The sequence below is a fragment of the Anabrus simplex genome, chromosome 1 (genome assembly GCF_040414725.1).
Source record: "Anabrus simplex isolate iqAnaSimp1 chromosome 1, ASM4041472v1, whole genome shotgun sequence".
NCBI classification, from domain to species: Eukaryota; Metazoa; Arthropoda; class Insecta; order Orthoptera; family Tettigoniidae; genus Anabrus; species Anabrus simplex.
The window spans coordinates 526,836,933-526,981,111 of record NC_090265.1 but is presented as its reverse complement, the minus strand read 5'-3'; the positions used below and the strand labels follow the sequence as shown (position 1 = coordinate 526,981,111).

At 39.9% G+C, this 144,179-nt stretch overlaps 1 protein-coding gene across 1 annotated transcript; it reads left to right on the top strand.

Annotated features, from left to right (window-relative positions):
* The first annotated feature begins 51,004 nt into the window (after window positions 1-51,004).
* Window positions 51,005-127,521, top strand: Pop5 (POP5 ribonuclease P/MRP subunit). Its single transcript, XM_068227113.1, has 4 exons — window positions 51,005-51,218; window positions 91,801-91,949; window positions 125,276-125,445; window positions 127,275-127,521. The coding sequence occupies exons 1-4, from the start codon at window positions 51,199-51,201 to the stop codon at window positions 127,428-127,430; spliced, it is 495 nt and encodes a 164-aa protein (XP_068083214.1). The 5' UTR covers window positions 51,005-51,198; the 3' UTR covers window positions 127,431-127,521.
* The last annotated feature ends 16,658 nt before the right edge of the window (window positions 127,522-144,179 follow it).

Below are 144,179 nucleotides of genomic sequence, written 5' to 3'. Positions count from 1 at the left end.
TGCCATCTAGTGGGCCTAGAGTAAAACGGAACGTCGAAATTGACGAGCAGACAGCCAGATGGCGTCAAATCGAAAGGTCTGCACACGGTAGCTCAGGCCATACGATTATTATTTATTACCACACTACCAACCACCACAGAAACACGCAATATTGATTACATACCTCCATTTAGGGTTAGCGCCAGGAAGGGCAACTGGCCGTAAAATACGACCAGCTGGGCTGAGTGGCTCAGATGGTTGAGGCGCTGGCCTACTGATCCAACTTGGCAGGTTCGATCTTGGCTCAGTCCGGTGGTATTTGAAGGTGCTCAAATATGTCAGCCTCGTGTCGGTAGATTTACTGGCACGTAAAAAACCCCTGGGGGGGCTAAATTCCGGCACCTCGGCCTCTCCGAAAACTGTAAAAGTAGTTAGTGGAACGTAAAGCCAATAACATTATTTATTATAAAACAGGGCCAAATCCACATGTGCGAAACAGTTCGCACCCGCGACCCCACCAGTGTGGGAAAAGCGGTAGAAGAAGTAGTGTAATCGTGTAAGGAGTGTCAATGTGTCGTACGGTGCATTCTGTCTTGAAAGACAACATTTTAGGAGAGAAGAGAATGGGACTTCGTCGAAGTAGTATTAGATGCCGTATATTACTACTGTATATTGTGCATATATTTTCTATACGTCGCACCAACACAGATACGTCTTATAGCGACGATGGGATAGTCAAGGCTAAGAGTGGGAAGGAAGTGACCGTGGCCTTAAGATACAGCCCCAGCATTTGCCTGGTGTGAAAATAGGAAACCACGGAAAACCATCTTCAGGGCTGCCGACAGTCGGGTTCGAACCCACTATCTCCCGAATGCAAGCTCACAGCTACGTGATCCAAACTATGCGGCCACTCGCTCGTTGTATATAAAACTATATAATTTAATTAGTTGCCAATGTTGCCAACAGTGCAAGTATTGGTCGTTCATTCAACTAGACATTCTGTTGCCTTCTGGTGTGGGAACGTGAATTATCTCGCATTCGTTCAAAACTGAAATAGCTGGTTCATTCCATCGACTTTCGCTCACTTATAGCCAATACCGGTAATATACTTCAAATAGTAACGTGGCATAGAGGTAGTGCATTATAGGCTTTACAGCTCAGTCTTGTAGCCTACTTTCTCTCAAAATAAATATCACAACAATTACCCTTACCGTGTCTTTACCCACTGACCTGTCCTGGCCTTGGCGGTTTGAAGCATACGTAAGTAAATGATAACATGAAATAAAATGTTAGTAGAAGTTACTTACCAGTCCACTTGAGTGTGTGCTTGTAATCCATGTAAGATGTACATTCAGTAAGTTAAGGGCAAATAAACATTTAGGCCTACAATGCTAATCATTTCTCACTTTCTGTTGATTATGGTATTTTGAGAGCAAAATTTCACACAATTACAGTTCATAAATCAAGTCAAGTTCGAGGCAATTGCACTAAACATTTTTTTTCCGGTGTCATCAGTCCTTCGATTTTGCCGATGCATTTCTCTAAACCATCTCACCTTCCTCTGCCCCACCCCACTCTTCCAATTACAGATCGACCGGCCCTCCAGTTTTAACCTGCCAGTCTGTCATAGCGAACCAGGCCAGCTCTGCGTGCTCACCTAGGTCATCACGCATATCACGTCGCCACGACGTAGGTAAAAACCCATGTATGTCGCTGCCGGCCTTCTGAGGAGATACCGAGAACGTTCAGGCATTGCCCGGTTGACCTAGTTTTTAAATTTATATACCTCATGGAAATGGCAAAGGGAGATTATTTTCTTCAAAAATTTGCATTCAGAAACAGTATTTGGGACACTTTTTTCCACGAAGTCTGTTCCTCCGTTCAGTCAAAACTTGACCTGCTTTCGAAAATATGCATTCACGGGAACAGAAGTTGCCACTATACACAACCGTGCCTTCCCTAATGTGTATAATGCTGGATATGTTTGCTTCATATCATTCCACCAAGTTAGAGGATTTACTGTCCTCGGCACTAAATTAGCGCGGAGGAAAGAATCCACTTCAATAATTGAGGCAACCTTCGGAGATGGGTTCTGTACAAATTCCTGATTATTTGCATCAAAATCCTCCCAGAGAACAGACTTCTTGGCGGATGGTGAGAGTGAAGACTATGTTGATGCAGGAGCAGCTGGAACAATTGTCTTTGAATAATATTTTTCACAGTGAGTCACCAGCAGCTGCTTAGCTTTCTCGGCGAACCTCGGCTGCGAAAAGCCCCTCATCGAGGGTCTAGAATTGTGGCCTCTGCAAAAATCCTGTTCTCTTCAATGTGTTTAAATCGGTTGTCTATGGCTTCCACAAGACACTTGGCCATATCTTTTACTTTAGGGATGGTTTCAATTCCATTCTGATATTTTAGGCACCACCTCCTCAGTGCACCACATACAACAATTATCTTTGATGCAGTGACTTGTTTTTCACTGCTCATTTCTTCCGTGCAGTCCTTGAAAACGCGAAGGAGCTCGCAAACTTGCTGCATTATGACAACATCCTCACTGGTAATATTACCAAGAGTAGGATAATTCAAAGCAGTTGTTGCCATGAGTGCGCTCCTAACACTAATTATGCGTTCCAGCATATCATAGGTGGAATTCCACCTAGTGGTGACGTCCTGTTTTAATTTAGGAACAGGTTCACCTAATTGCTGCTGCATAGCCCTTAATTTAGCGGTAGCTTGTGGACTTCTCCTAAAACAGTCTACCACGCTTTTTACCTTTGCAATCAAGTCCTTGATGGGCTCAGTTGCGGAGTCCACGATTAAATTTAGGTTGTGAGCAAAGCAGGGCATGTGCCTCCAACCAGTTAGACGTACGGCGGCCACAATGTTCGCTGCATTGTCGCTAGCCACCCCAACTATTTTGTTTGCAATTCCCCATTCTCTAGTCACACGTTTCAGTTCTTCGCAGAGATTGTCGGCAGTGTGCCTTTCACCATACTTGAAACACTCAAGAAGAACTGAGTTCAGAGTATTTCGATGTCAATGAAATGAGCCGTGACAGATAAAAAGCTTTCATTGTTCCCTGATGTCCAGCCATCTGTTGTAATGGTAACAACTTCTGCATCAGTTAACTTTTGCCTAATCTGTCCCGTCACAATATCACATAATTGCTGCAACATAATTCCTGATATTGTTTTCCTGGAAGGCATTTTGTATGTTGTATTTAGTAACCTGCAAAACTTTTGAAAGGCGGGACTTTCAACTATTTGGAAGGGCAAACAATTTTTTACAATTGTCTCTAAAAGAGCAAAATCTATTTCTTGAGTCTTTCTACTATTTAGAGGCCTATGCATGTAGCTTGAAATTGATCCCTGAGACTGACGTGATCTATCTTTTTTATAATTGTCAATGTCAGGGTTGCTGAAATGGGAGGTGATGTAGTTGATGTTGTAATTGACGCTGTAAGGGGAACTGGTTGAGCTGTAACAAGATCTGGAGTTTCTGATTGTTCATCAAGATCATCAGAAATGTCTTGGTTTGCAGGTGTTAAACGACGACTTGATACAACAACTGTCGGGTGTGCAACTCGTACATGCCGCATCAAATTGAACGTACTCCCACCTTTGATTTGATTCGAGAAAAAATTGCATTTGCCTTTGCCATTTCCTAAATCTGTGAAATAGTCCCAAACCTGACCTGATTTCTTACTTCTAGCAGCCATGATTTCCAAATTAAATTTTCCAAAAAGAAAGAAAAAACCCCACTTAACTTATTGAATGAAGATTTCTCGCCAGAGCAATGGATAAATCGTAGCCAAGGGACTGATGGCCTCGGTGTGCTGTCCCTTTTAACTCCAACAAAACCACCACAACGAGACAAAGTTGAAATTAACTTCCAGTCAGCCACGAACACATCACCACTACTGGAAAGCACTAAGCAGGGGGTGAGGGTAAGGGTAGCTTTATTCTGTTTGAGGCAGTCTAGTAAATCCCCAAACATGTCTCAAATGTTGACATATTTATGAATTAAAAATTACATCATTGTTCAGATACCATCCAGTTTTATTAGTTCTCAGGGTGAATTACTGCAGTTTTGAATCCGAAACGAAGGAAAATCTTTTTAGGATTTTAAAAATAAATAATAACTCTTACTACAATATTTCCACTGTTGTTTGTTGTAAATGCGTATTTAGAATCGTGTAAGGAATGCCAATATACCGAACATATGTGTCTCCTACGGTATAATCGTTCTTAAAATAAATAGAAGAGAGTGTGACATACTGTACTCGAAAAAGGAAAAATACTGTGCGTACCGTAGTGAGAGATGTTATACATGGTTATATATACATTTGTACTGATAGTATTTTCCACTATTTTCGTTAAAGATCGCATTTAATCAGTTATGTTTCCTACGTTGAATGAAAGAATCTGTTGTTCCATCGCGGAGAGTCGAGCGAATAACTTTCTGTAGCTCCAGTCGAAAAATGATATTCTGATGACATCTGTTGAGTGAAATGTAAACTACGTGAAGAACATACCTCGAACTTCTATTACTACCCCTCCTTTAACTGATTAATCCCGTCACGTATCAGTATCACCTGATTTTCAATTACACACAACCTCCATAATGAATTTAAAACTCGTATTGGACCAACAAGTAAGAGACTCGTCTTATGCCCTCTTATGTTCATCTGAAAAATAAAATCCTGTAGGTAGACTGCCGGGTTCGAACGGAAGTAGTGCCAACATTTCGAATATACGTCCCGTACGATGCATTCAATCTTGAAAGAAATCGTTTTAAGAAGAATGGAACTTAGGCAAAGTAACATTAAATGTCATCCATTAACACTGTATATTTGTGATACGTTTCTTCGTTAAGGTACTCGTCCACGATGCAACAAAACTTGCCACTTTTGTGTTGTGCAAGAAAAATGGCAGGCACTGTTTACACACAGCACGCAAGTTTGCCTTTTTTCTTATTGAGCAACACGAAAACTTCACGCCCAAGGAAATGTTGCACCGAGTGTTTACACCAGGCTATTTAAGTGGCGCAAGTTTTCTCGCAAGCAACTTTCCTAGTCAGCTGTTCTAGCGGATGTGAATGTTGATAGTAGCAAGCATGTCTTCTAGCGAGGTGTTATCGGCGGCTTGCTTATCGCTGATTTTATTGTGGCGACGAAAATAAAGACGAGAAAGAGCGAAACGGAAATGTTGGATGAGGAAACGGATTTTAGGTCGTGAACATTGTAGTGTTGTTAATAACTTGCTACAGGAATTGTACATGGGAGACCAAGTCTTCTGCAAGAATATCCTGCGAAAGTCAGCGACTGATTTTGAATATCTGCTGAGAAGAGCAGCGCGGTTGATGCAAAAGAAACACACGCTAATGAGAAAATGAATATCACCAACGGAACGCCTTGTGTTGACATTGAGATATTTAGCCACAGGTAAGCCGATTTTTTTAAAATATGGATTTTATACAGTACAGATAAGGAATCATTTCTTTTAGCTTATTGTTATTATCTACATTTTGTTTTGTTACAGGTCATTGATACCGACATGCTTTATTTCACGTGTAATATCTGAAGTTTGTGATGTTATTTAAATCGTGATGAACGCTCTCTGCCGTTTTTGTTTATTTCTGTAGTCCGTTGCCCCAACCTTCCATAAACATTCTTGTGTTTCAGCTAAATATATCAGCTTTCTCGTCATCTCCCCCGTTCATTTCGTGTTCTGAGACATTGTAACCTGTAAAGGTACTTACGTAAATTATGCAATTATTCCTAAGATGGGTATCTATTTTGAGGCATGTTATATTTCATTTACAATAAAGGATATACAGGTACGTACTTATGTTAATTTATTCCCGAGTGTGAACCTCTCAAACATCAGTACAGTATAATGTCACAGCAGACGGCCACGTGAGAAGGTTGGGCCACAAAAATGATCTAAACTTTTCACGCCACTTTCAGATGGCGCAACTTCCTCTCTTCCGCTGTGTACACGATGCCACTTTTGACTTTGCACGCGACTTGGAAGTTGCGCAGAATTCGAGTGGCGCGTGCACTGTATGACTGCATGACTGTTTACACGAAGCCACTCAACTTTTCTTGCTCATCATCATCATCATCATCATCATCAAAATGTTGGTTCATTCCTCCCCAAAATGGGGAGGCGGGCCATCAGCTGAACTATGCAGCTCTTCGGCCAAGAGAAAAAGAAGCATTTGCAGAGAAACCTAACAGTAGAGAAGTATGTGTAGTACATACATGTGGGAGAAAGTGTAGCAGGGGCGTAGGGGGCCGCGAGCAGATAAGGGGTCCCCCAGGGCGGGTCCACATCGCACCCTTCGGGGCCAACCCCCACTGGGGTCACCTTTATTGAGGGCGGAGGGAGGTGTATCTCGGGCGCGCATTTCGAAAGGACTATGTACAAGAGATTACAAGAGGCGGTGGGGGGGGGGTGAGTGGCAGGGCAGATTGGGGGCGAGGGGTGAGACAGGAGAAGAGGCACGGGCCGAATGGGGCGGGGAACGGGAATGTTCCACACGATGGTGCCGACGACGAAGGCGAACACCAGAGGAGACCAGTTGATGGACGGCGTCTTCACTAGAGAGGTGGAGGCGCACCATGAACGTAGGACCACGTTCGTTGTATATGCGAAAGACTCGGCGGGCGGAGATTCCTGCCAGATGAAGGTCGTGCATGATGTCCTCTTCGGTGATGGCAGGGTCAACATCTCGGACGACACAACTCGGTGACAAGAGATAACGGCGGGCCGGTGAAGTGGCAGGCGTCTGGTCGTCACGGGTGGAAGGAGTCGTGCCGGTGGTAGCCATGGATGAAGCGGGGGATTGCTGGGAACAAGGAGGGGTATTGACGAAGGAGGACGTTGACATAAGAGGGGAAGAGTGGCTGGCGGTGGTAGTAGTAAGTCTTAGAGAAGGGGAGGAAGTGTGGGCCGTAGTGGTGAGAGTAGTAGTAGTAGTAGTAGTAGTAGTAGTAGTAGTAGGGAGTGATGTGCAGGGCGGATTGAAGTGAGGGCGAAAAGGAAAATCAGGGAGGGATACCAGTTGCTGTAGGATATGATCCGGAGTAGGAACCGCTTCACATTCGGTGTCACCAAGAGCGACACCATGTGCAATGATACCGGCCGGTGGTCCTGGAGATCGAAAAAAAGCCACCACGTCTGGAGACGGGTGACCAGAGAAGCCATCCTGTAGACGGAGAATTGTTTCTACGTAGGTGCCCTGACTGCGGAGTTCATCTCGGATGGCAGTTGGGGAGTGGGAGTTGTCCACGCCCTTGATAAGACAGGTATACATGGGGAAGGCGAGAGCCAACGAGGCGTCTGCCAATTTGATTGTCCTTGGGCCGGCTGAGACAGCGACGAGAAGAGGGCCACCCAGCCGCAAAAATAGTGAGTCGTGACGTAAGGTCGGAGAATTTTTCTTTCTTGCTCAAATCGAAGTTGCATGCCATTTTAGTTGCATCGTGGACGAGTAAAGTGAGCCTCTGCCAAATCTGCACACTGCTCATTCAAAACAGCGCGTCAGAGTAGGGAACGAATAGCTGGAATACTGATGAACCAGTCTGTTACGTACCGGCAGTATCAGACAATGTATGAACCAGAGGAATGGCATGCTAAAGAAGAACGTTTTCTAACTCCCCAGCTATTTCCTGCCAATATTGAGTCAGGCTGTTATACTCGGCACGCAACAGCAATCCCATCTATCGGAGATGAGGGCGCGTTAAGAGGCAAAGAACATCACAATGGTCAATGTAATGTTATTGTTGATCAATGTTATGCGCTTTCGATATTGTAGGCCTTCGCATTTAGTTTTCTTCCGACTCTGAAATACTACTCTTATAATAGTCGGTACGGTAAAACTGAATAAAACATAAATGATCGGAAATTGTATTCTCTATAACTTTTGTTATGTATGTATTCTCTATAACTTTTGTTATGTAGTACTTTTCTATAGGAGCCATAACGAAGGTATTTAAAAATTAAATTTTAGGTGCCTACCCCTAAACTACCATTTCACCCAGGTTCAGTAAAATTGTATATAGATTTTTCCTTCCCCGACTCTATATACCGATTTTCATTAAATTCTGTTCACCCATTTTCTCGTGGCTCGGCGTTGATGTGGACTTAGCAACAAAAATCGAAAATCATGAGTATCAGTGTTATCATAGCCGGTACGGTAAAATTGTTTAAGACATAAATGATCGGAAATTTAATTCTATGTAACTTTAGTTATGTAGTATTTATCGACAGGACCACTTAAAATATAAATATTTGAGAATTAAATTTTAGGCCTTCCCCTAAATTACTATTTCACTCAGCGTGAATAAAATGATTTATAGGCTAGATTGTAGTGACTCATCCCCGGACTTTACATACCGATTTTCATTAAATTCTCTTCAGCCGTTTTCTCGTGATTCGTGTACATACATACATACATACATACATACATACATACATACATACAGACAGACAGACAGAAATTACGGAAAAGAAAAAAGTGCATTTCTTTGTTACTGTGGACATGAACGATACAGAAATACCATTTTTTTTCAAATTCTGAGCAATGTACAGACAAAACTCTTATTTTCTATATATAGACTAGCTGATGTACCCGTGCTTCGCTACGGAATTCTAAATTTTATACATAATTCTAGGTTAGGTAGTGTAAACGTTGTGAGCAAGATTGTATTAAGTTGCATAGCTCTCAACGTTGCCCTAGAAGCACGACGGGCAAGTCACCAACGTCTTTTCTCATATGAAGACTGGGTTAGGAAATTTTCATTGTAATGGTAGGCCAGCTTGCCTACCGTCAGTCACAATCAGGTTGGGGAGTTTTCATTTTAATGGCAGACACTCACTCTCCGCCTGCCTTTATAGATTCTCAGAAAGACTCCCTTAGTGGTTTTCCCAACTGAAATGAACATGGGTCATTACAATGACGTCGGTAGGAATGGCACGATTAAAAGCAATGCCTTCATATGAAATACTCGATCAAATGAAAAACCACACATTTTCTCACTTTTAACGAACAGTACTATGCTGCCGAACTAACAGTCCAAAGCTACAGAGCTGGAATGACCAAGACGCAGACATCCGTGATCCGTGAACAATCTTCGTCCTTTCTTCGGCAGGTGGGGGGGGGGGGGTTGAAACAGTGGATAGTCCCAGGGCAAAAACTATGCCCGTTTACTTATCTGTTTCCTGGGAGTACCCGATGAGTCGGAAAATCTCAATTCATTGCACTGCGGGGGAAAGAACTTTCTGACATGGAGGCAATTTTTCCTCCAAGCCAGAGAAGAAACCACATCTTCGCTGCTAATTTGGAATAAAATTAATGTGGATTTAATGAAAGTGAAGAGGAAGAAGCTTTACCTAAGAAACGCCTCTTTCAGGGTTGAATTTTGAGTTATTTAGTGAATTGTGGTACTATAATTTGGAATAGGGCTAAATTGTAATTCCAGACCAGTTCATACTACTACTACTAACTGAGCCTCTGACTTAAGTGCGTACACTGCTCATTCAAAACAGCGCGTCAGAGTAGGTATCGAATAGCTGGCATACTATGATGATTCATTGTGATAAGTACCAGCAGCAGTGGCGGTTCGTGCATGAAGGGCCTTTGGGCGCCGCCCCGCCGCCTTTACTAAAACACGTAACATAATTTCACTCCGTAGCTGATTATATAAAGAGATGGACAATGTAGCAAAGTCTAACTTATGGTAGTGTGTTATTCAGTTATACAATGTTATCTTTATTGTTTTGGCTGTAAACGTTTCGCTTTTTTATTTTCAAAGATATGGCAAAGGCTGTCTGACCGTGGCATCCGTTCAGCAAGCACGATGTTTTCTCTTCAGTCCAGCACAATGTTTTCTCTTTAGACATTAGGCGGTTGGGTGCTGGCTGGAGAGCCCTCAATAAGCTCCTAGATTTTAACAAGGGTGAGGGGTGCGGGAGGAGCCTTGGAAGACGATATGCTTAGAGCATTTAATACTTGGTCTGAACGGCAGAGCCCGTAGCAACGTCGCCAACCACTTTACAATGTACCTAGGCCTTTTCCCACACGTCTTACGTTAACTGTTGTTAGAGGTTAATTCTAAAACTGTTTACAAAACAATGGATTCCATTAGACTGGCTATTTAGACAATTCAGTTCTAAAAATAAGCTAAAATAAAGATTTAAAATCTAATCATAAGGTGATGGCACTATTTGTACGTTGGTCACATTGCTTTGAGATTTGAAGAAGCCGAAAGTAATTCTGGCGTGCATTTGTTTATTTGTTCTCGTGAATGTCATTGTCGTTTGTGATCAGTGAAACAGGAGTAGCCGTAATTGCAATAGCTGTTAGCCGGCTAATGTGTGTGTGTTTAAATGCCATTGTAAGTTAGTGTAGTGTTGCTGTGGAAGTGTTCAGTAGATAAAACTACGGTACCATAATAGTTTAAATAACATTGTAAATTCTACCTTCAGTTTTGTGTGTTTAGTACTTACCTGCCCATATGAAAACTAAATGTTACAGTCTTAATTTAGGAAGACAAGGAAGATGAATTCTGTAAACAGTATTTTAAGTAGTGACGGGAATTTAAGTTTTGAACATAGGATAGAATTAAAGAAATTAGGGCCTCCTCGACCGAATTTAAATATTGCACAAGAACAGAAGGGTTACAAGAACAAAAATGCATATACTAGGAAATTCAGTCCGTCACTTTATAAGCAGGCTGACTGGCTGTGCGGATGTGAGATAAGGAATGCGTTCTTCTGTTACTCTTGTTTAGCAATGAATGTCGTTGACGCTCCATGGACATCAGTCGGGGTATCAGACATAAAACACCTATTGTCGCGGCCACGAAATTAGGCGGGTCAGAGAAATTACGCTGTTGCCAAGGTTATGTAGCAACTGGCGAAGAAATATCTAACTGAACACATCATTTCGGAGCACGAGGCACTTTGTTCTCTCTCAATCTCCTGATGTTACTTCAAACAATGTTTCGATACAAATTATACTACAAGCTTCAGAAAAGATTGCTGATTTCAGTGGTATAACTGTTTTTCATATAAACCACTTCAAATAATTATGAAAAATAAAATCTTGAACGAGTAAGTTTAAATCCGTACAATCATGTATTGAAAATTTCAGTAAGCGGCCAAGCTTTTATTTCTTCAGCCAATAAAATTTTGTCTGCGGGAAAATTGTAAAAAATCGCCTGACTTATATTTTTTATCTGAAACATATTTCTGTGAGTCTTGTAATTTTCCCAGAAAATGGCCCGGAAAGCGATCATGTAAATGTCGCAAGCTGAGGCAGTTCGGGGCGCGCGCACCAGCACAGGCTGCAGGACCCCGTAAATACTTTAGGATTACATATTAATCCGTATCAGTTTTTTTTACATTATAACTTTAAATATTTGAATACTGTATATTGTACCGAGTAATATAGAAAAAGAACTACTTTAAAGAATAGGTTAACATTAATTTACAATGAAGTAAGAATCGGTTTCTGGTTTCAAGGTAGTCTTAGTCACTGTCGTCACTCATCTCACTATCTTCGAGTCGTCTTTTACAGTGATGATGAATGGCTCCATTTTTTCGTTCCTTACTATTTCCTTGGCCCAATCGTCTGTTTGAACATTTTCCGCGTGATTGATACACTTTTCCCAATCTGCAGCAGTCACATGGTCGATGGCTTCTGACGTGAGTTTTTCTACGCGCTTTATTTTGAATGTCTTGTTCCTCTCTGCCACTTCTTTCTTGACTTGAGCCCAAATCAATTCACATTCACTATCCATCTTTAACTGCACTTACGATGCGAGCTCAACAGCTGCTTGACATGGAATGACTCGGGTAAGGTGGCCTGGAGCAGATGGGCTTAAGTTTGACAGCACTGCACGATCAGCGTTACCAATCCGTGCCCGGGGGTAAGCGACTCTCGACCATCTGTCGCTTCGCCGTTCCCATATCTGACGACAGCGCAGTTTTCCTCACCCGCCTAATTTGGTGGCCGCGACAATAGGTGAAAAAGTGAAAAAGCATAAAATGAGTGAGAAACACACAAACGCTGGTATTGAATTTGCTATGCTTGGTAGAGTAGATATTCGGTGCCAATTAGACAGTGCATACAGACTTAAAATTAAACAATCAAATGAACAGGTTTCAAAGAATCGATGCATTCTTAGTAAATTAATTGATGCTATTAAGTTCTGTGGGAAGTTTGAACTAGCGCTCAGGGGCCACGATGAGACATACACGTCTGATAACCCAGGCATTTTTCGAGGTTTAGTCAATTTAATGTCAGAGCTAGACAGCACACTGAAAGAACATATCGAAAGAGCAAATAACAGAGTATTTGTTGGGTTATCTAATACCATACAGAACGAGCTTCTGAATTCAATCTATGCCGTGTGCCATCAAATGATTTCGGAAGAAATCTCTCAAACAAATTTTGTGGCAATTCAAGTTGATGAAACCACCGATTGTTTCACCTTATCTCAACTCGTTTTTGTTGTACGGTACGAGCTGGGTAGCAAAATAAATGAAAGATTCATAAGTTTTGTGTCGCCTGATAATTACTCAGCAGAAGGCATTACCTCTGCAGTATTCCAAGAGTTGGAAAAACTTAAGCTGGACCAAACTCCGGACAAAGTCATTGCGCAGACGTACGACGGCCATTCAGTAATGAGTGGAAGTCAGACTGGCGTTCAAGCAAGGGTCAAGGTCGTTTACAAAAACGCTCATTTTGTGCACTGCTACGCGCATCAATTAAATTTAATTGTTGAGCGATGTGCTACTCAGAATAAGCAGGTCAGGATCTTTTTTAGTAATTTAGAAGGATTTTTATCATTTTTTTCAAAATCTGCGAAACGAACTGCTGTTTTGGACGAAGTGGTAAAAAGGCGCATCCCAAAAAATGCCGCCACAAGGTGGAACTTCAAGGCACGATGTGTAAGTACGGTTTTTATGTACAGAAATGAAATATCGGAGTGTCTCGAGAAAATCGCCGATGACAATAATGACTATTCGACAGTGAGAAAAGCTGTAGGCCTAAGGAATCTACTGAAGAATCCCGATTTTCTATTCTGGCTAGAGCTATTCTAGTAGTATAATGGGAGAGTTTTGCGGCCTCCTCCCGCGGGAAATTTGAATTCTGGCGGGAAATTTGAATTTTTGGCGGGAAATTTGAATTTTGGCGCGAGATTTGAATTTGTAAACAAAGCCACGTGCTTTTTGACAGCTGTCATCGACAACAACGCATCGCTAACCTCACTGCTGCCATCTTGACGGGCCTAAGCCTCAGTAGTGCCAACTTAACCTAACTAGCGTGAGGTAAACAAAGCCACGTGTTTTTTGACAACCACGTGCTTTTTCACAGACAACAACGCATCGCTAACCTCAGTACTGCCATCTTGACCGGCCTAAACCTCAGTAGTGCCAACTTAACCTAACTAGCGCGAGGTAAAAAAGCCACGTGTTTTTTGACAGCCACGTGATTTTTGACAGACAACAACGCATCGCTAACCTCAGTACTGCCATCTTGACGGGCCTGAACCTCAGTAGTGCCAACTTAAACTAACTAGTGCGTGGTAAACAAAGCCACGTGCTTTTTGACAGCCACGTGTTTGTGACAGCTGTCATCCGCCATCTTTAATCTATAGAGCACAGTGCTGCCCTCTTTAGCTACTTACCTTTGAAATGTGGTGGCGGATAATTTGAAAAATGCTTTTTGACAGCAACCATCTTTAATCTAGAGAGCACCGTGCTGCCCTCTTTAGCTAGATACCTGTGGTGGCAGGCAATTCCACATGACAGCAGCCATCTTTAATCAAGAGAGCACCGTGCTGCCTTCTATGTGGTGGCGGAAAATTCTACATGCTCTTGTTTGGAAACAAACTCACGCGCTTTTTTTTTTGACAGCCGTCATCCGCCATCTTTAATCAACAGAACACAGTGCTGCCATCTTTAGCTAGATACCTTTGAAATGTGGTGGCGGCAAATTCCACGTGCTCTTGTTTGGAAACAAAGCCATGTGCTTTTTTGACAGCTGTCATCCGCCATCTTTAATCAACAGAGCACCGTGCTGCTATCATGTGGGCAATTTCGTCAGCTGTCATCCGCCATCTTTAATCCACAGAACACCGTGCTGCCCTCTTTATGGCTACTACCTTAAGCACGTAGTAGCGGGCAATTTGAAAAGTTCTGTTAGCTATCATCCGCCATCTTTAATCAAGAGAGCACCGTGCTGCCATCTTTAGCCAGATACCTTTGAAATGTGGTGGCAGCAAATTGAAAAATTTCACGTGCTCTTGTTTGGAAACAAACTCACGCGCTTTTTTTTGACAGCCGTCATCCGCCATCTTTAATCAACAGAGCACAGTGCTGCCATCTTTAGCTAGATACCTTTGAAATGTGGTGGCGGCAAATTCCGCGTGCTCTTGTTTGGAAACAAAGCCATGTGCTTTTTTGACAGCTGTCATCCGCCATCTTTAATCAACAGAGCACCGTGCTGCTATCATGTGGGCAATTTCGTCAGCTGTCATCCGCCATCTTTAATCCACAGAACACCGTGCTGCCCTCTTTATGGCTACTACCTTAAGCACGTAGTAGCGGGCAATTTGAAAAGTTCTGTTAGCTATCATCCGCCATCTTTAATCAAGAGAGCACCGTGCTGCCATTTTTAGCTAGATACCTTTGAAATGTGGTGGCGGCAAATTGAAAAATTTCACGTGCTCTTGTTTGGAAACAAACTCACGTGCTTTTTTGACAGCTACCATCCGCCATCTTTAGTCAACAGAGCATAATGCTGCCCTCTTTAGTTTGAAATGTGGTGGCGGCAAATTCCACGTGCTCTTGTTTGGAAACAAAGCCATGTGCTTTTTTTGACAGGTGTCATCTGCCATCTTTAATCAACAGAGCACCGTGCTGCTATCATGCGGGTAATTTCGTCAGCTGTCATACGCCATCTTTAATCTACAGAGAACAGTGCTGCACTCTATGTGGTGGTGGTAAATTCCACGTACTCTTGTTTGGAAACAAATTCTATGTGCTCTTCAGCTGTCATCCACCATCTTTAATCAAGAGAGCACCGTGCTGCCCTCTTTGTGGTGACGGATAATTTGAAAAATTCTTTTCGACAAGCAGCCATCTTTAATCCTGAGAGAACAGTGCTGCCCTCTTTAGCTACTTACCTTTGAGGCGGTTAATTTGAAAAATTCTTTTCGAAAAGCAGCCATCTTTAATCCAGAGAGAACAGTGCTGCCCTCTTTAGCTACTCACCTTTGAGGCGGTGACAGCTGTCATCCACCATCTTTAATCAATAGAGCACTGTGCTGCTATCATGCAGGCAATTTCGTCAGCTGTCATCCGCCATCTACAATCTACAGAGCACTTTGCTGCCCTCTATGTAGTAGCGGGCAATTTGAAAAGTTCTGTTAGCTGTAATCCGCCATCTTTAATCAAGAGAGCACCGTGCTGCCATCTTTAGCTAGATACCTTTGAAATGTGGTGGCGGCAATTTGAAAAAATTCTATGTGCTCTTGTTTAGTAAACAAAGCCACGTGCTTTTTTGACAGCTGTCATCCACCATCTTTAATCAATAAAGCACTGTGCTGCTATCATGCGGGCAATTTCGTCAGCTGTCATCCGCCATCTTTAATCTACAGAGCACCGTGCTGCTCTCTGTAGTAGCGGGCAATTTGTAAAGTTCTGTTAGCTGTCATCCGCCATCTTTAATCAAGATAGCACCGTGCTGCCATCTTTAGCTAGATACCTTTGAAATGTGATGGCAGCAAATTGAAAAATTCCACGTGCTCTTGTTTAGTAAACAAACTCACGTGCTTTTTTGTCAGCTGTCATCCGCCATCTTTAATCTATAGAGCTCAGTGCTACACTCTTTAGTTGAAATATGGTGGCGGATAATTTAAAAAGAAAAATTCTACATCAGCCATCTCTCGACGCTAATTGCACAAGATGGCGGCTATACATGACTCCTTAAAGGTGCTTATGCAAGATGGCCGCTATACATAGGTTCTTATGAGATTCCCTTGGGATGCTTGCGCAAGATGGCGGTTATACAAGGCTCCTTATGAGACGCCCTAGAGATGCTTGCGCAAGATGGCGGTTGCTCTTATGAGGCGGCTTAAGGGTCCTTGCACAAGATGGCTAGAGATGCCCTAAGGATGCTTGCGCAAGATGGCGGACGCAAGATGGCGGCTATACACGACTCCTTATGACACGCCTTAAGGGTGCTTGCGCAAGATGGCTGCTGCTCTTATGAAGAAAGCTAGCTGAGAGGCTAACGTGTCATGCTAGTTCGATTCATTAAATTTTGGGCTTAAATGCATAATGTTAAATATCTCGGAAACGGTGCATCGTAGAGCAAAACGGACAAAATTTTTCTACCCTATACCTCGGTTCGCAGTATGGGGAACAAGTAAAACATAGTGTAATGATGAGATCAACGGTTCGGTTCTAACTTAGGTCCTTTGGCATGAGCTCTGTTTCAGCTTGTAATGAAGCAAGTCTTCGTAACATGATCAGGTCTAGCTATGGTAGAGAGTATAACGTACCGTGCAGGTTCGATTCATTATATTTGGGGCTTAAATGCAAAATGTTAAATATCTCGAAAACGGACAAAATTTTTCTACCTGATACCTAGGTTTGCAGTATCAGGAACAAGAAAAACATAGTCTAATGATGAGATCGACGGTTCGATTCCTACTTAGACCCTTTGGCATTAGCACCTATCTATTTCTACAAGATGGCGGCTATACATAGCTTCTTATGAGACAGCTTAAGAGCGCTTGCACAAGATGACTGCTGCTCTTATGAGACGCCCTAGGGGTGCTTGCGGGAGGTAGCAGCGACAAGACGATGTCTATACACAGCTGCTTATGATACGGCCTAGAGGTGCTTACACAAGATGGTGGCTGCTCTGATGAAGAAAGCTAGCTTTGCATCGTGCAGGTATTTTTACAGCACTAAACCTCATACCTTTGAAATGTGGTGGCGGGTAATTTCAAAAATTCGGCGTGCTTTTTCATTGGCTGTTAAGGCCTCCTCTTATGTCAAGGCATAGCTCTATCGAACAAGTTTAAACCTACATCGGAATAGCTAGAGTAAGCACGTGCTGCAGCGATGACGGCATTAAGCATGTTTAGACTTGCAAATCACAGAAGAAACGTAACAAGGCTGGGATCGAAAACTGCACTCTATGCCGTTAACTTTATCATGTGATCGGAACATTGATTGAAGTGTTTAGAACACTAAATAAGTAGAACCGAACACTGTACTCGATACAACATGTGTTTAGAACATGTCAGGGGATACCTTTGTTCTAAGAAGATTAGTTTACCGCACATTCCTTGTAGGGCTAATAGGCTAAGGGGCTAATGGGCAAAAGGGCTAAAGGGCTAATGGGCTAAAGGACTAAAGGGCTAAAGGAGCAACAACCTCATCGATTGCTATCAGCAAGAACGCTTGTACTTTGTTAAATGTAGAAAATTAATCTTTATTTGTAAATGGTTTCATGTTCAGAACAAGTAATGGAACCTAGGGGTTACGTTTTACCTAATAAAATCCCCGAGGTGCGATGAGTTACGTTTTTCGAACTAGTGTTTGGAACACTGAACTTTTCAAGATGATAGCAGAGAGTTTAGCAATGTTCCGTTGTTGGATTTTAAATTCCGCGCTATAACATGCATAAGGTGGCAGCCTTGAGGTTTAACGCCGTAAAGATGGCAGCAGTGAGGTTAGCGACGCTCTATTGTCCTTCAGAGTGAGGTTAGGGTTCGTCAAGAAGACAGCTGTCAAAAAAGCACGTGGCTATGTTTACCAAACAAGAGCACGTGGCTGTGACGTCACGGTCACGTAATCAATCCTTAGCTCGGCGTCGTTAAGAGCAGCATTAGGATTAGCTATGCTTAAAATTCTTGGGAACAGAGCAGCAGTATGAATTGCCATGTTTCAAAGCGTGTACACATCACCTATCGATTTTATATGCACCGACCATCGAACTAAACTTCATCCGCTAGATCGTGCTGCTATCTTAGCATAACCTATACCCATAAAATTAAAGTACAATGAATAGCCATATTTCAAAGCGTGTACACATCACCTATCGATTTTGCATGCATCTACTCTCGTGCTAAACTTCTTCCGCTAGATTGTGCTGCTATCTTAGCATAACCTACACGCGTGACCTTAAAGTACAATGAATAGCCATGTTTCAAAGCGTGTACACATTACCTATCGACTTTGCATGCAACAAATATCGTACACTAAACTTCGTCCGCTAGATTGTGCTGCTATCTTAGCATAACTTATACGCATGAACTTAAAGTACAAAGAATAGCCATGTTTCAAAGCGTGTACATATTACTTATTGATTTTGCATTCATCGAATCTCGTACTGAACTTCTTCCGCTAGATTGTGCTGCTATCTTAGCATAACCTATACCCATGAACTTAAAGTACAATGAATAGTCATGTTTCAAAGCATGTACACATCAACTATCGAATTTGCATGTATCGACTCTCGTACTAAACTTCTGCAGGTAGATTATGCTGCTATCTTAGCATAACTAAGACGCATGAACTTAAAGTACAAAGAATAGCTATGTCTCAAAGCGTGTACACATTACCTATCGATTTTGCAAGCATCGACTATCGTACTAAACTTCTTCCGCTAGATTGTGCTGCTTTCTTAGCATAACCTATACGCATGACCTTAAGGTACAAAGAATAGCGATGTTTCTAAGCGTGTACACATTACCATCGACTTTGCATGCAACAAATATCGTACTAAACTTCTTCCGCTAGGTTGTGCTGCTATCTTAGCATAACTTATACACGTGAACTTAAAGTACAAAGAATAGCCATGTTTCGAAGCGTGTACACATTACTTATTGATTTTGCATTCATCGAATCTCGTACTGAACTTCTTCCGCTAGATTGTACTGGTATCTTAGCATAACTTATATACATGAACTTAAAAGTACAAAGAATAGCCATGTTTCAAAGCGTGTACACTTTACCTATCGATTTTGCATGCATTGACTCTCGTACTAAACTTCTTCCGCTAGATTGTGCTGCTATCTTAGCATAACCTATACGCATGACCTTAAAGTAAAAAGAATAGCCATGTTTCAAAGTGTGTACACATCACCTATCGATTTTGCATGCAACAAATATCTTACTAAACTTCTTCCGCTAGATTGTGCTGCTTTCTTAGCATAACTTATTCACATGGACTTAAAGTACAATGAATAGTCATTTTTCAAAGCGTGTACGCATCAACTATCGATTTTGCATGTATCGACTCTCGTACAGAAACTTCTTCAGATAGATTGTGCTGCTATCTTAGCATAACTAAGACGCATGAACTTAAAGTACAAAGAATAGCTATGTTTCAAAGCGTGTACACATCACCTATCGATTTTGCATTCGTCGACTCTCGTACTAAACTTCTTACGCTAGACTGTGCTGCTATCTTAGCCTAACCTATACGCATGAACTTTAAGTACGAAGAATAACCATGTTTTAAAGCGTGTACACGTCACCTATCGATTTTGCATGCATCATATATCGTACTAAACTTCTTGCGCTAGATTGTGCTGCTATCTTAGCATAACCTGTACGCATGAACTTAAAGTACAAAGAATAGCCTTGTTTCAAAGCGTGTACACATTACCTAATGATTTTGCACGAAACGACTATCATACTAAACTTTTTCCACTAGATTGTGCTAAAATCGTGTAAGTGCGTTGCTATCTTAGCATAACCTATCGATTTTACATGCATCGACTATCGTACTAGACTTCTTCCGCTAGAGCATGTAGCAATCGCTTTTGTGTATCCCTAACCCGTGTGCACGAACTTAAAGCACAAAGAAGAGCTATGTTCCTAAGCATGTACATATCACCTATCGATAATGTATGTATCGAATATCGTACTAAACTTCTCCTGCTAGAGCGTACGACTATCGCTTGTGTGTGCACGAACTTAAAACATAAAGAATAGCAATGTATAAAAATCTTGTAAACAAAGCAGCAGCATTAAGTATAGCCATGTCTAAATGCGTGTGAACATCATGTATCCATGATGCACGCAGTACTAAACTTATTCCATTAGAATGTACAAAGTTCGCATGTGTTTGTGCTGCTATCTTAGCATAGCCTATGTGCATGAACTTAAAGCATAAAGAATAGTTATGTGTAAAAAATCTTGTGAACATAGCAGAATGTTTACTACGTAGGTGTAGACATTGAACTTTGCATTCCGAGGCAGCATACTACGTGACCGTGACGTCACGACCACGTGCTCTTGTTTGGTAAACATAGCCACGTGCTTTTTTGACAGCTGTCTTCTTGACGAACCCTAACCTCACTCTGAAGGACAATAGAGCGTCGCTAACCTCACTGCTGCCATCTTTACGGCGGTAAACCTCAAGGCTGCCACCTTATGCATGTTATAGCGCGGAATTTAAAATCCAACAACGGAACATTGCTAAACTCTCTGCTATCATCTTGAAAAGTTCAGTGTTCCAAACACTAGTTCGAAAAACGTAACTCATCGCACCTCGGAGATTTTATTAGGTAAAACGTAACCCCTAGGTTCCATTACTTGTTCTGAACATGAAACCATTTACAAATAAAGATTAATTTTCTACATTTAACAAAGTACAAGCGTTCTTGCTGATAGCGATCGATGAGGTTGTTGCTCCTTTAGCCCTTTAGTACTTTAGCCCATTAGCCCTTTAGCCCTTTTGCCCATTAGCCCCTTAGCCTATTAGCCCTACAAGGAATGTGCGGTAAACTAATCTTCTTAGAACAAAGGTATCCCCTGACATGTTCTAAACACATGTTGTATCGAGTACAGTGTTCGGTTCTACTTATTTAGTGTTCTAAACACTTCAATCAATGTTCCGATCACATGATAAAGTTAACGGCATAGAGTGCAGTTTTCGATCCCAGACTTGTTACGTTTCTTCTGTGATTTGCAAGTCTAAACATGCTTAATGACGTCATCACTGCAGCACGTGCTTACTCTAGCTATTCCGATGTAGGTTTAAACTTGTTCGATAGAGCTATGCCTTGACATAAGAGGAGGCCTTAACAGCTTATGAAAAAGCACGTCGAATTTTTCAAATTACCCGCCACCACATTTCAAAGGTATGAGGTTTAGTGCTGTAAAAATACCTGCACGATGCAAAGCTAGCTTTCTTCATCAGAGCAGCCACCATCTTGTGTAAGCACCTCTAGGCCGTATCATAAGCAGCTGTGTATAGTCATCGTCTTGTCGCTGCTACCTCCCGCAAGCACCCCTAGGGCGTCTCATAGGAGCAGCAGTCATCTTGTGCAAGCGCTCTTAAGCTGTCTCATAAGAAGCTATGTATAGCCGCCATCTTGTAGAAATAGATAGGTGCTAATGCCAAAGGGTCTAAGTAGGAATCGAACCGTCGATCTCATCATTAGACTATGTTTTTCTTGTTCCTGATACTGCAAACCTAGGTATCAGGTAGAAAAATTTTGTCCGTTTTCGAGATATTTAACATTTTGCATTTAAGCCCCAAATGTAATGAATCGAACCTGCACGGTACGTTATACTCTCTACCATAGCTAGACCTGATCATGTTACGAAGACTTGCTTCATTACAAGCTGAAACAGAGCTCATGCCAAAGGACCTAAGTTAGAACCGAACCGTTGATCTCATCATTACACTATGTTTTACTTGTTCCCCATACTGCGAACCGAGGTAGAGGGTAGAAAAATTTTGTCCGTTTTGCTCTACGATGCACCGTTTCCGAGATATTTAACGTTATGCATTTAAGCCCAAAATTTAATGAATCGAACTAGCACGACACGTTAGCCTCTAAGCTAGCTTTCTTCATAAGAGCAGCAGCCATCTTGCGCAAGCACCCTTAAGGCGTGTCATAAGGAGTCGTGTATAGCCGCCATCTTGCGTCCGCCATCTTGCGCAAGCATCCTTAGGGCATCTCTAGCCATCTTGTGCAAGGACCCTTAAGCCGCCTCATAAGAGCAACCGCCATCTTGCGCAAGCATCTCTAGGGCGTCTCATAAGGAGCCTTGTATAACCGCCATCTTGCGCAAGCATCCCAAGGGAATCTCATAAGAACCTATGTATAGCGGCCATCTTGCATAAGCACCTTTAAGGAGTCATGTATAGCCGCCATCTTGTGCAATTAGCGTCGAGAGATTGCTGATGTAGAATTTTTCTTTTTAAATTATCCGCCACCATATTTCAACTAAAGAGTGTAGCACTGAGCTCTATAGATTAAAGATGGCGGATGACAGCTGACAAAAAAGCGCGTGAGTTTGTTTACTAAACAAGACCACGTGGAATTTTTCAATTTGCTGCCATCACATTTCAAAGGTATCTAGCTAAAGATGGCAGCACGGTGCTCTCTTGATTAGAGATGGCGGATGACAGCTAACAGAACTTTTCAAATTGCCCGCTACTACAGAGAGCAGCACGGTGCTCTGTAGATTAAAGATGGCGGATGACAGCTGACGAAATTGCCCGCATGATAGCAGCACAGTGCTCTATTGATTAAAGATGGTGGATGACAGCTGTCAAAAAAGCACGTGGCTTTGTTTACTAAACAAGAGCACATAGAATTTTTTCAAATTGCCGCCACCACATTTCAAAGGTATCTAGCTAAAGATGGCAGCACGGTGCTCTCTTGATTAAAGATGGCGGATTACAGCTAACAGAACTTTTCAAATTGCCCGCTACTACATAGAGGGCAGCAAAGTGCTCTGTAGATTGTAGATGGCGGATGACAGCTGACGAAATTGCCTGCATGATAGCAGCACAGTGCTCTATTGATTAAAGATGGTGAATGACAGCTGTCACCGCCTCAAAGGTAAGTAGCTAAAGAGGGCAGCACTGTTCTCTCTGGATTAAAGATGGCTGCTTGTCGAAAATAATTTTTCAAATTAACCGCCTCAAAGGTAAGTAGCTAAAGAGGGCAGCACTGTTCTCTCAGGATTAAAGATGGCTGCTTGTCGAAAAGAATTTTTCAAATTATCCGCCACCACAAAGAGGGCAGCACGGTGCTCTCTTGATTAAAGATGGTGGATGACAGCTGAAGAGCACATAGAATTTGTTTCCAAACAAGAGTACGTGGAATTTACCACCACCACATAGAGTGCAGCACTGTTCTCTGTAGATTAAAGATGGCGTATGACAGCTGACGAAATTACCCGCATGATAGCAGCACGGTGCTCTGTTGATTAAAGATGGCAGATGACACCTGTCAAAAAAAGCACATGGCTTTGTTTCCAAACAAGAGCACGTGGAATTTGCCGCCACCACATTTCAAACTAAAGAGGGCAGCACTATGCTCTGTTGATTAAAGATGGCGGATGGTAGCTGTCAAAAAAGCACGTGAGTTTGTTACCAAACAAGAGCACTGAAATTTTTCAATTTGCCGCCACCACATTTCAAAGGTATCTAGCTAAAGATGGCAGCACGGTGCTCTCTTGATTAAAGATGGCGGATGATAGCTAACAGAACTTTTCATATTGCCCACTACTACGTGCTTAAGGTAGTAGCCATAAAGAGGGCAACACGGTATTCTGTGGATTAAAGATGGCGGATGACAGCTGACGAAATTGCCCACATGATAGCAGCACGGTGCTCTGTTGATTAAAGATGGCGGATGACAGCTGTCAAAAAAGCACGTGGCTTTGTTTACAAACAAGAGCACGTGGAATTTGCCGCCACCACATTTCAAAGGTATCTAGCTAAAGATGGCAGCACTGTGCTCTGTTGATTAAAGATGGCGGATGACGGCTGTCAAAAAAAGCGCGTGAGTTTGTTTCCAAAGAAGAGCACGTGAAATTTTTCAATTTGCTGCCACCACATTTCAAACGTATCTAGCTAATGATGGCAGCACGGTGCTCTCTTGATTAAAGATAGCTGCTGTCATGTGGAATTGCCTGCCACCACAGGTATCTAGCTAAAGAGAGCAGCACGGTGCTCTCTAGATTAAAGATGGCTGCTGTCAAAAAGCATTTTTCAAATTATCCGCCACCACATTTCAAAGGTAGGTAGCTAAAGAGGGCAGCACTGTGCTCTATAGATTAAAGATGGCGGATGACAGCTGTCAAAAACACGTGGCCTTGTTTACCTCGCGCTAGTTAGGTTAAGTTGGTAGCACTAAGGTTTAGACCCGTCAAGATGGCAGCACTGCGGATGACAGGTGACGAATTTGCAGCTACTGCGATAAAGAGGGCAGCACAGTGCTCTGTGGTTTAAAGATGGCGGATGACAGCTGTCAAAAAAGCACGTGGCTGTCAAAAAGCACGTGGCTTTGTTTACCATGCACTAGTTAGGTTAAGTTGGCACTACTGAGGTTTAGGCCCGTCAAGATGGCAGTACTGAGGTTAGCGATGCGTTGTTGTCTGTCAAAAAGCACGTGACTGTCAAAAACACGTGGCTTTGTTTACCTCTCGCTAGTTAGGTTAAGTTGGCACTACTGAGGTTTAGGCCCGTCAAGATGGCAGTACTGAGGTTAGCGATGCGTTGTTGTCTGTCAAAAAGCACGTGGCTGTCAAAAACACGTGGCTTTGTTTACCTCACGCTAGTTAGGTTAAGTTGGCACTACTGAGGTTTAGGCCCGTCAAGATGGCAGCAGTGAGGTTAGCGATGCGTTGTTGTCGATGACAGCTGTCAAAAAGCACGTGGCTTTGTTTACAAATTCAAATCTCGCGCCAAAATTCAAATTTCCCGCCAAAAATTCAAATTTCCCGCCAGAATTCAAATTTCCCGCGGGACGAGGCCGCAGAACTCTCCCATTATACTACTTATTCTCTAACGTTATGCCTCACTGTGACTTTCTATTCAACGAGCTTCAGCACCGTGAAATTGATAGTATAAAAGCTCAAAAGGTATATCTGATTTCAAGTCATCGGTGCAACGAGCCAGAAACTCCCTCGATTACGACCATCACTGGCTTAATGGCAATAGACACCACCGATGGAAATTCAGCAGGCTCAAGTCAGAAACGCGCACGGTTTGAAGATAATAGAAAGATTGCAGCGAGAGAGGTGTGCGATGTTATTTTATCCGGGATAGAGGACCGTTTTTTGTTCAGTGTCCATCTGTCTGTTGCCAAACTTTTCCAGCCTAGTTTATTTCCGAGGTATAGGATAGTGTTCCCGCAAACTGAATTTGAAATTGCTGCTAGATTATTTCCTATTAACCAAATTGAACTAAGGCATGAACTCTCAGTTTTAGACGGCAGAAGTGATTTTGCTAACGCTTCAGGTGCCCTAACTCTTCTGACATGCATTTGTGATAACAACCTTGAAGTACTTCTTCCCGAGTCAATTAAGTGATTACGAATTATTTGTACTATTCCCATGACAACGTCAGAAAATGAAAGGTGCTTCTCTACGCTGAAAAGGATTAAGTCGTTCACTAGGAATACCATGGAGGAAGACCGACTTAACGCGCTTGCTATGTACTCCATCGAGAAACAGCTGTTGGCAGTTCCTAACTTCAACGAACGTGTCATCAACCACTTCGCAGAGCAGAAGGAGAGGAGAATGGATTTTGTATACAAGCAAGTCAGCTAAGGTATCGTTACCTACTTTCTTGTATTATTTTCATGTGTATCTTCATCCCGTCATCATCATCAAAGTACGAACTGTATACTTATAATAACAATTTACTGGCATTTCGTAATCTACTAGTATTGTTTTTCGGATTAGTGATGGGACTATCGAATGAAAACTACCGAATTATTCGATAGTCGACAACTACCGTTACAACCGATTGTTTCCGTTTGCATTCGGTTTTTCATTCGGATCGCAAATTCCAATTGTTTCCACTAGTCAGCGCTAAAATCGCCACCTCTTGAGTCACGGAGTGGTCAGTCATTTATTATAAAAATGGCCGCGGTAGTTTTCAACATATAAGTGTACGCGCCAATTCACTCCGCTTCTGTGTATTTCAAGATGGTAATCAACCAAGTCTCTAATGAAAATAAAATGGAATTACCAGTATATAGGCCTATTTATATGTACGTTTGTGAGTAAGTTAAAGAGCACTTTCTTTTATATATATAATTTAATAGCACACAATTTGTGTATATAAAGCGATTACATGTCATTTAAACATAAGTCAATTATAGGCCTATTTCTCTTAGAGCATTCCACGACATGGTAACGAGAACAAGTCAAATTACACAGTTTACACACACAACTCTCGTCCGGTTCATGAAAGATCCTGGTTTTGCAGAGTTTGTAGTGGTATCCATGAATTGCCATTGAATTGATAAAATGTCGGAGGTCCTGGTTTGTATTGGTCCATGTTCTGTTCGTCATTGCTTCAGTCGTATAGAATTCGGGACAAATATCATTCCTTTTGGCCACTCTTTCGTCCAGGAGTTTCTTCCATTGGTCTGTATAAGGTAGAGCAAGCTTGAATCTCAAGTCTTCAATTAGGAAAGGCTCCTTTGCGAGTTCATAAACCAGTCTTGATCTAGTGAATCTAGACACACACAGGGTTGTCTTTAAGAATCGGGCTTTGACTTTTTCTAGAATGTGTAGGTCATTCTTTGTTAGCTTATCCCAAATAATTTCCAGCCCATATGTTAAAATAGGGATTATTTCTGCGTCAAACAGGGTAATGGCCGTCTTGAGAGATAGTCTGTTTAGATTCTTGATGTCAAATATCGCTTTCATAGCTGCCGCAGCACGTAGTCTAATATGAAGTCTAAAGGAGTTTGCTGTCGTCTGCATCGTCAAGCCCAGATATTTAAAACTGTTCACGTCGTTTAATGTTTCTGCTTTGTACGTCACTTTGTCACTTGAGGATGTTCGTCCACCCTTCCTGAAAATCATGTAGACAGTCTTTTCGATGTTTACCTGCAATTCATTTATATCTGCCCACTTCTCCAGTGCATCCAGTGCTTTTTGTAGCTCTTTAACATCGTGTGATCCTAGAACCATATCATCGGCATATAAATACGTGGTTACTTCGTTTGTCACCTCTTTTATCGCTTGGACCACATCATAGGTAGCTACATTAAACAATAAAGGACTAAGAGGGTCACCCTGTAGAACGCCATTTGTCTGCGTGATCTCCCTCGATGAGGTTATATTGTCTGAGATGATGACAGTGTTATTTATCAACATGTTATGGATCAAAAGAGTGAGCGCCTTGTCCTCTACAAGATAATCTAGTTTCGACGATATGATGTTTCTATTAAGATTATCGAAGGCCTTGGAGAAATCTATGAACACTGTGTGAAATTTACCCTTTGGTAGCCGTAAGGTGTCATGTATATCGTCCAGTAGATTTCTTATTGCGTGTAGAGTACTTCTTCCTCTTCTAAATCCAAATTGCTCATCCGGAAGTTTGGCTTCGATTTCTTCCGTCAGTCGAGTGGTTATTAGCTTGGTGAGTATCTTCATCAAATTATTCTCCAGAGCAATCCCTCTATAGGAATTTGGATCAAGCAAGTTACCCTTTCCTTTGTATACGACCTTCAGTGTGGAGGTTTTCCATGCTTTGGGGATGTCTCCTAGTAACAAGCAGAGGTTCATGAGATTCGTTATGGATGGAAGTAATACATTTATTGAAGCTTTGATGTGTTCACTGAAAATGCCATCAGGGCCCGGTGCTTTTCCATCTTTTAGTTTGAGTATAGTGTCAGAGACTTCTTTTTGTGAGAATAGGGTGATGCCTCCCCTGTCTGCTTCAACGTATTTTCTTGGATAGGCTGTTACGGATCTTTGTTGGTTTAGGATGCGTGAGAAGTGCTTTTCCCATGTATTCATGTCTATTTTGCCAGTTGTTGGAACTTTACGTGGTTTTAATGCCCTGAATGGGAACACTGATAGCGCAACGGTTAAAGCAACGAACTGCAAATAGCGAGATGCAGGTTCAAGTCTTCCTCTTAGCGACTTTTTTTAACATAGGAATATTGTTTTATCAAGGAGAATTATTACCGTTTTATATTTCGTTAGTGAGTTATGCAGCCGTTTGAAGGAATTATTTCTTCCGTGCAACTGGTAAAACAGGCTAGGCGAAAGCAATACCAGTTCTTCCCTCATTATGACCGGCGCGCATGCGTCATTAGCAATATTTTGGTGCTAAACAAGTCATCCAACACGGCTTTATGCCAACTTTCGAAGTATCGTATCGTAATCTGTTTACCCGTCCGCTTCTGTGGTGTAGTGGTTAGCGTGATTAGCTGCCACCCCCGGAGGTCCGGGTTCGATTCCCGAAAATTTGAAAAAGTGGTACGAGGGCTAGAACGGGGTCCACTCAGCCTCGGGAGGTCAACTGAGTAGAGGTGGGTTCGATTCCCAGTATTCCGTGGTTTCCCACTTCTCTTCTCCTCCAGGCGAATGCCGGGATGGTACCGTACCTGACTTAAGGCCACGGCCGCTTCCTTCCCACTTCCCTGTTCAGCATAGCAGGCAAGGTCGCCTGGCCTTAACTTGGGTACTATCCCGGAGAAGTCTACCGATAGTTTAAAACATTCGATATTCCCATCACTATTTCGGATACAGTTGTTGAGTTTTCTTGTTAGTGGTGTTTGCTTAGATGTTTTCACACTTCACTTCACTTCCCTACATGTGTTGTAATATATTAGCCTATGTTTTTTTTGAACCTCAATCTGAAAAGTATATCGAGTCATGAATTTAGTGGTTTTATGAACATAAGTATATGTTTACTGTCGATGTTTTAAGGATATGTAGATTGTAATGCTTCCGGATTTGCGATGCTTTAAGTTTCTACTTTTTTCCGCTTCGCGATATCTGATTTTCGCTACGTGATCTTTCTGCCTCGGAAGAAGATACATACAGTATTTAGCCAGTGTCATCGGATTATTATCATTATTATTATTATATTTCATCTACAATTATCGTGGAGCTGGACAGTGAAAACTGGGTCGTTGGAGGGGGGGGGGGGTGAGGAGGAGATGACGGCACAGCCCTGCCAGAGTAAAATGTCACGAACCGCCACTGACCAGCAGTATCAGAAAATGTATCAATCTGAGGATTGGCATGCTAAAGAAGAAAGTTATCTAACTCCTCAGCTATTTCCCACCAATATTCTGTTAGGCTGTTATACTCGCTACGCAGCTGTAATCCCATCTATCAGAGTTGAATGTCAGCATAAGAGACAAAGAACATTACAACAAACAACGGTCAGTGTAATGTTATTGTTGATCTATGTTACTTGCTTTCGATATTGTAGGCCTTTACATTATTAATTGTCTTCCGGTTCTGAAATACCACTCTTATAGTCGGTACGGTAAAACTGAATAAAACATAAATGATAGGAAATTATATTCTCTATAACTTTTGTTATGTAGTACTTTTCCATAGGACCAAGAACATAGGTATTTAAAAATTAAATTTTAGGTGCCTTCCCTTAAACTACCATTTCACTCAGGGTGAATAACATTGTTTATAGCTTAAATTGTAGTTTCTTATTCCCCGACTCTATATACCGATTTTCATTAAATTCTGTTTACCCATTTTGTCGGGGCTCGGCGTTGATATGGACTTAGCAACAAAAATCCAAATTCATGAATATCTGTGTTATCATAGTCGGTACGGTAAAAATGCATAAGACGTAAATGATCAGCTTAGCAGAACTATTAATTTGAGTTAGAGGCGGCAAACTATCGATAGTAATCGCCATCGATATTTTTCGATAGTATGAGCTCTACTATCGATAGTAATCGATAGTTTTCAAAAAGTGGAACGAATCATATCATTATGCATGAAAATAGGACATTCACTGAACACAATCCACAAAAAAATTCAGTAGAAATTATAACTATTTCATGCTATGTAATTTCAGAAATTCAAATCGGAATCACTCATAAATCTATTTAGTGGCACGTCCGAGACATTCTCGAGCTGCACGCGCTTGCCCATAACTTGACCGCCCGAGAAATTCTCGTTCAACTTCAGTGTTAATTTGCGATCGCCCGACATTTCTCGGGTATAGTAATATCTTTGGAAAAAATATTTTGCAGCATTCTGAACGGATGGCAGGAGAGTTTTCAGTTGCTTTCGTGAAGCCTTTGGCCTAAAATTTGCCTTATCCTCTCTCGCCTGCAAGTTATACAATCTCTTGGCTCACCAGCTGACAAGGTAAACAGAAATGGCGAGCGCGAAAAGGAAGAAATGTTTGTCTGATGACAAAATAAGTGACTCGCCTACATCAAAAATGAATCTCTTAATGATATTGGTAATTCTGATAGTAGTAATAATGATTTTTCGCATGATGACCTGGTATTTCTAATGAATGTGAGAAAGATATTTTGTCGGAAACAATGGTCATCTAGCACATACATTCGTGTGGAGAAAACGTAATATTGTAAATACTGAACGATCTATTATCATTCCATTTACGGATATTCTGGTGTAGGGGTTCTATTACAGTAATCCACATCCATTGCACTTAGCTAACTTTTCATCCTCACTACGCCTAAATCACTACCAAACGTCAGATATCTTCCTTTTGGGCATCTATATATGAAGTTCACAATTGTAAACCGGTATATTAAAGTTACTACCAAACAGTGAAACATCTGTACAATTTCTGTTAGTGCGAAAAATAAGCCAATAACGAAAAAAAATAAAAAAAAAATAAAAAACCACACTATCGTTGACTATCGATAGTAGGCAACTGACTATCGATGTCAGACGATAGTGGTCACTATCGATAACTATCGATTATCGATAGTTTTCCGCCTCTAATTTGAGTCATGGCATACAAATAGAGATGGGGAATCTGATTCATTTTGAAGAACCGATTCATTTGAATCGATTCACAAAAATGATTCGTTCATTTGATTCGTTCACTTGATTCGTTCATTCCATTAACACGTGACCGAAACTATGGACTCAGATGAACCATTCCGTTATGTTATTTATAACTGCTACTGCTTTACAAGTTACAAGAAGTGAAATGTAGTTAATCGCTAGTATTTTAACTAGAGTAATATCCTTTTTAGAGGTTACAGTCGAAAAATGCTACGCAACTGTCCGACTAATCCTTTCCAAACTTAAGAAACTACCATACGATATTATACGACAATCGAATTTGAAATTTATAGTAGATATACGAACATTTTTGTGGCAATTCGAAAGTGGATATTGACAGCAGCTCACCATCAGTTCTTTACTATTTTTTTTTTTTACTGAAGAAATATTTTAAAAATATATAAAACCAAATGTAAACGTGATGACCTGACTGTGAAATAATCAACCGTGACAAAGCAATAGCTAAGTTACGGTTTTTTGAACTTCGATTATTCTTAACATTCCTTACAATTTTCATTATGTTCGTAAGCTATACTCACTACGTCACTAGCTAGCAACTTTAGGCAACTCTCTGTAGTAGGCAGTGAAATAATAGGAAACAAATCTGTACCCACATGGGTGTAATGTCATCCTCAAATGGATCATGGTCACATTGACAAGATTAACGGTTCATAAACAGTAAATACCGGAAGACTATGCCGGGCTGAGCGGCTCAGACAGTAGAGGCGCTGGCCTTCTGACCCCAACTTGGCAGGTTCGATCCGGCTCAGTCCGGTGGAATTTGAAGGTTCTCAAATACATCAGCTTCGTGTCGATCGATTTACTGGCTCGTAAAGGAACTCCTGCGGGACAAAATTCCGGCACCTCGGCGTCGCCGAAAACCAAAAAAGTAGTTTGTGGGACGTAACGCCAATAACATTATTATTTAATAGCCAATAAGGCATTACGTCATCGACGTAAAGCATCTGACTGTCATTAAAAGAATACAGTCTTCTTTACGTCGCACCGACACAGATAGGTCTTATGGCGACAATGGGATAGGAAAGGGCTATAAGTAGGAAGGAAGCAGGGCTGCCGACAGTGGAGTTAAAACTCACTATCTCCCGAGTGCAAGCTGACAGGTACGTGAACCAAACCGCGCAGCCGCTTTCTCGGTGATTTATCTGTTTTTAGTACGGTTGCCCCTTAATATTCTGCCGCTCCTCAGAGTAACCATAGAAACCAGAAAGGCGAACGCCAAAGGGGGAAATATGGAACAATTTACGAAAAAGCCTCAAAAATACTTGAGGTTATGTGTCAGATAGTAGCTGGTTTGCATATCACATTCAGAAGAATCTATCACTTGCAGGATTTATGCCTTGCTTTATTTGCTCCCTTCGTACCTTAATAGTCTTGTATTGCCTACATACTACAAAGAAGTCATGGTTAGCTGTTTCACTTCAACTTGCATATATACTTCATGACATGGCAAGATTTAAAAACAATATCGATTCTTACTAAGGGCTGAGAACGAGAACGGGGAGGCTTCCATGTTCCACAAGTTAGTTCACAGTAGATCACGAGAACGAGAACGGGAACCTTGAAGTAAACTTAACCTAACATTTCGCAACGACCTGGAAGTTGGATGTATATTACAGTTCCGTGAAGTGTGTGACATGAAACGACGTCATAATTTCTTATTTAAAAAAAAAATCCTGTAAGGTTAGGTTAGGAGTGTTTGACTTGTGAGACTTTTAATTCTGGTTAAATAAGAAGTAACAGAGTCGTTCTAAACATGTTGTCATTGACTCAAAAATGGCGGATTCCCGATTTGGCGAATGGCGATATGAATCAGAACGAACGAGGAACCAGGGAACGAGTTGTGGCAGCCATCTCTCGATTCAGATTTCGATTCAAAAACGAGTCGATTCATTTCGTTCACTGAATCATGATTCAATCGTTCAGTGCAATGATTCGTTCATTATGAATCACTCGTTCAGAATCTCCCCATCTCTACATACAAATGACTGACACTTTCAGCAGTACTACCATGTACCAACAGGGAAGCTGCAAACCAACAATCTTGAGAACAGATTTAGCTGTTACCTGCAGCTTTCAGGAAGGTAATTATCATATATCAGTCACACACCTCATGTCGTGTGATAAAAAAAATCATACCATAGTATATCATGCTCGAAAATTTCATGTGATTTGACCTTTTTTACAATAGAAACAGGAGTGTACCACTGGCCCTTTAGGATGAGAGATTATCTTTAGTGCTGTTGCCCAGGTGGCAGATTAAACTTTCACTAGAAAACTGTTATACGGTAAGTCTCAATTAATACAGTATATGGTATTGATAACATTAGCCAAAAGATTAATTAATTATAATACAAGGTAGTGGAACTGAGGTTGTACTTGTATTTTGGTATTGCTGATCTGTAAGCCTATATGCATTAGTGGTTGGCGAATTTGCTTGAATCTCATTATCTCATGCTTGGCAGAAAAAAAATACCCTTCAATATCAGCTCAATATCAGTTCTGTCTATGGGATTACATAACCTGTTCTATGATAACCTAGAGGTACTGAGTTTGATGGGATTATATTCAACCTTCTCATTGTCACTTTCTTCTGACTTTCTGATATAGATTCAAGCAAATTCGCCAACCACTAATGGATATACCTTTCAAGATCAGCAATACTGGAATACAAGTACAGCCTTAGTTTCACTACCTTGTACTATAATTAATTATCGTTTGGCTAATTTTATCAATCCCGTAGGTCTATACTGTATTAGTTGAGACTTATAGTGAAAGTATAGTCTGCCTCCTGGGCAACAGCACCTAATGCAGATCACTGATTATTAGTGCAATTCTTATTGATTAATCAAAATGTATATCGGTATCTAAGGTGAAATAGGGCATTCATTCCAATATATAATTAGAGGTTATAATACTCGATGCAATATTGAACTGAAATATACAATATAATATTTAAAAAATACACACAAAAAAAGTTCTTTACACATTTATTTATATAAAGCCTGTACATTTTAAAAGACTTGGCTTGCTTTAAGCGGGCAGTAGGTCACATGTACCACTCGGAGATATAACAACAGTGACAATTATTGAGCTCCAGAGACCAAAAGCACTGTCCAATATCTTCTCACAAGGAACGGGCAGTAGATCACATGTACCATCCCCCTGTGGGTGGGGACGGTAGAATAACACCCACGGTATCCCCTGCCTGTCGTAAGAGGCGACTGAAAGGAGCCACAGGGTCTCTGCACTTTGGAGCGTGGGTTGGCAACCACGGGGCCCTTAGCTGAGTCCAGGCATTGCTTACACTTACTTGTGCCAGGCTCCTCACGTTCATCTATCCTATCCGACCTCCCTTGGTCAACTCTTGTTCTTTTCCGACCCCGACGCTATTAGGTTTGCGAGGGCTAGGGCGTCTTTCATTTTCACGCCCTTCGTGGCCCTTGTCTTTCTTTGTCCGATATCTTCATTTTTCGATGTGTTGGAACCCTTCCATTTTTCCCTCTGATTAGTGTTACATAGAGGATGGTTGCCTAGTTGTACTTCCTCTTAAACAATAATCACCACCACCATCACATGTACCACTCGGAGATATAACGACAATCATTGAGCTCCAGAGACCGAAAGCACTATCCAGTATCTTCTCACAAGACATTCTCAACACACGAATCACGTTTATATACACATATGCTAATACTCTGATCATAAAATAATAGAAATAGTGCTGACCATGTTAAGCTGCAGTAGGTGAAAATAAACATATAGCAATGTTCTTGCAGAACAGTTCAGAATAGTTCAGTTCAGATCTGAACTACTCTATGCATGATGGCGGAGTACGCCATTCGGAAAGCTTCGGCTTGCTCCGTAAGGCTTCGGTAAGGCTTCGAAGTGGAGGCGTAGTACGTCCCATCAGGGGCTAACGTCGAGTCTCAGTCTGGGCTTGGCCAAGGTTCTTAAACACTACTAAAGGTTGGGCCCAACGTGAGCCGAGCTGCTATTGGTTAACGAAATGACGTCACAGTAGGAGCAAAGCAGCCGAGCCCAGAGCGCGCAAATCAGTAGGAAACGCATAATATCAGCAAACATTACAGTTTCTCAGAACTAATTGCCGACCAGACATAAAGATTACTGCTGTTATAAGATTGAAAAAGAGTACAGCATAGTAAGTTTTCATTATTTCTATTACGAATAAGGCGTAAATGTAACGTGACGGCACACTGACCAACGCTTGAAATTTATTAACATTTCCAAGTTCCTCTATTTAGTTAGAGGAAGGTTACGCGCTTACAAATCCGTAAACATAAATATTTAAAGATATGAAATATTGGTCATATTTAATCTTTACAGCAGAAATTCCGTGATGGAACTACCGTATGTTCACATACGATATACTGACTCACTTCCGGAGGTATCGAGTTTGAAACTTAACACATATTATAACAGCAGCAGAAGTAAGTTCATATTCGAAACCATGCATAGATAGTCCTGGAAAACCTACAACCTGTTTTCCTGTCTTTGACCGGGTCAGGGATGTAATGAATGAACCATATAAAGGCTATTATTACAATGGGGTCGCCAATCCCAAAGTGATTTATTAAGGATTGATAAATGCTATGAAATGATAATGGAGAGTGTTGCTGGAATGAAAGATGACAGGGAAAACCGGAGTACCCGGAGAAAAGCCTGTCCCGCCTCCACTTTGACCAGCACAAATCTCACATGGAGTGACCGGGATTTGAACCACGGTATCCAGTGGTGAGAAGCCGACGCGCTGCCGTCTGAGCCACGGAGGCTCCGCATAGATAGTCTACTTTTAAAAAATTAATCAATAAGAAAGAACAGGAAAAACACATCATTAGAACACAGTCCTACCTGTGAGATTAGATGTCATGAAATGGTTGCTTTTGAAGATGAAATCCACTGTCGTGCCTTTCGCCGATGAGCTACTATGGATTTTTCAGTTCTTGTCCGAATATTCATTTGTCGTATGCGTATAAATATTCTCGTTCTAACATACATTTTTAATATTTCTGGTGGTACAGCGGGGAATTTACTGCTAATTATTTGACACACTTTGCGTATAATATTAGGTATGCGTCACAGTTCAGCACGTCCGTGAGTGTCCCTGAAAATTAACTCAAATTCCTTTATTTGGTTTACCATTCTAACGATGGAACGAGTACACCTCCCCGAGATAACATTTCTATCCATCCCACAGGGGCTGTACCAGAAGAAATGGAAAGCATTTCCCTAGTGGGACTTCGCATTGAACTGTTATATTTTCTTTCACGGTCGGCGATGTAGCCGGCGAGGTACCGAAATCCCTCTGCTGAACAATCAGGTGTCGCTGTAGGTTGCGGTGAATCTTTTTTTTTTTTCCTGGCACCGACACGGATAGGTCTTATGGCAACGATTGGACAGGAAAGGCCTAGGAATGGGAAGGAAGCGTCCGTGGCCTTAATTAAGGTACAGCCACAGCATTTGCCTGGTATGAAAATGGGAAACTACGGAAAACCATCTTCAGGGCTGCCGACAGTGGGGTTCGAACCCACTATCTCCCGAATACTGGATACTGGCCGCACTTAAACGACTGAAGCTATCGAGCTCGGTCGGTGAATCATTAACGGCACAGTTTTCTATCGCAATGATACTGTACTATGAACACATACATTTCACTCCAGCTACTATTACACTGTTCACGCAACTAACGAAAAGAAAATAAGTGCACCTCACTGCATGAAACACAGCAGCTTAACAGAGATCTCACAGAAACGAACTACGACACACACACATTACGCAAAATACAGTAGGCCACTATATAAACCAACAGCAATATACGGAAAGAAATTACGTATAGTTATTACGTGGAAATCCTTTCTTTATAAGACAGACATATATAAACAACGAAATGATACACACGTGCGGTTGTATGCTACACACTCACGGTGCTCCTGTGATGACGTCATGAGCAGGACGAGGGAAAACTAACATCTACTGCGCAACCAATCTGGGCCACCCGTGGGGCTTGGCCCTCGGAAGCGTAGGATCTATGCGACTGTCACCCCCCTGGCCCGGACTGAGTAACTTTTGCAAAAAGTGGCTGGACATTGTGGGAATCCGAAAGTTGCGGCAGCTTTCTTCAAAGCAGCTGAGGAACCACACTATGTGTTTGAGACATTTTCGCTGCTCCAGCTATCCAGGACCTCGATCGAAGATACTGTCTCAGATAGAAGTAAGTAATTATTATCATTGTTAATATTATTAATGGTCACAGTACTGTGACATATCAAATTTTTCTGTTGTTTATTTCAAATTGCTCTCTGGAGGTAATTATGGTAAATTCAACAGTGGCAGACAAGGTTGAACCTCGCTTCTCATAATGAAAGTCACTGTAATGCCCGTCATACCTAGTCTTGCCTTACCTAGCAAGTTGAAATTTGTACATCTCTTAAAGGCAGAGTGTAGCTGAAATTCTGAACATTTGACTGTGCCTTTTAAAATTTTTGTCTCAGCATGTAGGGATCTACTTTTGGAGTCAGTGAATATCAAATTTGTCATAACAGTAAGGTTTTCTTCATTAATTTAAATCAAACATGAACAGAGCAAAATCAGTCCTTTAATATCCCTCAATACAGTCAAGTGCTTAACGAATTTTGGTGGACAACATGCTTAATGTAATTTTATTCCTGTTATTCCTACCTTGAGAACTGTAGGAAGTCCATAATAACTATAGATATATTTATAAATGAATGATGATTGCATTCACTGTAGTAGGGGAGAAAAAATTCATATCTTAGTGATTTTTTTTTTCCCCAATATAGATGTGCCTCGACATAAGTCTGGACGTCGGTCAGGTCCTTCGGCTGCTATGAGTTCCGCTGCTGCTGCTCCCACTGCCTCCACTCTTGTTACCGGTACTGCTGCTACTTCTACCACTGTTACTATCACTTGCTGTTTCTACTACTACAGCCAATAGTGATACTGTTGAACCCTTACCAAAATGCTTAATTCCTTTTCATTTCCTACAGGCATTGGCACAAGTTTCTTCTAAGTGTTAGAATCCTGAGTCAGAACTGTGAGTAGGCTAGTGATCAAAAAGTTTGGTCCCTCATTTTTAATGAAGTTTCTTGCTAGACTTCATTACAATGTTACTTTGGATTAAATTGGTGGGTACAAAGACTATGGACACCTAGGATGTACCAGCGGATTTGCTGTCATGCCACCGGGCGAGTTGGCCGTGCGGTTAGGAGTGCGCAGCTATGAGCTCGCATCCAGGAGATAGTGGGTTCGAACCCTACTGTCGGCAGCCCTGAAGATGGTTTTCCGTGGTTTCCCATTTTCACGCCAAGCAAATGCTGGGGCTGTAACTTTAATTAAGGCCAGAGCTGCTTCCTTCCCACTCCTAGCCCTCTCCTGCCCCATCGTCGCCATAAGACCTCTGTGTCGGTGTGACGTAAAGCAACTTACAAAAAAAAACGTTACGTCCCGCGGAATCGACTGCTTGCATGCTATTCCACGCTAATCCAGACACTGCGCGCGCACGACACTACCGATGTAACTCGCGCAATTATGCTGACAATGATGAAGATTTTTCATTTAAATAAACAGTTTTACAGTGTTTACATTTTAATTTGGAACACACAATGACTGAAATATGTGTAGCCTCTGTAGCTCAGGTGGCAGCACGGTGGCCTCTCACCGCTGGGTTCCGTGGTTCAAATCCCGGCCACTCCATGTTAGATTTGTGCTGGACAAGGCAGAGACGGGACAGGTTTTCTCCGGGTACTTTGGTTTTCCCTGTTATCTTTCATTCCAACAACACACTAATCTGTCAGTCATTAATCATTGCCGCAGAGGAGTGCGACAGGCTTTGACAGCCGGCACAATTCCTATCCTCGCCGCAAGATTGGGCCTCATTCATTCCATACCGGGCCAGCCTCGTGGTGTAGGGGTAACGTGCCTGCCTCTTACCCGGAGGCCCCAGGTTCGATTCCCAGCCAGCTCAGGGATTTTTACCTGGACCTGAGGGCTGGTTCGAGGTCCACTCAGCCTACGTGATTAGAATTGAGGAGCTATCTGACAGTGAGATAGCGGCCCCAGTCTAAGAAGCCAAGAATAACGGCCAAGAGGATTCGTTGTGCTGACCACAGGACACCTCGTAATCTGCAGGCCTTCGGGCTGAGCAGCGGTCGCTTGGTAGGCCAAGGCCCTTCAAGGGCTGCAGTGCCGTGTGGTTTGGTTTGGTTCATTCCATACCTGACTCGGTCACTGACTGGAAAATAGGTTGTAGGTTTTCAATGACTGAAATATGTATTAATATTATGTAAACCAAGTGAGTTAGGAGCACGCAGCTGTGAGCTTGTTTTTGGGAAATAGTGGGTTCAAGCCCCACTGTACCGGGCGAGTTGGCCGTGTGGTCACAAACACGTGGCTGTAAGCTTGCATCTCGAATCCGACTGTCAGCAGCCCTGAAAATGTTTTTCCGTGGTTTCCCATTTTCACATCAGGCAAATGCTGGGGCTGTACCTTAATTAAGGCCACGGCCACATCCCTCCAATTCCTAGGCCTTTCCTATCCCATCGTTGCCATAAGACCTATCTGTGATGGTGCGACGTAAAGCAACTAGCAAAAAAAAAAAAAAAAAAAAAAAAAACAACACTGTCGACAGCACTGAAAATGGTTTCCGTGGTTTCCCATTTTCACAGCAGGTAAATGCTGGGGCTGTACTTTAATTAATGGCCATGGCTGCTTTCTTTCCACTCCTAGCACTTTCCTATCCCATCATCGCCATATGATCTATCTGTGTCGGTGCGATGTAAAGCAACCTGAAATAAATTACTGGATATCTAGGTTATGATAGCCTGGCGGTCAGTGAAAGGTCCTAGGGAGAGCACTGTGTATGGGTTAAATATTGTTGAAGACTTAAAATTAAGCAATTTCAATTTGCAAAATCGTAATGATTGGGTATTAAAGTTTTTAATTTTGTATTACAAAACACCCAGCACGTAGGCTACACAGTGTGGTCACATATCTGTGAGATTGCACTTGGGCAGTGGTGTGTTCGAGTCCCACTGTTGGCAACAGTGAAGATGATTTCCCTTCTTTGCAGTAGGCAGGCAGATATACTAAGGCCGTACCTTAATTAAGGCCACAGCTGCTTCCTTCTGAGACCCATTCCATCGTTGCCATCAATCGGTGCTATACCGGTATAAAACTCATAGCCAAAAAGATGAGACATCGTTATGAAGCCCATAACATGATTATAATTGTTCATAAAGGTGGAAAACAAGTATATTCATGTTCTGTGTTCTAATTCAAAATATGCCAAACATCTGCATGTTTCAGGCTCCATTTGTCTTAATTGCATTCATAATGACTTTTGTAAATTCCTGCCAGAGTTGTATAATCGAACAATTTATTTAAACTTCATGGGACATTTTTTATTATTATTAATATTATAAGGAGCATTAAGCATATCTGCTAAATGGGAAGTGAAAAACTGTGGCGTTATTTTTCAGAACAATGAAAGTTTCAAACATGTGGTTTACTGTCCTCATAGTCTGTTCCTTTATATGAGCTCATAATTTCAGTAGAATTGTGTGATAATGATCAAATACTCAAGTGGAAGTGTCATGTGATATTGTCTGGATGAATTTTATAAAGAAGTCTTAGTTTTGGTTTGAGCATCCATTTCTAACAAAGGTATTTTCACTGAAAATTTTGTATTTTGGAAACAATTTCTCATCAGAACGCAGGGAATATTTTGATCTCTCTCCTCTCTTATTTGCAATTTGTGTGCACATCTTCCTCAACAGAAATATGTACTGGTATGTATTCAGTGTGCAAGTAACTAAATTAGTATTTGTGAATTTTGTGATGTGGGTAACTCATTTGATGTGATGGTAACAATTGTGCAAACTTTCCTTACCATAGTTCTCCCCCTGTGAGTGGGGGCAGTAGAATAATACCCACGGCATCCCCTGCCTGATGTAAGAGGCAACTATAAAGGGTGCCAGGGGGCCTCAGAGCTTGGGTAGGCATCCGTGGAGCCCTTAGGTGAATCCTGGCATTGCTTCCACTTGTGCCAGGCTCCTCACTTTCATCTACCAAAATCCCATCTACCTCGGTCACCACCTGTTCTTTTCTGACCCCGACTGTATTACGTATGGAAGCCTAGAGAGTCTTATTTTCACGCCCTTCATGGCCCTGGTCTTTCTTAGGCCAATACCTCCATTTTTTCGTAGTGTCGACCCCCTTCGATTTCTTCTCTCCGATTACTAATATATAGAGGATTGTTGCTTAGTTGTACTTCCTCTTGAAATAATAATCACCACCACCACCACTCTTATCGTAGTCGGTGCGATAAAACTGAATAAGACATAAATGATCGGAAATTGCATTCTTTATAACTTTTGTTATGTAGTTCTTTTCAATAGGACCAGTCATCCAGGGTGAATAAAATTATTTATAGCCTACATCGTAATGACATATTCCCCGACATAAAATACCAATTTTCAATGAATTCTGTTCAGCCATTTTCTTGTGACAGAAATTATGAAAATTTAACACCCGGATAGTACGAGTCCCTGTGATTAGTACACCTAGGTAAGGAACATCATAGGTTTGCGTTGCCTGTAAATGGCGCCGCAATGTGAGAAACGCCATGGGTGTGTGTTACATGTGCGCATTACATTACCTGTGAGTAGTACCATCTGCGAGTATACGCTACTTTTGATTAGTATCGCAACATGACAAATACCGTGGGTCTACTTTCCCAGCGATAAATAACATTATGAGGGGCTGATGACCTGGTTTTTGGACCCCTTTAGATTACAAGCATCATCGATTCAGGATTGTGCTTTAGAAGCAGTCCCTTGGTCAGTAATACTACTGCTTAACGCTAGTTGCGGGAATGTGGGGCATTACAGGTCGGATCCACTGATTGTTCTAAATTCATATCCATCCATTCATTCTTCGTCATTGTGTTTTGAACCCTGGTCAGTAGATGATTTTGGACTTTGAAATTGTTATTATATTTATCTCATTTCATACCATTAGGGGCCGATGACCTAGATGTTAGATCCCTTTAAACAACAAGCATCATCATCTTAGGCAAGGAGATTTGTGGTGAAGGCGAGATGTTTGGTGGCCTTGACATATACTAGGAACTGTCCCATCATTCGCCTTTCTGCAGGCGAAAGGAAAACCATTCTCAGGACAGCCAGTGGTAGGGAAACAGCCTTTCTGTGTCTCAAATGCAGAGGTGTAAAGCCATGGCCACCCTTCCTCTATTCGGTTGGCCGGTCCGAGTGCAGTGCTGTCAGACCACGGATTAGCCTACTCTGCAACCACTGACACAGATTTCTGCCTTTGATATACAGTAGGTACAAATGGCACCGTATTTGAAGTGAATTTCCACCGCCTTTGACTGGCATTTTGACTAGGTCACAGCAAAGCCCCTTGCACACGGTAATGTCGCGGAAGGTAGCAGCATATTGTTCATAATACTGTACATAAATTAGCGACCAATTCCTTGAACGCAGATCTTAATGGGTTGAGCTATTTTGTGACGTGGCATGCGATTGTTTTGTGCTGGATCAGCTGCCATATTATTGTATGTAGATCCTGATGCTACATATTTCTTTCAATTTATTAGAACTCCTCCCTGCGGATGGACTGAAAGGAAGCATTATTTGTACTTCCTGCATGTTGTAAGAGGGGAACAATTACAGAATCTGTAATCGCTTTCTTGTCTTTTAAGCCCATAAACATATTCATGATTCTATCCTTTTCCATGTAACAGAGAAATTTAGATATATCTTACTGTCACATGAAATAGAACATTTTTAAGTACTGTAAATACAAGGAATGCATACAATTCTGTAGCTTGACATGGTTTATTATCTAAATGCAGATGACTGATTGAATGATATGCTGTGTTTTGATGCAATATGTAGGAACAGAGTATGTGCTATCATGTCTTGGTTTCTTCAAACACTATTCTGCCAGAGACTTGCCATCCTCTAGCAGATACAAAAGAAGTACAAATCTCAATATTCCTCAGTGTGTGGCCCTACATGCCTCATTTGACAGACTGAAAGATGTATCATATAGTAAGTTTCTTGAGATAATACAAATGGTGTTGCCATAAGCTTTCGACGTGTCAGTGCAACGTTAGGCTCCAAAAAGAGAGAAAAGTATTTATTATGTTGTAACTTGACAGTTCCAGTCTTTCTTTCATAAATGAATGATTTTGTGTTGTATTGTATTGTTTTCTGGCTGATGAATATTAATTCATGATTAACACTACTGAATGTAACTTAATGAAATCATGATATACTATGATCACAAAAAATTTGTGGCAATTTCTACACAATTTTTATACCTGTAATACTGTGGATAGTAGGTAGAATATAGCTCCATAAATCAAAAGATCATGTTTAATTTCAATTTACCTTTGAATCCTACAAACTCCCTCCTTAGCATATGAGTTTCCTTTAATCATTTTGGTTCCTGTGTATAGCTTTCTTTCTTACATTGTATTTATATTTCATTTTCTGCATAATACTATTGATTATTGAGGTTGGCTCAGTGTGTGTTAAAGGGGACCGAGGTACGAGGTGATGTTAGTGTCTATTTCTGTCGTAGTTCATAATCAGAGATAATTATTGCCAATCCCACTCACCTTCTGGTCCCTCCCTCGCACCCTTTGCAAGTTAGCTTCTTTTTTCCTCAGCAGAAAAAAGCAGCACAGGTCAGTCCAGTTAATCCCTTCCTTCATGGCTTTGTGAATTAGTAGAAATAAAATTATAATAAGCAGCACAGGCTGGAAAGCTTCTTTTCTCCAGCAAGAAAAATAGAAATAATAAAATAATAATAATAATAATAATAATAATAAAGCACAGGCCAACCTTCAGGTGTATCATTGTTCAGAATGAAGTATTAAAAAAAAAGAAGAAGAAAGATATGAAAGAAAAGAAATTAATATATTTAAGAGTGGGGGCGGGAGGGAGGGTGAGAACCTGGGTACCCGACGCGACCCGCGCTAAACGATTTAAATCGCCCGCCCGGTAATTTTAGTTTTCCCTATGACCACTACGAGCGCTAACATGCAATTCCCGGTAGTGTTTGCGGCAGCCGCTGTGTACAGAAGTTAAAAATAACGTTGAGTGTCGACTCTTACTTATTCTACTCATTCTCTTTGGTTCTTGTTGACAGTTCGTCAGTACCTGCGGTGCGGTACACATCGTTTCTTAGCTGACGTTCGCTTTAGTGTAGTTTTGTTAGTGGTGAGTGAAGTGTGATACATGGCGACAGCAGTTGGAGGCGGTGGCACTAACCGTTCCCCGAATCTGGATATGGATTTGGAGGTCGATCACGAAGAAGAAATTCCCGCAAAGAGTGAACAGGTAGCAGTGAAATCTACTGATGAACGGCCTCCTGCCGACAAAAATCTCTCCACAAGTAACGATAGCTCAGCACCTCTCGAATTGTATCCACGTACTCATAGGGGACCTTTTTTGATTAATGTTGAACCTGTTGGTACTAATAATACCGGCAATTTACATCCTATGGCCTTGGGTCGCCTTTTTTATGACAATAAGATCAGTGGCATAAAAACTGTCAGTCGTAAAGGTGCTCGCCGGATTCAGCTTGCCTTTAAGTCTGGTCAACACGCCAACAGTTTTTTGCAACATCCCCTCTTACCAGAAAAGAAACTTAAAGCCTACATTCCCTCTTCCAGCCTTTATCGTGTCGGAATAATTCGAGGTGTGGATAAAGATTTATCCAACAAAGACATAATGCAATTTATTGACTCTCCCGAACCCATAAAACAAGTGCAGCGTATGAACAGAAAGATTAGTGTTGGTGATAAAACAGATTACGTTCCTACTGGTTCTGTAAAAGTAACTCAAATCTCAACACCTACCGGAACATGTTTCTATTTTTAATGTGCTCTTAGAGGTTGAAGTCTTTATCTATAATCCTATTATCTGTCAAAATTGTCAGCGATATGGTCACAGTGCAAAAAATTGTAGGGCCAGCAGTTCCCGTTGTGGGAGATGTTCACTATCCCATTCCACACAGGAATGTCAGCAAACAATGTTAAAATGTCTCCACTGTAATCTTAATCATTCAGTTGGATCACATTTATGCGAAGTACATCACAAACAAGTTACTATTAAAAAAATTATGTGCATTCAAAATATATCTTTCGAAGAGGCACAAACTCAAGTGCAGCCAAAGGTATATAACCCACTTTCAGTTACGCAGCAGTTTCCCCCATTACACTCCTCTGAATCCAACCCAACTGTTGAGCTTCCTAGAAAAAGAAAATTTACGGAAGTTGTCTCTCGTGAACCTCGGGTCCCTCCTCCACCTGGTTATGATAAGGACGGTTATCTTCAATTAATTGGAACTCCAAGAACTGAACATCGTTCATATCACAACACTCCCACTACACACGCCCCGAGTGGTTCCGGGACTCGGTCTACAGTTTCATCCTCTTAATAATGAACCTGGAAGTAGTTTCCAGAAGGATAATTCATTATCCTTTAACCCGAGTAAACTACAATCGGCCCTACGTGCTGAGTTTGTACTACTCATGGAATTATTAGGGGGTAACCCCCAATGGAGTCACTTAGTTAAGAGTATTAATGATAAAGTCAATAGTCTTTTCGAACATGGCAATTTCGATTCTCCAGTGGAATTGTAAAAGTATACTAGGTAAGAGACATGAGTTAGTTAACCTTATTACTGAACATCATCCCCATATCATATTAATTCAAGAATCTTGGTTGAAACCCATGTATACTTTTCGATTTTCTGGTTATAAGGCGGAACGTATGGATGGTGGTGGATATGGTGGCGTGCTAACCCTTATTGCCACTGGAATAACATATCAACGCTTGGAGGTTGCTCAATATATAACAGGCACCTTTTTTGTAGTAGTGAAAATTAATGAATTAGTCATTGTGAATCTTTATTGTCCCCCGCGTATACAGGGTACAGCCACACAATGGTATAATTTTTTCTATCAGTTTACTTCTTATTCTCAATTTATAATTGTCGGAGATATGAATGCCCATCACACTGCATGGGGATCTCCACATATTTCTACAAAGGGTAGGAAAATTCTTAATGTAACACAAACCCTAGACCTCCTTATCTTAAATGATGGCTCCCCAACACGACTCACAGCACCGGTGCAAGCTAAAAGCGCTGTCGATCTCTCTATTTGTAATCTCTCATTAGGTCACCGAAGTTTTTGGCAAACCATTAAAGATACCCATCTCAGTGACCATTTCCCCATATTTCTTTCACTTAGTGGGAATATTGGATCTCTACATTTTGATTCCTCTACAACTAACCAACACCGGCTTGACAGGTCCCTCCATGATTTTGATATGTTTAATAACTATTTGAATGCCCAGCTCAAAGTCAGTTCTTCCCCTATCCTGCAATATTCATCCCTTCTTACCGCAATTACCGAATATCTAAATATGTATCATCCTATACACCCCACAACATTCAAGTCCAAGCCTGAACAAATTGTAATTAGATTGTGGGATAAACAATGTGAGGCAATGGTCAAACGCCGCAAAATTCTCTTTCGAAACCTTCGAACTAACTTCACCTATTATAATTATATCCTTTATCAGAAGTATACTGCACTTATGAAACACACCTTTAATCATAAACGAAAGGAATCCTGGAAAAAATTCATCTCTACTATTCATGGAAATACTAATCCTCAACTTATTTGGTCTGCTATTCGATCCATAGGTCGTATTCCCCGACGACACAATACTGTTACCATTCATCATGATAATCTCCAAACATTTTATAATGAACTAACTCCAGATTTTGTAATGCCCCAATTTCCGTTGTCTACGTCCGTACATACTGTTCAATTTGACACACTTCTGCAACCTATTGAACTAATAGAATTCCTCACCGCTGTTGAAGGTAAGACTTCCACTTCCCCAGGTCCGGATTGCATTACCTATAAAATGATACATCATCTCCCTCACACAGCTCAAAAAATTCTAATCATGTACTTCAATTCGATTTTAACGTCCGCCACAATTTCACAGGACTGGAATCAATTTCTCCTAGTGCCATTAGAGAAATCCCCCACTGAAGGACAAGTATATCCACGGTACCGAGGCATAACCTTGGGATCCTGTATTAGGAAAGTTTTTCTACGTATAATGCTCAGTCGCTTATTATGGTGTTTAGAATATCATAATTTATTGCCCAAATACCAATTTGCTTTTATCAAAGGACGAAGTACTTTTGATGCTATCAACATTTTCTTAACTGATCTTACTTTAGCTAGATTTCACAAACATGATACTATTGCCCTTTTCATAGATATCAAACAGGCATACGATAACGTTAATATTCATATACTACTACAAAAACTAACGGCTATGCAATTCCCTCCCAACTTTATAACTATCATAGGGCAACTTTTATACTATCGATGCCTACACGTTAAATCATCATGGCAGCCTCCTAACATTCGTTATAGTTCCAAGGGCCTACCCCAAGGTGATGTCCTAAGTGGTCTTTTATTCGCATTATACCTCAAGGATCTAGAAACACTCATTACTCGTGATGCTCGTATAATTACGTATGCTGATGATGTCCTAATATATGTTACTAAAAGTACCGTTTTGGAAGCCAGACAAACCATCTCACATGTGCTAGACAACGCACATCAGTGGTTCAATGAACATGGATTTGAAGTTTCACAGAATAAGTGTGCTGCCATGGTATTCACCAATAAACGACGTTATGATCAATCACCAATACAAAGTAGTACTTTAAGCATTCCAATTCGAACAACCTATAAATATTTAGGTATATATTTAGATAATAAGTTAACATGGAAATATCATTTTGAATCCCTATCTTATGAAACAAACCTTTTTTTAAATATTCTCAAAGCTATCGTCAGGCGGAACTGGGGGGCGGACCCAGTCATGGCGTTGACAATATATAAGACTACCATACGATCCAGGTTAGATTACGGTTGCTTCTTTTTTAACATGGCAGCTGCCACCCTTGTTCATAAATTAGACGTAATTCAATACAAAGCGATACGACTATGTATTGGTGCATTGCAATCAACCCCCACTAACGCGTTGCTGGTTGAAGCTGGAGAAATGCCATTGTTCTTACGTAGAAAGTTTCTAGCAAACAAGTTGTGGCCACGAAAAATTTCGCTTATCTCCTATTTGTTATTTCCTAAATTACAACTTCTTTCGGAATATTTTCAAAAATACCCTAATACCAAATTAAAACCACCTGCTCTCTTAACAGCCTTTGAAAACATCCGAGATTATAACACTCAAGTAATAAAATGTCCTTCTTTACCTCATTATTCTTTCCCATACTCTATATCATTGTACAAACCACAACTTATTATCTCCCATTTCGGATTCAATACCCACCAACGTATACAATCGTCTCATAATATTTCTTTTCCCTTCCCAGTATGCCTATCATCTCACTAGGATACCTTAAGCATTTATACGGATGGTTCTCGAAATGACCAAGGTGTTGGAGCAGCCTACTATATATCTTCCTCCAATACATCTGGTAAATTTTCACTCCCCAAACATGCTTCTATCTTCACTGCTGAAGCATTCGCTATTCGGCAGGCCCTATTATATGTCAAACTTCATGCTATACCCAAAACCATCATATTTTCTGATTCACTGAGTGTTCTGAAAGGCATACATTCAACTCAAAATCACAGTTCGTGGTATGTTCTTAATATTAAAAAACTATTATTTAACCTAAATCAAAACCATCAGGATATAACGTTGGTCTGGATTCCAGGACATTCTAATATTCATGGTAATCTTAAAGCTGATTTTCTTGCCAAAGACGCTGCTTTAGGAAATGGGTTCAACTGTAACATCGCTCTTCCCGCTACTGATATTCAACCTCTCATCAAACAAGCACTATGTCAGGAATGGCAGGACGATTGGAAAGGATCTGCGACTTTTAAGGGTGGTTTTTATTTTAGTGTGCAACCTTCTATCTGTTTACGGCCATGGTTTGCTAAAGGGAACTACACACGTCGGCATGTTACCACTATCATTCGCCTTCGTTTCAACCATGTACTAACACCCGCTTATAAATTTCAATTAAAATTATCTGACTCACCGCTATGTAACTGTGGTAACGCTATTGGGGATGCTAATCACATTATTCTTCAATGTAAAACATTTAACTCACAATAAAATATTCTCTTTCGTAGATTATTAGAACAAAAGGTTGCCTTTCCCACATGTGTCTCTTGCCTGGTATCCAATCCCACACCGGAAATTGTACTAGCCATCACGGACTACTTAAACCAATGTAATATTTGTCTTTGAATCCTCCCACACACTTGAAATTCCTCAATGTGATGTATCTAGCTCTACGTAATTTCAACATTCATTTTCTTGTTATTAATAATCAATTGTTCTAATTGTATAAATGTAATTTTCATATAATAATAAAACATAGAGACTAAAGTGTTCATGGAGAAAATCAACATTTATAACCCTCTATAAAGGGAAAGGTGAAACCAGCGACCCAAACTCATACAGAGGAATCGCTCTAGAAAGCAATATCTTCAAGCTGTTAACAAGAATCCTAACCAACAGGATAGTTGAAGAAGTAGACCCCAAAATGCCAGAAGAGCAATTTGGATTTAGAAGAGGAAGAGGAACCCTGCATGCAATCCAAAACCTACTCATTGACATAGAAGAAGCACAACGGCTTCACAAAGGAAAATTTTATGCAGTCTTCATAGACTATACAAAAGCCTTCGACATAATAGACAGGAATATACTAATGTCAAAACTCCAAACTATGGCTGGAAATACTCCCCTTACAGCTCTAATAAGAAATATTCTGACATACAACCAGATCACCATAGATGATGCGACCCATAAAACAAAGGAAATCACCGAAACTAATGGAGTGCTGCAAGATGATCCACTCAGCCCCATACTATTTAATATTGCCACCGCCGACGTAACAAAAGCAATCAGAGAAAGAGCAAAGGATACAGTGATCTACATATATGCAGACGACATGGTCCTAGGGTCAACAAAGAAGGAAGAGCTCCAACACGCTTTCTCAGCGCTGGCTGAATGGGCAGGAAATAACAGCCTGAAAATAAACTGAAAAAAACTCAACAGATGGTCTTTCGGAAAGGCGGACGAAACGCAGCAAACGACAACATAGAATATGAAGACGGCAAAGTGGAATTAGTAAACTCATTCAAATACCTGGGAATAACCTTACAGACTACTGGGACGTTCAGACTACACATAAAAGACAAAGCAGTTGCAGCCATGAAAGCCATGTACGACATCAACAATCTACAGCAGTTATCCTTAAAAACAGCTATGCGCCTATTTGACACAACGATCCTACCAATACTCACCTATGGAATCCACTTGATATGGGAAAGACTAACAAAGAGAGACCTGGCCACCATAGAAGGAGTTAAGGCAAAATTCCTAAAGACCATAATGGGCATTTCAAAATACACGCGTTCCCGCCTAACATACGAACTAGCACGGGAACCATTTCTTATTGAAGAACTGAGGATAAAACTACCACTGCCATCCACAATGAATGTAGAAGCACACCTAGCGGAGAGGCGGAAGAAGAGAGAAGAAATTCCGCTAGAGTTCTACAGCACAGATGCCATGTTGGATCGAAATTGGACGAACGCCAACCAGAAGCTAAGACATGTGATAATAAAACTAGCAGTACACGGGTACCACCATAAAATATGTAAAAAATTTGTCTTATCACGACCCAAATGAAAAATGTGAATGTTCTCTGTGTGATCAGTTCTGTGACATGTATCACATCACAAGATGTAAAAACAACAACAAATCTCTATGCGACTATAGCAAGGACTAAAACGGTCAATGATCTTTGTAATGCACATTCGTGCGCTTTTCTAATAATAATAATAATAATAATAATAATAATAATAATAATAATAATAATAATAATAATAAAGTATTCAAGCGAGTATACAATTGGTGACTGGGTAAATTACGTGTGTGCAGCGCCCATAGAGTATTAATACGATCGAAGGCAGCGCCCAACAACACAAAGAAAGAAGAAGAAGATTATTTTTGCTTGACGCGTGATGGAATGAAAATAAGTCGTTTATCAAATCCAAATGAATGCCGCATGTCGCACCAGGCAGTAGATCTTGGTCGTTCATATTCATCTCAGTAGTATTTTCCTATTTTCATTTTAAAATGAAAACTGATTTTGATCTATCAGTGTACTCATTTGTTTTGGAGGCATGTTAAGCTTCTAATGAAGAATGGTACGCTTTAAAAACCGGTGAGTTGGTTTGGTTTTAATTTTAGGAAAGTACAGTAGGTTAGTGAAAATGTTTCGTTCCTCATTGCGGGAGGTAGGGAGTGTGTCAGTTGCGATCGATAATCAAATGAACTCAGGGATTTGAGGTTATGTTTATTATTTGCAATGTTGGTTGCTTTGCGATATTGCAGTATCATCATCACAAAAGTTTTCATTCTTGCGCCCTCTCTGGCCAAGATATGTGGGCGGGTTAGGGAGATGTGATGGTAGAAGAGGGGTGGGGGTAAAAGGATGCGTAGAAGTAGAAGATAGGAGGGTATTTCTAGCCTTTTGGTTAAGCATTTTACAGTTTTACTTATTTTGTTATTTACAATAACGGGAGAGATGAGATCTTTGATTGTAGGTGGCGAGAAAAGAACGATTGAGTGATGTGGGCGTGTCGATGGTTCTTATGGAGGATGTGCCGGGCGGCATCTGCAGCGGCGCAAGTATATTTGGTCATTACTCTCACAGGTGTGACACGGGGGGGGGGGGGGGGGGGGAAGGTTGATGTGTGTAGGGACATCGGCGTATAGAATGTTATATGCTATACACTACATCAAATATCCACATTCTACTGTTTTCTTTCTCAGAAGGCTGTACAAATTTATGTGTGCATATTTGAGTGCAAATTGTCTGCTGTTCTTGTAGAATCCAAAATAAGTAGAGGGTCTATCCACACTTCATCTTTCTGCAACTTCTCTTCTTGCTCTTAATGATTTGAATAATAATAATATCTGTTGTAGGCCTATATTATTTTTACATGATGCATTTGATAACAATTTGAATAAAATGTGCACTGCCATTTGAATTTTCAGCTGTATATTCTGGCTGAATTAGGGAGCCTCCGTGGCTCGAGACGGCAGCGCGTCGGCCTCTCACCGCTGGATACAGTGGTTCAAATCCCGGTCACTCCATGTGAGATTTGTGCTGGACAAAGCAGAGGCGGGACAGGTTTTTCTCTGGGTACTCCGGTTTTCCCTGTCATCTTTCATTCCAGCAACACACTCCATTCTCATTTCATAGCAGCTCTGTCATTAATAAATCACTTTGGGAGTGGCGACCCCATCGTACTAATAGCCTATATGATTCATTCATTACATCCCTGACCCGGTCAATGACTGGAAAACAGGTTGTAGGTGTGTTTTTTTTTTTTTCATTCTGGCTGAATTATGTCTAGTTTCTTATCAAACACTTCTTTGTTGTTCCACTGCTTTTCCCACACCCTAGTGGTGTCCTGAGATCAAACTATGTTGCACATGTTGTGGTGGAGGGATGTACCGTATGTGGTATTACATGTTTCTTGGTTGGTTGGTAGTGTAACTGTGAAGAGCGGTGTGTTGAGATGAACACAAACACCCATTTCCCTCATCCGTGGAATTAACCAGACCTGGCCAAAAATCAAACCCGGAGTTCTATGAATCGAAAGTTGTGATGCTGACCTTTGAGAATAGAGACTTATGATGATAAATAATCAACTTTCATAAGAGAAATGTAATAATATAAGCAGTTCCCTTACACAGTATTTTCTGCCAAGTGTTGGGAGCTGAAAAAGTTTATTTTCTTCCTTACAACATTCTCAGCCGTAATCTCCTTGTATATTTAAGTGCGGATTATCTGCTGTCGTTGCAGAATACAAAATAAGTAGAGAGTCTTTTTACGCTTTCTGCCACCTCTCTTCTAGCTCATAATGATGTGAATAATTTTATTTGCTAAATTACTGTATTTCCTTAATTGCAAATATTTAGAAAGGTAAACATTTATGTTTCAATAATGTTATTTGATTTACGTCCCAAAAAACTACTTTTACGGTTTTCGGAGACGCCGAGGTGTCGGAATTTAGTCCCGCACGAGTTCTTTTATGTGCCAGTAAATCTACAGACACGAGGCTGATGTATTTGAGCACCTTCAAATATCACTGGACTGAGCCAGGATCGATCATCCTAATTCTTTTACCAAAGATTATCAAATTTCTTTGATCCAAATTAATTGAACCATGGTTCTTTAACAGCATAATACAGGCTTAAGGCTTGGAGCAACCATATATATATGTGAGTGTGTGTTTTTCATATTTTTTAAATCTTTAAAATGCATGATATACTGTGTTCTATATATATTGAATTTCATCAGTACTTAAGTAATTATATGATTTTAAAATAAAGCACATACCTTCTATCTTTTATTTATTTATCCTTTCCTTTTTCTTAACAACCAACAAAACAGCCCAAATTAACATAAGGGTAAGGCAACACAAAATACGCACCAAACGCTTTGTTAACAAGTCAGATTGCTGTCCGGGAAGTGTTCCAACACGATCAAAGTTGGGACCAGCTGCTGACTGATCTCAAACTGGCGCATGCGCAGAAGGCTATGCTTGAATCTGTAAGTGACCATCAGAAACTTGTTTGTTGGAACAAACAATCTATATACAGTATATAAAATAACTTGTCATGACTGACTGACTGATTCATCATCGCCGAGCCAAAACTACTGGGCATAAAGAAATGAAATTTTGGGAATATATTTATATTAGATTTTAGGTGCTCACTAAGTGAGGATTTTTGGATATTGTATCACTAAGGGGGTGAAAAGTGGGTGGCTTGGGGGGTTTGAATTGTTTAAATGAGTATATCCATACCTCAAAAACTTATAAGTTTACAGACGCCAAAAATGTGTGTTTGGAATTTCCTTCCAAAATAAAGTAATACGCATTTTTGAGGAAAAATCAGGTTGGGCTGTGTGTGTGAAAAAGTTGAATTCGTTTTGTGAGGTTACATATATCTATATGTTACAGTCGTAATAATTGGTATTTGGAAGCTCCTTTATAAATAAACACATTTTTTGTTTTCGGAAAATTAACTTAAGGGAAGACGGTGAAAGGAAGTGAAAAAAATTAATTTTATGGAGGTACTTATAACTCAACAACAGATGCGTGAAAATTGGTATTTGGAATCCCCTTTAAAATAAAGAAAGATATTTTTTGTAGGTGGGGTGCTAAATCAACTAACGGGAGGGAGGGGTGAAAAAAAAGTTGAATTCCTTTTATGAGGATACTTATATCTCAAAAACTGAAGATGTTACAGACAAGAAAATTTGTATTTGGGATCTTCTTTTGGAAAATCCATTTAAGAGGGGGTGGGGGGTTTAATGAATTGAAAAATTAGTGGAATTCCTTGTATGAGGATACTTACATCTCAAGAACTTTTTTTTTTTTTTTTTTTTGCTAGTTGCTTTACGTCGCGCCGACACAGATAGGTCTTATGGCGACGATGGGACAGGGAAGGGCTGGGAGTGGGAAGGAAGCGGCCGTGGCCTTAATTAAGGTACAGCCCCAGCATTTGCCTGGTGTGAAAATAGGAAACCACGGAAAATCATTTTCAGGGCTGCCGACAGTGGGGTTCGAACCTACTATCTCCCGAATACTGGATACTGGTCGCACTTAAGCGACTGCAGCTATCGAGCTCGGTCATCTCAAGAACTAAAGATGTTACAGACGTGAAAATTGGTATTTGGAATCTCCTTTAAAAATAAAGAAACGCATATTTTTTGTTTTTGGAAAGTCCACTTAAGGGGCAGGGGTTGGAAGGAAGTGAAGAACAAGTTGAATTCAATGAGGATACTTATGTCTCAGAAACTGAAGATGGTACAGATGTGAAAGTTGGTAATTGGAATCCCCTTTAAAAATAAAGTTAAACACACATTTTTTTGGTTTTCAGAAAATCAACTTACGAGGCTGAAAAGAATTGAAAAAGCGGGTGAATTTTTAAAATGAGTACCGGTATATCTACAGTGTGTATGTGAAACATGTTGTACACAAGAAACTTGGTATTTGGAAAGTCCTTTAAAAATACAGGAACATGTTTTTTTTGTTTGGAAAAGGCACTTAATGGGGGTGAAAAGAAGTGAAAAAAGAGTTGAATTATTTTTTTACGAGGATACTTATATCTCAAAACTGAAGATGTTACAGATGTGAAAATTTGTATTTGGAGTCTCCTTTTTGTTTTCAGTAAATTCAATGGGGTGGGGCTAGGGGAAGGACTTTCAATTATTGTAATTCTTTGTGAGAAGAAACTGTGTCGTATAGGTACATGGGGCCTGTTATGTTCTTGATCCAGGATGCCTTTTTAGCTGGGATGCCTTCCGCATTGAGCTCTGCAATGGCTGTGTCTTCAGTAATAGAGGGGTCTACACTTCGTATTACATAGCTGAGAAGTCTGTAGCGCAGAGGAAGGGGTTGAATGGGGGTGCTTGATCCTAGGTGGTGAGATCCTGTTACAGTGGTGAGCAGGTTGGCAGCAGCATCTCTTTTAACCTAGATGATGACTCCTGTAGCAGTTCTTTGGATATCTGTGGTGTCCTGGCGCATGTTGAATCGGAGTAGAGCTGTAGCGAGGAGAATATTGCTTGGGGGGACTGGAAGTCGGGGAAGGGGTGGGCAAGTAAAAAAGAATGCATGCCTGATGGAGTAGGTTGGAGGAAATGGAAGTGATTGATAGGTCATCTGGTGCCGGATGTAGTGGAAAATGTGAACTGGGAAGGAGTGGTGGTGGTGACAGTTGGAGGGTCGTTCTGCATGGTGACGTCCAAGGATAGCGGCGGGTTACTTATCGTGGCTGCCGGAGGTGCCAGTTCTGGGTGAGCTGCCTATAACTGTGGAGTTTGTTCTTTTTCTGGAGCAGATCGTGGGGCCAGCCTCGTGAATTGGAATTTAAGTCTTGAGTTATCCCTTTGTGGAGCTGGTGCCGGTGGAATGAATCCGACTTGGTAATTAGGTTGCTGCATAATTGGACATTACAGCTGAGAGGTATGAAACTGAGGTTGATTGGCTGAATTCAGTGATGGTGATGGTTGTCGTGGTGCTGGTCATGGCTGTTGTGGTGGGAAGACAATAAGGCGAGTATAGAAACATGGTGACTATTTATGTCCTTGTAGATTGGATGGAGTTCGCAGCAGATCAATCCACCTGAGCTGGGGTAGTTGCTGGTGATGGGCACGTCCTGAGGTGATACCTCCCGAATTTTCTTTCGTCCGCCTGTTCAGATCCCCTTTTCAACATGTGACTGACTTATTGTGTTGAAAACCATTGCATGGCTAAGGATGTACTGCTCTCTCTTAGGTAATTAGTGTAGAGAATATAATGCTTTGTAAATGGATTGGGAAAATGCAGTGCTTAAGATATTGGAATTTCGAAACCTGACCCCTAACAGAAAATATCTCATTATATTCCACATCAATGCAAATTGAGTTTTAATAATGTTATTTGCTTTACATCCCACTAACTACTATTTTACAGTTTTCGGAGATGCCAAGGTGCCAGAATTTAGTCCCGCAAGGAGTTCTTTTACGTGCCAGTAAATCTACTGACACGAGGCTGACGTATTTGAGCACCTCCAAATACCACCGGACTGAGCCAGATTGAACCTGCCGAGTTGGGGTCAGAAGGCCAGCGCCTCAACTGTCTGAGCCACTCAGCCTGGCTGAAATTGAGTTTTAGGTAGCAGGGCAACTATTATAGGTCTAAATATCAGCCAGACTCCACAGATCTGCATTTAGGGCAATCACCCAGTTCTCAAATAACTTCAAAGAAGTTGGACATTTATCATATATCTTCCTTGGTAAATTATTCCAATCCGTAACTCCTCTTCCTATAAATTAATATTTGCCCCAATTTGTCCTCTTATTAAATTCCAACTTTATTTTCATGTTATGATTTTTTCCTATTTTTAAAAACAACACTTGTCCTTATTCACCTACTAATGAAATCCATGCCATCTCTCCACTGACAGTCAGAACATATTGCTTAGTTGAGCAGGTTGTCTCCTTACTCCTAAGTCTTCCCAGCCCAAATTTTGCAACATTTTCTTAACACTATTATCTTGTTGGAAGTCGCCCAAAACAAATCATGCTGCTTTTCTTAGGATTTCTTTTTTCCTTCCAGTTCTCTAATCATGTAATCCTAGTGAAGGTTCCATATACTGGAAGTATACTCTAATTGTGGTCTTACCAGTGACATATGCCTCCTTCTTTAATAATTTTACACATTATGATGCAGGTTGGTTGTTGGACTGATTTATTTATCTGCTTAAATAAAGATAAAAAGATGCCTTAAGCTTGTTCTCATTGACGAACTGATATGGAAATATACCGTACTTTATAATATTTCTGTGTTCTTTATAACCATAATCATCATCATTATTATTTTGCAGTTCCAGTTTCCTGAGTACTGTTGGCAAACCTTTTCCACTCTGTCTTATTGAGATACGTTCTGTTGTTAACGATGCCCTCCAGTGTCCTTTCCCAATCTGCCGTGTCTATCTTTACGATGTGCATCCAGTGGGTTCTTGGTTTTTCCACCATCCGTTTTCCTCCCACATGTTTCTCCAAGTTCACACAAGCTGTCCTTGTTGGCTCCATCCTCATTACATGCTCAACCACCTCAATCTGGACATGCTGACCCGATCCAACAATGATGTCTCAATCCCAGCTTCCCTTCTAACCATGTCATTCCCTAACTTGTCCAGTTTTGTTTTTTGAACTGTGGACCTCAGGAACTTTATCTCAGATGCCTGCAACCTTGATGAGTCCTTCTTAGTAAGGCTGCAGGTTTCGATACCATAGGTTAAGATTGGTATGGAGTACTGATTGAACATCACCAGCTTGGATTTTGTTGGTATTTTGGAATCCCAGAGGAGTGTTTGTACTTGTTGGTAAAAGTGAGAGCTCTTGCCATCTCTTTTGTGGCTAATGTGTCGAGACTGAGATGCAGAGAGCAACAGCAGCCTCTGTATTTAGTTTTCTATGATCTGGAAAAAGCCTTTGATTCAGTACCAAGATCTGCTATGTGGAAAGTATTGAGACATTTTGGATGTCCTGAACGTTATGTGGAATTGGTCTCCGAAAACCGTAAAAGTAGTTAGTGGGACGTAAAGCAAATAACATTATTATTATTATTATTATTATTATTTATGTGGAATTGGTTCATGCTCTTCATGATGACATGTCTGGACATGTTCTTCATGGTAACTCAGTATCAGATTCGTTCCCAATCACTCATGGTTTGAAACAAGGCTGTGTGGTTGCTCCTACATTCTTTGTACTGTACATGGCTGCCATGCTGCATGAATCATCTGCAAACAACTTAAGCATGGAGATTAAATTTCGTTTTGATGGAGGCCTTTTCAGTCTGGCAAGACTTTGCTCACAAAGACTGGTTACCTGGGTGACAGAACTGCAGTATGCGGATGTGATTGCTTTGGTCTTGCCACTAATGCGGAAAAAATGAAGGTACTTGCACAACCTGCCCCAGGATTAACTTTTCATGAGTTCAGTATCTCCATCTTAGACACAACACTGGAGCACGTTGATCACGTTTCATATCTTGGAAGCATCTTGTCTAAACAGTATACCTGCGAACAAGATGTTGATAAAAGAATTGGGGCTGCTCATGCAGCATTCGGATGGTTAATGCACAGAGTCTTCATGAATAACGACCTAAAACTGCACACCAAACTTATGGTGTACAAAGCAGTTGTCATTTCCACACTACTGTATGGCTGTGAAACTTGGACACACTATCGCCGTGATATAAAAAAATTGAGCGCTTCCACCAACAAAAACTGAGATACATCTTGAATATCAAGTGGGAGGACTATGTGACCAATACTGCAGTTCTCAACAGAGCGCAGCTAAATAGCATTGAGGCAACAATCATCGCTAGAGACGAGAATTATAGGCACTAAAAACAGTTAAAATAGGTAGGCATATAGGCTCTTAAATCAGCCAAAATGGGCAATAACGTGTAAAATGGCAACAAAATAGGCATGAAAAAATTACTTATAATTTAATCACACACTCGATTACTATAAAAGGAATTTACAACAAGCAGCTTTTCAATGTTTTCTGGTAACAGTCTTGTTCTCTTGTCAACATCACATGGAGTGATCAGACAAAACTTCAATGAAGCCACTTCATCTGCCCTGAGTTTCATTGTTTCATTTACCTCACCTCGTAGCACCCTGGTTACTTTTACCATCGCTTTCCACCCTGGATTCCGCTGCAGGACTCTATCGAACTTCTCGCTGACAGCGGCTAACTTCCCGGAGGTTCGGTCAGAACTTCCCCTGATTTCTTCCACAATCCTAAATGACTCCACCTGGGGCATGCCACTCTTCTCCAACTCGGTGATTGCTCCCGGCAGCTTGTTGAAGTTTGAAGATGCTCTAGTGTATGCTCCCACCATTGCAGTGCATAGGTCTGAAGAAAATTGTTGTTGGTCACTCTTCATAGTGGTGTGGTTGAAAGGCTGCTTTGAACAGCATTTTGTACTCGTGTCAGATACATCGCAGTATTTCTATGTTGATTATGTTGATCTATATGGTACTTTTCTCACATTTGATCTGAAAAATAATAAAATTGACTTAAATTACATTGTTCCAATATCTTACATTTCTATAGTTGGGAACATCATCATCATAATTTCCCAACTCCAGTTTCCTGGGTGTGGTGTACAAGCGCTCGCCATCTTCTTCTGTCTTCATACATCTTCTGTTCCAGTGCATCCTCCTCCCATTTGTGTCCTCTCTCCTCCATATCTCATCTTACAGTCTCTATTCAACGTTTTCTTGGTCTTCCCTGTGGTCATCTTCCTACGAGTTTAAGGTCAAAATATTTTCTGGCAGGTCTTTCCCTGTTCATTCTCATTATGTGCCCATACAACTGAAGTCTGCATTTCTTTATGACACTGGTAATATGAACCTCAATACCAGCTACTTTCCTATTCACTTCATTTCTGATCTTGTCCTTCCTGGTAGTTTGGTTCATGGTTCTAATGAATCTCCTTTCTGGTAGTTTGGTTCATGGTTCTAATGAATCTCATTTCAGTTGCTTGGATTCTACTGAAGTCTTTGTTTAGTAGGGCACATGTCTCTAAACCGTATGTGAGGATTGGTACAAAGTAAGTGAGGTACATGGTTGTTTTCACTTTTTGTGGTATTTTGCAGTCCCAGAGAAGATTTCTGACTTGACTGTAGAAGTTAGATGCTTTCTATGTCCTGCTGAATATTTCCTGCCTAACAGTGTTGTCTTTCGAGATTGTGCTTCTGAGGTACTTGAAGTGGGAAGCTGATTCGATTTTTGCTCCTTCCAGAAATATATTTGAGCTTGTTCCTTCCCTGTTGATGGTCACTTCCACTGTCTTTGTTTTGCTCATCTTCATTCCAAAAAAGTTTCTTCTGAACTTCAGCTTCTGTCTCTCCCCATAAAAGCACATCATCAGCAAATACCAGGGCATTTGGTTCACTGTCCATTTTCTTGATAGATTTTATGACCTTGTCCATTACTATTACAAACAGGAGTGGTGATAGGGCACTTCCTTGTTGGACACCTCTCTTTGTTTCAAACCATTTTGATCATCCGTTGCCTATCTGGACACAGCTGTAGCACTTCTGGTATAGCATCTTGACTTTGTCAGTTAAGTACTTTGGCACCTTTAGGTCTTCCAGACATTCCCATATCTTGTTTCGAGGAACACTGTCATATGCTTTTTCAATGTCCACAAAGGCAAAGATAAGATCCACAGTACTTCGACCTTTCCTGAACCCGTGTTGCTTTTCCTCAAGCAAAGGTTCCACTATCTTCCTAAGTCTCATTTCTATGATCTTTTCCAGCAGCTTCAGTGAGTGTGACAACAGCGTGATGCCTCTGTAATTTCCACATTTCCGTCGGTTGCCCTTTTTGAGCAATGGGATAATGACTCCTTTACTCCAATCTTCTGGGATTTTTTTTCTTTCCCAAATCACTGATAACACTCTATATAGCCAATTCAAGCTTGATATTCCAGCTGCCTTTTTCATGTCTAAGCTGTGATCATCAAAGCCTGGGGACTTCCCATTCTGCATGCTCTTTAGTGCTGTTTCTACCTCAAGCCATTTTTATTGTTTTTGGCTTCATTTACACCACAGTCATTGGTGGTGGTGTTGCACCCATCCCCATTTAATAGCATGTTGAAGTACTTCTTCATTTCATCCCTGATCCCTTCATCTGTTTGTATTAAGCTACCATCATCTGTTTCCAGTTCAAGGATGTTTATATATTCATTTCTTTTACTGTTTACTATTTTGTATAGTAGTTTCCTATTTCCTTGACAGTCTTCCTCTATCCTTGTAGTAAAGTCATTTCAGCAGTTTTCCTTTTCTTCCTGGATCAGTCTTTTTACAGCCAGTTTTCTTTCCCGGTATTCCTGTGCTAGATGTTCAATTTCTAATTCATTTCGTCTATCATCTGTTTTCTGTTTTTCGAGGTCTAATTTTCTTTTTAGTATATTTCTATCATTTATTGCTGTCTTCACTCGGTCATTCCACCAAGGTGTTTCCTTCTCTTTGCTGTGGAACTTGTTTTTCCACAAATTTCCGCAGCTTCTTTTACAAGGGTTTCTTTGAATAAGGACCAGTTTTGGGTAATTTAGCTGTTGTCCTCGCTTCATAGTTTCCTTTCTTCTCCATGTCCTTCAACAGCCATGTCGTGATCTTTGGCGTTTTCTTTTGTTTAATTTTGGGCATATGAAGATCTTTTAGGTCAGCGATTAATAGCCGATGGTCGCTATCCAGGAACTCGCTGGGTATGACTTTAACATCTGTAACATAATGACCCGCTTTTCTATCAGTGATGATGAAGTCGATCATAATCTTGAGCTTTCCATCCCAGCTGTATCTCGTTATTTTATGGCTATCCCTCTTCTGATACCATGTGTTCTGTGTGGTTAAGTTGTTTCGCACACAGAAATCAATCAGGTTCTCTCCTTTAGAGTTTCTGTTACCATAGCCATGGGGGCAAATGATGTTTTCACAGCCTAGTCTTTCTTTACCAGCTTGGGCATTCAGATCACCCATAATGATTGTGTTCTCCTGTGTTATTTGTTCCTCAAGTTCGAGAAGGAATTGCTTTTTCTCTTCTGTGGTACATCCTTTCTGCGGTGCATATACTTGCAGGAAAGTATGATGTGCGTTACCAACACTTAGTCTCATCTGGGTGATCCTATCACTCACATATTTGACATCTGTCTGTGTGGCTATAACTTTATGAAGGAGGAAGCCAACTCCATTTTCGGATTCATTATTGTTCCCACTCCAGTACAGCACATATCCATTCCTCAAGGGCTTCTTCCCATATCCTTTCCATTTTGTCTCACTCAACCCCAATATCTTGAGCTTACACCTCTCCATAAGATCCACAAGTTCTTCGTATTTGTTGGTGAGAGTAAGGATATTGAGTGTACCATTTTTCAGTTGCTCCTTCTTGGGAGGGTTTTGTATGAAGACATCTCCGATGAGCATCAGGCTTTTGGCCATCATAAATTCGGACAGTACGAGAAGAACTGTCATGTCCGGTATTTAATTTATTCTTCCATCCGAGGCTTGTTGTAGGTTTGAAAGCAGTATATTCATACTCAACTGTTGACTCTCTAGGCCTAACACAGGTGAGGATTTTCTTTCGGGGTTTACTCCCTTAGCCTTTGGAGATCCCTCTTCTCTACAAGGCAATGGTGTCCTCTTCTAATTATCCCCAGGGAGGATGGGTTGCCTTGTCCGCCATCTCTGCCATTCCGAAGGTCTCCTTCTCTGCCAAAGATGCCGTAAGGTCTTCGCCCGTAACCCTGGGCATGGATTCCACGTTAGACCCCGTGGTGCTGGGTCCCTGTCTGAACTTAGCCATCCTTTCACACCGGCCTACTGATGTGGAGGATGCCCACCCCCGCAGCGTGGATGTGCCAGGCAAGAATTACTCAAGTGGAGAACAGGGAAGGTGACCCTCTCTCCCTTGAGCTGGATTAATGGTTGCATGTGATGCCACAACCAAAGGCTATAGTTGGTCGTTCTCCCCGCTGACAAGGGTAACGCGACAGTGGTGATGGATAAGGATGATTATGATAACAAGATCTTGTCTTTGTTAGCTGATCCTATATACAGGATTAACTCAAATGCGACCGTCAAATTGGTCAAGCAATCTTCTATTCCAGAAGATACAGCAAAGAGTCTCCTTCCAGGGGATGCTATTCCTTCAATACTGTATGGGCTTCCCAAAATACATAAGGAGGGTGTTCCTCTTAGGCCTATTGTTAGTACGATTGGTTCCCCGACATATGCCCTTTCTAAATATTTAGGTAGTCTACTTCAACCACATCTGAGTAACACCCCTTCCTATATTAAGGATTCCACACACTTCATTGAGAAGTTAAAAACTATATCACTTCAGCCGGGCGATATCTTGGTGAGTCTCGACGTGGTGTCTCTGTTTACGAGAGTACCCGTTGATGGTGTTATGTCTCTCATTAATGATATTTTTACTGAAGAGATTGCAAGGCTTTTCTATCACTGCATGACCTCCTCCTACGTTCTATGGAATGGGAAATATTATGAACAGACAAATAGTGTGGCCATGGGAAGTCCTCTCTCTCCTGTTGTGGCTAATTTCTTCATGGAAAACTTCAAAGAGAAAGCTTTGTCGTCGGCACCTTGCAAATCGAAGATCTGGTGGCGATATGTGGATGATACGTTCGTCGTATGGACAGAAGGTGACAATCTTGGTCACTTTCTGGATCACCTTAATTGCCAGCACCCTTCCATTTGTTTCACCTTGGAAATGGAGTCTGGCGGCAAGATACCATTTTTAGATGTTTTCGTCACCAAGAAAGAGGATGGATCTTTAGGACACAGCGTGTATTGTAAGCCTACACACATCAGTAGATATCTCCACGCAGATTCTCACCATCACCCTGCCCAGAAACATGGTATCCTTACACCTCTGACTACCAGGGCCAAGAGGATTTGTGAAGTGTCAGCTCTACAAGAGGAAATGAACACCTTGAGAACCACCTTTGAGAGCAACGGTTACAGCAGAGCTTTGATCTCAAGGGTTCTGAAATCGACACATAATCGGACGTCTGTTAAGGAAAAAGATGTAAAAGGAACTGCTTACCTACCTTACATACATAACACGACGGATCGTATTGCTAAAATCTTACGTAGGTACCATATACGAACTGTTTTTGGAACATCAATTAAGATTAGGCAACTCCTGCGACCAACTAAGGATAGTTTGCCTAAATTGCAACAACCTGGTATCTACAGAGTTCCCTGTACCTGTGGCAAGGTTTATATTGGGCAGACTTCGAGAACGGTGGGTACTCGCATCAAAGAACATACCAGATGTATCAGACTCAACCAACCTGATAAATCAGCTGTTGCTGATCATGCCCTAACACCTGGTCATGATGTCTTGTTCCAAGAAGTGGATGTTCTTGCCTGTATAAAGCAGTATTGCCCAAGAATTATCAGGGAGGCGGTTGAAATACGTAAACACCCAGATAATTTCAACCGCGATACAGGTTACAACCTCAGTGAATCATGGCTACCTATTATCAGAACCATTAGAGAGTAATGCTTTGCTGTTGCCATTCATTGTCTCTAGCATGGGACTAAAATGGCGTCCTTTTACATCTTTGGGCACCATTTCAAGTTCCTTGTTGCTTTCTCCTAGCAACCATTAATACGTCGTTTCTTTCCTCTGTTGTCTCCTGATGAAGAAAGGCAAGGTTCCTTTCTAAACGTTGAGTGTGTTTACAATTAATTACACGGCATAAGCCCAAAATATACCTCATGAATAGTTAACACGGGCCGTGAAGCCTGAATGATAATATCAAGCATTGGTTTCATATTTTTAAAAAATTAAAAAAAGATTAAAGATGACGTTTCCAGAAGTACAAAACTTTAAAGTAGGAACAAGGGAATTCATAATTTACATGGAAATATGTCCTCAAAGATTTTCAGTTATAATTTGGCAGTATCGTGTTGAGTTCACTGGGTGAAAAAGTAATAAAAATGATGTGAAACGGTACCTGAGTAGCGTAGAGGAGAGCTCCTTCTTGTTTCCTTGCTAGGGACCCACCAAGTTGCCCTTAGCGGTATTCTTACTTGCATAGAAAAATTAAAATGGAGGAACTATAAATCTCAGATTTGTGAACATTTTATTTCTTGTTATTTGCCGGCTTTGGTCAGCCGGGTCAGCTGTCATGAAGACTACTTTCTGTTGCCTGCAATAGATCCTACATCATGTGTGCCCACAAGGCTGCCGCCCTCATTGAAAATTAGAAAACCGTGTAATTTGAAATTGTTGTGGCATGTGCCCATAACCTTACTTTTTGTCACAATTTAGCAAGACTCCAGAGGGGATGCTAGAGGCTTGTTGGCTGCTTCGCGGCACTTACCTGGGAGCTTATGCCCCCCAGCACAACGGTTACTTACCGGACCTCACCAATCCAGACTAACGGTCTTTTCACTAGCCTGGTCTTGTAAAGATAGTCTTGGCAGCCTTGTAAAACTCGCTGTGACATCGTCCAAGTCGTGCCATGTTGTATGTCTAGCCTCTGTGACTCATCCTAGCTGCGCCACATTGGATCCGTAACCTATGTTTCTTGAAGGCTTAGTGGAAGCGTAATAGGGTTCACTATAGCCTACACATAGCGCTGGTGAAAGTTACTCACGATTTTTTTAAAAATTGCATTTCAGTTGTAAATCTCTATTTTCACAGGAAATGAGCCACAGTTCAAAATATCGATCTTTAATTTTCACCCACTCTGTTACAAGAGATCACCGACGTTCTGACTCCTCGTTCAGTAATGAAATTATAATTTACACTTTAGCAATAAAAAAATATTGAAAGTTCACGACTAATACAGCATTGCAACAAAAAGAATTTGCCACAATACATAAATTAATAGGCCTATAAATGCTACAATAAAATGCGATCACAGTTCTCAATCACAGGGGAAAAAAAAGAAAAGGAACAAACAAACCTACCTCCTAACAGCAAGCTTGGCGGAAAACTACCCTTCCATCCATAGTGAATTTGGGATCCCCTGTGATCCACTGCTTCAGCCAGTAGGATTTTGATGATTTTTCTTTGGGCATTGCTGAAGACACACTTCTTATTCACAATAAATCACAATGTGTTCTGAAGATAAAGCGTATGCGTACAACAGTTCGCATCCAGAGGGGGGTATAGGGGTTATGTGTTGTGCAGCATAGTTCGACGTTGATTGGTTCTCACATATGTCTTAAGAGGTTGGAGGTCCTGTAGACTTCGATATCAGATTGTTCCTGTTTCTCGTGATGGAAATTTCCCAACCACTATTTATGGTGACTTCCAAGAATTCCCATTTTTGTTTGTGGGGTAAACAGATATTGAGAAATGAGAAGATAATTCTGTCGAGCACACCAGCTACAATATAATACACTGGAATAAAATCGGCTTCTTTAAAATACAGTCAAAAGGCATCAAATAGGCTATTATACTCCAAATAGGCTCAAACCCCTGAAATAGGCATTTATAAGCACAATAAAACCAACAAAATAGAGCTAAAAAGACCCTAAAATGGATTTATATCTCAAAAGCCTACATTTCTGAACACAAGAATAAAATAGGCAAATTCCCGTCTCTAATCATTGCTCATAAACTGAGATGGTTAGGCAATGTTTACCGCATGAGTGATACTAGGCTTTCCTGCAAAATTCTTTATGGCGAACTTTGCTCCAGTAGTAGACCTCATGGAGCTCCTCTTAAGAGTTTTAAGGACCAGCTGAAACATACCATGAAGACAACTGGTATAAATATACAGATGTGGGAAGAATGGGCTATGGACCGTTCACTGTGGTGGAACATTACATCCACCGCTGTCAACTTGTTTGACAGATAACACCGCAGACATCAAGTGGCCAAGTGACAAGCAAGAAAACTCTGTCAATTACAACCCCGCCCTCCTGCATCCATTCATTGTGATTTGTGTGGGCATATGTTTTATTCCAAGATTGGTCTGTTTAGTCATCACAGACACATTCATAAACTGAGTTGAACTGCTCACTTTATGCAGGAAGAAGTTATATGTACTCAGAGTTACAGCCGCTGATCTCGAGATATTACACTTTCGAGGGTGTTAAGTTTTCCACACTTTCCAGTGGATAGTTTCCTGTCATGATGTTCGCTGGTCATCCCTCTCAGTTTATTGCCATCACTACTGTTTTGGGTTTGCTTATCTTGAGATTGAATACCCATAACTTAACCTTCCATTCATTGAGTCCCAACTGTACTTGTTTCTTAGTTTCTCCTCAGATCATGACATCAGCAAAAGCCATTGCATTTAGTTCACCTGAGGTTTTCTTGATGTTCTTCATTATTTCATCCGTGATGGTGATGCACAATAATGGGGAATAATGCTCTGCCTTGCCTTGCTGGACTCCAGTTTTGGTCTTGAACCAGGATGAATGTCCATCACCCAATTGCACACCGCTCATACAGCACCTGAACTTTCCTCACCAGTCCCTCTGAGGCATTCCCATGTCTTCTCTCTTGCAATGCTGTTATATGCCTTCTCAGTATCAAGGAAAACCATAAACGTATCTTTGCCTTTTTGTCGATATTTCTCCGTTAACATATGGACACTGAAGATTAGTTCTGCTGTGGACTTGTTAGGCCTGAAGCCACGCTGTTCCTCTTCTAACTGTGGCTCTAAGATGACTCGCAGTCTGCTCTCTAAGATTTTCTCAAGAATCTGAAGCCCGTGAGAAGGGAGTGTTATTCGCTGGTAATTGGAGCATTTTCGGCCGATCTCCTTTCTTAACCCTAGCAGTGCCGAATGTTTTTCCCTAAATGTCAGGCCATTTTTGCGTGCATTACACATTTATGTTTTTAATAAATTTAAGCACGCTTAGATAGAGAAAAGTTAAACATAATGCACACCATATTACTCAGAAAGCTTTATTTAACATCCTTATATAAGTATTAGATAATTTACTGTGAACTTGCATCTGGGAGATAGTGGGTTCGAATCCTACTGTTGGCAGCCCTGAAGATGGTTTTTACGTGGTTTCCCATTTTCACACCAGGCAAATGCTGGTGCTGTACCTTAATTAAGGCCATGGCCGCTTCCTTCCAACTCCTAGGCCTTTCCTATCCCATCATTGCCATAAGACCTATCTGTGTCAGTGCAATGCAAACCACTAGCAAAAGTAAAACAAAAAAAACACTCTTATCTGGTGTGTATCAGGTGATCATAAGTTTGGAAAACTAAAAAAGGTTTTTTTTTCTTTCACATTTTCAAGTTCACCATTAGTAATAACAAACACTCTTTAAAAAAAAAAAATACTATATACAATACACACAAAATTTCTTCTAGTTTAAAAAAAAAAATATTTTCTCAAAAGTAAACACAGAAATAAAATCACAAAAGAATTAATAAGTTCCGAGCTTCACACAGTTCCGCCAGCCGCCGAGCATTACTGGGAGTCATTCTCGAAGAATTTTCTTTTCCTGCCAGGCCTCGTAGGCCTCCAGAAATGCTGCAATATGAAAGCATTCACGGTCCACCCCACAATTATATCCGGGACACCAAAAATGGCTTTGTCCCTTTTTTTCACGTGACCACAAACTGCACACAACCTTTCCTTTCATCCAGGTAGATGAGATAGTTCATGTTAGGGGCGCTATATTCACTGGTAGGTCTAGAAAATGATTCTCCTCCATGACCATTTCTTCTACAATACGCACCATGAATTTGTGTGTTGTCCGCAGGCTATCAGTGTTTTTTGTGTACAGAATAAATGCATTCAATAGGGCCATATCCAAAAAGTTGTAAAAAAATTTCAACCAATATCTCCTGGTGGGTCTCGAACAAGTAACGTGATAAATGGATTTGTCCTTTGCATCCATACCCCCATAAACAAATTATACAGGTTTATAAGAATTGGTTTCATAATTTCCCGCCCGCTTTTGCTCTTTATCACATCTTCAGCGTGACAGCCAGTAGTAATGAGGTAAACGGGTTTGCGAGTTGCCTTTTCTCGGTATCCCACAAGAAGCATGTCACTTCTTCTGAAGTAAACAATATCTCCTGCCTTTAGAACTGTCTTCAGAACACTCTTCGACAAATCCTTAGTGGCTTTATTTACAGTTCTAGTCAAATACGTTAAGCTGTCCAATAATCTCTGAGCGAATGGTAACTTGGTGTAATAATTGTCCGTAAAAAGGTGATAGCCATTTAGCAGTCTACGTTTGGTCATCAAGTCCATAACAACTTTTTCCGTGAGGGGATAATTTCCATCATTGATGGTTATGAATTTCATGTTTTTGGTCCGTATTGAACAATATATAATAATAATAATAATAACTTAAATGTTTCCACCTTTTCAATACAATATATTCACAAGATTACAAAATTATACGGAAAAATGTGGAACGTTCCATATAATTTTGTAATCTTGTGAATATATTGTATTGAAAAGGTGGAAACATTTAAGTTATTATTATTATTACTTAATTTCCATCAGCCAGAAAGTCCTTTCCACTATACATCTCCGAATATAAAACTTAATTACTCTGTCACACACCTCAAATTTTTTAATACCAAAACGAGCATGTCTCTTATTGGGCTATTTGAATCACACAGCTCATCATCCAAGATGAAAGTTTACACTTCAAAAGAAACAATTTAAAAATAAACTCAATAATTTCTTGAAAGCAAACGAAAGATATTCACAGAAACTAGTAGGAACAGTGAGCGAGCACGAAGTTACATAGCAACTGAGACGAGGGGGGATGAGGAAAGAGTAGCTGATTTTATACCTACCCTAACCTTGACTAAAAGTCATTTCCGGCTAGTGAGGAATGTGTGATGAAAGACTTGAAGGTTCCTCTTCAATGTCTTACTTGTTAAAATAGCGTAAGTAAACGATAAGTAATGTTATAACTGATTAAGCAAATGCATGTACTATGCGTCACGCATGCGACGTTGGCATTCTAGTGAAATTATATTGAGTCGCAAGTGCAATATTTGGCAGTTCTAGGGTTAAACAGGGGGATAATGTCACCCTTGCTCCAATTAGTAGGTATCTTGTCATCTTTCCAAACTGCAGTGAGCACCGTGTGTAGCCACTGTAAACTCAGGACTCCTGCTACTTAAATCATGTCCGTGCTGACTTCATCGAATCCTGGGGATTTCCCTTGCAGCATCTCCTTAAGGGCTGCTTCTCTTTCTGCCCATGTAATGGATGGTTCCTCTGTGTAGGTTTCAACAGCTGGTTCTTTTGTTCTCTGATTTGCTTTTGTCCTGTTCAGTAGGTGATCAAAATGATTCATCAAAACCTCTCTCCTTTCTTGGCCAGGTTGCCATTGGAATCCTCAATTGCTTTGATGGTTTCAACTGAATTCCTTTTATTTTTGATCACTCTGAACAATAGTTTCATATTGTCTCTGCTGTCTTCCTCCAGTTTTTTAGTAAATTTCTCCCAGCACTTTATCTTCTCCTCTTGTACTACTCTTTAAACTCTTAGTTTCTTGTCCCGGTAAACTTACTCGAGATTTCTGATCTTACCCTCATCCCTTACCTGGTCTGACATGGATTTCTCTCTATATCGTTCTTTTTGTGATATGTTTCTTTCCTTTATTGAGGATCTTACTCCACCGTTGTCCGGTCTCAAGCCTGGAATGAGAAAGGAGCAGGGTTAGCTGGGTTGGCAACCAGCTTGTAAAAACAGCTAACGCCAAGTGTTGAGCAGCGGTAAATAACTCGACTCCCTAAGATAGGCCAGCACCTTCGGGCGGAGGAGCTTCTTTAGGATTGGTCTCCCAGTGGAGGAAATGCCACTGAAATCCAGTGTGTTCTGAACCCAACAGCAAGGCAGGCGGAGGAGGAACCTATTATTTCTTAGTTCCCAATGGCTGTGGAGGTGGATGCGGTCATGCCAGATGGATTGGCTGTTAAGGCGCAACTCAATAATTGTACTCTGAGTCTGCGGCAGTCCATTGCAGTTCTGGTGCTGGAAACTGCATTTCTCATGCTATATGTGCCACAGTGAATGGCTCCAGGACCATAGCGTGAGGGTCACTCTCCAGCAAGTTGCGATCCACCTTAAACAAACTCATGCCGATGGCATTCTCTCCTGCTTTACCTCTAAAAGCCCAACGGTGATGGGATCAGGATGACAGATGCAGGTGTGGGTAAACTGGAAGCTTCTAGTCTGAACCTGCACGTTGGTGGCAGATGTGTGATGGTCGACTTCCTGAGACCCTGTGACTACTCAGGGATCCGGTCCTGCATCTGTGACTGGGCAGGCCTATTTAGGACCACTGCTGCCCACCTTCAATGGGAAAGGTCCTAGAAGATGTGGGCTAAACATTGGTAGTTACTTTCAAAACCTGTCTGGGAACCTGCACTCAGAGGGTCGAAATCATGAAAGAAAGAAATCTACGTTCATCACTATTAGTGCATGGAATGTCAGAACATTATTAGACAATGATAACAGACCAGAAAGAATAACAGGCAGTGGCGAAGCTAATAGTTAATGAATGGGTAGGCAGGAAACCTTACCTTAAAGTTTTTTGTAGAGCAGTTCCAAACGTCGAGTTTTTTTGGTTGCAAAATGGTCAATCACACTGTCCTTCAGTACTTCATCATTCATCAATTACTTCTCAAGTTTTTTTCCAATGGAAATGGTACTAAGACTGCTGAGTCTTCCATTGTTCATTGTATTACGCAAGTATGTCTTTATCGTTTTCAGAGTGCTCATACTCCTTTCAGAGGAATTCGTATTCACAGGAAATGTTAATATTAAACGAATCAATTTTGACACTTTGAGGTCATTGATGACAATATAATGTAAACGTTTTTGAGGGGACAAATGTTTTTATATTTCAGAATAAATGTTAATTCACTTTCCAATCTTTCTCTATTAAAACAGGGGTAAATGTTCATAAGACTGTTCATTTTAGCTCTCTTTGTAAACTATGAAGAGAGCTGGATCCAACAACTCAACAAAATTCCTATATCAATGTTTGAAGTGAGCAAATTACTTTTCTTAAGAAAATTCTTCCTTGCTTGTGCTAGTCTGCATTTTATGTCCTCCTTACTTCTGCCATCGTTAGTTATTTTACTACCCAAGTAACTATATTCATAACAATATTCAGCTACTTCCTTTAAGACTTCATTTCCTAATCTAATATTTTCTGCTTCACCTGCCTTCGTTCAACTGCACTCCATTACTTTTGTTTTGGACTTATTTATTTTCATCTTGTACTCCTTACCCAAGACTTCATCTATACCATTCAGCAGCTTCTCGAGATCTTCTGCAGTCTCAGTTAAAATAACTATATCATCAACAAATCTCCAGGTTTTGATTTCCTCTCCTTGGATTGTCATTCCTTTTCCAAATTCCTCTTTGATTTCCTTTACTGTCTGTTCTATGTAAACGCTGAAAAGGTGGGGGGACAAACTGCAACTTTGCCTCACTCCTTTCTGGATTGCTGCTTCTTTTTCAAAGCCCATACATATTGGTATAATAATGAATACAACAGGAAACTCGGCCATGAATAATGCTTCTACAATTACTCGCGAAACTTTTAGTGATACCTGGACTCCCTAGTGCTGAATCGGGAGACCTCGCCAATCTTCAAGATTCGTATTGGCAACCTTTGAACACAAACTATGAATCACCGTGAGACATCTGGCGTACACGTTATGTAGTAGTACTGTTGTTATTTACACAGCAAAGCCAAAATATAGAATGCATGCTAGGAACAAGATTTGCATCGAGAAATGTTATATAATGTGTGTGTGACACAGTTGTTGGCTTAAGATAATAAAGGTTTAGAAAATTCCTATCGATCGATCATACTATCAATTCAATTCAGATTTCATTTCCATTCAGTTGGCAGTACTACCGGAACCAGGCTAGCTCCCTCCGTACTCCTCACCCTGTACAAAGAAGTATCACTAAAAGTTTCGCGAGTAATAATTTTAGCTGTCCTTGCGTGTACTTAAACATGATTGTGAGTCTTGCACAGCTGTAAGTGACAATGAGCACATTGTGTTTATGTAGTTGAGAGTCTAGAAACTCGAGTCTTAAGTGTCCCAGATAACATTATCAAGAGCATCAAGGGCAATCACATTCAACTGGAGAAATGAAGCGAGTTGGCCATGCGGTTAGGGGCGCGCAGCTGTGAACTTGCATTCGGGAGATAGTGGGTTCGAACCCCACTGCCGGCAGCCACGTAATGCAACTTGTAAAAAAAAAAAAAAAATTCAGCTGGAAATGTAACTTTCTTCCAGGCATGCTTAGTCATGTGGGGCCATTGAACTGATTATGGATAAGTTCATGAAAGTTGATGATAGCATTATGGCATTATAGAATGTTGGCAAACTCCTTCCATTGACGATAAAAGTATCCATCCAAAGGTAGAACAAGGGAAGTTGCACCAGGTGGAATGGTTGTTACCTGTTCATACCTGTATGTGTTTATGTGGAATTACAAACATATTTTGTTGAGAGAGTGAAAATTAATCTAGAACCAGACATTTTATTCCAACATGGGAGAGAGACAGTTATCCTGCCATTGTTCAAGTATACTTTAATCTACTTTGCCTGATTTTGAACAAGTATTATATCGGTATATAATATATCCATATATTATACACTGCTGTTTGTAGAAAGTGAAACACTCAGAAGCAATGGTCTGAAACACGCCAAAATCAGAGGATGTGCAGAACAGTGGAACCATAATAAGTGTTTTAAATTGCAGAGAGATGGCGTGCATGTAGGCCCAGCAGTGCCCATCTGCGTGTGACCGCCCAGGGCAGTGTTACGCTACGCTTAGTCAGTGCGGAGCCGTCATACGAAGTATAAACATGTACCTAAGTGCCACTATGCCTCGCCGACATCACAGGAGGGAATATCAGCACGTGAGTGCGTTCGAATGGGGCAGAATGATAGGGCTCCGGGAGATGGGTCTGTCGTTCCGTGACATTGCGGCTCGTACAGGGCACGCTGCTCCAACAGTGAGGCGTATGTGGAACCAGTGGAGAGAAGGGGGCCTAACACAGCGCCGACAGGGTACTGGACGACACAATGTGACCACAGCACGAGATGACCGCCATCTTGTCCGCTTAGCCGTAACGGACAGAAGAGCTTCGTCCACACAGTTTTGGCTCGACGATGGAGCACTGCAACGGGTGTGGGGTTGTCTGCATTGACGGTTCGACGCCGTCTTCTGAGGGCCGGGCTGGTGGCACGCATGCCATTGCGCCGGCTTCCATTGACCAGCAACCACCAACGCTGTAGACTGCAATGGCCATGTAAACACCGACACTGGCGTGCTGAGTGGCAAAATATAGTGTTATCGGATGAGTCCCACTTCAACTTGTCCTACAGTGATGGCCGCATATGCGTTAGACGCCGCCGTGGTGAACGCCATCGGGCAGACTGTATTGTTGAGTGGCATAGCGGACAAACGCCAAGTGTGATGTTTTGGGGCGCAATTGCCTGTAACATTCGATCTTCCCTCTTACGTGTTGAGGGCAATCTGAACACCTACCGCTACATCAGGCAGGTTTTACAGCCCGAGGCACTGCCCCTCCTGCAGGCCGTTCCAGACGCCATATTCCAGCAGGACAATGCCTGGCCGCATGTGGCGAGGAATGTGCAAGCATTCTTCAAAGAACGACGGATACCACTGCTTCCCTGGCCTGCCCGTTCGCCGGATGTCACCCATTGAACATGTCTGGGATATGGTCGGTCGACACCTTGTTCGTTCAGGTCCTCCTGCAGCCACTGTTGCTGATTTATGGACGCGCCTACAAACCGCGTGGCAGAGTATCCCCAAGCAGCATATTCAGGAGCTCTTTGATTCCATGCCACGACGTCTAGCGGCTCTGATTGCAGCCCGTGGTGGCGCTGCGCCGTACTGAATTTCCACGGTCACCGTGCATGTACAGTTCTGTAATTGTAATCATTTGTGTCTTGTCATGTCCCTAATATGTGGAATAAATTGCATTGTGATCACAGCTCTCAGTCTTGGTGTTTCACTTTCTACAAACAGCAGTGTATGTATGTATGTATGTATGTATGTATGTATGTTAGGTCAGGTGGAGCTCTGTTTCACAAGGGAATGAAATGTGCCACTTGGCACAATAAGAAGTGGAGAGAGAATTTTGTTGGATACAATGGGCTGGTTTGTACGAATATGATATTCCAGACACTGATTTCACTCCAACGGTCATTTCTTTTCACCAGTGCAAGATAGTGTGTGGTCCCTGTGAATTTCATAATTAAATCCAGATTGGCCAGTATTCGGAATTTCACCTGATGGATAATTAGGAATGATCTTGGCAATGAATTCAATACCAAATGTAATCGCACAATTCTCAGTCTCTGCTTGTGATTGAGCATGTTTGTAAATTACAAGTGCATAACTTTGCGACTAATAATCTTGTGAACTACCATGAATTTTTTCCAACCCCAGTTCGCTGAAATCAGTAAATCCAAGTGCTCTACCTTTCGTGCTTGCCCTCTGCCTTATATCAGAATTATGCACAGCCATTATATGAGTCCATGCCTCTGGGAAATTAGACCACATGTACTCCAATATGACCTTGAGTTTTTCATGTTTTGTTCCTTGTTTTTCATAATAACATCTCTAATAACGTGATACATGGCTGCTGTCCTTGACCTTCCTGAAGTGATGCATGATTGTTTTCAATGACCGTCATTTTGATTTTAGCTTCAGTTATCACTTGACATAAAGAAGAGAAATATAGTCTTTAGCTACATCATAATTAAAAGGCTCATAAACAGGCTCTTCATCAGTACCATAGTTTCCTCTGAATGCATTTGAATTTGTCATCCAGAATTTCAGTTTCAAGTTTCTTTATCAAACTAAAAATAAAAAGTTTTCGATGTTTCTCTTTGCTCTCATGTATTTTACATGATGCAGACGGTAATTTGGTCTGGTGTAAAACCTCTAACACCTTATTTATGTCAGTTCTCATTGTGCAGAATATACAAACACAAATGCACATTCTCAAATGTTCACTATTTACAGATCATAGTATACAATACCAATATAAATGGTCCGTTATTGGACATTATAAACTTTCCAGCTAACTCATTCCTGGTTGCCAGCGCCTCGCCCTCGTGTGCCAGGCTGGGCTCATCAGTTGGTACCTAGCACACCTACCAAGACGCTGGCTAGTGCATACCGTGGAGGCCACTGCGTAAGCTAATTGTAGCCACCGGCAGTGCCAATGCACTATGAGACACTTTGTCCCATTATCAAAAATTGATGCCTGCTTGGCCATCAGATGATATAGATGTTGATTCCCATAGGGAATCTGAAATATTTGTTCCGAATGAGTAAATTTATAATACCAATATAAATGGTCCGTTATTGGACATTATAAACTTTCCAGCTAACTCATTCCTGGTTGCCAGCGCCTCGCCCTCGTGTGCCAGGCTGGGCTCATCAGTTGGTACCTAGCACACCTACCAAGACGCTGGCTAGTGCATACCGTGGAGGCCACTGCGTAAGCTAATTGTAGCCACCGGCAGTGCCAATGCACTATGAGACACTTTGTCCCATTATCAAAAATTGATGCCTGCTTGGCCATCAGATGATATAGATGTTGATTCCCATAGGGAATCTGAAATATTTGTTCCGAATGAGTAAATTTATAATACCAATATAAATGGTCCGTTATTGGACATTATAAACTTTCCAGCTAACTCATTCCTGGTTGCCAGCGCCTCGCCCTCGTGTGCCAGGCTGGGCTCATCAGTTGGTACCTAGCACACCTACCAAGACGCTGGCTAGTGCATACCGTGGAGGCCACTGCGTAAGCTAATTGTAGCCACCGGCAGTGCCAATGCACTATGAGACACTTTGTCCCATTATCAAAAATTGATGCCTGCTTGGCCATCAGATGATATAGATGTTGATTCCCATAGGGAATCTGAAATATTTGTTCCGAATGAGTAAATTTATAATACCAATATAAATGGTCCGTTATTGGACATTATAAACTTTCCAGCTAACTCATTCCTGGTTGCCAGCGCCTCGCCCTCGTGTGCCAGGCTGGGCTCATCAGTTGGTACCTAGCACACCTACCAAGACGCTGGCTAGTGCATACCGTGGAGGCCACTGCGTAAGCTAATTGTAGCCACCGGCAGTGCCAATGCACTATGAGACACTTTGTCCCATTATCAAAAATTGATGCCTGCTTGGCCATCAGATGATATAGATGTTGATTCCCATAGGGAATCTGAAATATTTGTTCCGAATGAGTAAATTTATAATACCAATATAAATGGTCCGTTATTGGACATTATAAACTTTCCAGCTAACTCATTCCTGGTTGCCAGCGCCTCGCCCTCGTGTGCCAGGCTGGGCTCATCAGTTGGTACCTAGCACACCTACCAAGACGCTGGCTAGTGCATACCGTGGAGGCCACTGCGTAAGCTAATTGTAGCCACCGGCAGTGCCAATGCACTATGAGACACTTTGTCCCATTATCAAAAATTGATGCCTGCTTGGCCATCAGATGATATAGATGTTGATTCCCATAGGGAATCTGAAATATTTGTTCCGAATGAGTAAATTTATAATACCAATATAAATGGTCCGTTATTGGACATTATAAACTTTCCAGCTAACTCATTCCTGGTTGCCAGCGCCTCGCCCTCGTGTGCCAGGCTGGGCTCATCAGTTGGTACCTAGCACACCTACCAAGACGCTGGCTAGTGCATACCGTGGAGGCCACTGCGTAAGCTAATTGTAGCCACCGGCAGTGCCAATGCACTATGAGACACTTTGTCCCATTATCAAAAATTGATGCCTGCTTGGCCATCAGATGATATAGATGTTGATTCCCATAGGGAATCTGAAATATTTGTTCCGAATGAGTAAATTTATAATACCAATATAAATGGTCCGTTATTGGACATTATAAACTTTCCAGCTAACTCATTCCTGGTTGCCAGCGCCTCGCCCTCGTGTGCCAGGCTGGGCTCATCAGTTGGTACCTAGCACACCTACCAAGACGCTGGCTAGTGCATACCGTGGAGGCCACTGCGTAAGCTAATTGTAGCCACCGGCAGTGCCAATGCACTATGAGACACTTTGTCCCATTATCAAAAATTGATGCCTGCTTGGCCATCAGATGATATAGATGTTGATTCCCATAGGGAATCTGAAATATTTGTTCCGAATGAGTAAATTTATAATACCAATATAAATGGTCCGTTATTGGACATTATAAACTTTCCAGCTAACTCATTCCTGGTTGCCAGCGCCTCGCCCTCGTGTGCCAGGCTGGGCTCATCAGTTGGTACCTAGCACACCTACCAAGACGCTGGCTAGTGCATACCGTGGAGGCCACTGCGTAAGCTAATTGTAGCCACCGGCAGTGCCAATGCACTATGAGACACTTTGTCCCATTATCAAAAATTGATGCCTGCTTGGCCATCAGATGATATAGATGTTGATTCCCATAGGGAATCTGAAATATTTGTTCCGAATGAGTAAATTTATAATACCAATATAAATGGTCCGTTATTGGACATTATAAACTTTCCAGCTAACTCATTCCTGGTTGCCAGCGCCTCGCCCTCGTGTGCCAGGCTGGGCTCATCAGTTGGTACCTAGCACACCTACCAAGACGCTGGCTAGTGCATACCGTGGAGGCCACTGCGTAAGCTAATTGTAGCCACCGGCAGTGCCAATGCACTATGAGACACTTTGTCCCATTATCAAAAATTGATGCCTGCTTGGCCATCAGATGATATAGATGTTGATTCCCATAGGGAATCTGAAATATTTGTTCCGAATGAGTAAATTTATAATACCAATATAAATGGTCCGTTATTGGACATTATAAACTTTCCAGCTAACTCATTCCTGGTTGCCCTATGGGAATCAACATCTATATCATCTGATGGCCAAGCAGGCATCAATTTTTGATAATGGGACAAAGTGTCTCATAGTGCATTGGCACTGCCGGTGGCTACAATTAGCTTACGCAGTGGCCTCCACGGTATGCACTAGCCAGCGTCTTGGTAGGTGTGCTAGGTACCAACTGATGAGCCCAGCCTGGCACACGAGGGCGAGGCGCTGGCAACCAGGAATGAGTTAGCTGGAAAGTTTATAATGTCCAATAACGGACCATTTATATTGGTATTATAAATTTACTCATTCGGAACAAATATTTCAGATTCCCTATGGGAATCAACATCTATATCATCTGATGGCCAAGCAGGCATCAATTTTTGATAATGGGACAAAGTGTCTCATAGTGCATTGGCACTGCCGGTGGCTACAATTAGCTTACGCAGTGGCCTCCACGGTATGCACTAGCCAGCGTCTTGGTAGGTGTGCTAGGTACCAACTGATGAGCCCAGCCTGGCACACGAGGGCGAGGCGCTGGCAACCAGGAATGAGTTAGCTGGAAAGTTTATAATGTCCAATAACGGACCATTTATATTGGTATTATAAATTTACTCATTCGGAACAAATATTTCAGATTCCCTATGGGAATCAACATCTATATCATCTGATGGCCAAGCAGGCATCAATTTTTGATAATGGGACAAAGTGTCTCATAGTGCATTGGCACTGCCGGTGGCTACAATTAGCTTACGCAGTGGCCTCCACGGTATGCACTAGCCAGCGTCTTGGTAGGTGTGCTAGGTACCAACTGATGAGCCCAGCCTGGCACACGAGGGCGAGGCGCTGGCAACCAGGAATGAGTTAGCTGGAAAGTTTATAATGTCCAATAACGGACCATTTATATTGGTATTATAAATTTACTCATTCGGAACAAATATTTCAGATTCCCTATGGGAATCAACATCTATATCATCTGATGGCCAAGCAGGCATCAATTTTTGATAATGGGACAAAGTGTCTCATAGTGCATTGGCACTGCCGGTGGCTACAATTAGCTTACGCAGTGGCCTCCACGGTATGCACTAGCCAGCGTCTTGGTAGGTGTGCTAGGTACCAACTGATGAGCCCAGCCTGGCACACGAGGGCGAGGCGCTGGCAACCAGGAATGAGTTAGCTGGAAAGTTTATAATGTCCAATAACGGACCATTTATATTGGTATTATAAATTTACTCATTCGGAACAAATATTTCAGATTCCCTATGGGAATCAACATCTATATCATCTGATGGCCAAGCAGGCATCAATTTTTGATAATGGGACAAAGTGTCTCATAGTGCATTGGCACTGCCGGTGGCTACAATTAGCTTACGCAGTGGCCTCCACGGTATGCACTAGCCAGCGTCTTGGTAGGTGTGCTAGGTACCAACTGATGAGCCCAGCCTGGCACACGAGGGCGAGGCGCTGGCAACCAGGAATGAGTTAGCTGGAAAGTTTATAATGTCCAATAACGGACCATTTATATTGGTATTATAAATTTACTCATTCGGAACAAATATTTCAGATTCCCTATGGGAATCAACATCTATATCATCTGATGGCCAAGCAGGCATCAATTTTTGATAATGGGACAAAGTGTCTCATAGTGCATTGGCACTGCCGGTGGCTACAATTAGCTTACGCAGTGGCCTCCACGGTATGCACTAGCCAGCGTCTTGGTAGGTGTGCTAGGTACCAACTGATGAGCCCAGCCTGGCACACGAGGGCGAGGCGCTGGCAACCAGGAATGAGTTAGCTGGAAAGTTTATAATGTCCAATAACGGACCATTTATATTGGTATTATAAATTTACTCATTCGGAACAAATATTTCAGATTCCCTATGGGAATCAACATCTATATCATCTGATGGCCAAGCAGGCATCAATTTTTGATAATGGGACAAAGTGTCTCATAGTGCATTGGCACTGCCGGTGGCTACAATTAGCTTACGCAGTGGCCTCCACGGTATGCACTAGCCAGCGTCTTGGTAGGTGTGCTAGGTACCAACTGATGAGCCCAGCCTGGCACACGAGGGCGAGGCGCTGGCAACCAGGAATGAGTTAGCTGGAAAGTTTATAATGTCCAATAACGGACCATTTATATTGGTATTATAAATTTACTCATTCGGAACAAATATTTCAGATTCCCTATGGGAATCAACATCTATATCATCTGATGGCCAAGCAGGCATCAATTTTTGATAATGGGACAAAGTGTCTCATAGTGCATTGGCACTGCCGGTGGCTACAATTAGCTTACGCAGTGGCCTCCACGGTATGCACTAGCCAGCGTCTTGGTAGGTGTGCTAGGTACCAACTGATGAGCCCAGCCTGGCACACGAGGGCGAGGCGCTGGCAACCAGGAATGAGTTAGCTGGAAAGTTTATAATGTCCAATAACGGACCATTTATATTGGTATTATAAATTTACTCATTCGGAACAAATATTTCAGATTCCCTATGGGAATCAACATCTATATCATCTGATGGCCAAGCAGGCATCAATTTTTGATAATGGGACAAAGTGTCTCATAGTGCATTGGCACTGCCGGTGGCTACAATTAGCTTACGCAGTGGCCTCCACGGTATGCACTAGCCAGCGTCTTGGTAGGTGTGCTAGGTACCAACTGATGAGCCCAGCCTGGCACACGAGGGCGAGGCGCTGGCAACCAGGAATGAGTTAGCTGGAAAGTTTATAATGTCCAATAACGGACCATTTATATTGGTATTATAAATTTACTCATTCGGAACAAATATTTCAGATTCCCTATGGGAATCAACATCTATATCATAGTATACACTCACAAATTTTGTAACAATTACTCTGGAAAAAGGCAGAATAGCATTCTAATGGACTGTCATAAGTATTTTGTTGCATGCATGGATTACCTCTGACTGTTTATCTGTAGTGAATGAGTCAGTAGGTCATTTATGCCTATTTACAAAAGATGAGAATAGTACTTGCCAGGAACTTCGCAAATGTTCCTTGTTAGTCTTTACCCTTTCCTATACCAGCACTACCAAATACCCATTTGTCTTAGTACGATGTTAAGTTACTTACCTGCACATCTGGACGTGGGGATTATAATGAGCATCGTATACCCTCGCTCCAACCGAATGCTGTGGAGAGGTTTGAAATTGTGCGATTACATTTGGTATTGAATTTATTGCCAAGATCATTCCTAATTATCCATCAGGTGAAATTCCGAATACTGGACAATCTGGATTTAATTATGTAGATTTATTGGCACATTAAGTGCATCCTATAACACTAAATACAGTAGAGTGAGGTGGCCACTTGGTGCAGGTCTTTCTATTTGATGCCCATGGACGACCTGCACATCTGTACATGGGGATTATAATGAGCATCGTATACCCTCGCTCCAAATGAATGCTGTGGAGAGGTTTGAAATTGTGCGATTACATTTGGTATTGAGTTCATTGCCAAGATCATTCCTAATTATCCATCAGGTGAAATTTCAAATACTGGCCAATCTGGATTTAATTATGTAGATTTATTGGCACATTAAGTGCATCCTATAACACTAAATACAGTAGAGTGAGGTGGCCACACGGTTCAGGTCGTGTAGCATTGAGCTTGCATTCAGGAGATGGTGAGTTCAAACCCACCGTCAGCAACCCTGAAGATGGTTTTCTGTTGTCTCCTATTTTCATACCAGGCAAATGCTGGGGCTGCACCTTAATTGAGGCCATGGCTGCTACCTTCCCAATCCTCACCCTTTCCCATCCCTGCATCACCTAAATCTTTGATGAGTTACTGCGACATTATAAGTTAAGAACTTCATTTCCCTGTATTGAGGAAAGGTTCAACCTATTCAATACTAAGTATACGATGTTTAGAACGTTATTTATTGTTGTTGTTATTATTATTGTACTAGTTGTTGCTAGTAACAATCTTATACGGCATACTTAGTATTGAATAGGTTGAACCTCTCCTCAATTCTATTGTGTTACTGCGACATTAAACCCCTAGCAAAAAAAAAAAGAAAAGAAAAAATTCTGGTGGTTTAACGTTGATCTTATTCACTGACTTTATTATCCATTGTATGGCTTTTAATACCGGGAGTGTCCAAGGGAGTGTTCAGTTCACTTGCTGCAGGTCTTTCTATTTGATGCCCATGGGCGACTTGCACATCTGGACGTGGAGATCATAATGAGCATCGTATACCCTCGCTCCAAATGAATGCTGTGGAGAGGTTTGAAATTTAATCCAAGCTTTTGGTACACAATCTCGTGATTAGAAATTTACACACTGAAGGTTTTCTGTGACACAGTGGTGGGAAAGGGCTAGGATTGGGAAGGTAGCGGTCAAGGCCTTAATTATGGTATAGCCCCAGCATTTGCCTTGTGTGAAAGAGGGAAACCGCAGAAAACTGTCTTCAGGGCTTTCAAAGATGGGGTTCGAACTCACCATCCCCTGAATGCAAGCTCACAGCTACACGACCTGAATCGTGCGCCCACCTCATTCTACCGTATATAGTGGTATAGGATGCACCAAACTGAAGTAGACTACTACCCACTGCATTCTTTAAGTCACTGGTTTTGAGAATTATAGAGAGTTCTTTGAGCCCATATCAATGCCCTCTGAAAGGATTGATGAATGCTGAGACTAAGTAACACAGTTATAAATTGATGAGGTACTTAAGCGAATTTTGTGACTATACATGGTCTCACCGAGCTCGATAGCTGCAGTCACTTAAGTGCGGCCAGTATCCAGTAATCCGGGGATAGTAGGTTTGAACCCCACTGTCGCCAGCCCTGAAAATGGTTTTCCTTGGTTTCCCATTTTCACACCAGGCAAATGCTGGGGCTGTACGTTAATTAAGGCCATGGCCGCCTCCTTCCCACTCCTAGCCCTTCTCTGTCCCATCCTTGCCATAAGACCTATTTGTGTCGGTGTGACGTAAAGCAACTAGCAAAAAAACAAAATACAGGGTCTCTCTTATAAACCCAGACCGAGCGCACGGTATTTGTACTCTGTGCTATGACAGCTGCCTCAGCCCAACTTACGTCGCGTGTGGGCGCCCTGCTGTAAGCGTGTATACAATCTTATATGAAATCTTACCTTATAAAAGATGCTGGAAGTGTCATCCTTCATAATGAGGGACTTCATAAACACCATTAGGATTTTCTGCACACCAATACCAAGAGTTATGACTGTTCACATGACCATTAAGATGAAACCAGGCCTCATCTGAAAAGAACACAAGCTGTGGGTCGAACAAACTATCATTCAGTGATGCTAGATACCTCCCACAAAATCTCACTCTCGTGGCTGGATTAGCAGGTTTTAAACAATGGGCCAGTGTAAACATGTACGGTTTTGATGTGTAACCGTTTTGTAGCTCTTTGTGCAGAAGAAACCAAAACCCCTACTTGCGCTAATTTTGTAATCGAGTTATTTGGTAACCATTCAAGATTCATACCAATGTCATCTAGCTTTTCCTCTGTTATCTGTACATGTGTGCGCATGTTTTTTATTGAACACTGAGCCAGTAGTTTCAAATTTATTTACAATTACATGAATCTGTGTTCATGAAGGTGGCGCTCACCAGGAAATTGCTGAACAAATGGATCGCATACCCATCGAGCCAACTTGTACTTAAAATAACTTTTATATACAAAATACGGTGTTGCAATGATAACTGTCTCACCATGTTAACAGGTGAGATTCAGACTGGCTATTGATGATAGGTCGAACATGTGCACGCTCCTTGCAAGTTCAATAACTATGTGCACACCGCCCGTACAGCTGCTTGGGTCTCGGAGAGTAGAAACACCGCTGGAAGGTCTGAGTTTATGAGAGAGACCCTGTAGATTGTAAGAGATCAACTAATTTGTTATTCATATGATGGTGATTGTTGTTTTGATGATGTGATCTGGGGAGAAGGTAAAATGAAATGGCATATGGCTTTTAGTGCCGGGAGTGTCCGAGGACATGTTCGGCTCGCCAGATGCAGGTCTTTTGATTTGACACCCGTAGGTGACCTGCGCATCGTGATGAGGATTAAATGATGATGAAGGCGACACATACGCCCAGCCCCCGTGCCAGCAAAATTAACCATTTAAGGTTAAAATTTCCGACCCTGCCGGAAATCGAACCCGGAACCCCTGTGACCAAAGGCCAGCACGCTAACCATTTAGCCATAGAGCCGGACGGGGAGAAGGTGAGGAGGAGGTACAACAACAGCTGAATGTACTGAATAGAAGGATTGAACAATGTGGATTGAGGATCAACATGGTGAAGAGCAAGACAATGGTGATGATTAAAGGAAGTAAAAAAAAAAAAAAAAAAGGAAAAGGGGATATCAAAATTGCCCCCACCTGGTGTCAGCTGGAAAGGGGGAAATGATGATGATTATGATGATGCATTTCCCAGTTGTATCCTATTAATTTCCATATCCACTCTTCCATTTTCTGTCATTTCACTTCCACTCAGATAGATGAGAGTAGAGTATGGGCAGTGGAAATAAAATAACTGAGGAGTATGGTACAGAAGACAAGGAGGGATAGACCGGGCGAGTTGGCCGTGTGGTTAGGAGTGCGCAGCTATGAGCTTGCATCTGGGAGATAGTGGGTTCGAACCCCACTGCCGGCAGCCCTGAAGATGGTTTTCTGTGGTTTCCCATTTTTACACCAGGTAAATGCTGGGGCTGTACCTTAATTAAGGCCACGACCACTTCCTTCCCATTCCTAGGCCTTTCCTATACCATTGTCGCCATAAGACCTATCTGTATCGGTGCGACATAAAACAAATAGCAAACAAAAAAAAAAGGAGGGATAGGGTGAGAAATGAAGACATACGAAAAGAGCTAAATGTGGAAAAACTACACGATAAACTGGAGCAGAACAGATTGAGATGGTTTGGACATGTCAAGCAGATGTTAAGAAGAAAGACTGCCAAGACAGGCACTGGATGACAGGGAAGAGAGGACAAAGAAGACCAAGATTACAATGGATGGACTCTGTGAAGAACAGCATAGGACACTTTAACCTGGACTGGAACACAGTGTTTGGATGAGGAATGGTGGAGAGAGAGAGAGGACAAAGTGGGAAAGAACCATATTTGCCCCCACCCGGTGTCAGCTGGAAAGGGGGAAATGATGATGATGATGATTAAGATGATGTTTTGAGGGTGAAAGCAAGTTTCTGATGTTAACTCTAATCAGAGCAGGAAGAGGAAAAAAGTTAACTGTCCAAAAAATTGTTATCAGGAAAAGAAAGGGAAAGGCTTTGGAAGGTCTGGAAGGACTCCCTAGCTCTGCAAAACCTTATACTTTCAGAGTCATGAAGAATTATCTAGTGGTGATCTAATAAGGAAGAATGAAACCGAGGGGCCTGGCACAAATAAGTGGAAATAATGTCAGACTCGCAAGAAAACCTTCTGTTGGAGGAAGGAAACAATGTTGTTGTTTTCTTTCTCTACATGCTTATGTTAAAACACGTGCTCTCAGACATTTTGGCAACAGGGGTGCAATTACTTTGGGAGGTACATGACATTAAATGAGGAGGGAAGGTACGAGTTGGGTTCATAGGGGCAACAACAATTCTTCAACTAGAATTGGTCTATAACAAACAGACTCCAGTAATAGTAGTCTCTAAAAAAGGGGCATAAAACATAAATTCTCTGTACACCAACTAAATCTAATTATTGCTGCTGCGTCACATTTATTACACAGTCATTCTTGAAACAAAAATTTATAGTGTTACGAAAATGGTGTTGATTCCTTGTAGTAAATGCTGCAAAGTAACAGGTAACTGTGACAATCAGAACTGTGTGAGAGCTCATGTATCATGTATTTATACATTTTGGAAATGAAACTATCTAGAGGCTCAAGTTCATATGTTGTGTTAGTCGGTATTACTTTTCCTATGAGTTTGTCGGAGTCAAGATTACCTCATTCCAAGAATTTTTCTGTTTTTTTCCAGTGTCATTGTATACGATTGAGTATAAAAAGAACAGGTTTATTGCACTAGAAAATGGTAGGAAGGCTTCTTTTAAAAACATTTATTGAACAACTGCTTTGTCATTTTTTCTGACGAATTCCATTTCACTATTAAATTTTCTAGCTTGCACATTTTTCCTAAACTTTGTTACTTATGTGATGTGGTTTGTATTGAAAAACAACTAGTTTTGGCATTATAATAATTATAATTTCGTGTGGCTATTTCTTGTAAAGCAGACCCTCCGACGAGGGTGGGCGGCATCTGCCATGTGTAGGTAAGTGCGTGTTATTGTGGTGGAGGATAGTGTTATGTGTGAGTTGCAGGGATGTTGGGGACAGCACAAACACCCAGCCCCCGGGCCATTGGAATCAACCAATGAAGGTTAAAATCCCCGACCCGGCCGGGAATCGAACCCGGGACCCTCTGAACCGAAGGCCAGTACGCTGACCATTCAGCCAACAAGTCGGACAGTTTTGGCATTAGCATGCCTGATGAAGACATTATAAGACATTATAAGCATGACCGTATACAAATGTGTGGTCGTCCCTTTTGATTTCCCTGTTCCATTTATATCAGACATATCTTTAAAGTCTAAGATTCTTCCCTTGACCAGTTTTAATTAAAAAAAACACATTCATCAGCATTGTAAATCTGGTAATCGGTATATGAGCCCATGAATAATTTGCAATCATTTTTGAAAGCCTGTATTATCTGCTCTTGTTGGAATTTATTTTGAACTTACTGTGTTGTTATAAATGATGTTATTTTACAGCTTACTATGTTATTGTACTTATTAAAATGATGCAGCCAAGATGGACTAGCCTTGAACTTGTTTCCATCAGTTTGTAATTTGCATGTTTTCAACACCTTCATTTTGACTGTAAAATTTTGTTTCTGTTGAGTAAATTCCTTCATTTTGTATAAATGTCCTTCACTTGTTAACCATTTAAATTTATTTTACATTGATGGCCACAATCTGTGATTAATTTTTTGCTTATGATGTTAGGGTGTTCCTGGAAGCAGCCAATAATTCATGACTTTCACCTTTCCTGCTGTAGAAATTTCTCTGCATTTTTTCTTGGAGAAGAAGCACACAATTACTCTAATTGTTGTGAAATGCATGATTCTCCTTCAGAAGAAGATTATGTTGGTGTTCCTTAATTTATCTCACCCACTTCATCTTAATCTTGTTTTGCTTCAGTCAATATCTAATCTGGTGGAAAACGTATTTGCAATATTTAAATACAAAGAGCACTAGGAAAGTTTTGCAGTATGCAAAAACGGTTGGCTGGACACCCCTGCTATGGTGAGGGATGAAAAGAGGGGTGAAAATTGGTCTAGAAGACAGCAAGGCGCGACCTTCACACCAGTTGTTACCAAGCAGTGGGATTGAAAGCAAGTTAAGATGTCAGTGTTGTCTAAAGATGAATATCGCACAATTATCCGCTACAATTTTGCTCGTGGATTAACTGTTGACCAGTACCTGGAGGAAATGACTCCTGTGCTGGGGAAAGACTGTCCACATCGTACAACAATTTTCCGCTGGTAAAAACACGTGCAGAGGGAAAGTTTTGGGGTTGAAGACGATCCTCGTTCTGGGCGACCGTCTGAATCACTGAATGAGGAAAACATTGAAGCTGTGAGGAAAATGTTGCAGCAAGAGAGGCGGTTGACACATCGGCAGGTAGAAGAGACCCCCCACATCCGTGCACCAGCTATTCATTCAATTCTACACGACCATCTGTATGTTAGAAAAGTTTGTTCCCTTTGGGTGCCCCATTCACTTTCAGAGGAACAAAGGGCACATCGAGTGAAATGGTGCCAAAACATGCTAAAACAGTTTGAAAATGGGACAGCGTCAACAGCATCGTTACAGGTGACGAAACTTGGCTTTATTATTACGATGTCCCAACAAAATCCCAGAACAAGGTGTGGCTGTTTGAAGATGAGGGTACTCCTGTGACTGTGCCAAAGTCAAGGTCAGTGAAGAAAAGGATGATTGCAGTATTCTTCACTAAATGGGGCATCCTGACTCGGGTTGTGTTAGAAACACAAAGGACAGTTACTGCAAAGTGGTACAGTGAGACTTGTCTGCTTCAGATCATCCAGGCTCTCAAGCAGCTCCGTCCAAGGTCACGGCTCAACACTTGCCTCTTGCATCACGACAATACTCCAGCACATCGTGCTAATGTAACAATGGATTTTCTTGCCATATCAGGGTGGAAATTATTTTGAAAAAGTCTAAAGCGTTCACTCACATTGAAAAACTTTCATAGTGCCCTTTGTATTTATAATGTCCAACACTGTGATAGTTAGCACACAGTTTAGCACACTGAACAACAAACATTCTGTCAGTCTGTGAGCTGTTTCTATTGCCTGTGTATTGAATGCAGCATGTGCTTCTCGCAATAGTAGTTTGCAACCCAAGATACTGTTCTTCTTTCAAATATTGTTTTTCATTTTTTTTAAACATGAATGCTCCTCCTGTAAATATGTGCATGCAGGATAAAAATCCATAGATTGTACGTAAAAATTTTGGGAGTTTTAATGAACATTTTGGTCATTTCTTGAGCACCAAAATGTTAATATAACTAAATTAAAGAATGCAATAGTCATGTGAAGTTATTATGAGAAAAATATACAATTCCACTCACCCGTACTCTCTGACCACTCTATACTTCTTATTATTCTCTTTCTCCCCACTCTTCCTTTAGATGTAGTTATTCATCAGGCATAGAAATTGTGTGCCAATTTTGAAGTCGTATCAGGATGCAGATTTTTTATTCCATATGCGGGTTGGGGATTTCCCTTCGAATGATGCAATCAAGTGTGAGTTTTGAGTTCAATAAGAGGGGAGAGATTATGTAATTCAAGCCTAAAATGAATGCAGGGAAGTACCGTACCTAACGAGTGATGTTATAAATAAAACATCACGCAGTGAGACGAGCAATAAGTTTTTCAACACAAACATATTATGTACCATTAATCATTATTATTCATTTTCCTTAAATTTGGATTAATAGACATTTCAGGAGATTTTTTGTTGTTTTTTATCGGGTTTTCTGGTGTGTTGCAAAAACATCGAGAGATCTCCTGAAATTTCGGGCGTCCTGGCAACACTGCATCTGAATGGCATTACAGGACAGATCTGCATCCTCCTAGGCTCTGGTGCAACAGTGGAACAGTGTAACACATCGTATGCTATCAGGAGTGATAGTCCATCTCCGTTTATTGCGGTCCGGGTTACCGGCGCGTCGTCCACTTCTCCGCCTACCTTTGACTAATGTGCATAAACATGTTAGACTGCAATGGTGTATGGAACGACATCACTGGGGGCAGGAATGGCAGCAGATAGTGTTTTCAGATGAATCCATGTTCTGTTTATTTGAAAATGGCGGCCGCATTTTGGCTCGCCGCAGACAGGGGGAGAGGCATCACATTGACTGCATTCACACAAGACATACCGCGCCAACTCAAGGCCTTATTGTGTGGGGTGCTAATGGGTACAACCACAAATCACAGGTGGTGCGGGTGCAGGGCACTGTGACCAGTTTGACCTACATGAATGACATCCTGTGACCCGTAGCCATACCCTTACTGCACAACACCCCAGACGCCACATTTCATTAGGACAATGCGTGACCCCATGGTTCTGCATGAACACGTGCCTTCTTGTCGTCACAGGAAGTCAGACTGTTGCCCTGGCCTGCCCGATCACTGGACTTGTCGCCAATCGAAAATATGTGGGATATGGTGAAACGACCGGTGTGGCGCTGTGATCCAATGCCAACCACCAGAGATGAACTGTGGAACCAGGTGAATGCAGCATGGATGGCTATACCCCAGGACGTCATTCGCGCCTTATATGCATCGATGCCATACGCATGGAACAGGTTATCAATGCCCATGGAGGATCCAGTGGCCAGTAAGCAACAGACACATGCTGAACCTAGGTGACTGAAATGCTAATTGTTTCTGCAGAACATACTAATGAACATGTCCTGTGAATATGAACTTCCTAAGGTTTTCTGTTTTTTATGAACATGAGTGTAATATACCAATGTTGGAGAGGAGAAAACATATTTCTTCTTACCTAGGATCATTGATGACACATTGCATTTCATATGAACAAAACATACTCAGATATTGGAGAGTCACAAGGTGGTGGTTGGTAGTGTTGGCTATTTTCTAAGAGGACACAAGGCAAATGTTGGTGCTGTACCTTTTATAAGACCATGGTCGCTTCCTTCCCACTCTTAGCCCTTTCCTATCCCATCATTGCCATAAATCCTTTTGGTGTTGGTGCAATGTATAGCAGATAAAAAATAAAATCATTTAAGAGGAAGTACAGCTAGGGTGTCATAAGTCAGCCTTCATTTCTCAGCTGCATTACATGGCTTTCTTAACTGAGCTCACTGTCTTTCATATCAGACAATTCATCAGAGACTTCAAAAGCCTGACTGAAACCTGCTCCAGTTGTCAGGCCAGGTTTAACACCCATGAGAAGTAAACCTGGGGCAGTAGCAGAGGCATTGCTCCTATGCTTCCAATAAGCCAAGAATAGTTAAAGACAATATGAATGAAAATTTAAAAGAAGATGAATTTATTGTATTAAAACATTGTATTATTATCATTGTGGACACACTGCATTGTATCATATTTCATATTAACGAAATATATTGCTACTTCTAGCCCTCAATCCGAACGTTGTTTCACAGAGTAACTCCCCTCCTTCACTCCTGTAGATCCCTGTCAGGCTCTTCACTTCATAATTTAAAAAATATAATGTTAATTTTTTATTTGTAGGTTTATTGTAGTTGAAGTTAATTCAAACCCCAAAGTTCAAGATGCACCTCTTCAGATAAATAACATTACTTTAACTACCGCAATTCTCCAGAAAGTTGAGGAGCTGCATGGACAGTTCGGAATAGCTGCCATTAATGAAGGATTTGCAGGTATGTAAAGTATCATGTAGCAGTTTTAATTTTCAGAAAAATGGTAAAGTTGCTTGTAATTTATGTCTTCTACTACCCTTACACATTTTTCTCTCTCTTCATTCCTGTATTAATCAGGCTTTATCTTTTTTCTGCACTTCCTATATCATGATCTGCTTTCTCATTATCCTACACTAGCAGTTACCCGCGGCTTCACTCGCATGGATTTCATAATTTGATAAAAGCAATCATTCCTCGGTACTGTACTAAGACATTATCTGAAAATCCCTAAGTATAAAAACTCACCAAAAAATTGAGTTTCATTTACGCCAGAAACTCCTTGTAAACCATGTTTGTGGTACTGCCTTTTGGAGAAAAGGTAAGTAAAGTAAACTCGTGTCCTCATCCCGAGGTGGTGGAGCTCTTTTCAGGAACACCTCCCCATGGAGGTGAGCTGCAGGTACCAATTCAGTCACATGCCAGCCCTTGTGCCATTCTTAAATTTCTGGCAGTACCGGGAATCGAACCTGGCCCCCGGGGACGGCAGCTAATAGCGCTAACCATTACGCTACGGAGGCGGACTTTGGGGAAAAGATGACCATGCAACATAGAATTGTACATGTGAGAAACAGTCTTCTCTCAAGTCGAAAAATGTAAATTTAAAAAAATGTTTCTTGTTTTTAAAGGAGATTCCAAATACCTATTTCCATGTCTGTAACATCTTTAGTTTTTGAGATATAAGTAGAACGAATAAAAAGAATTCAACCCCTTTATCAATTCTTCACCCACCTCCACCTAAGTGGATTTTCCAAAAACAAAAAATAATGTTTTTTTATTTTTAAAGGAGATTCCAAATACCAATCGTCACACCTGTAATATCTTCAGGTTTTGGATATAAGTATCCCCATAAAAATTAATTCAACTAATTTCCACTTCTTTTCACTCCTGTTAAGTGCCTTTTCTGATGAAAAACATGTTTTAAAGGACTTTCCAAATACCAAGTTTCTTGTCTGCAACATGCTTAGTTTTTTTATACAGGTATGCTCATACAAATAATTAAACTAATTTTTCAATTCTTTCACCCCCTCTTAAGTGGATTATCCAGAAACAAAAGAATATATTTTTTCTTTTTTAAAAGATATTCCTCATACCAATTTTCACATTTCTAACATTTTTAGTTTTTGAGATTTAAGTATCCTCATACAAAGAATTCAACTATTTCAGTTCTTTCAACCCCCAAAAGTGGATTTTCTGAAAACAAAAAAAAATTACATATTTCTTTATTTTTAAAGGAAACTACAAATACCAATTTTTCACGCCTGTAACATCTTCGGTTTTTGAGATATCAGTATTCTAATAAAAAGAATTCATCCCCCTTTTCAGTCCTTTTAAACCCCCCACCTCAAGTTGGTTTTTCCGAAAACAAATTTTTTTTTGCATGTTTCCTTATTTTTAAACCGGGCGAGTTGGCCGTGTGGTTAGGAGCGTGCAGCTGTGAGCTCGCATCCGGGAGATAGTGGGTTCGAACCTCACTGTCGGCAGCCCTGAAAATGGTTTTCTGTGGTTTCCCATTTTCACACTAGGAAAATGCTGGGGCTGTACCTTAATTAAGGCCACGGCCGCTTCCTTCCCATTCCTAGGCCTTTCCTGTCCCATTGTCGCAGTAAGACCTATCTGTGTTGGTGCGACGTAAAGTAACTAGCAACCTTATTTTTAAGAGAGATTAAAACTACCGGTTTTCACATCTGTAACATGTTAAGTTTTTGAGATATACTGTAGATATACTGATTTTGAAAAATTCACCTCCCTTTTCAGTTCCGCTTTGGTGGATTTTCCGAAAACAAATTATCTAAGTTTCTTTATTTTTAAAAGAGATTCCAATTACCTATTTCCACGTCTGTAACATCTTTAGTTTTTGAGATATAAGTATCCCCATAAAAAGAATTCAACCCAGTTTTCAGTCCGTCCCCCACCCCCACCTAAGTGGATTTTTCCAAAAATAAAAAAAATACATGTTTATTTTAAAGGAGATTCAAAATACCGATTACGTCTGTAACATCTTCAGTTTTGAGATATAAGTACTCTCACTAAGAAATTCAACTCTTTTTTCACTTCTTTACACTCCCGTTAAGTGCCTCTTCTGAGAAACAAAAATAAAACATGTTCCTGTATTTTTGAAGGACTTTCCAAATACCAAGTTTCATGTCTGTAAGATGTTAAGTTTTTTACATATACTGTTCATATACTGGTACTCATTTTAAACATTCACCTGCTTTTTCAATTTTTTTCACCCCCTCAAGTGGATTCCCCCCCCCCCCCCTCAATAAAAATTCCTTTATTTTTAAAGGAGATTCCAAATACCAGTTTTCACATCTGTAACATTTTCAGTTTTTGATATGTAAGTATCCTCATAAAAAGAATTCAACTTCTTCACTTCTTTACACACCTCTCCCCTCATGAGTGGACTTTCCGAAAAAAATAAATATGCGTTTCTTTATTTTAAAGGAGATTCAAAATACCAACTTTCACGTCTGTAACATCTTCAGTTTCTGAGATATAAGTATCCTCATAAACAGAATTCAACCCCTTCTTTATTCCACCTAAGTTGATTTTCTGAAAACAAAAAATACCTGTTCCTTTATTTTTAAAGGGGATTCCAAATACTAATTTTCACGTCTCTATAACATCTTTGGTTTTTTTAGATATAAGTATCCTCATACAAAGAATTCAACTAATTTTTCAATTCATTCACCTTCCTAAGTGGGTTTACAAAAACAAAAGAATACGTGTTTCTTTACTCTGAAAGAGGATTCCAAATACAAATGTTTATGTCTGTAACATCTTCATCTTTTGAGATATAAGTATCCTCATAAAAAGAATTCAACTCCTTTTTCACCCCCACCCGCCGTTAAGTTGATTCCCCCCAGAATACGTGTTTCTTTATTTATAAAGGAGCTTCCAAATACCAATTATCATAACTGTAACATTTTCAGTTTTTTAGATATATGTATCCTCATAAAAAGAATTAAACTCCTTTTTTCACACCCACCCCCAAGTTGACCTTCCCCCAAAAAGGCGTGTTTCTTTATATGTAAAGGAGATTCCAAATACCAGTTTTCACATCTGTAACATCTTTAGCTTTTTAGATATAAGTATCCTCATTAAATAATGAACCAATTTTTCAATTCTTTCACCCCCCTTAAATGGATTTTCCAAAAACAAAAGAATGGATATATCTTTATTTTTAAAGAAGTTTCCAAATACCAATTTTCACCCTTCTTAAGAATCACAAATTTTCAAATGAAATGATGCACAGAAGGCCTGTAGAGATTTCAGACGAATTAAGAACACTGTGATCAGAACGAGTGAAGAAGTACTGGGCAGATAAGAATCAAACAGTACAACCTTCAAAGAAAAGTGTATATGGAAGACTCAGGTGGTCCAATGTGGCCAGTAAAGTTAATAATAATAATAATAATAATAATAATAATAAAAGGGGATTTCAAATCCCAATTTTCACGACTGTAACATGTTAAGTTTTTGAGATATACTGTAGATATGCTGATTTTGAAAGTTCACCCCCTTTCCTCTTCCCCTTAAGTGTATTTTGCGAAAACAAATTGTGCACGTTCCTTTACTTTTACAGGAGATTCTAAATACCAATTTTCATGTCTGAAACATGTTAGGCTGTGCGGTTAGGAGCGCGCAGCTGTGAGTTCGCATCCGGGAGATGGTGGGTTCGAACCCCACTGTCAGCAGCCCTGAACATGTTTTTCTGTGTTTTCCTATTTTCACACCAGGCAAATGCTGGGGCTGTACCTTATTTAAGGCCACGGCTGCTTCCTTCCCATTCCTAGGCTTTTCCTGCCCCATTGTCACCATAAGACCTATCTGCTTCTGTGCTACGTAAAGCAAGTAGCAAAAAAAAAAGTTACATTTTTTAGATATACTATAGATATACCCATTTTTATGATTCACCTCCTTTTCTCACACCCGTTCACCCTCCCTCCCCCTTAAGTGAATTTTCGAAAAACGATAACGTGTTTCTTTATTTTTAAAGGAGATTCCAAATACCAATTTTCATGTCTGTAACATCTTCAGTTTTTGAAATGTAAGTATCGTCATAAAAGGTATTCAACCCCTTTTTTTCACCCCACCCCCTTAAAGGGTATTTTCCGAAAACAAAAAAATATGTGTTTCTTTATTCTTAAAGGAGATTCCAAATACCAGTTTTTACGTCTGTAAACTGTTCATTTTTCAAGATATTGATATACCCGTACTCATTTTTATAATCCCCCTCCCTTTTCTCACATCCGTTCACCCCACCTTTAGTGGATTTCTGAAAAAGAAAAAGATATGCGTTTCTTTATTTTTAAAGGAGATTCCAAATACCAATTTTCATGTCTGTAACATCTTCATAAAAGGTATTCAACCCCTTTTTGTTACTTTTTTTCACTCCCTTAAGGGGATTTTCCAAAAACAAAAACTTTTTTTATTTTTAAGGGAGATTCCAAATACCATTTTTCATGTCTTTAAACTGTTCAGTTTTCAAGATATAGATACACTCATTTTAACCCTTTTCACCCCCTTAGCTACGGAATATCCAAAAATCCTCCTTTAGTGAGCACCTGCATTGTAATATGAATATATCCCCCCTTTATGTCCAGTAGTTTTGGCTCGGCGATGATGAATCAGTCAGTCAGGACAAGTTATTTTATATATATATTATAGAATCAGAATGTCGAACCAGTAGCTGAAGTTGAGTATGTAAATGAAAGATTTATTATTAATGCACATACATGTAAACAAGGAACTACTGACGATAATACAGGTGTATGTTCCACAGACAGGATGTAGCTTGGAAGAAAAAGAAGAGTTCCTCAATGAACTCGAAACACATATTGTTGGAGATGGGATCATGATAATGGGAGATCTGAATGCTCATGTGGGAACTGATGGAATGGGATATGAGAATGTTCTGGGCTCACATGGGTATGGCGATAGAAATGAAACTGTTGGACTTTTGTATCAGAAATAACCTGATAATAAAGAACACATGGTTTATGAAGAGGAATAGCCATAAGATCAGCCGATATAGTTGGGATGGACAGTATGGAACACTCATCGATTTTATGATAACAGACCGAGAATGGGGAAGATACGTCTTGAATACGAAGATAATCCCTAGTGAAAGTGTGGAAGGTGATCATAGATTACTGATTGTGGAATTAAAAGAAATAAAATTCCCTAAAATTGTGTTGAAGAAGAAACCAAAGATCAGGATTTGGGAATTGGAGGAGAAGGATAAAAGAATGGCATTCCAAGATTGTATAAAGAGGAAGTTGCCTAACACTGAAATACGAAGTGGAGAAGAAGAGTGGGACAATTTAAGACAGACATTTGTGGAAGCAGCAATTGAGGTATGGGGGAAAACCAAAGCAAAGGTTAAAGGAAAGGAGACACGGTGGTGGACAGACAAAATAAAAACAGAAATAAAAGAAAGGAACAAGGTGAAGAGAGAAATTGATAAGGAAAAGTAAAAAAATGTATCAGAGGGATGAGAATAAGATAGAAAGGTTACATGTAGAATACAAAAGATTGGAACTACAAGTAAAGAGGAGTATCAAGGAAGAAAAGGAGAAATGTTTGGGAGAGTTTACCAATAAAATTGAGCAAGATAGTCAAGGAAATCAGAAACTATTATACAGAGTAATAAAATCGTAAAGAATAAATCAAGAAAAAATCAAGGCATTAGAGAGGAAAGATGGATCCATAGTACATGACAAAAAGGGTTTTCAAAATATTTTGAAAAACTTTATTGTGAGGATGACTGCTCAGAGGAAGGAGGAGATAAGAAAATGGAAATAATAGATGGAGAAAAGAAAGAGAACCCGATAACATGGTTGGTACTTGAAAGGGCAGTGAAAGCAATGACCAAAGGTAAAGCAAGTGGAAAAGACAAATTCAATGCTGATATGATTAAGGCAGCAGGAAGCATTGGACTACAGTGGCTCTACAGAGCCATCAATGCCTTATGGAAGGATGAAAGGATACCTGAAGATTGGCAACAAGGAAGCATTGTACCTCTGTTCAAAAAAAAACAACAAAAAAAAAAAAAAAAAAAAACGGAAAGACCAGGCAAGTTGGCCGAGCGATTAGAGGTGCGCGGCTGTGAGCTTGCACCCGGGAGATAGTGGGTTCGAATCCCACTGTCGGCAGCTGTGAAGATGGTTTTCCGTGGTTTCCCCTTAATTAAGGCCACGGTCGCTTCCTTCCAACTCCTAACCCTTTCCTGTCCCATCGCCGCCATAGACCTATGTGTGTCGGTGCGACGTAAAGCCACTAGCAAAAAAAAAAAAAAAAAAAAAAAAGAAAAAACAGGAAGAAATGTGAAAATTATAGAGAGAGGTATAACTCTATTATCACATGGGCTAAAAATAATATAGAAAATCACAGACAAAAATTGAGGGATATAACAGGAACACAGTTAGAGGAAGAAAAATATGGCTTTAGACCGAATAGATCAACAATAGACTTGATATTTACAGTGTGAACAATAATGGAAAAACATCTGGAAAGAAACAAGGAATTCATGTTCGTATTTTTGGATTTGGAAAAAGCTTATGATACAGTTAAGAGAAAACATGTATGGGCATGCCTACTAAAAACGAATGTTCCAAAATAATTAATTAACAAGATAAAAATGTTGTATCATGAGAGTAAAAGCAGTGTCAAGTGGGGATTGGTGACTGAAACATTTTATACAAAAAAAGGTCTCAAGCAAGGAAGTGTGCTGTCACCATTATTGTTTATTATATTGATGGATGAAATTATAAAACGTGTAAAACAGAGTATCAGTAGTGATGAAGTGAATGCTTTGGTATTTGCAAATGATGTGGTGATTTGGGGAAAGGGAAAAAAGAAGTACAAAGAAGACTGGACATTTGGAATGAAAATCTGAAGGAGTTTGGAATGTTAATTAGTGAAAAGAAAACTGTAGTCATGCACTGTGGAAAAGAGAAAAAGAGAAGCCAAGTGAACATAGATGGAGAACGGTTAGAGAATGTGGAACAGTTTACATATCTGGGTAGCATTATTAATGGAAGTAATGAAATCAATCCTGAAATTAATAACAGACTAAGTAAAGGTACAACATTTTATCATCAAGTCAGAGAGCTTTTATGGGATAACAAAGTACCCAAGAGAACGAAATTAACATTATATAAACAGTATTTCATACCAATTGTAACATACGGACTAGAAAGGTTGGTAACTAATAAGAGACAAGATAGTAAGATCCAAGCATTAGAAATGATATTTTTAAGAACATCGATAAAAAAAAACAAGAAGAGATAGAATTCAAAATATTAAAATCAGAGAAGAGCTAAATATAGAACCGTTAGTACAGAACATAAAGAAAGCAAGACTGAGATGGTTCGGACATGTAAAAAAAATGGGAAAAGAACGGGTAGCAGGAATGGAATTGGAAAGAGAAGTTAAGGGAAAGAGACAAGTTGGAAGACCGAGAAGAAGGTGGATGGATCAGATTTGAAGCTGGATTGGATATGGCGGAAGTAATGGAGCAGAAGTGGAAGGACAGAAAGGAGTGAAGTAGGCTTGTTAACCACACCTGGGCGACTGGAGTGGGACATTGATGATGATGATGATGATCTGCATCAAGACAAAGTCTCTTAAGAATGATTTCCTTAATTAGTGTGGAAACTTATTTTCTCAAGAAAGCTGGGAAGTAGAAAGTAACTCATTGGAGGCTGAAATGAAAGAGAATTAAAATAACTGGGATCATGAGGATTGAACCTATTTATGGCGTGTCACTGTATGAAGTCATGGAGTTTGTCTTCACTTTTTGGATATGTAGGCTATGTTTATCTTTGTCTGTCCTTTGTGCTGCTTCCTATCTGACTCTGGCCTGGCTTTTTTTTATTCTTTGTACCGGTTCCTGTCCTCCTTTCTTTGATGTGTGTAGGAATCTTGTAATAATAAACAGCATTAAAAAATCATTTTAGTTCTGCTTACTTTCATATACAGCAAAGACTGTTTTTTCTGGCACATTTGGGACTGAAGGATTGCTGATTATAGCAATTTTGCAGATATTAGAATGCCAAGTTATCATCACTTTTGTAATATATCGTATATGACCATTGGGATATTAGCAAACGATGATATACACAGTACTAGAAGCCAACAGATTGTCATTTCATGGTCCGGTGATTTCTTTTTTCCACTGACATTGAATTTTCGTATATCATGGCGAGTCTTGAAACTGGCTAACCAGTTATCTGAAAACAGCACACTCTTCTATTGGTTCCATTTTTTCATACATTTTTTTAACATTCTGTATAATCATGGGTCCCGAGGTAGGTACTCCCTCTCACTGTTTAATAGTAAACTAATATTACAAAATGTCAAGTTGCTCCAGCTTGGTTTCCATAGAAGATGATATTCAGTGATGGACTTGTTTGATTCTGTGGTTGAACAGAATTTCAGCACTTTGTCATTCTGCTTAGCACTGTATGTCTAGTAGCAGATGATCCAATGCCACATTTGTTCATTAATTTATAACAGTTTTTGCCACATTAACTCATTTACACTGCACCATCTGATGAACACTCATTGAATTGTGCAGGATTTTCAAACTCTCACTGGTGGTTGGTGGGATAGAGAATCAGAATGAAGTACTTGATCAGTTGTATGGGTAATAGAACTTTCTGAAGAGCAATATTGCTGGATGAAAAAATCTTCTACTGTAATTATTCTTAATTCATAAATAATAGAGGAGAATCGGGTAATATGGAATAGTCGGGCAATATGGAATACCACAATATCTTGCCTGTAAGGTACTCCTCTCAGGTGGAAACTCGTCGAATTACGGTAAATGTTCTCATGATGCTTTGTATTCAGTTTCGACATGCTCGTGAGTGAGGTTAGTGCGTGGAGCAAGAATATTTGTTTTTCATACTTGAAAATTTTTTGCAGGTAATTCTTTTAAAGCTTGTATTAATTACCAACACTGAGTTTAGTCCTGGGAAATCCAATGTTACATATTGTACAAGAGTTGCTTATATTGCTACACCAGTGTAACTTCCTTGTGCAAAGTTAATGGCATGACGAATCCTTTAATTCAAACATGGTGTGTCGCGGTATATGGAATACTGTTTTAGTTTCAAAGTAAAATGAGGTTTAAAATTAATTAAAATTAATTGCATTAATCCTGGTATATTATAACATTTAACTACCTATAGATCTCAGTTTCTGCATCTGTGACGTTTGTCACTGAATGAACAAGTGACTGTAAAAAGAAAACTCTGAATAATTAGTGTATACAGATTATCATTTAAGTTAATTACCAATTTTATTTTTTCGATTTTTTAAAATTTCTGTACGTCTACCTGTAAGAACGTTCCTTAAATATAACTGAAAGAATTTATTGAAGCTGTATTTTAATTTACATATTATTTACCCTACTATTCCATATTAGCCAACTATTCCGTATTACCCACCAAGTGAGACTTTTTGAAAGAAATAATTTTGACGTGAAGACATTAACAATTTACAATTTAAAAATATAGAGAATCTTGGCTAATTATTTGAATTTTCAAACCATATTTATTTATATTTCATAACTGATTTTGGTAAGAAGTTATACTGCCAAAAGTAAATGGTATTCCATATTACCCGATTCTCCTCTAATAATGTTATTTGCTTTACTTCCCACTAAATACTTTTACGGGTTTCGGAGATGCCGAGGTGCTGGAATTAAGTCCTGCAGGAGTTCTTTTACATGCCGGTAAATCTACTGACACGAGACTGACATATTTGAGCACTTTCAAATACCGCCGGACTGAGCCAGGATCGAATCTGCCAAGTTGGGGTCAGAAGTCCAGCGCCTCAACCGTTTGAGCCACTCAACCTGGCAGTTCATAAATTCATGCTGCAGTTAATACACTAATAAAGATATCTCATACCTGTCAATGACTTCACAAGAGTACATTGTAGATTAAATATAAACTTTCAATTGCTATAAGTAAGGAAGTTTTCTATGGTAGAAATGACCATTAATGGGAAAAGTACAAGAAAAAAGTAACTGGGCTGAATTATAGTTTACTGAGAAATATTTTACTCAGTTCAATACTTTTTCAATGAATAATCAGTGCAGGATAAGATGGCGGAGAGCTCAGTCATAGTGTAAAGTGTGTGTCAAGGCTAACTCGTAAATCTGCAAGATAAACAGCAACTAAGTGCCATTCGCGACCTAATCTCCATAGTTTTAATAATCACCGTCCAATACTGACAAAAATCATGACGCTATGGGGTGTAGTTCAAAAGGTATCGGCAATTGAAGATGCGATGCAGCATTTTCGCGCCCAACTCGAGGCGACCAGCAGCGCCAACCGGGAGGAGAAACTGCAGCGGCTGGAGGAGGAGTTCTGTGCGTTTCAAGAGAAAGTGTCTGGTGAACTGAAATACATAAAAAACAATATTTTAAAAATGGAGGAAAAGCTGGACGAGCAAAGAGAACGGATGGACGAAGCGGAACAATACAGCCGCCGAAACTGTCTAATTTTGCATGGCGTCCCGGAAGCACCAGGTGAAAACGTGTACGCTAAAGTATTATAAACTATTAAAGAAAAACTGGATATCGAGCTTAATATGTCGCCTAGGTGTTCTGAAGCGAACAACGGCTGATGTGGTTGCCACGGGTAAACGCCCACTGATTATTAAGTTCCTGCGGTACCAGGATCGTGACCGCATTTGGAGAGCTAAATGTCTGCTAAAAGGCACGCACCTTCTCCTTACGGAATCGCTCATGGGTACCAGGAAAAACATTTTAAATCATGCACGAGATCACTTTGGCTTAAATCGTGTCTGGAGCCAGGACGGTCGCATTGTTGTGCTATGTGACAAGGGACGAAAGGTGTTAATTGCTACAATGGTACAACTTGTTAGTTTAATGTAAAACACGAGTGAGCATTGATACGGACTCATTACTGAGATGGCATTAATGGATAATGTTGTAGTTTTAAGTAAATGTGCATGTATGGGTGTGAGTGAATGTGATTGTGCCCCTGGAAGTACTTGTGGTGAAAACAAGGTGAGTAAGCAGAAGTCTTTTCTAGATAATGGCTAGTCACAATACAAGTGCTATTTCTACCGATTGTAGTGACCTTGATGTCAGTGACCCGCTCCCACCCCCTCCCCAGTCGCCCCGCTCACCCTACCCTTCAACATCGTCAGTGGGAAACATTCTAAGGGAAAGTCTTTCAAGATATCGGCGAGCCCGACAGTGTTGTCATATTAACGCGCATTCGTTAATGGCTCACATTGACGAAATACAGGGTGTTTACAAATGAATATCGGAGTTTTAACGCCTTATAATATTGAATACGTTAAACTTACAGTTATACATTATATGTCAAATGAAAGAGCAACTCAAACAGTTTTGTTTGTTGGCACCAGTGCGCATGTACGTGCAATGGTTTCGCCGCAATCCGCTAGACAGCGGTAGTAGCAAAGATGGCGACTAGTGAACAGAAAACTTTTTGTGTTTTGCAGTTTGCAAAGACAGAATCTGTAGTTACTGTGCAACGTGCGTTCCGCATTAAGTTCGGTTGTGATCCTCCAAGTGATAATAACATTCGCAGATGGTATCATAAGTTTGAAGACACCGGTTGCCTTTGTAAAGGGAAGAGCAAGGGACGACCAAGATTAAGTGAAGAGACTGTTGAGCGAGTGAGAGAGTCATTCACTCGCAGCCCAAAGAAATCAGTCCGGAAGGCTAGTCGTGAATTACAACTTCCTGCGTCGACCGTTTGGAAAGTTGTAAGAAAACGCTTACAGCTACGTCCTTACCGTTAACAGTTATTACAGGCTCTAAAGCCGGCAGACCACAGATTACGTGCCAACTTCGCAAACGACATGTTGTTACATGATTATGAGTTTATGAATCGTGTTGTTTTCAGTGATGAATCGGTCTTTCACCTTAGTGGACATGTAAACACTCATAATGTGCGCATCTGGGGCTCAGAAAATCTCACGAGTTGGTACAAATGCAACGAGATTCCCCTAAAGTGAATGTTTTTTGTGCCGTATCCCGGCGAAAGGTTTATGGGCCTTTCATTTATGGTGAACGTACTGTAACTGGTACTTCTTACCTCGATACACTAGAGCAATGGCTCTTCCCTCAGTTGGAAGAAAATGAGCCAGAGAACTTAATTTTCCATCAAGATGGTGCGCCACCTCACTGGCATAACGACGTACTACTACCATTGTCTAGCGAATTGCGGCGAAACCATTGCACGTACATGCGCACTGGTGCCAACAAACAAAACTGTTTGAGTTGCTCTTTCATTTGACATATAATGTATAACTGTAAGTTTAACGTATTCATTATTATAAGGCGTTAAAACTCCGATATTCATTTGTAAACACCCTGTACAATCCCTCTTTCATGATAGTAATACCTTGCACTGCATATGTGTAACTGAGACTTGGTTACAACCCTCACTAAACTCAGGCTTGGTTGAATTAAATAACATGACTTTACATCGTCTAGACCGAAGAAAACGTATAGGGGGAGGGTGTGCTATATACTGCCGTTATGATCTCAAAAGTAAAATAGTGGCTACTTCAGACCAGACAATTCCCAATCGACCTGAGTTTATGTTTATAGAAGTTTTGGCTAACAATCAAACAGTACTGATCGGAGTAGTTTATAAACCCCCAGACATAAGACATATATCGGACCTTGAAATTTGCTTAGCCAAGTTAATTCCACTGTACGAAAATATAATTATACTTGGAGATTTTAATACAAATCTGCTGACTGCGACAAACGACTCATTACATTTACAAAATATGTTCTTTAGCTTAGACCTGAACATCCTACCTCTAAATGCTACTAACCATCTACATACAGTAAACCGGACGACTCATACTTTGATTGACTTGATCATAACTAACAATACTCAGAAAGTTTTAAATCACGGACAGCTTGCAGTGCCAGGTATTTCTACCCATGATCTAATATATGTCTGCTATTCATTAAAGATGCCAGAATATGAAACTAAATATATAACACGCAGGGATATAAAAAATCTGGACAAGGAAAGAATACGACACGAAGCATATTATCTGCCGTGGAACGATATTTTACACATGGATGATATTGACGTAAAAATAAATAAACTATCTGATCTGGTGTTAGAACTGTATGACAGATTTGCTCCCAAGAAAGAGATCCGGGTGACTCGACCACCTTCTCCGTGGTTGACTAGTGAGATTAAATCAGAAATGGCAAAGCGTGACTCATGGTACAGAAGGTTTAAACAAACGGGTAATGCTAATGACTTTGAAAATTACCGTGTTCTCCACAACAGGGTTAAGCAGTTAATCAGAAACAGTAAATATAAACACATATGTCAAGTATCGAAATGCAAGAACTCGACAGAAATATGGAAACAATTACGAACGATGGGTATAGGTCGAAAGTTATTAAAGCGGGCGCCGAATGTATCCCTTGATGACTTAAATTTACACTTCACGTCGGCCGAATCCACTGTAAAAGCAAATAATAATAATAATAATAATAATAATAATAATAATAATAATAATTTTCATAACTGTACAAGTAATAATAATAATTTTTATAACAGTAATAATAATAATAATCATAATAATAATAATAATCATTTTATGCCAATTCAAAATACATTTGTGTTTAAAGAGGTTGGTATAAATGACGTAAACCGAGTTACGTATTCTCTCAGATCAAATGCTGCTGGACACGATGGCATACCTCTATCTTTCTACAAATATATCATTGGCGCCATTCTGCCGATCGTAACGCACATTATTAACTACTGTTTAACCCAAGGAATTTTCCCTACGGCGTGGAAGGATGCCCTCGTCATCCCAATCCCAAAAAAGGATGGACCCAGTATTCCTTCAGATTACCGACCAGTTTCTATCCTACCACCCCTGTCCAAAGTGCTGGAAAGCCTGGTACATGAGCAGATCCTTACTTACTTACTTACTTACATAAATATGCTTTACTCGACTCTTATCAATCAGGCTTTAAGAAAAAACATAGTACCATGACAGCTCTGCTGAAAGTGACAGATGACATTAGATATGCAATGGACAGCAAACAAGTGACAATACTTACTCTTTTAGATTTCAGTAGCGCAGTTGATACTGTCGATCCTGGGTTGCTTCTTTCCAAATTACAATCCTTAAACTTTAGCCAGAAAGTGCTGTAATTTTTCTATTCTTACCTCACAAACCGCCGGCAGTGTGTGGTTGCAAATAATAATAAATCAACGTGGCGAACAAAAAATATTGGTGTTCCACATGGGTCAGTCCTAGGCCCTCTCCTATTCACTTTATATATAAATGATATCACCAGATCAATTAAGCACTGCAAGTACCATCTTTATGCTGATGATCTGCAAATTTATTACCACACTAGAACTAATAATATACAACAAGCAATATGTAATGTAAATGCTGACCTTGAGCAAATTAATAGCTGTGCAATTAAAAACAACCTTAAATTAAACCCCCATAAAACGCAAGCCATTATCATCGGTACATCAAGGAATCTTCACATTTTAAAACAAAATTGCATTCCTCCCGTAACTTTAAATAATACTGTTATACCTTATTGTGAATCCGTTTCAAACCTTGGTGTTATTATAACGGAAACTCTAAACTGGTCAGCGCAAGTTAAGAATATCTGCAAAAAGGTTTATTGTGGCTTGCACCCCTTAAAACATTTCAGAAATGTATTCCCTCGATCACTAAAAATTCAACTTGTTCGGTCATTATTATTTCCCATTTTTGACTACTGTGGTGTAATTCTTACGGATATAACAAAAGAATTAAGCTTGAAACTACAACGCACTCAAAATGCTTGTCTTAGATATGCTATGGATTTACGGTATGACGCTCGAGTTTCTCCCTACTATAAACAATTATCTTGGTTACGACTAGACGACTGGCGTAAATTACATGCAAATACTCTTGTGTACCAGGTACTTTCGGAAGACATCCCTGCTTATCTCTCCAGCAATTTTCGTCACCTTGGTTCTTTACATCTCCATGATACTCGCTCAGTGTCCCTCCTAGAAATACCTGTCCACCGAACAACCACATACCATCGATCATTTATTATCACCGCTTCGGGATGGTGGAATGCTCTTCCCAAAGACATCAAGGATGCTGCATCAAAAAGTATATTTAAAACCTCCTACCAGCAGTTCCTCGTTAAGTGCTTCCAGCAAGGTACAGTATCTGTATGAGTGGAACGAGTGATTGTGTGTGAAAATGATATGAGATTATTGCACAATAAATTAAATATTGGTTTAATATGATAATTTAAATTAAATTAAAAACATCCATATTGTATTTACGAAGTAGTCTAAAAATAGCTAGTAGTAAGTACAGTATTTAACTTAGATCTAGTCTTGCAAGGATACAATTAGTTAAATTTCATTTAGTATTTTTATTAAGCTTAGTAGTATTTTTACATTCATATTTCTTTCGTTGTGTATTGAATTTTTTTCCCCTCAAACCTGTATTATGTAGGCAGTTACTTTTTCTTTCATTCTTCTTTGCATGTATATATTCATATTTTTGTCTTAAAAATTAGTGTTATTTGTAGTTCTTGGTATTTTAAGTTAATCAATGTCATTGTATGGAATAATAACAATATGTGTGTGGTTAAGTGTAAGAATGGGCCAAGAGCCCTAACTTCGCCACAGAAAATAAAGGCTTTATCTACCTAAAATTACAATTACTTCACAGAACACCAGTCGTAAGGAAATCACTGACCATTTTTGTTTGTTTGCATGGGGAAATGATACAAAAGTTTGCAAAGAAAAATTCTGTGTATTACTACATTTTGTGGTGTTTCTGTGAGCCTAGAGACATTAACTGGCTATCATCACTAGGTGAGACTGAATATGATACCTTAGAACTTTCAAAATAATCTTTTCCCATAATTTTTATTTTAATTAGTGACTTCTAGCATTTCAGGAATTTACCATTTACTTTGCAAAATAATTCGTTCTTAAAATTCTCATTAAGTGTCAACCTCTTTGCATTTACTGAAAAGGTGCCCTACAGGGATACTTGAAGGAATACAATTTTAAGAACGTCACCAGCAGTGATGGATATTGTAGGGTATGATGTCTTTGGAAGTACTGGAGTGGCAGGAAAGTACTTCATCCAACACTGGTAAAGCTACTGGTTCTGCTGTAGTAGAACTGGAAAAGATATCTTTATCATCACGTAATCACCACCTTCTGGTCTTTCAGATTTCATGCGATGTATATCGGTGGAAATTCTAAATTCCCATGGAGAGAATTAGATTTTTTTCCACCAATAAAGCATATCAAAAATCAGATCAAAAATTAGATGTATGTATATCGGTTACTAGAATGTATTACAATTTTATTTCAAGAAGTAAATTAAGAGTAAATATTATATTTTGTAAAATGTAATGATTATAAGTAAAAAATTAGTAAGAAATTATTTGTAATGAGAAATTAATTACTCTTATTCAGTTACTTCCCAACTCTGGAAATAACATGTTATTCTTGTTCTGCCTTTTTTTTCTTGTAAGTATAGTAGAACTTGGTTATGAGATTCAAAGGACCTGATAAATTGTGTTGTTATAAGTGAGTGTCATATCTGAGATTTATGCTATCAGTTGAGTAAGGTGGAAAATGATGCGGAACAATAATTAATTATGCTTATTTAATGTTGTAAATATTTACTGCCAGTGGGGTAGCCATGTTGAAACACTGGATATTGTGAGATCTCCAAAGTTAAGCAACATTAGATATGGTTACCATTTGAATGGATAGCCCACGTGCTATTGGCTAGAGGAGCAGATAGGAACTGGTCATCCTACTGCAAGTATAAACTCTGGTTCAGGCTGCCTGATCCGTGGTCTCTGGCTTAGCCGGGGGCACTGACGAAGTCATCAACGTCCAGGTTTGAATAAGGCAGTTGTTTGTTGTTATTATTATTATTATTATTATTATTATTATTACTACTGGTACGTAAGTCTGTCTTTGACAGACAGATTACTATGTCATACCTGCCAACCCTCCCGATTTACCCAGAAACTTTACATTTTTTACTCGTCTTCCGATTTTCTGATTTATTTTTCTTCCTATTTTTGACAAATATAACCACCAAACCAAACCAAAGCACATGGCACAACAGCCCCGCTGCTCAGCGTGAAGGCCTGCAGATTATGAGGTGTCGTGTGGTCAGTACAATGAATCCTCACGGCCGTTATTCTTGGCTTCCTAGACCCAGGCCACCATCTCGTAGTCAGATAGCTCCTCAATTGTAATCACGTAGGTTGAGTGAACCTCGAACCAGCCCTCAGATACAGGTAAAAATCCCTGACCTGGCCGGGAATCGAACCCGGGGCCTCCGGGTAAGAGGTAGGCACGCTACCCCTACACTGCAGGGCCAGTGGTCAATATAATCTCCAGTACAGTCAATATTCTTCCCCTAGGGTAAATTATTGTGTGCTTGTGTAATTTACATAACCTTATTTTCAAGCTTATTTATTTGATGCTTTATTTGGCGAGTGCATCGTCCGTTACCATTGTAGGCCACATGTTTTTTCTTGCGGTTCTGTGCTTTTTCCCCTGTCAAAGCCTTATATTAATAATATATGAGACATGTGGTAGTTTCGTGTATTTCAGTGCATTTGTGTTCATTCTTAGTTCATAATTTTAATGAGTTGAATGTATTTCGGAGAGCTGTGTCAGTGACATTTTCTGGTATTTTCTTTTCACATTATGGCCACAAAACTTAAACATTATCTCCAAGTGTTCAGAGATACGGTACCTATAAAACTGAATTTCTATTCATGTTATACAGTAGTCTAATAAAGGAAATGCATTTTGTATCATGTTTGTTACATTTTCTTTTAACCATTTTTATGTTTTCTTAGTTTAAGATTTTAAATTTAATGGTCAATTCACCTTGTAACTGTAGATATGGATACCTTTTATATTGTCCTATTTTCATCGAGACCGTGGCGCAGTATACGCAATGAAATCCAAGAATTGAAAAATCTTCCTATTTTTTATTTCTAAAAGTTGGCAGATATGTTGTGTGAAATGTAACTGAACATTTTAAATGAATATATTAATGTATCTTGTGAATAAGTCATAGACAGGGTCGACAGTTGTGATTATGCCTACTATTTGAAAAGAACAGTAAAGTCTTGATTATCCGAGTCTCAACTAACTGAGGTTCTGTGTTATCCAAGCCTGATAAAATAGTAAACCTGTTTCCATCAGGGTCAAAGAATTCAATTGTTTCATGGCTTAAGTCTAATCACTGAACGTGTAACGCAACAACTCCATTGCTTTACGGCTCAAGAAGAAGATGATGATGGCATAACCAATGTAGAAAGCAAAATCAGTCATACTGATAGTATTTTGGGTAATATCAAAGAGACACTGCTCTATATAGAATGGCAAGTTGACACGAAGCTATTGGTATCAGAAGAAGCAATCTCCAGTTTTCGTCAAAATTGATTTACTGACGCCATTGTATTGTACTGTTAGCCCTCTACTGAACTATGTTGTTGTTTTCTGCAAAAGAGAACAAAATCTCACCATTTTAAGGCATGGAATTATAACGTTGCTTTCAAACACAACAATCTCTGCCATCTGTTGGAATCAAGTAAGACAATCTCTACATCTACCAACCAGCTCTTTCTGTTCTGGTCATGTGAGTGCTGCCATATTGGTTCAGTGGAGTTATAAAGTGAGACTGTCCTGCTGACATGTGCATATTTGTCAAATTTATACTTATGAAGACAAAGTCACCTCCGTACAGGCCATGAAGGTCTTTGGAGGAGTGGAAGGTAAAGGCTTCCATCATTGTTAACCTCAGGACGCAATGGGGTAGAATGGTTAGCTCTACGCCCGGCCGCCTTTGCCCCCAGGAATTAACCTGGTACTCATTTTTGGTATAGGCTGAGTGAACCTCAGGGCCATATGCACCTCCAGAAGTGGAAATCTTGTTTCTTAAATTTGACGACTTCCTGACGGGGACTCGAACCCACGTCCTTCCGGGTGAACCGAGCACGCCTTTACCGCCTCAGCCAGTCAGCCCCTAATTTGTACTTATATTTGGAGGTATTTTCGGTGTTTTGAAACTATACGAATGTCCACAACATATTATATTATCAAAACAGGCTGTAACTTTCTTCGTAGTGTTCTGTGATGGATATGATACCGCAAAACTTGACGCATGTGTCAACCACAATGTTCAAGTGAAAATTGAGTACTTAAAATATTTTGGTTCTTATAAAATCCTGTTTCAAACAGCAATGATGTTATGTTCAAATTGGACACTTGTATGTTTGTTGTAATAAGTGAGACTGAAACACTCTCCCTATAAGGAATATGTTAGTACCACAAAATACCTGACGCTATAGATGAGCTGACACTGATTTTTTAGACCAGTTAAACCTTAATATTTTTTTTCTAGTTGCTTTACGTCGCAACGACACAGATAGGTCTTATGGCGACGATTGAACAGGAAAGGCCTAGGAATGGGAAGGAATCGGCCGTGGCTTTAATTAAGGTACAGCCCCAGCATTTGCCTGGTGTGAAAATGGGAAACCATGGAAAACCATTTTCAGGGCTGCCGACAGTGGGGTTCGAATCCACTATCTCCCAGATGCGAGTTCACAACTGCACGCTCCTAACCGCACGGCCAACTCGCTCAGTCTTAATAAAAAAAAAATTAGGAACATATTTGCCATTTAAGTAACTTTAAGCAACTAACATTATTATATATATAATTCGCTGGGGCCATCAAGGACCACGTTAAGTCTTGTTGTATTTGACACTGAACTTGGCCTTCTTTAGAGCCCAAATTTCCCTCATTCTTTGTGAGTGGGCCTGCTTACGCTCCTCTGTCCAAGGGGCACCGTGTCTTCTCTTCGGTTGCTCGTCTCGCTTTAGCCCATTCGTCAATATTTTCTTGCGGAAGAGATCTCTGTTAAGGGCGTCTTCAGCTGAGATATGTAGCATTTGCAGGTCTTCTTTGGTATTTCTAAACCAGGGAATTGTGGTTTTGGGGTTTGAATCAAAAAAGTGAAAGATTTCTTTAGTTAACTTTCTTCCGTCCATTCTTTTCAGATGACCATAAAATCGTGCCTGTCTTTTTCTGATTGTGTTGGTAATTTTCTCTATTTTGCTGTAGACTTCCTTGTTGGATCTCTTTTGATGGAATCCATTTCTGTACTTTGATCCCAAGATTCCTCTCACAATTTTGCGTTCTCTTTTCTCCAGTTCTTCAAGGAGTCCTTTGTTGGCATTTAGAGACATGGTTTCGGCTGCATATAGAACTACTGGCTTCAGAACTGTTTCATAGTGACGTATCTTGGTGTTTTGGGAAAGGCATTTTTTGTTGTAGATTGTGCGGGATATTTGGTAGGCTATTTCCAGTTTGCGTACTCGCTCCTGAAGTGCTTCTTTGTCCAGTCCATTTTTCATGATGATCTCACCCAGGTATTTGAATTTGTCTACTCGGGTGATGTCCCCGTATTTTGTATGGAGTTTTGGTGGAGCCTCTTTGATGTTAATCATTACTTCTGTTTTCTCAAACGATATCTGCAAACCAGTTTGTTCGGCAATTTCCTTTAAAATTTCAGGTTTCTATGTCGTTTGAGAGAACAGCAATATCATCGGCAGATGCTAAGCAGTCTGTTGCGATCCCCTTGGATTTGGTTCCTATTCTCAATGGACTGTAGTTGGTTTCCTGTAATCTCACCCGCCACGTTCTGATGATCTTTTCAAGAACACAGTTGAAGAGTATCGGGGATAGCCCATCACCTTGTCGGACTCCTGTTTTGATGTCAAAGGAATGCGAGAGACATCCGTGGAACTTCACCTTGGATTTTGTATCGGTCAGGGTGGCTCTAATTAATGCCAGCAGTTTCAGATCAACTCCAAATTCATTTAAGATGTTTAGCAGGACTTCCCGGTCAATGGAGTCGTACGCTTTCTTAAAGTCCACAAAGACAGACACATACTGCTTGGACCTTACTGCACAATATCTGATGATCGTTTTGAGATTTTGGATCTCTTCAGCTGTTGAGCGACCTTTTCTGAACCCTCCTTGGTATTCACCTATTTGATGTTCGACTTGTGCTTCCAAACGCTCCTGGATGGCAAGTGATAGAATTTTGTAAGTCACGGGTAGCAAATATATTCCTCTGTAGTTGTCGATGTTCTTCATGCTGCCTTTTTTGTGTAATGGATGGATCAAAGCTATTTTCCAATCTTCAGGTAGGGTCTCCTTGTTCCAAATTTCTTCTATTTGCTTTTGCAAGATATCAAGTGATTCCTCTGGGGCATATTTCCATAGTTCTGCTACTACTGAGTCTTCCCCCGGCACTTTGTTATTTTTGAGACAGGCAATGTGGCGCTTGATTTCATCTCTGTCGGGTGGTCTGGAATCTGGGTACCTGAGTAAGGGTTCCTTAGTCTCAATGGCGCTTTGCTGTTTAGAGCAATTAAGTAAATTCTTGAAGTAATCTGCCAGAATGCTGCAATTTTCTTCATCTGACGTCACCAGTGTGCCGTCCTTTCGCTCAAAGCATAGAGATGGTGGTTTACAGCCAGTGAGTTCGCGTTTGAAGGCTCTGTAGTACTCTCTGCTTTCATTCTTCCTAAAGTTTTGTTCTATCTTTTCAATGAGAGATTTTTCGTATTTACGTTTCTGAGTTCTGAACACCCTATCTGCTTGGGCACGTTGGGTTTTGTAGGTTTCCCAATCATTTTCTGATTTCGTAGAGTAGTACTGTTTCCACGCATTGAGTCTTTCTTGGAGGACTGATTCGCAGGTACCATTCCACCAGGCATGCTTTTTGCTTCTCTTGATTTCTGCAACGTCTTTGGTGGCCTCAACAAGGAGACTTTTGGTGTTGTTAAAGTCACAGTCATTTGCTCTAGCCTTCTCCTGGAACTCCTCGACCCTTTGCCGAAGTTTATCATTGTCAAAGCATGTGATCTGTTTGGTTGTCTTCCTTGTGTTTGCGGGATTTGGTTTGAATTTGATAAGAGACATATAATGATCTGAGGCCACATTGATGCCTTTCTTTACCTTGACATTCATAATCTCAGGGTTGTTTCTCCTGGAGATTGCAACGTGATCATTTTGGAACTCTCCGAGAGCTTGGACAGGAGAACGCCAAGTCATTTGCTTTCTGGGTAGATGGCGAAAGTGGGTCGACATGACCTGCAGGTTGTGATTTTCGCAAATGGACACCAGTCTTTTGCCATTGGGATTGGTTCATTTGTGAGCAGGGTAATTTCCTATAACTTTCTTGTACTCCTGTTCACGACCTAGTTGGGCATTGAAGTCACCCAAAAGAAGCTTGACATGGTGTTTGGGGATTTTGTTTAATTTTTCATCCAGTAGGTCCCAGAAATTATCAACTTCGTCTGGATCAGACTTGTTCTTATCGTTTGTAGGAGCATGTGTGTTAACTAGCACGTAGGTTTTGTTCGCGCATTTAATTGTAAGTATAGACAATCTGTCATTCACAGGTTCGAAATTTGCAACCGATTTAAGGATCTTGGTTCTAACAGCAAACGCAGTTCCAAGCATCACAGCTTCATTGAGGATTCCTCTTTGCGCTTTGCTCTTGAAAAATCGGTAGCCTTCGGATTCAAAAATCTCTTCATCTGGGTACCTTGTTTCCTGTTTTCTGATTTTCGTGAAGAGCTTTGGTGAGGGTTTTCAACTTGCCAGTTTGTGTAAGTGAATTTATGTTGAAAGTTGCTAGAAAGGTTTTAGATCTTTGGGGTACACCGAGACGCTCCGACTCGTCTCTTGCATGATGTCGAGTCTCCCCCAGAATCCGAACGAGACTCGTGCGCCGTGGCGTTCACGACGAGGGATTTATCCGAAGATTTGCCCCCTGGGGTATGTTTCTTGAAATGTTGTGCCATCATGTTTTTTGACTTGACTTTGCTTTGGTCGGGTACCCATCCTTTTACAACTAGGGTTGTTAGCCCTAGAGGTTGCCTCAAGATGTTTTCTGGCTTCTGGTCATTTACCAGTCTTCGCCGTAACCCTGGCAAGGGGCCAATTTTTTTTTCACGGTGGTATTTTATTTCCCTACTACCCTCTGACTCTGCTGGCGGCAGAGCCAGCGAGCTTCCCCAATTCCAATGGGACGCGCCCGATGGAGGGAACCGGTAATTATTATTATTATTATTATTATTATTATTATTATTATTATTATTATTTATTGTTGTTGTTAATGATTTATGCCCACTAGGGAGCGCTTATAACTAGTTCTTTTTGGATGCTCACTTTCGTTCCCAGTACCTCTTGAGCCCTGCTGTTAGCTTTTCCTTTCTTTCCTGTGAAAGATTTTTGCAAGATTTAGCAACCTTTGGTAGAGGAGACCACGTCTTTACCATTTTATAAAATTTGGGATGGTCTGAGACATCAGCATCAGAAATCCCAGTGGAAGCTAAGTCTTTTTGTTTTATTTCATTGAGCCACATGCTTCCAGTCTTGAGCTTTTGATAAGTGAGAAGATCTTCATAAGCCTGCTGTTGTCCATTCTCAAAAGGTGCCCATAAAACTTCAGCCGCCTACGTCGCATGCTAATTTTAGCCATTTCCAACTGTTGATACAGTTCAGAGTTCGCTTTCAGTCAGTAAGTTCCATATGGGAGCAGTCTTGGCCATTAATATTCATTCTAGGACATGAATCTGGAACCCATTTTGCTCTGACTTAAAGGTCTGGAATGTTGGTTTGGATATTCTTATATGCAGTTAGTTCTCTGAACTTACGCACCATCCTCGCCACTCAAGATGTTCTTAAATGGATTATATTTATCACTAAAATAACATCTTACAAGTACTCTTTAAACAAAAACTACAAATATAGTACTACGGAAGTCATTCATGTAAACGTAAATTACATAATGGAAAATTAAAAGAAAATGTAACAATCGGTTAAAAAGCTTGTTAGGATATCCCTTATCATTAATAATAATAATAATAATAATAATAATAATAATAATAATAATAACAACAACAACAAAAACAGTGCCCAGAGAGTTAGTTTGTGTGGGGATTTAGTTCCAAACTGAGTAGGAGCTAAGCACACCCCTGCGTGAGACACTGGGGTGGGGGCACCTCAACCCCGACAATGCGCGTCCCATTGGCTGATAGGGGAAGTTCCTGTAGGTGTGAATAAGGCTTAGCCAAATAAGCACTCGTGGATCACCTGACGTAAAGAGAAAAATGGTCAACGGCCTCGACGACAGAAGAAGGTATGCCAATGGCAGAGAGGGCGGAAGAACGGATTCAAAACCACTTTGCGTCTGGCTTGTAGCAAGCGGCAAAGTGGTCGGCGTCTGTTCACCAGAGGTGCGGCTGTAAACGTGCTCCAGAAACTAACAATCCCTGGTTCTACACCACTAGCGAAAACTAATGTTTGCGCACGGCTAACACGTGAGTTGTGAGGCTCCCAGAGAAAGTAAAAATAGGAGGGGTAAAACAGTGAAGTGCGCATTGAAACTGTGCTTGTGTTCCGTGTGTAAAGCGTGTTTAACTGATAGCTAAGTACCACATACGAAAAAGCTGCAGCTTCATAATTATCTTTAAATTATTGATTGCTTTGTGAAGTAGCGTCATGCCTGCATCCAAGCCCAGAGGAAGTGTTGCCAACCCTAGCATGGAGGACACCATTCAGCGCGTTCTCCAGGAGCCGGACGTAGCGAAGGTGCTAGCCAATGCGGTTGCAGCCAGCATAGAAACTAAAATTTTTAAATAGAGTGGAGGAGGCACTGTCCGAACTGTAACTTTGATATTTCAGTATTACTACATTTGTATATACCTTTCCTATTCGTAACACTTATTTTTAATTTTAATTAACTTTAGAATTTAACCAAATACGTGTATTTGCGTTCTTATTTTTTAAGATTATTATTAGTGTAATATTTTTTTAAATAGTTTCAATACTTTACCAGTAATATATACTTCATTAATTTAAGACAAGACACCCCTAGTTTAGTTGTACTTTAAAAATATTAGGTAATTTTATGCACAGTTAATTCATTACCTGCACCCTTGTACTTCAGTTAACGATAATTTCCTCCTAGCCCCTCGTGTTTATTTGTCTATTTTGGTGATTTACATTCTACCAAGTTGGTTACTGTCACGAGTCACAATGGACATTCCTCTGACGTCACTTGTCTATCTCAGCAGCCACCAGGCCATCTACCCTCTCCTTTCCTTCCGCTGTCCCCGCTCCCCCCACCCTCTAGTTCCAACCCTGACCAAAGTACCGCTAACATTCTTAAGAACTTCGTCTCGTAACATCCTAGAGCTCTTCACGTCTGTCATATAAGCGGCCAAAGCTTATTAGCTGCCAATCGAATGGATGAGCTTACAGAAATATTCACCCCAGTTGTTTTCCATGTCCTACCAAATTCTGAGTCATGGTTGGCAGATGAGAGCCCATCTTCTTTGTGTCAACTTGAAGGCTACTCGCTTCTGAGAAATGACCGCACCCACAAGCGAGGTGGAGGGATATGTGGCTATTTCTTAACCAGCCTCAAACCTAAAATGTTAGGTCACTCACCAGGCGGGCATGAGAGAAAACGAGAATACATGTTCGTAGAAATAACATCGAACGGGATTAAAGCACTTGTAGGAGTAGTTTACAAACCTCCGAATATAGGCCATTTAGAAGACTTTGAATCTGGCTTAACTGAACTGCTGCCAGACTACCCCCACACAATAATTATGAGAGATTTTAATACGGACTTAATTGACGTAACTTCTCCCGAAACCACGCGACTTAAAACATTGTTTCAATCCTATAATATGGACATCTTGCCTCTCTCTCCAACTCACCACACATCTCATTCGCACACACTGTTAGATCTTACAGTTACCAGCAATTCAGACAGAGTTCTCAATGTTGGTCAAACCTCTGTACCTGGTATTTCTGCACATGACGCAATATACATCTCGTATAACCTCCGGCCACCAAAACGCTCCCAGAAATTTATTAGCTATCGACCATTGAAAAATATAAATAAAGACAGACTCTTCCAGGACACAAGCAACATACCCTGGCATAACATAACGACATATAACAAACTAGACGACAAAGTCACCTTCTTTAACAGCAAAGTAACGGAATTATTTGACAAGCATGCCCCAAAGCGGCGAGCGAGAATATCTAAAGAACCCTCCCTGTGGTTAAATGACGGCATTAGACAACTAATGAAACAAAGAGACTGCGCCCACAGACAATACAAAAATGACCCTACTGTACAAAAGTTTGACGAATATAGGAAGTTACAAAACAAGACAACACAACAAATACGGAATGCTAAACTGCGGCACGCTTACAGTTTAATTACGCCTAACGGTAGAACAGCGATGACATTGTGGAAATCTATTAATAACCTTGGACTTACGAAGAACGTAAACAAAGACGAAATTACAGTACCTCTCGAGGCTCTTAACGAGTGCTTTATTGCTAGTTCCTCCGCAGTACGACCTGTCGACAAACCGAAACTTATGAACCATTACGATACACACCCCACCCCTGACAGAGATAAATTCTATTTCAGTCACGTGACACCTCTCCAAGTCAGAAAAGCAGTCCTTAGGATAAGTACGAAAGCGAAAGGAATTGATGACATTGGGACTGACATGGTCAAACTAATTCTTGATTTTATATTACCAACCTTAACCCATATAATAAATTTCTCTCTTCTATACTCCACATATCCAACACTCTGGAAGAAGGCTATTGTGCTACCTCTTCCGAAAAGTCAAACACCTTTGAACGAGGGAGACTATCGTCCAATATGTATTTTATCAGCTTTATCCAAAATCTTAGAATGTATAGTCCATAAACAAATGTCAGAGTACCTTCAAACGCACAATCTCCTTAATTCTTTCCAGTCCGGTTTCCGATAAGAACATAGTACAACTACAGCCTTACTCAAAGTGACTGAGGACGTTCGACAAGTAATAGACAGAGGAAGAGTCACAGTTCTAGTACTACTAGATTACAGTAAAGTTTTTGACAGCGTAGACATTGACATATTACTTGTAAAATTGAAGGCTCTACATTTTTCTCAGAGTACGATTGCTTGGATGCATTCCTATCTTCACGGACGTCAACAATGTGTAAAAGGTAATAATGAAATTGTTTCCTCGTGTCGCCACGTGGAGAGAGGAGTCCCTCAAGGCTCTGTACTTGGACCTCTTCTTTTTGCACTCTTTGTGAATGACATCGAATTTAAGACATTGCGAATACCACATGTATGCTGACGACCTTCAACTCTACACAGACTCTACAGCACAAGACCTTCAGGGAAATATAGAGTTACTAAACATTGACTTACAGACTGTTAGTGAATGGTCTGCTGCCCACGGCCTGCAGTTGAACCCTACAAAGTCACAAGTAATCCTTCTTGGCCATCAAAATCAAATGGCAAGTATTAATAAATGTCCATTGCCGAGAGTAATCCTTCAGAATGTTGCAATTCCTTTTGTACCACAAGTGAAGAACCTCGGCGTTATCATGGACGAACGCATGACTTGGTCGGGACATATCTTTCATATCTGCCAAAAGGTTTTCTCTGCTTTTCATTCTTTATATAAATACATATTTCCAATAAAACTTAAGCAGAAATTAATCGAGGCTCTTGTGATGCCACATTTCGACTATTGCGTTGTTTTCAATGATATGAGGCCACTGCTGTCCCTAAGGCTACAACGCGTTCAAAATGCATATGTGAGGTATATATGCAATCTAAGAAAATATGACCACGTGTCATCATCTTTCCAAGAACTAGAGTGGTCGCGACTCCACGTTCGCCGTAATCATCATACTCTGTCTCTCCTCCTCCGAGTCCTTACTACATCTTCCCAATCTTACCTTTGCGTTTTCATTATTTCTCAAATGTGCATAACAGAGATACACGGGCTCAAACATCAAACTTGCTCGTCATTCCTCACCATCGAACTGCAACATATAATAACTCATTTTCAATTTATTAAAATTTGTATCCACCTTATTCAATACATTAAAATGTTGTTAAGATGAAATTACAACATATATTTTATCAGAACTAGTTTCAACGCCTTTTTTGCATCATCATCAGCTGATATACATTTTAGGAAATATTGGCAAACACATCAGTTTATCTATGTCACATAAAACAAATTTTAAAAAACATATTGATGATCAAAAAACCGTGTTACAATTATATTGTTTCAAAGTCCATATTATCTGACACTTGCGAGTATTAAACTTTAAGTTGATGAGGTCCGATGTAAGTTGGTTTGCTTCCTCATAAATTAACGTCGGTTAACCCACCCATAATATGGACTTTGAAACAATATAATTGTAACACGGTTTTTAGATCATCAATATGTTTTTTAAAATTTGTTTTATGTGACGTAGATAAACTTATGTGTTTGCCAATATTTCCTAAAATGTATATCAGCTGATGATGACGCAAAAAAAGGTGTTTTAATGTATTGAATAAGGTGGATACAAATTTTAATAAATTGTAATCTTGGTTCAATACGGACGAATAATGAAATTTATTAACTTATTTTCTGTGTTTGCCGCCCGAGAATGGAATCGCTTACTGGATGACATCAGAGGAATACCAACCACAAGGTCATTTAAAAGAGCGTTAAGAGGTACAGCAGGATACGAATGAACTGTGCATTTCTAGTTCTTTTCTGATGGTGTTAGTACATTATTACCACTAGTTGTTATTATTATTATTATTATTGCTGTTATTATTATTATTATTATTATTAGGCCTATTATTATTGTTGTTGTAAGTATGTTTATCTCACTGGGGTGGAATTTTATTTCTGTTATAAAGTATTTAGATGGTCTTTAACTGTGCTATACTTAGTGTTAATTACGGTAGTGTTAACTTTGATTCTATGTACAAATTGGTTTAGTGTAAGAGAAGGCCTAATGGCCTTAACTGCGCCAATAAAGACATTTATCTATCTATCTATCTATCTATATAAGGAAAGACAACATTACCCTAGAATTTGGATTGTGGGTAGCTTGGACTTCTACGAGAGAGCAAGTCAGAGTGCTCTGGTAAACTTCCACAGAAAACACACACTTGCATTGGCACTTTCAACATTTTGACACTGATTCAAACAGGAAAACTATACAATCTCACAACAGAACTTATGAAGCAGAAATCCAAATTTTGGCCCTGCAAGAAACACGTTTCACAGATTCAGAAACGATAGACTACAAATAATTACAGGATCTTCAAAAGTGGAACAAACAATAAAATTGGCAAAGGAGCAGCACTATTTGGCATGGCCTTCATTGTAGACAAAAAATGTTAGAGTCTGTGAAAGAGGTGAAACCCATCAACAATAGACTTATGACTAAGAATCAAACAAACCAACCAAAGGTACACCTTGATTAATGTCCGTGCACCAACAAATGATGACAATAAAAAAGGGCCCGAAAAAACGGAAAGATTCTGGGAAGAACTTGAAACAGAGATGGCCAAAATTCCAAACGATGATGTGAAAATTCTACTCGGTGATTTCAATGCACAAATTGGCAGGAAACGCAAATACAAGAAGACAGTAGGAGACTATCTGGCACACAGGTTCACCAATGAGAATGGCACACGTCTCATTTGGTTGTGCCAACAAAACAACGTGAAAATTATGTCAACTTCACTCCAGAAAAATCCCAAGAAACAATCCACCATTTAGGAGAATTTTGGATTGATCATATGGCAATATCGTACGATTACCAAAAGGAAATTCATGATGTGCAAGTGCACAGAGGTGCTAACATCGATTCGGATCATTATGTAACCAAGATCAAAATTAAATTCACACAAAAAAATTAAAAAGGAAAACGCCGGCGATCCCAAAATTTGATCTACACAAAATCAAAGACTCCAAAATAACAGAAGAATGGGAAGAACAACCTGCAGAGAATTGGTGGAAATTTTAAACTAAGATCATCAAAACGGCGAGAGATCTCATCCCTCTTCACAAGAAACCAAAACACCCTTGGTGGAATCAAGAATGTAAGAGTGCACTAGAAGAAAGGAAAAAGGGATTTCAAAACTACAATAGCAACAAATCAGAAGAAACACAGACGAAATTTTTCGAAGTTCGAAAACAAGCATCTAAGATTCTAAGGCAAAATAAACGGAAATACGTCAACGATCAACTGAAGTCAATTGAAGACTATTTCAAAAATTATAACAAACACACAATTTTTACAAGACCTTCGCAAACCAAATTAAAGGGTTTTCTCCACAGAACCTTTGGTTTTGGAAATAAGATGGTAAACTGGCCTTAACAAATAAAGAAAATTGCCAGGAAATAGCCACGTATTTTTCACAGCTTTTAAATATTCTAGAACCTACAGAGAGATTCCCGAAAATACAGTCAGAAATCACACTAGAAAATTCGTCACCACCAACACAAGAAGAAATTTCTTCACACATTAAGAAACTTGAAAACAACAAAGCATTAGGGGAGGACGGAATTGTAGCTGAACTTTTGAGAAATTTAGGCCCAAATTCACTCAAGGAAATTACACAAATAATTCAAAACATTTGGCAAACTGAAAAGCTCCTGGATGATTGGAAGATTGCTCTAATCCATCCACTACATAAAAAAGGTGACATATCAGATGTAAATAATTATACAGGGATCTCTCTTGCATCTGTCACCTACAAACTTTTATCAGCATGTCTCTTCCAAAGAACACAAAGGCAATTAGAACCCAAATTAGCTGAATATCAAGCAGGATTCAGACCAAATAGGTCATGCCCTAGACAAATTTTTTACCTCAAATACATACTTAAAATGCGAGCTCTCAGACAAAAAAAACCCTCATATGCACATTTGTAGATTTCAAAAAGGCTTACAATTAAATCAACAGTTCCTCACTGTTACAAATTCTAGAAGAGAGAGGACTAGATTTTAAAACTCGAGAACTTATAAAACAAACACTGACTGGCATGAAATCTAAAGTGAAATTTATGGGGGAAATCTCAGAACCCTGAGTGAAGGTGATGGACTCTCTCCTATTCTGTTCAACGTCGTCCTAGACAAGGTAATGGAAGAATGAGAGAAAGAACTCAAGAAATGTGAGTTTTGGAAGCCAATCTGACTGGGCTTTCCCAAAGATAACCTTCACATACCATAACTTGCTTTTGCAGATGATCTGGCTATACTAACAGAGGATGAGGAGACTGCCGTTAAACAGCTCGAGAAACTTAAGAAAATGCAGAAAAGGTGGGACTACAGATATCATTCGAGAAAACTAAATTATTTTGTTCAAAGACTGATATCAAGAGCCTGAGAACAAAATATGGTACAATTGACAGGGTCCTTGCTGTAAATACCTCAGAGAATTTATCGAACTGACAGGCCTTGAAAAGATCTCACAACAAACTCCTCTCCAAAAAATTAAGAGAGCATTAGGATTAGTCCAAAACATCTACAACAAAAAATCCATGTCAAGACATACAAAAATTTGGTATTACAGCACAGACATAAAACTAACAGTCCTTTACGCAAGTGAAACATTGGCACTCAACAGAAATCAAAAAAGAAGAGAGGAAGATAATTAGGCAAATCTTAGGAGCAAGATACACCCAAGAAGGCTGCAGGGTACAATCAATCAAAACAGCAGAAAAGTTCTCAAACATCAAAATCAACATTCGGAAAAGACGAATGAAATTCTTTGGCCATCTGACTAGATTACCAGAAAATCAATTGACAAAAAGGATAATAGATTATGTAACTTTGCTTAAGACCTCAACACCCTGGCTTAATACACTTCGAAAGGACCTCAAAAACGCAAACATAAGTTCAACAGATATCCTAGAAAGAGACATCTTTAGACACAAAGTAAACAACTGGGAAGTTACATCAGAGCAACCACAACAAAAACAGTACGGACCAAAGTGGTCGGCAGAACGTAAACAAGCCTTCTCGGAAAGATGAAAATCTATTGGAAAAACAAGAACCCACAGAGGAAATGATTGAGTTATTTGCTTTACTTCTTCCAATGTTTGGAGAATTCGCTACTAATAAAAGTAATAATAATAAAAACAACTAATATAGTTTCACAAAAGCCATTCATGTAAACGTAAAATTAAGGGAAAACTTAACAATCCATTAAAAAGCTTGTTACATTATCCCATAATAAATAATAATAATAATAAAAACTACAAATATAGTTCCATGAAAGACGTTCACGTAAACGTAAATTACATCTCGGAAAATTAAAGGAAAACTAACCATCCCATTTAAATAAAGCTCATTAGACCATTCCAAAATAAATAAAAAATAATAACAACAGTAATACGGTACTGAAGGAAGCACTAAAAATTAAACACAGTGTGTCATTGACGTAACCAAAGAGAGGGGCATGACGTGGCGAAAGTAGATCAACAGACTGCAGCCATTTTGGACCCACACCAATGACAGAGCAACAGTTTCCAAAATCCTCATAGTAAACGCTGGAGTCGGGCTGAGTGGCTCAGTCCGGTGGTATTTGAAGGTGTTCATATACAACAGACCCGTGTTGGTAGATTTCCTGTCACGTTAAAGAACTCCGGCGGGACTAAATTTTGGCACCTCGGCGTCTCCGAAAACCGAAAAGTAGTTAGTGGGACATAAAGACAATAGTATTATTATTAGTAAACACTGGAGTGGATACAAAGGAGAACATCATTAAGTTCCAGATTTCAAGTTCCTAAGTCTTAAACAGAAATAAACGTAAATATTCTACATCTTTGAGTGTGACTTGATAGAATCTGATGATGTTCTTTCAAGAACGAAACATGTCATTCTTTGTTTAATAGTGTGTATTTTTATTCCTTGTTTAATAATGTGTTTTTCTTTTTGCAGGTATGTTACAATGTAGAGTAATATTAATATTTGACAGACTGGAAAGCTTTTAAGTTACATGTCAAATTTTTCTACTTGGAGATTGTACTTTTCTGGCACTTAAAGTAGCCTATCATTGTAATTCTGTTGTTGTTGCTTTTTTCCTATGTTCATAATTGAATTTCTTTTGTGTGTATGGACGAAAGCTTTTAAGTGACATTTAGCATATAGTTATGCAAAAGACTCAAATTTTTCTACTTGGAGATTGTACTTTTCTGGTACTTTAGGTAGCCTACCCTTGTAATTCTGTAGGTTTCCTTTTTTCCTATGTTCATATTTGAATTTCTTTTGTGTGTATTATTTCAGTGAAATATTGTAATGCATGGACAAGAGTTGCTTTGGTTCGAATACGTCATGGGCCTCATCAGATTGTGGCTAGCAGTCTACCTTTCGTCACAAATTTAAACAAGAGGACTGTTATGCTCAATACTCTATATGTTGGAGCTACATTATGTCAGTGCTATAAATTTCTTAGGGTAAGTAAAGTTCATATTAGTTAGGAATATAATTGAATTTCTTGTTGATTTTTAAAGTTATACAGGCCTCTCAAATTCAAACGCTATTGGCTGCAGAAACCTCTTAGTGAGCCCCTCCTGGTCCACATAGCGAGTAGATTCGGGCTACAGACTTATGGAAGTGTCATTAGTCAGCACTCAGCCCATTTACATACCTGCCAACCCTTCCGATTTACCTGGAAACTTTCCGTTTTTAACTCGTCTTCCGATTTTCCGATTTATTTTTACTTCTTCCTATTTTTGACCAATATATCCGCCAGTACGGTCAATACTCTTCCCCTAGGATAAAGTATAAATGCTCATGTGCTTGTGTAATTTACGCAACCTCATTTTCAAGCGCATTTATTTGATGTTTTATTATGCTAGTGTATCATCCGTCACCTTCGTATATCGTATTTCCCGCTCGCCGCAGCAGCGTGTGTGCTTTACAGCTGGGAATTCGGGGCGGAAATCGTCCTACAAGCAAGAGAAACTCGCACGCGCTTGCGACTCAGTTAATCGGGACGAAAGAATGGGTTTGTTATTGTGTGGTTCACGGGCTGTTAAACATCATTTATGTGCATAGTCATGTTGGAGTTGTAGGCCGTGTGTTTTTTCTTGCATTTCTGTGCCCCCCCCCCCAATTGTCAATATTGTATGTTAATAATGTATGAGACATACTGAATTGTTTTGTATGTGATAGTTTTGTGTACGGTATTTCGGTGCATAATTTTAATGACTTGAATGTATTTCGGGGAGTTGTGTCGGTGACAGTTTCTGGTATTTTCTCTTCACGTTATGGCCAAAAATATAATAAACGTTATCTCCAAGTGTTCTGAGGCCACACGCCGCCGCCATCATCGTCATCGCAGGCAATGTACAATGGGTATACTTGTAGATTAAAACATAAAGAAAAGCTGTCTGAACCTTTTGCTGTGAAATCTGGAGTAAGACAAGGAAGTCTTCCTGTTGCCAATCTTGTTTATCATGACACAAGTCAAAGTCCCGTATAGCAATAGATGAAAAAAAAATGTTGAGGTGGATTGGCCACTCCCTTAGAAGACCACAAGAAAGTATTACAAGGTAGTCGCAGGCAACGCAGACCAAGGATTACTTGGAAGAAAACCATAGACAGGGAGGTAGCTGGTGTCAACAAAACCTGTAGAGAGGTGAAAGCATTGCCAGTAGATAGAACAAGCTTAAGAAATTTTGTCAAGGCCTTATGTTCCACCTTGGAATTAAAGGAAATAAGTAAAAATGGTCTGGAATGAGTTCCAACATCAAGATCATCAGTAAATAGGTTACCGGGCGAGTTGGCCGTGCGCGTAGAGGCGCGCGGCTGTGAGCTTACATCCGGGAGATAGTAGGTTCGAATCCCACTATCGGCAGCCCTGAAGATGGTTTTCCGTGGTTTCCCATTTTCACACCAGGCAAATGCTGGGGCTGTACCTTAATTAAGGCCACGGCCGCTTCCTTCCAACTCCTAGGCCTTTCCTATCCCATCGTCGCCATAAGACCTATCTGTGTCGGTGCGACGTAAAGCCCCTAGCAAAAAAAACAAGTAAATAGGTTGTGTAATGACAAAATAGTTGTCACTAAAATCATGTTTTTCAGATGAGATGGATAGAACTTTTAAATCAGGTTATTTAATTTATAAACTCAATTTTATACAAAACCCTTGAGGCCACTATAATAACAAATTCTTTGGACTAAAAGAAAATAATGGGAAATAGGAAATTTATTGTAGCATGTTTTGTACATTTTCTGAAAATGTTGGCAAGTGTTTTAACACTCAGTTTGATTGTTTACAGATTCACCAGAGAAGAAAATTGGACAAGATGTGGTCTAAACTACATACAGAAGAAGAAAGGAAGGAGATGGAGGCAGCTGTTATGGACCTTTCCTCTCTGGAAGTGTTAGGAAATACAGTTGCTAGTGTTACTTGTGAGAAAAAAGAAGAAGAATGAAAATGTAGCATTTATTACATTTGTAATATGACTGTAATGTGATAAAGTGTATTCAAATAATTGGAAGTTCAATAAAACTAATAGAAATCTCCCTTGTGTGTTTTTGATATGCTCAATTCTCAAAATGTATCATGTATAATAACATCATACAATACATGATCTTTCATGAAAATGGCAAGTTGTTTTACGTCGCACCGACAGATAGGTCTTATTGCAACAACGGGACAGGAAAGGGCTAGGAGTGGGAAGGAAGCAGCCGTGGCCTTAATTAAGGTACAGCCCTAGCATTTGCCTGGTGTGAAAATGGGAAACCACGGAAAACCATCTTCAGGGCTCCCGACAGTGGGTTTCGAACCCACTATCTCCCGAATACTGAATACTGGCCGCACTTAAGCGACTGCAGCTATCAAGCTCGGTTTTCATGAAAATGTACATAGCTGTAATCTTCAATGAAAGGTTCTGTGTGTGTTTTTTTTAAAATCTGAAGCCAACTCTGCCTGCAGTACCTACTGGATGGATTGAGTAGCTCAGTCGTTGCTGTTGCCGGTCCCAAGCCAGGGGAAAGGAGAGGAGGGTTAGCTCAATGCCGTAAAATGACAGCTAGAGAACATCTTGTGGCAACCTCTATGGTTCACTACCATAGTTATGGCTGGGAGCTTGCTGCAGCTATATGCCTTTGACAGGCAAGAATGGACAGAAATCTTTTCGGTAAATTTCCACCGCTTGGTACTAACCAGGAAAGACTGCATTTGGATACGGTGGGTAGTTACTTGAAAGATGAGTCGGAGCATCTGGAAATACCCACGACTAAACCAAAGATTAAAGGTGAAACAGATAAACTATTTAGCAACATATAACATCAACTCTCTGGCACAGGTAGGAAAATTAAAAATCCTAACTAATGAACTATACAAACAAGGGATCCTTATAGCAGGACCACAAGAGATGAGGAATTTAGACCAGGAACCCATAGAATCTCAAGGGTATAGAGTGTACAAAGGCATCCCTGGAGAAAGAGTGATGAGGAATTGTCCACAATTTGGTACAGGATACATAGTTAACTTGGAAAATAATCGATTTTCAGGTGCAATCCTCAAGACTTGCGATGCTGACAATCAAGGCATCGAATAAAATCTACACAGTAATTAATGCCCAAGCTCCAACAAATGATAAAAACAATAGGAGAAAAACCAGAGAAGAGGTGGATGAATTCTGGGACCTCCTAGATCAAACAGTGACAAATATAAGTAAAAATCATAACATTTTAATAGATGACTTTAATGCACAATTAGGAAAAGAAAAGAGATACAGGGATATAATAGAAAAATGGCCTGCTCAAAAACACACCAATAAAAATGGCAGAAGATTGATAGACTTTTGCAGAAACCATAATATGATAATCTACCTATTTTATGAGAAATCCTAATGAACTTAAGACATGAAAACACCCAGATTGGAGAAAAGGAGAATGGCAATTAGATCATGTTTGTATGGAAAAGAATTATCATAAGGAAATCCAAAATGTTAACGTACTTAGAGGAGTAGACATAGGATCTGACCATTACATGGTGAAAATCAAAATTAAATTCACACCAGTAAAGAAACAAATGATTATCACTTTCGTAGACTTTTGGAAAGGTTATAATTGCATTCACCGACCTTCAGTATTAAAAATATTATGAAATTTTGGATTACATCCTAAACTAGTTAAAATGATAACCAGAAGAGATGCCTCGACGACATAAAGCTGTTGGCTGGAACACGCTAGTTCCAAGTGGCTCAAGACCGAAGACAATGGAAGCATATGGAAGAGGCCTATATCCAGCAGTGGATTGAAATAGGCTAGAGAAGAAGAAAAGAAACCAAAATCAAAATGTAAATTGAGAAAAGTTTATGATCCCCATGAACTAATAAGCAATGAACAGTATAAAGAAGACATTTATAAAACAGATAAATTAGAAGAGATCATCTGGAAACTAAAAGACATAGCTGAGAAAATAGCTTTACCAAGTCCAAGGAAAAAGCATCAATGGTAGAATGAGGTATGTGATAAAACAATTGAAAGTAGACACCAGGCATGGTTAAATCATCAAAGTCAGAAAATAGAGACATTGCATGAAGAATTTACCAAGCAAAGAAAACTAACCTGAACAACAATCAGAAATATTAAAAGACATCAAAAAAGCATTATTCAACAAACAGAAATGGATCACAAAAGGACCGATTCTAGGGATTACTATAAAATATTTAGTAAACAACTTCAAAAATATGAACCGCCAACGCTTATGCTTAAAGATAAGAACGGAAAGATGGCACATAATAATACATATAATACACAAATTCTAGCAGACACATTCAATAAATTATTGAATTGTGAAGAGCCAAAAGAATTACTTCATATAAATACGGACATGCTCATTAAAACTCTACCAGAAAATATCGATCCACCCAGCTTTGATGAAATTAATCAAATCATTAAAGAGCTTGAAAAATGATAAAGCTTGTAGGGAAGACCAAACATTTGCTGAGTTGTAGAAAAATGCAGCGTAATCAATCAGAATCACTTCACTTCACCAATGCGTGATAAAAATTTGGAATGATGAAAAATTACCAGACCATTGGACAATTGTAGTAATCCACCCTTTACACAAAAAAGGAGATAGAACAAATTCTAATAACTATTGAGGAATGTCACTCCTGGATTGTACTTATTGTAAATTATTCTCGAGAATAATTTACAATCGGTGCAAATGTCACTGGAGAAAGAATTAGGGGAGTACCAGGGAGGATTTTGACCATGGCGTTAGTTGTCCAGATCAAATCATAACATTAAAATTATTAATGGGCATCTACAAAAGACGACAGAAACAAATGATTATCACTTTTGTAGACTTTCAGAAAGGTTATGATTGCATTCACCGACCTTCAGTACTGTATTAAAAATATTATGAAATTTTGGATTACTTCCTAAATTAGTTAAAATGATAAGCTTAACATTAACAAATACTAAATCAAAGGTGAAGTTTAGAGGAGAATTATCTGAAGCATTCACAATCAGAACAGGACTAAGACAAGGTGATGTATTATCACCACTTTTGTTTAATTGTATTCTGGAATACTTCATGAGAGAATGGTATAAAGAGAATAACAAAAATATAAAAATTGGATACACCGAAGATGAAATTATCCTATTTGGTTAGGATTTGCAGATGATCTGGCACTACTAGCTAATAAAAATGAAGCTCACAATCAAATCACAAGTCTCAACTATTGGTGGAAAAATAGGATTAACAATTTCATTTGAAAAAACTAAAAATAATGGCAATAGATCCCCTTTTAATAAGCCATGTTCTGATAAGTGGGAATGAAATAGAAATTGCAAAACAATTTAAGTACCTTGGAGAAAGTATAACGTACAATTTAAATTAAAACATTTCTTGGACAGAGGGAATGAATAAATTATCCAGAGCCCAAAAAGTAACCAGAAATGCATACAACAAGAAATGTTTGTCAATAAATGCAAAATTGAAACATTATAAGACTGTAGTCCAACCTGAAATAACTTATGGAAGTGAAACATTATTTAAACAAAGGCAAAAGAATAACATAGACAAAATTTTAAAAATAGTAAGGATATGCATTAATAACAAGTACTAAAAAGAAGGAGAATGGCGTATCATCCTAAATGCAGAAGTATATCAGGAAATAGAACCTTATAATGGATTTCATTAGAAAGAAGAGAATACCATTCTTTGGTCATCTGTTGAGAACACCTCAAGACAGACTAATATGCATAATTTTGGAGAAGCTTTGGAAAAACAAAACAACTACCTGTCTGAATGAAAGAAATAAAAGAATACATGAAAGAATTAGACATAACACTGGAGGATTTAAAGAACAAATCAAAGTAAATAAATTGAAGAATAGTAACATTAGATTCATACCAAAAATTGATAAAAGAGAAACAACTAAAACGGTATTTTCAGAAGAAGAACAAAAATTATTAGATAGAATGAAGAAATACTGGAAGAACAGAAAGGAAAAACCATAAAACAGCATAGAAGACCGGAGAGAAATTGACTTCAGTGGCCCAATGCGGCCGTAAAAGCGCAATAATAATAATAATAATAATAATAATAATAATAATAATAATAATAATAATAATAATAATAATAATAATAATAATAGTAATCTGAAGCCATTTCTTTTCAGTTTCAACACAGTTAATTATGACTGTTAGGTTCTTCATTTTGCCGAACTAAGTTTGAATAAATACATTTACGAACTACCTGAAGAAAAAACCACATGGTAACAGATTATACCTGAAAAAGAACTTAATTAAAATAGAATGACGTGTTTTGTTCTTGAAAGATAATCATCAGATTCCACCAAATCACACTCAAAACTATTTAGAAATGTGAATATATATATGTAAATTCTGTTTAAATCCTTTAAAACTTGTAATTTGAAACTTATCTTAATGAGGTCCTCACTTCTCTCCACTCTAGCATAGAATTCAAATGGGTGTAATACTGGTACTCCGTTGTGGTGTAATTTCAGCAGGCTAGTTAGTCTGTTAACCCTCCACCACACCCCGACTAGGTCGATGACAAGCTGAACTGTACTTTTAGATGTTTTTAATTCTATTCTTAGTGCTCCCATTATTATTTTATCATATTAAAATTGTTTTGTAAATTATGTAGGGGTTCTTAATGAGCATTTAATGGGTGACCTTTTATAACGGTAATTTTCTGTTATGTCATTTCTGCTGGCATCAACTCCTTTGGAACTGTACTTGTAGTTTTTTTAAATTAAAGTTAATTTTGATTTTTTAAAAAAAGAATGGGTCCACAACAGAAGAATGGCTAATTATGACGTGGAGTTAGTGAATGGTGTGCTAAACACACTGTTGCTTGGAACCTCTTTCATTGTCTCCGAGTAACTAAAGTCAGTAGGAATCTCACAATAACCATGTGCCCTGATGAAGGTGGGAAGCCTTTAGTACATTTATGCTCGACGATGCCAAAATATAAATATTATATGCCAGAAAACTGAATCTTAATGAGGCTCATTATAGTTCAAGTTTCATTATGATAGAGGTTCTCCATCAATCGGAGTTCGGAGTTTCATTATGATACAGGTTCTACACCGCTTAGAATTCAGATTGTCATTATGATACAACTGTTTGACCAATTTGGTAAAGATAGCATCGCACCTGCGCTCAATGCACTCGCTTCGCACTTGTTTCCAAAATCAAACATATCGGACCCACATATTAATATCAATACACCTTCTACTTCCAATATTCCACAACCACACGGTACATTCCAGGAAAGTCACTTCACCAACTGTACAATAAACAATTTGTATTTGAAATAAAGCTAGGTTATGATAACCCTCTATCAAAGCTTTAAAAACATATGACATTGTCAAAGTCTCTGATCCACTCACGGAAAATCAATAACCCAGCGCATGCGCTCTGTTCAGTACACTCAACTGCCAAGTGACATCTCAAAAGAAATTTATGAATATTTAAAAAATAGAGTTATAATTATCGTCGAGCATAAACAGCCGTATGCAACTCGCCTATATGGTAATTAAGACACTCGTATGGAAATTATAAAACTTGCTTAGATCATTTTATAAACATACTCGTGTCATAATTATTGCCATTATAGGCTTGTTGCATAATGTACTATTCTAATGCTTTCTTTTATTAATGAGTTCATCATCATCATCACTTTCAACCTAACAGTATATATATATATATAGTGTCCTTTAATGGAACTACTGCATCTCCTCTACTCTATTGCTCATAGACTATTATTTGCAACGTACCCTCTACCTCTTGTGGGCCAGTATTTACATGTTTCGGAGACCACTGAAAAACTCTGAATTATGATACAAGAGAAAATAACTTTGCTCATATAAACCAAATTTAAAACGGTTAATCGCTTGCAGTATGACTGTTCTGAATGAACAAAATTTAACTTTTGACTTGCCACAGACTGAACAAATGATGCTGTAAACACAATGTGTGATTATTGTTCTTATATTTTGGGTTTATTTGTGTTGTGGGGTTCTGCTGGAAGGATCCTATGCTCCTATTGTCTTAGCAATGGTTTTCTCTGCTGCTAAGTACTATCCCCATAGTGGCCGAACAGCCCCGATATAAAGTTGACACACAACTGAATACCAGCATGCGGCATATCTGGTACCCTCAGATCTACTCCAACCCACTGGCTTCTGCTGCTGTCTGTAATAATACTATCTGATCCACAAAGATCTAATGCTCTTGTTAGAGAGTACAATCAGATCTGCAGTAATTATCAGCTGTCTCTTCTAGATGACATATCTGTTCTCAGACTCCAAAGATTGCAAGTCATGGCAACCACCCATTCGTGATCTTACTGTGAAGACGTCAACCAACTTCAACGCTTAGTAGTGGAAGAACAATCAGTCAATCACTACTGATCTGCATTTAGGGCAGTCGCCCAGGTGGCAGATTCCCTATCTGATGTTTTCCTAGCCTTTTCTTAAATGATCGCAAAGAAATTGGAAATTTATTGAACATCTCCCTTGGTAAGTTATTCCAATCCCTAACTCCCCTTCCTATAAACGAATATTTGCCCCAATTTGTCCTCTTGAATTCCAACTTTATCTTCATATTGTGATCTTTCCTACTTTTAAAGACACCACTCAAACTTATTCGTCCACTGATGTCCTCCCACGCCATCTCTCCACTGACAGCTCGGAACATACCACTTATTACATGTAATAAATATCATTTTGATCCGTATTGATGATATTTGATTAGAATAATAACAGTAATTTATTTATTAAATTGACCACCTAATCAATAGAATAAGTCTTGTTTTGGATGATTTACATTGATCTGTTAACTAAAAATGGTACACGTCTCGCCTAGTATGAAGGCATCATCAGCCATTGTCTTAACCTCGGAATAAAAATAAGCACTTGATTAACATATAATAAGATGAAATTAATTTTAAAAAGTCTTTAAGAGACAAACTAAAATTAACATTAAAAATAACAATGTTGGTTTTAAATTTTTTTTACAATGTGATGAATTACTATGGTGAAAGTATTAAAATTATTGACATTAAAAGGCTGCTATTACAAGTAAAATGGACAAAGCAACAGACTGATGAACAAGTAGTAAGATTGTTATAAAATTAAGTTGACCGATTGGCGGTACAATTAGACTGACGAGAATGACGATCAGTCGTATTTATTCAAAAAGTAATATTGAGAAAAATAATGTTGAAGGTTGGTCAAGAAATCACTATATTCGTTTCTAGGAGACAAAATACAAAGTCATAGGCATATGGTAGAGATGTAGAACATATTGATGAGAAGATAAAAAGTTGTAGATTAAAGGTTGAAGAACAGCGTTAAAATTGGACCTCTATGGACCACCTCAATTTGAAACGATGTCAAAATGTTGTCAAGAATATGAGTTTATTGAAGGTTGAATCTGTAAAAGGAAACCAAAAACATGGTATTAATTGTGTGAAAAGATTTTTTAAAAGTTTAGCGGAGATCGTGTATACTTACCACTTGACGATGGTGAAGTTATTATTCTAATCACATACCACTTAATCCAGCAGCTCGTCTCCTTTCTTCCAGGTCTTCCCAACTCAAACTTTGCAACATTTTTGTAACGATACTCTTTTGTCGGAAATCACTCAGAACAAATCGAGCTGCTTTTCTTTGGATTTTTTCCAGTTCTTGAATCAAGTAATCCTGGTGAGGGTCCCATACGCTGGAACCATGCTCTAGTTGGGGTCTTAACAGAGACTCATATGCCCTCTCCTTTACATCCTTACTACAACCCCTAAACACCCTCATAACCATGTGCAGATCGGTACCCTTTATTTACAATCCCACTTATGTGATTACCCCAATGAAGATCTTTCCTTATATTAACACCTAGATACTTACAATGATCCCCAAAAGGAACGTTCACCCCATCAACGCAGTAATTAAAACTGAGAGGACTTTTCCTATTTGTGAAACTCACAACCTGACTTATAACCCCGTTTATCACCATACCATTGCCTGCTGTCCATCTCACAACATTATCGAGGTCATGTTGCAGTTGCTCACAATCTTGTAACTTATTTATTACTCTATACAAAATAACATCATCCACAAAAAGCCTTATCTCTGATTCTACTTCTTTACTCATATCATTGATACATATAAGAAAACATAAAGGTCCAATAATACTGCCTTGAGGAATTCCCCTCTTAATTATTACAGGGTCAAATAAAGCTTCGCCTACTCTAATTCTCTGAGTTCTGAAAATGAAAATGAAAACCTGCAACCTGTTTTCCAGTCATTGACCAGGTCAGGGATGGTATGAATGAAGCAGATATAGGCTATTAGTACGATGGGGTCGCCACTCCCAAAGTGATTTATTAATGACTGATAGATGCTATGAAATAAGAATGGAGAGTGTTGCTGGAATGAAAGATGACAGGGAAAACCGGAGTACCCAGAGAAAAACCTGTCCCGCCTCCGCTTTGTCCAGCACAAATCTCACATGGAGTGACCGGGATTTGAACCACGGTATCCAGCGGTGAGAGGCCGATGCGCTGCCGTCTGAGCCACGGAGGCTCTTCTCTGATTTCTATTTTCTAGAAATATAGCCACCCTTCAGTCACTCTTTTTTCTAGTCCAATAGCACTCATTTTTGCCAGTAGTCTTCCCTGATCTACCCTATCAAATGCCTTAGATAGGTCAATCGCAGTACAGTCCATTTGGCCTCCTGAATCCAGGATATCTGCTATATCTTGCTGAAATCCTACAAGCTGAGCGTCAGTGGAATAACCTTTCCTAAACCCAAACTGCCTTCTGTCAAACCAGTTATTAATTTCGCAAACATGTCTAATATAATCAGAAATAATGCTTTCCCAAAGCTTACATGCAATGCATGTCAAACTCACTGGCCTGTAATTTTCAGCTTTATGTCTATCACCCTTTCCTTATACACAGGGGCTACTATAGTAACTCTCCATTCATTTGGTATAGCTTTTTCACCTAAACAATAATCAAATAAGTATTTCAGATACGGTACCATATCCCAACCCATTGCCTTTAGTACATCCCCAGAAATTTTATCAATTCCAGCTGCTTTTATAGTTTTCAACTTCTGTATCTTACTGTAAATGTCATTGTTATCATAAGATAATTTTAATACTTCTTTAGTATTAGTCTCATCCTCTATCTGGACATTATACTTGTAACCAACAATCTTTACATACTGCTGACTGAATACTTCTGCCTTTTGAAGATCCTCACATACACACTCCCCTTGTTCATTAATGATTCCTGGAATGTCCTTCTTTGAACCTGTTTCTGCCTTAAAGTACCTATACATACCCTTCCACTTTTCACTAAAATTTGTATGACTGCCCATTATGCTTGCCATCATGTTATCCTTAGCTGACTTCTTTTCTAGATTCAATTTCCTAGTAAGTTCCTTCAATTTCTCCTTACTTCTATAACCATTTCTAACTCTATTTCGTTCCAACCTGCACCTCCTTCTTAGCCTCTTTATTTCTCTGTTATAATATAGTGGATCTTTACCATTCCTTACCACCTTTAAATGTACAAACCTGTTTTCACATTCCTCAACAATTGCTTTAAACCCATCCCAGAGTTTGTTTACATTTTTATTTACCATTTTCTACCAATCATAGTTACTTCTTAAAAACTTGCTCATACCTGTTTAATCAGCCATATGGTACTGCCTAATAGTCCTAATTTTAATAACTTCCTTTCTTTTTAACTAGGACAAAAACAGCTTCGTGAGCACTAATACCCTCTATTACTTGGGTTTCTCTATAGAGCTCATCTGGTTTTACCAGCACCACATCCAGAATATTCTTCCCTCTAGTTGGTTCCATCACTTTCTGAATCAGCTGCCCTTCCCATATTAACTTATTTGCCATTTGTTGTTCATGCTTCCTGTCGTTCGAATTTCCTTCCCAATTGACATTTGGTAAATTGAGATCACCCGCTACAATCAAGTTCCTTTCCTTATCGCTTCCACATAGCTGATTATCTTATCAAATAATTCTGAATCAGCGTCAGCGCTACCCTTTCTCGGTCTGTACACTCCAAAGACATCAAGTTGCATATTATCTTTAGAGATGAGCCTTACACCCAGAATTTCATGTTTTTCATCCTTAACTTTTCCGTAGCTTAGAAATTCTTCTTTCACCAGAATGAATTCTCCCCCTCCTACCATTCCTATCCTATCTCCACGATACACACTCCAGTTCTGTGAGAATATTTCTGTATCCATTATATCATTTCTCAGCCATGATTCAACTCCTATTACAATATCTGGTAAGTATATATCTATTAAATTACCTAATTTAATTCCTTTGTTTACAATGCTTCGACAGTTGAGCACTAACATTTTTATGTCATCCCTACTTGATTTCAAGTTTCCTGTTCGTTTAACACCGCTCCCTCCCTGAAAATGGTTTTCCGTGGTTTCCCATTTTCACACCAGGCAAATGCTGGGGCTGTACCTTAATTAAGGCCACGGCCGCTTCCTTCCAACTGCTAGGCCTTTCCTATCCCATCGTCGCCATAAGACCTATCTGTGTCGGTGCGACGTAAAGCCCCTAGCAAAAAAACACCGCTCCCTAGGTCACCCTATTTTCCTGAATGTACCTGCCTATAACCCTTCTAAACAAGTTTCCATATAAGTTAGGAAACTTCCATATAAGTTAGGAAACTTGTTTAGAAGGCTTATAGGCAGGTACATTTAGGGAAACAGGGTGACCTAGGGAGCGGTGTTAAGCGAGCAGGGAACTTGAAATAGAGTAGGGATGACTCTACGGACTTGTCGCTGCATAGCATCTTTATTGGAGAGCAAATTGCTAGTGCTACATATGATTTGGACCAGACCGAACAGGCTCAGGACAGGTCATGGAAGGTGGAAGTATTCCCTCCACAAATGGAACATCATGTGATCTCTAGAATGTGGCTGTAGAGCCCCTTGTCAGACCATTCCTCACATTGTGAGTGACTTAGCTTCAAGCTTATCGAGGTAGCTGGGAAGACTTCCTACTACCAAAAGGAGCAGCTATAAGATGTCAATCAATCAATCAATCAATCAATCAATCAATCAATCAATCAATCAATCAATCAATCAATCAATCAATCAATCAATCAATCTATCAATCAATCAATCAATCAATCAATCAATCGATCGATCAATCAATCAATCAATCAATCAATCACAACTAATCTGCATTCAGGGCAGTCGCTAGGTGGCAGATTCCCTATCAGTTGTTTTCGTAGTATTTCCTTAAATGATTGCAAAGAAATTGGAAATTTATTGAATATCTTCCTTGGTAAGTTATTGCAATCCCTAACTCCCCTTCCTATAAACAAACATTTGCCCCAATTTGTTCTCTTGAATTCAAGCTTTATCTTCATGCTGTGATCTTTCCTACTTTTAAAGACACCACTTAAACTTATTCGTCTACTAATATCATTCCATGCCATCTCTCCACTGACAGCTCGGAATATACCACTTATGATATAGATGTTGATTCCCATTGGGAACCTGAAATATTTGTCCCAAATGAGTAAATTTATAATACCACCTAGTTGAGCAGCTCATCTCCTTTCTCCCAAGTCTTCCCACCCCAAACTTTGCAACATTTTTGTAACGCAACTCTTCTGTCGGAAACCACCCAGGACAAATCGAGCTGCTTTTCTTTGGATTTTTTCCAGTTGTTGAATCAAGTAATCCTGGTGAGGGTCCCATACGCTGGAACCATACTCTAGTTGGGGTCTTACCAGAGACTTATATGCCCTCTCCTTTACATCCTACCGAGCTTGACAGTTGCAGTTGCTTAGTTGCAGTTGCAGTTGCGGCTAGTATCCAGTATTCGGGAGATTGTGGGTACGAACCCCACTGTCGGCAGCCCTGAAGATGGTTTTTCGTGGTTTCCCATTTTCACACCAGGCAAATGCTGGCGCTGTACCTTAATTAAGGCCACGGCCACTTCCTTCCCAAGCCTAGCCTCTTCCTGTACAATCGTTGCCATAAGACCTATCTGTGTCGGTGCGACATAAAGCAACTTTAAAAAAAACTTTACATCCTTACTGCAACCATTAAATACTCTCATGACCATGTGCAGAGATCTGTACCCTTTATTTACAAACATATTTATGTGATTACCCCAATGAAAATCTTTCCTTATATTAACACCTAGGTACTTAGAATGATCCCCAAAAGGAACTTTCACCCAATCAACGCAGTAATTAAAACTGAGAGCACTTTTCCTATTTGTGAAACTCACAACCTGACTTTTAACCTCGTTTATCATCACACCATTGTCTACCGTCCAACTCACAACATTTTCAAAGTCATTTTGCACTTGCTCACAATGTTGTAACTTATGTACTACTCTGTACAGAATAACATCATCTGCAAAGAGCCTTATCTCTGATACCACTTCTTTACACATATCATTGATATATATAAGAAAACATAAAGGTCCTATAATACTGTCTTGAGGAATTTCTCTCTTAACAGGGACAAATAACGCTTTGCCTACTCTAATTCTCTGAGTTCTTTTTTCTACAAATATAGCTACCTATTCAGTCAATCTTTTTCCTAGTCCAGTTGCACTCATTTTTGCCAGTAGTCTCCCATAATCTACCCCATCAAACGCCTTAGATAGGTCAATCGCGATACAGTCCATTTGACCTCCTGAATCCAGGATATCTGCTTTATCTTGCTGGAATCCTACAAGTTGAGCTTCAGTGGAATATCCTTTCCTAAACCCAAACTGCCTTCTATCGAACCAGTTATTAATTTTGCAAACATGTCTAATATAAACTTGTGAAAATTTGGATTATATAATTCCACCTTTACAATACTGCAAGTGTCTTTATTAAAAAGACTACATTAAATTACATTCATGATACATGTTTCGTGCTCTTATGGGACATCTTCAGTCACAAATACAAAACATTAAAAATAAGGCGAGGACACGTTGAATTGAGTAGATAAAAAGTCTAAGTATCATGTGACGTGGCGTGGTGGCTTGTCAATCATCAATATTAAAATGGTGCGGCGTGAATATGAAGTGAAACATGAAGTCCAATAAAATCATAAGTTAAAAATGTTGTCGAAAACGTCAAATTGTCAATATAAAACACAGTAAGTGGCTGTTCGAATAAAATTATATGCCTATTGTGCAAAAACAGTGTTGAGGTGATACCACATTACAACAGCTTTCTTGATTAGGAGGTGGAGTTATACTGATGATACAAGTTGAAACTGATGGTGTGTTGACAATAGGGGCCTAAAAAGAAAAAGATATATGAATGAACTAAAGAAATAAAATTCAATTGAAATGTGAACTAAGTGCCCATCCAGTCACTCACCTCCTTGCCCATCCTACATCGACCACTCCACCTCAAGTGCTAAAGCTAACTGAGTGACGTCCTTGAAGGTCGTTGGGGACTGACCGTGAGGGGAGTTTGATGTAAGGGGAGAGGCGTGAGGTAAAGCATTACTCACGCGTCTTCGTGAAAAGAATTTCTTGATTAACTCCTCGACAAGTATATTAATGTCCTCCGATATCTCATTAAGATTATAAATCGGGTTGCATTTTTGATCAATATTTATAAAAATGTTTTCTAAAATATTCAATAGATTACCTTTCTTACATAAATGGAGAATTTGAAGGTCTTGTTGTATGCCCGTGAATGAATGATTAGTATCGTCCATATGAGAACCGAATGCTGAGAATCTGCCGTACTTTGATGCATTAACATGTTCACCATACCTTATATTAAAATTGCGGCCTGTTTGTCCGATATAACTGGCGGAACACTGCTGGCACTTTAATTTGTAAACACCTGATTTCTGAAATTTGCTGCTGCCGCTGTTGATAGTGTGTTGATTGAAAAAAAGGTGAGCGTTGTTATTGGTTGTTTTAAAAGAAACTTTCATATTAAGTTTCTTGAAAACATTCGTGATATCGTATATTTTATTGTGACTATAGGTAAAAAGGGCCTATCTTCTTTCTTTTTGGTATCCTTAGTTAATGTGGAAAATGATTTTTCCTCAATTTTGCTAAGAATTTTATCCACAAATTGCCTATTGAAACCGTTTCTTTTTGCTATAAAATAAATAGTATCCAACTCATTTTTACGATCTGCTTCTGACATGGGTATATTATAAGCTCTATAAATCATACTGTAAAAGGAAGCCCTCTTATGTGCTGCACGTGTACGGAATTTTGTCTAATTACGTTTGCCGTTTGAGTGAGTTTCCTGAATATTTTAAACCTAAGATTATTAGAGTCATTAATAATTGTTATGTCAAGAAAATTTAATGCTTTATTATTTTCACTTTCGAAAGAAAATGTAATCTGCGAGTCCATATTGTTTAATTGTTCTAATACCTCCTGTCCATTAGTAATGCTATGGTCGATTATGGTAAACGTATCATCCACGTATCTCAAACAGCTTATTATACCTTTAATGTTGTTAATTTTGCTCTTTCCAAGAAAATCCATGTAAATTACCTCCACAATTCCCGAAGCTGGGGCCCCCAAAGGAAGACCTTCCTGTTTATATATTTGGCCGTTGAAAGTAAAGTAATTATTAGCGGCGACGAACTCCAAAATATTAATGAAATCGACTATCTCTTGCCTACTCAAATTACTATATTTAAGTAGATTACTCCTTACAAGAGTTATTGTTTTTGCTACTGGAATATTCGAGAACATATTTTTGACGTCAAATGAATACATCTTATAGTATGACTGCATGTTTAAATCTTTAATACGATCGCAAAATTCTTTGGAATTCTTAATAGACCTATTACCCTCAAATTTATAATATTGTTTTAGAAAATTGTGTATAAATCTAGACGTCTCATATATAGGGCTATTTCTGAAATTAATGATGGGTCTTATAGGTATATTATCTTTATGCACCTTTGGTAGTGCCTTAGCCGTCGGAATACTCGGGTTCATATTAATACGTTTTTGAGACTCCCAGGACAGAAGGCAGGTATTATCGGTCAAAAAATGCATTTTTTGTTTTATGTCTTAAATTATTCGTCATGCTTTTCTCTACAAGCCTATATAATTTTTTAGTTGTATTTATCCGTTTAAATGGCATACATTGGGTTTTTAAAAATGGCCGCCACTAGCTGACACGCCCATTTCCTCGTTCCAGTGTCTTGTTCTCTCGGTATATTTTCTCTTTGAACATTTCACTTCTCACATAATATATGTATGGTAAATGAACATTTTCTATATTGGTACTGGCCTTATGTACAGATGATAGTGAAGGCTGCATTTGTATAGTTACATGTGGTTATTGTTTGTTTTGATTCCATAGAAACGTGTGCTGTAAGCTTATAGTTCTTTTATGCAAAACGTATACGTTTATCCGTACTCTGTGTTAGGACGCGTGCACACCGAGCGCGCTTCGCATAGTGTGCCGCGTGTAGAGTGAAATGCTATGCATAGCGCAAGGCGTGCTTGCTGTTCACACCGAAAACTCTACGCCGTGCTCTCAGCTCAGTTTAGCGCGAGGCGTTTTAGGGTCGTCACAAACTAATGCCGTTATCCAAGTACACTAGAAACAGTTTACTGATGGATAACAGTTACCTAAAATTAAAAATTAGAAAGACGAATCGGAAGTGGATTCATGAATTTAATGAAGAACGAATTACTTTCGGAGAATTTCATCGTTTGTACAGAGATACAAGACTTTATCGCTGTTACGTCGAACCCGAAAATCTACCCGATAAAACGGAATTCGTCTGATAGTCACACAGGTAATGACTTTTATTATTTTCCACAAACTTAAAACTTTATTTACATCGTTATTTCTCGTACAAAAACAAAAACTGTTCTCAAAACCAAAGAGTACAAAATATGGTGGGTGCATTCCATTTAGTCTCTGGATGTAACATATCTCCCACCTTTTGGTTTTCTTTATTCCCCTGTTAACAGAAAACCAAAATGAACCAATAAAATAATCTGACAGTCATTTCACGTGCACAGTTTAACAAGAAAAGAACTTATCACAAAACGTAAGTCCTATATCGTGCAGGGAGTTTCACCAAACGTCCACTTTTCGTTTTCACTTCATCCTTTACAACAGAAATAACACTTTCTTGCTCATTATCTCCATCATCTTCCACGTGTAAGGTATCCTGCGATGAAGTAATCTCCAGTGGGTACAAACGTTGAATGGGCCTGATGATGTCCCGTCCAGCAGTCTGCACTCGAACCACTCTTGTGTTACCATCTTTACCAGGAAACATCTCAATCACTTTACCCAAAGGCCAATCGAGTCTTTTCCTTTGATCAGAGCCTACTAACACAATGTCACCAATCTTTAGCATCCTTCGACACTTTCCTTTAACTTGCGAATGTACTAAAAGGCTCAGGTAATCATCACGGAACCTTTTCCTCAATTCCTCCCGTAAACGCTGCAGGTACTTGGCCCGTCTTCTGAGATCAGTCTTGTCAAGGCAATCCAGATCAGGGACTCCAATCGACCGGTTGTCCTGCAGGAACATTGCAGGAGTCAGTGGCACTAAGTCGCTTAGATCCTCAGACAGGTACGTCAAAGGCCTAGAATTTACCACAGACTCCACATCGCATAAGACAGTCAAAGCCTCTTCGTAGGTGAGAGAGGCTCTTCCCAATGTCCTCT

Coding starts and splice junctions, on each gene's coding strand:
- Pop5 (XM_068227113.1), top strand. CDS start 51,199: ATGGTACGCTTTAAAAACCG. Junction 51,219..91,800: donor ATGGTACGCTTTAAAAACCG/GTGAGTTGGTTT, acceptor TTTTATTTGTAG/GTTTATTGTAGTTGAAGTTA. Junction 125,446..127,274: donor AGTGCTATAAATTTCTTAGG/GTAAGTAAAGTT, acceptor GATTGTTTACAG/ATTCACCAGAGAAGAAAATT.